Source organism: Mesoplodon mirus (assembly GCF_964341445.2).
Source record: "Mesoplodon mirus genome assembly, chromosome: 4".
Lineage (NCBI taxonomy): Eukaryota > Metazoa > Chordata > Mammalia > Artiodactyla > Ziphiidae > Mesoplodon > Mesoplodon mirus.
The window spans coordinates 114,286,426-114,426,001 of record NC_138979.1 but is presented as its reverse complement, the minus strand read 5'-3'; the positions used below and the strand labels follow the sequence as shown (position 1 = coordinate 114,426,001).

At 47.0% G+C, this 139,576-nt stretch overlaps 8 protein-coding genes across 26 annotated transcripts in view; 5 read left to right on the top strand and 3 right to left on the bottom strand.

Moving 5' to 3' along the window:
* Positions 1-5,908, top strand: part of MYH6 (myosin heavy chain 6) — a gene marked incomplete at both ends in the record, with an annotated part of 23,542 nt that extends 17,634 nt beyond the window's left edge. The window contains 8 exons of one of the 2 annotated variants that reach the window (XM_082617163.1): positions 80-204; positions 771-1,079; positions 1,320-1,523; positions 2,403-2,528; positions 2,741-3,016; positions 4,623-4,718; positions 5,392-5,526; positions 5,888-5,908. In XM_082617163.1, the coding sequence (XP_082473289.1) occupies positions 80-204; positions 771-1,079; positions 1,320-1,523; positions 2,403-2,528; positions 2,741-3,016; positions 4,623-4,718; positions 5,392-5,526; positions 5,888-5,908 (1,292 nt within the window). Of the gene's footprint in view, positions 1-79; positions 205-770; positions 1,080-1,319; positions 1,524-2,402; positions 2,529-2,740; positions 3,017-4,622; positions 4,719-5,391; positions 5,527-5,884 lie in introns of both variants that reach the window. The other variant, XM_082617162.1, reaches the window with a different exon arrangement.
* A 66-nt stretch (positions 5,909-5,974) lies between these two features.
* On the bottom strand, positions 5,975-10,701 carry CMTM5 (CKLF like MARVEL transmembrane domain containing 5; the record flags this gene model as incomplete). Its single annotated transcript, XM_082618769.1, has 6 exons — positions 5,975-6,015; positions 7,100-7,156; positions 8,494-8,578; positions 8,781-8,873; positions 9,297-9,449; positions 10,576-10,701. The coding sequence occupies 6 exons, from the start codon at positions 10,699-10,701 to the stop codon at positions 5,975-5,977; spliced, it is 555 nt and encodes a 184-aa protein (XP_082474895.1).
* Positions 10,702-23,588: 12,887 nt separating this feature from the next.
* On the top strand, positions 23,589-34,032 carry EFS (embryonal Fyn-associated substrate; the record flags this gene model as incomplete). Its single annotated transcript, XM_082618146.1, is given in 10 exon segments — positions 23,589-23,633; positions 23,635-23,719; positions 23,722-23,769; positions 23,772-23,833; positions 28,592-28,870; positions 29,128-29,268; positions 29,388-30,110; positions 30,508-30,597; positions 31,810-33,016; positions 33,859-34,032. Coding segments are annotated over 9 exon segments (1,908 nt in total). The 3' UTR covers positions 32,245-33,016; positions 33,859-34,032.
* Positions 34,033-36,525: 2,493 nt separating this feature from the next.
* Positions 36,526-43,767, top strand: SLC22A17 (solute carrier family 22 member 17). Of its 4 annotated transcripts, none has more exons than XM_082618148.1 (10): positions 36,526-36,799; positions 37,007-37,513; positions 37,606-37,709; positions 39,840-39,994; positions 40,590-40,755; positions 40,952-41,097; positions 41,261-41,366; positions 41,527-41,744; positions 42,032-42,143; positions 42,286-43,176. In XM_082618148.1, the coding sequence occupies exons 2-10, from the start codon at positions 37,106-37,108 to the stop codon at positions 42,572-42,574; spliced, it is 1,704 nt and encodes a 567-aa protein (XP_082474274.1). In that variant the 5' UTR covers positions 36,526-36,799; positions 37,007-37,105; the 3' UTR covers positions 42,575-43,176. The 4 variants fall into 4 exon arrangements, with proteins under 4 accessions (XP_082474274.1, XP_082474273.1, XP_082474275.1 ...); XM_082618147.1 differs by having other exon boundaries at positions 37,004-37,513; XM_082618149.1 differs by lacking the exon at positions 42,286-43,176 and adding an exon at positions 43,518-43,767 and having other exon boundaries at positions 36,664-36,799; positions 37,004-37,513.
* Positions 43,768-53,175: 9,408 nt separating this feature from the next.
* On the bottom strand, positions 53,176-69,457 carry LOC309803454 (polyadenylate-binding protein 2). Of its 4 annotated transcripts, XM_082619668.1 has the most exons (7): positions 57,470-57,835; positions 56,995-57,109; positions 56,218-56,285; positions 55,811-55,917; positions 55,259-55,346; positions 55,021-55,172; positions 53,176-54,090 (listed from the first exon to the last, which is right to left on the bottom strand). In XM_082619668.1, exons 1-7 carry the CDS (start codon positions 57,818-57,820, stop codon positions 54,051-54,053), a joined length of 921 nt encoding a protein of 306 aa, XP_082475794.1. In that variant the 5' UTR covers positions 57,821-57,835; the 3' UTR covers positions 53,176-54,050. The 4 variants fall into 4 exon arrangements, with proteins under 4 accessions (XP_082475794.1, XP_082475797.1, XP_082475795.1 ...); XM_082619671.1 differs by lacking the exons at positions 53,176-54,090; positions 55,021-55,172; positions 55,259-55,346; ... (2 more) ...; positions 56,995-57,109; positions 57,470-57,835 and adding exons at positions 57,862-67,456; positions 68,079-68,518; positions 68,845-68,934; positions 69,382-69,445; XM_082619669.1 differs by lacking the exons at positions 53,176-54,090; positions 55,021-55,172; positions 55,259-55,346; ... (2 more) ...; positions 56,995-57,109; positions 57,470-57,835 and adding exons at positions 57,863-67,456; positions 68,079-68,518; positions 68,996-69,083; positions 69,382-69,457.
* A 50-nt stretch (positions 69,458-69,507) lies between these two features.
* PPP1R3E (protein phosphatase 1 regulatory subunit 3E) lies at positions 69,508-78,876 on the top strand. 11 transcript variants are annotated; one of them, XM_082617614.1, is made up of 6 exons: positions 69,508-69,980; positions 72,518-73,869; positions 74,176-76,456; positions 77,284-77,513; positions 77,758-77,821; positions 78,540-78,876. In XM_082617614.1, the coding sequence occupies exons 2-3, from the start codon at positions 73,453-73,455 to the stop codon at positions 74,599-74,601; spliced, it is 843 nt and encodes a 280-aa protein (XP_082473740.1). In that variant the 5' UTR covers positions 69,508-69,980; positions 72,518-73,452; the 3' UTR covers positions 74,602-76,456; positions 77,284-77,513; positions 77,758-77,821; positions 78,540-78,876. The 11 variants fall into 11 exon arrangements, with proteins under 11 accessions (XP_082473740.1, XP_082473735.1, XP_082473731.1 ...); XM_082617609.1 differs by having other exon boundaries at positions 69,508-69,727; positions 69,894-69,980; positions 77,284-78,876; XM_082617605.1 differs by lacking the exon at positions 77,758-77,821.
* A 4,372-nt stretch (positions 78,877-83,248) lies between these two features.
* HOMEZ (homeobox and leucine zipper encoding) lies at positions 83,249-92,473 on the top strand. 2 transcript variants are annotated; one of them, XM_082616734.1, is made up of 2 exons: positions 83,249-83,443; positions 89,165-92,472. In XM_082616734.1, the coding sequence occupies exons 1-2, from the start codon at positions 83,404-83,406 to the stop codon at positions 90,760-90,762; spliced, it is 1,638 nt and encodes a 545-aa protein (XP_082472860.1). In that variant the 5' UTR covers positions 83,249-83,403; the 3' UTR covers positions 90,763-92,472. The 2 variants fall into 2 exon arrangements, with proteins under 2 accessions (XP_082472860.1, XP_082472861.1); XM_082616735.1 differs by lacking the exon at positions 83,249-83,443 and adding an exon at positions 88,692-88,771 and having other exon boundaries at positions 89,165-92,473.
* Positions 92,474-92,963: 490 nt separating this feature from the next.
* On the bottom strand, positions 92,964-115,272 carry RNF212B (ring finger protein 212B). The gene is made up of 15 exons (XM_082616736.1): positions 114,887-115,272; positions 113,268-113,368; positions 111,360-111,412; positions 110,780-110,854; positions 105,837-105,952; positions 104,396-104,456; positions 103,648-103,676; positions 102,485-102,531; positions 102,221-102,263; positions 102,001-102,061; positions 101,575-101,623; positions 95,737-95,776; positions 95,340-95,440; positions 94,584-94,645; positions 92,964-93,064 (listed from the first exon to the last, which is right to left on the bottom strand). Exons 2-15 carry the CDS (start codon positions 113,365-113,367, stop codon positions 92,999-93,001), a joined length of 903 nt encoding a protein of 300 aa, XP_082472862.1. The 5' UTR covers position 113,368; positions 114,887-115,272; the 3' UTR covers positions 92,964-92,998.
* Between the last annotated feature and the right edge of the window lie 24,304 nt (positions 115,273-139,576).

The following is a 139,576-nucleotide window of genomic DNA, read 5'->3' as shown; positions in this document are numbered from 1 at the left end:
CGCCACCCAGCGGCTCCTAGAGGCGTGCCCCGCGTTGGACCCCGGCTGCCCCCAGCTGAGCGGCCCGCCCCTCCCACAGAGGAGATCTCCGACCTGACTGAGCAGCTGGGCTCCAGTGGAAAGACCATCCACGAGCTGGAGAAGGTCCGCAAGCAGCTGGAGGCCGAGAAGCTGGAGCTGCAGTCGGCCCTGGAGGAGGCCGAGGTGCGCGCACAGGGGTAGAGGGGGTGCAGGGGGTGGGAGAAGAAGCTGAGCTCTAGACTATGGTCCCTGTTCTCATCTCCCTTTGTTTTGTTCACTGCTTCATTCTCAGAGCCTAGAACAGTGCCTGGCACATAGTAGGCACTCAACAAATATTGCGGAATGAACGAATGAACCGGTCACTCACTTCCCTTCACACAAACATTTTACCTGTTACATCTTAGACAACATTTCCTGTTTCACTCCCCCACCCCGCTTCCATCTCTGCCTCCCTCTTCGGGTTTTTACATTCTGTGCCTGATTGCCTCGGTTTCTTTGGCAACACGGCTCTCTTCATTTTCCTCTTTGTCTTCATAGCTTGCTCTCCTCTGTGAGAGCCTGAATCACCTTCTCTTAGGACTTTTTTTTTCTTTCTTTCAAATTCTCTTTTCTTCTTCCTCCTTCTGCTTCTTTGACTGAACCACTTACACCACTCTTGAACTCACTTTGTATCCACGATTCATGGACAGACCCCTGCCCCAACCCTGTGCCCTGACTTCCTCGGACCCTCTCTCCCCACCCCCCTCCAGGCCTCCCTGGAGCACGAGGAGGGCAAGATCCTGCGGGCCCAGCTGGAGTTCAACCAGATCAAGGCAGAGATGGAGCGGAAGCTGGCAGAGAAGGACGAGGAGATGGAGCAGGCGAAGCGCAACCACCTGCGGGTGGTGGACTCCCTGCAGACCTCCCTGGACGCGGAGACGCGCAGCCGCAACGAGGCCCTGCGGGTGAAGAAGAAGATGGAGGGCGACCTCAACGAGATGGAGATCCAGCTCAGCCACGCCAACCGCGTGGCCGCCGAGGCCCAGAAGCAAGTCAAGAGCCTCCAGAGCTTGCTGAAGGTACCTGGTGACTCTTGGAAGCAGGAAGTCACCTCACCCAGAGAGGGGTGGTGGCCGAGTTGGGGGGTGGCGTCCCATCACAGCACCAGATCCCTCCTGCCCCGGGGCCGTCGCAGACACCTCCCACAGGTCCCACCTGAGCCACCGCCAGGGGCTCTCCACAGCATCCAGTTCAGCTGACAGCCTTCTGATGGGCCAGAGCCCAGCCGCCTCTCTCACGCCCACTCTCCTGATGCGCAGGACACCCAGATCCAGCTGGATGACGCGGTCCGTGCCAACGATGACCTGAAGGAGAACATCGCCATCGTGGAGCGGCGCAACAACCTGCTGCAGGCCGAGCTGGAGGAGCTGCGGGCCGTGGTGGAGCAGACGGAGCGGTCCCGGAAGCTGGCCGAGCAGGAGCTGATCGAGACCAGTGAGCGGGTGCAGCTGCTGCACTCCCAGGTGAGAGGCCAGGAGAAACCTGCCGAGCAGCAGAGCCAGGACACCTAGCAATGCTCTGAATCAGATGCCCTGAGAAAGCATATGTCCAACCTGGATCATAAATTATTTCATCTCTTGGACCAGCTCGCCTCTGTTAGTCATGGCTGCGGAACCACAATCTTGAGAAAGGGGTCTACACTTAAAAGCTAAGAGTGTCATGGTGGATTGGTGGTGCCTGGCAAAATCACAGATCTGGGAGTCGTGGAATGCATGCTGTTATGTGATATCCTACATCTAGAAGACAGCCAGCCTCAGCTTGCTGTATTAAAATGGGACTTTTGGAGTTGATAGAAGCACAACTGCATCTACTTGCAAACCAAATTCTCCACAGAACACCATTTTTCTGCAATCCCATACACACTGTTTTCAGCTATACTCGGTAATGAGTTTTTATGTCCATCTCACTGCACTGCCCTGTGGAGTTTTGTTCCGTAATCTAGTACATATGGGAATGACATCACCCACTGATGTGGTCCTCTCTTCCTTACCCCACTCGTTCTATAACTATAATCACTTCCAGGATACAGTCCCTTTAACCAAGTTTTTCCCATTTTCCTTGGAATATTTTCATACTCCTGCACAGACATGTTACTACAGAGCTCAGGAGTAGAACTACAGACCCTTTCCTGCTTGAAGTCTTTCTTCAGAGCTGAGTCCCTTTAGATATATTGTGTAGAATATATCTATTTTCATAGGAAAAGAGAAAGCAGGTGCAAAGCAAGGAAAATACTAAAAGCAAGACATGTTTTTTAAAAATGACCCATTCTAATTTTCTCTGGGTAAAAGTGTAGAATCAGGCAGCAAAGCATACATTCAGTAGTTTTCTTTACCTTTATCTAGAACACCAGCCTCATCAACCAGAAGAAGAAGATGGAGGCAGACCTGTCCCAGCTTCAGAGCGAAGTGGAGGAGGCAGTGCAGGAGTGCAGGAACGCCGAGGAGAAGGCCAAGAAGGCCATCACGGACGTGAGTGACCGCTCCCCTCCTTGCCCTCCCCAAAAGACTCGAACCAGGGCTGTGGGTCCAGGCCAGGCCACTGTGCTGTAACAGCGCTGACTCTGCCTCTCTGTGGGTTTGAGGGCCTCGGGGAGCAAATGGCAGGATGGGCAAGAGGGGATCCTTGATGGGAAAGAAGGGGCCCCGGGGCCCTGTTCTTTTACACTCTCTGCCGTGCACAGGCCGCCATGATGGCGGAGGAGCTGAAGAAGGAGCAGGACACCAGTGCGCACCTGGAGCGCATGAAGAAGAACATGGAGCAGACCATCAAGGACCTGCAGCACCGGCTGGACGAGGCCGAGCAGATCGCCCTCAAGGGCGGCAAGAAGCAGCTGCAGAAGCTGGAGGCCCGGGTGCGGGAGCTGGAGAATGAGCTGGAAGGCGAGCAGAAGCGCAATGCAGAGTCCATCAAGGGCATGAGGAAGAGCGAGCGTCGCATCAAGGAGCTCACCTACCAGGTGTGGGCGCGGCCGCTGCTCTGGGGCTGGGCCCTTAGGAGTGGACATGAAAGCGCATCCCTCGCCCCCACTCCTGACCCACACCGGCCCCACACAGAGCCACCCAGCCCTCCTGCCACCTGCTCCTTGAGAAGCTGTCTTGAGATTAATTTTCTTTCACAATCTCTGGAGACTGTTTGGGTTGAGTCCATGAATGTTTCTAGCGAAGGGAGAATCTACTTCTACTTCTTGAAAACTCTTTGAACCAGCATTTCCCCAGTTTTTGTTTGTTTGTTTGTTTGTTTGTTTTGTGGTACGTGGGCCTCTCACTGTTGTGGCCTCTCCCGTTGCGGGGCACAGGCTCCGGATGCGCAGGCTCAGCGGCCATGGCTCACGGGCCCAGCCGCTCCGCGGCATGTGGGATCTTCCCGGACCGGGGCACGATCCCGTGTTCTCTGCGTTGGCAGGCGGACTCTCAACCACTGCGCCACCAGGGAAGCCCTCCCCAGTTTTTTAATAACCTGAAGCACTACCATGAAGGCTTCAGAACAGTCCAAGCAATCTTTCCACCAGTCTCAGAGGCAGGGGCATTGTGTGGCATTTTAGTGATAAAAGTCAAGGATGGGAAAAGGCTCAGATCTTCCATGGAACTTCTGGGACAACAAACAGAAGGCCTCAGAGAAAGAAATCCCAAAATGTTCTAAGCCCTCCATCTGTATAGCTCAGAGCTTATGCCTTTGACCTGTTATTTTCACAGTGTGCCTGGGCAGGAGAGACAGAGGAAGGGGGTATTGGTCCATTTGACAGCTGGATATGAGAGGCACAGGGAAGAGATACAGATGTAGAACTTCAGGTGTATTGTGGGCATAAGTGGCAGTAGCGTCCTAGCACGTGCAACGATCAGGAATGATCACGTGACGTTGGAGCCAGTGATCCTGGTGCCCAATACCTGACCCGGTACAACGTATATTGGGTTATGATAGATTAGAATGATCTGGATTATGATAATCCCTTCTTTCTGCTTTCATCATTAGTCCTCTCTGCTCACTCCAGAACCACTGGCCAAGAGCACCTCTGGTGCTCCAGATTAGAGCTGGAACAGCCCTGATGTCTCCATATTATCAGATGAAGAAATCCCATTTGGTTCCGAGCCCCTCCTCCCATTTCTCACCTTAAGGCCAGAGCCCTCCTTGCTTTTTAGATCCTGGACTGAGGACCTTGCCGTGCCCTTTGACCTATAAGCAGTGTCAGAGATGAAGTTTCCCCACCACCTCTTTTTTTTTTTTTTTTTTTTTTTTGCGGTACGCGGGCCTCTCACTGTTGTGGCCTCTCCCGTTGCGGAGCACAGGCTCCGGACGCGCAGGCTCAGCGGCCATGGCTCATGGGCCCAGCCGCTCCACGGCATGTGGGATCTTCCCGGACTGGGGCACGAACCCGTGTCCCCTGCATCGGCAGGCGGACTCCCAACCACTGCGCCACCAGGGAAGCCCTCCCCACCACCTCTTTGACCTGACCTGTTGGAGGGAAGAGCAGCTAAGGCGTGAGAAGATGGGGTGGTGAGGGAGGGAGAGATAATCGCTTCTGCCCCCGCCCCTAAAACTGGCTTCTCCCGCCCATATGTCCCCAGACGGAGGAGGATAAGAAGAACCTGCTGCGGCTGCAGGACCTGGTGGACAAGCTGCAGCTGAAGGTCAAGGCCTACAAGCGCCAGGCCGAGGAGGCGGTGAGTTCATGGTTTTCTCCACACACCCCTCCTACGTGTCAGAACCAAGTGTCCACCCCAGCGTGAGGCCTGGATGGAGCGTTTGCTGTTCACTTTAACTCTCAAACTCAGAGCTGTGTCAGGCACTCTAAGTTAATAAGAGCAAAGCTTATTCCACCCAGGACCTGCCCACAAGCTGCTTATAATCCATATACCGGTAAGCCCAAGAGAAGGCAGTGCAGCTGCTGATGCAGGTCAGGGGGCCAGCCAGTGCTGAAAGCTGGAAGGTGGCAGGAGAACTGGGCCTGGAAGAGGACCTGAGCAGGCATAGCACAGTGGGGAGGACATCCGGGTGAGCACAGAAGTGTGGGTGTGACGTGCTGATGAGCACACCTGTGCAGGAACCCCCGGCGGTCCAGGAGCACTGTCAGAGTCACATTTGGACAGGTGAGGTGAAGCTGGATTCTGAGGGCAGGGAGACCAGGCAGCGTGGGATTCCTCTTGGGCAGTGAGTGGCTGGGAGTCTGAGTGCTGGACAAGTTTGAGGAGGGGGCCAAGCCAGGAGCAGGACACCCTTGGCAAGGCTGTTGCAGGAACACGGGTGAGGGGTAAGAGCACTGAGCCCCTGGTCAGGGACAGACTAGGAGGCTGGGCCCCTTCTCGCCTCATCCTCCCGCCTCCCAAACCCCCACAGGAGGAACAGGCCAACACCAACCTGTCCAAGTTCCGCAAGGTGCAGCACGAGCTGGATGAGGCAGAGGAGCGGGCGGACATCGCCGAGTCCCAGGTCAACAAGCTGCGGGCCAAGAGCCGCGACATCGGCGCCAAGGTGGGTCCCTCCCCAGACCCTGCTACTCACCCCCCAGCAGTGCGGCCCCAATGTCAGTGCCCTCTTAGTGGGCACTCCTCCCCCGTATTTGGATAGCCCTGAGGGTCCCACAGCACTCACACCTGAGCATCCCCCCTCCTGCTCAGAGAAGCCCCCCACAGACTGGAACCTCCTTAGAAAGCCCAGTCCCACCCCCCCGAACCACAAGGACCCCTAAATGGGACCCCAAGATCCCTGAGGCCTGAACCTCTCCCCACTAAGGGCATCTCCCTTAGGCCCCTCAAAGCCCTAGAGATTCCTCCCCACACCCTTCCTCCCTCCCGCCAGCTGCCCCCTCACACCTTTTATTCTTTCTCAGCAAAAAATGCACGATGAGGAGTGACACTACCTCTGAACCTCGCTCTTGCTGACCTGCAATAAACATGAGTGCCAGACTCTGCCTGAGCCCCTATCCTTCCCCGCCGACCATCCAGGAGCCATCCTGGACTCCTGGGGGAGGGGGGCCCTGCCCCTGTGTCAGAGCTGGGGGAGCCAAGACACCCCACATCTACAGAAGAGGAACCGAGGCCCATGGAGGTGAGGCGGCTTCCCTGAGGTGCCAGAGCCGTGAGTCCCCCTACTGCTCAGCCAACCAGACAAGGGATGAGAGGGAGAAATTCCAAAAGTGGAGGAAACAAACGCACCAGAGGGTGAGCCAGTTCTAGACACTAGGAGACAGAATTGCACTGCAGAAGCTGAAGCCACCCTCCACCTACCCCACCCCTGAAGCCACAGGAGTTAAAGCTGTCCTGGGACACCTGTTTCCTCCGATGCCAGGAGAGGCTCAGAGCTGGCTGGGGATGGAGATGTGGATAAAGAGGGTGACACAGGTCCCTTTCTGGTCAGCCCCTTAGAAGTAACCCACAGGGAGTCCCGCTCCCCATCAGCCCCCGGTACAGTCGGCTGGGTCTGTGGGCCACACCTCATCGTGAGGGCATCCTGAGACTCTGGAGCCAGCTGACACCAAACTGAACCAAAGTGTGGACCAAACCTAAGTACCGCTTGTCTCATATTGACCTCTCACACAGACACAGATGAGTAGGGCCCGCGCAGGTGCGCACCACAGAGCACACTCTGCTCCCTTTGAGCTCCCACCAGGGACAGACTGGCCCGTGTCACACGGCTGCTCAGGGGACAAGGCGGGTCCTTACCCCACTCTGCTCCTAGCAAATCCCTGCCCCCTGCTGGGCTTTAATATGGCCAGGCCCTCCTGACCACCTTCTCATCCCTTCATTGCCCCCACCCCGATCTTCTGGACTCCCCTGGCTAAGCCCTTCCACTCCCTCTTCTGAGACCTTGACCGCCCCCTGCCCAAGGCTGGTCACCAGTCTTGAGAATGGCCTGTCGGTAAAGTCCTGAGAACTGTGAGCAGAGACCAGAGAAACACAAAAGCCAGTCGGTTCTAGCCCTGGAGAGGCTACCAGTTTCGGTGAGGAGCCAGGACATGAGGTCAGGAGAACGGGAACCCAGAGGCAGGAAAAGCCAGACCAAGAGTGGCTGGTGGTTAGCGCCGAGGGGAGCAGAACAACTCTACCAGAGTTCAGGTTCAGGCAGGGCTTGGGTGCTGGGGCCTGCATCTGGAAGGAGCGCCCTAGAAGAAGGAAGGCACTTCAGGGCAGGGACACAGAAGCACTGGAGAGGGGCTAGCAAGTCAGCTTGGACGAGCTAGGCCACGCTGCTCTGCGGGGCTGGGCAAGGATGTCCCGGCCACACGGAGCTGTCACGGGCCAGGCAGGGCCGACTCCAAAGTGCCCCTGAGCCATGACTGCCTTTCACTAGCTGGTCTTCTTCCCCATCTGTGAGCGTTCAAGGATGGGCCTGCTGGGCACCTCTGAACCCCTGGGACCCAGCACGGGGTCTGCACATGGGATGCTCAGGAAATGTCCTGCTGAGGCACTGGCAAGCTGGGAAGGTGGACCTGCTGGTGGAGGGAGCTGGAAATGAGGCTGGGCCATTTTTTATGAGTTACAGGGGCTCAGTACAATATCCAGAACACCTGTTCAGGTGTTAGGAGAGCTGGGCTCCAGCCCTAACTCTGTCACAAATAAAGAGGTCACTTCCCCTAATTGGGCGTGTCCTCTCTTATGTGAATTGAGGGCATTGAACCAGCTGATATCTGAGGGCTCATGCAGCTCCAGCAATGTGGGAATCTCTGCCCTCATCTGATGCTGACCTCTCCCTGGCAGCCTGCGGGCCAAGTCCTCCCCACACCACCAGGGGGAGCTCTACACACGCCCCAGGCAAGCACCTCACCTCAAACCCACTAAGACGGGGGTGTGAATAGCTTGGCAAGTGGGCGCTCATTCACATCCGGAAGGCTTGCGCCTTCTCAGACACAGAAGCCTGGGTGCCCGGCAAGGTGGCCTTGCACACAAGAGTTGTGGCATGGAAGCTTTATGTTGGAGGATGTCTAAGCCCCCACTCCCTCATTGTTCACACCTGGTCCCAGAGAAGGGACCGTGACCTGCTCCAGGCAACATTCCCATGAATACTCTTTGGCATTCCTAGTCTGCCTAATTTGGGGGGAAGAAAAAGATTCACCAGTAGGATTCAAGTCTTTTAATTTGGGAATGACCAGCTTCCTCCTGTACCCTCCCCTTCGTCCATAACACCCCCTCCCTGGCCGAGCTTCATCAGAAGCCAGATCTCACAGGCCCCACAGACAAATCCCCGGTGACTTCTCAGGCCTGGCTCCATCGCTGTAGGCTGGGGTGGTGGACAGTAGGCTGGGGAGCTAGTGAATCCAAAGGAGATGTGTCTGGGCTCTGCTGTCCCCCTTTTCTGGCTGGGCTCAGGAGCCAGGTAACCCCAGTATCACTACTGGTCCCCTGTGAAGATGGAGCCAGGTGGGGTAGGGCATGGCAGGGGGGGGTAGCTGGGGCAGCGGGTGGAGGGGACATCTCCTCTCCCCAGAGCACAGGCACTCACCCTGGGTGGCCCTGGGCACCATCTCAGTCCGGTAGATCTTGAAGGCATCGTAGGCAAAGACAGAAACCAGGATGATGCCAAAAACCTGTGGGCGTAGGAGCAGGGATGGCACAACAAAGACCATCGGGCCATTGATACTGGGGAGAGGGAGGTGGGTGATATGGGGCAAGGTGTGAGGCAGACCCTGGGCACTGGGTTGAGCTTGGGGTGGAGAGAGGCACACAAAGTGTGCAACCACCAGCCAAAGGTCCTTGGGGAGCCAGAGAGCTCTGTGGGGCTGGACTCACAAAAGCAGCAATGGCAGCTCCATTCCGGGAGGTCACAGCCGCAAAGGAGACCACCAGGAAGATGATGCTGGCGGTGACACAGCGGAGGAAGTCCTGGGGGTTGGGGGTGCAGGGTCAAAGGGAAGCAGAGGGCAGGGAGCATCACCCTGAGGTTTTCCAGGCTAGTCAGCAGCTTGACCCTCAGGCACTGTGAATCCCTACGTGGAGATACCCTTGGACACAACATAAAATGCTTGAGACACAAAGAGAGAGCTCACACAGCTGCCCAGGGGAGGGATGAAGATAAATGCAGAGCGACCAGGACCAGGACGAGAAGCCAGGGGCCTGGGCTGGGGCTGGACCTGGACAAGGGAGCAGGTCTGAGGGATGTGGGTCAAAGGAGTGTTTGAGTGCTGGGTATGGGAGCCGGACTGCTTGTTAAACCAGGAAAAGGAGAGAGGCTGGGAGAGGAAAGGAAAATTCAACGTGCAGAGAAGAAAGGGACCAGAATGGGGTGGGGGAGGCAGGGTCCCTCACCAGACAGGGCCAGTTCAGCCGATCGAAGCGCTGGTAGTACTGGGTGGCGTAGAGGAAGAGGAAGGCTAGCGTGACGAAGAACTCCAGTAGCGCAGCAGCCATGTAGGCGGAGATGGAGGCCGTGAAACAGATGAAGATAATGAAGGTCAGGGCCTGTGGGACCGAGGGTGGGAAGCTTGCCAGGAAGGGGACACAGGCACAGCCAGGCCTTTGCCCTCTCCCTCCCCGGAGCTCCCCCAGCCGGCCCCACCACCTGTCCTTGGAGGTCTTGCCATCCCTGGAGCCACCCACATCCAGGGCCTTTACCTATTGAGGTCCGACTCTGGCCCCCCACCTCTGCCCGCCCATGCTCCCCCTGCCTCGGGATGCCAGCAGCCCCAGCAGTTTGGCCAAGCTGCACGGCTCCAGGAGCCGCCACTCTGTGAAATCCACAAGATAGTGGGTCCCCCTTTAGCCCCGAGTACAATGGGAATGCCAGCCCCTGGAGTGGCGCCCACATCAGCCTGTGCCCCCAGGAGGCACCCCATGCCCCATAACACTTCCCCCACTCCTGGATGCCTAAAACTCTTCTGACAAGGACCAGAGCCTCTGGTTCCATGCCAAGAGGCAAGGTTTAGAAGGCAGATGCTCCAGGGCGGACTCTGGGGTCCCCTCAGCTCTGGCGATGTAGGATGGCGTATATGCAGAAGACTTAAGTTTCCTAGTAGGTCTTGCTAAGTGACTCAGGGAAGCTCCTTTCCTGAGGACAGATATTCATGGGGAGCAGGCAGCAGATAAAGTGGGGCTGCAGGAAGTCTGCCCTTTTTGGTAGTTGAACTTCTTGGACGTGCCAAGAAGTGGCCATCTTAAAGCCCGGGGAAAGACCGGCTGGCGTTACCGTTGTCCCCGCTGTCCCTGTGCCTCACACCCCCTCGATGTCCCAGAGAGCTGTCCTCTGTTTAACTTCAATCCTGCCTGCAGCAACTGAAACCTGCTGTGGCTGCCTCCAGATGGGAGATGAGGGGCTGGGTGGGGAAGTGGGGCAACTGGGGCCAGAGGGGTGTCCTGAGAGCCTGGGGAGGGAGGCTGCTGAGGGCTGAGCCCTGGGGGGGGCAGCTGGGGCCAGAGGGGTGTCCTGAGAGCCTGGGGAGGGAGGCTGCTGAGGGCTGAGCCCTGGGGGGGGCAGCTGGGGCCAGAGGGGTGTCCTGAGAGCCTGGGGAGGGAGGCTGCTGAGGGCTGAGCCCTGGGGGGGGTGGCGGGCTGGGAGATGGAGGCTGCAGGTCAGGGAGGCAGCTGTTACCAGCTCAGTTTCCAGCAGGATGCCTTTGAGGGACGAGAGGAACGTCTTGTCCACGGTGAAGCCCTGGAGCCCCGCAGCTGCCCCCTCTTCAGGGGGCCGGTCCCGGCGATTCCAAGCACTGAGCATCTCCACGGGGCCCACCGGGCACAGCCCCCACTGCCACCAGCCAGGAAGGAAAACAGGAAAATGGAAAACTGACAGGATGGGGAAGCAGAGAGGAGCAGGAAGGCACTGCGAGAAACCTGAAAGTGAAGCGGGCAGGGCTGCTGTGGGACCCTGGAGAAGGCGGCTGCCCAGAAGGGCCTGCACCCAGCTGCCCAGAGTGCTCGGCTGGTGCGTGCACTGCCCCCCAGGCAGCACATGGGAGGGGAGGCGCGGGCAAGGGGGGAGTGGTCAACCCTCCCCTTACTTGGAGCCCAACCCCGCCTGCCCACAGAGGGGAGAAGGGAGGGGAGGAAGAGGTCCGCGGAGAAACCAGGATGAGCTGGGAGGTGAGCTGAGAAATGGGCCGGCCTAGGAGCCCCCAAGGACCCAAGCCTGAGGAAGTCTGTGGCCCTCTTCCCTAACCTTAACCCTCTTCCTCACCATCCTTTCTCCCTTTTCCTTTTAGGGAGGGTGGGAGCTGGAGCCCAGCCCAGGCAGCACCCCCCAGAACCAAGCAGTAGCAGCCAGAACTGAGGACAAAGGCAGATTGTTGGGGGACAAGGGGGCGCTGTGTGCCTGCTGCAGTACCTCAATGGGCCTCTGTCTCTCCAGCATGCCAGGAGGGCGGCCTGACCCCCACCCCAGTGTTTAGGGCTGGGCCAGGGAGCCAGGGAAGGGGAGGGATGGGGGGCCACAGTGGAAACTCTGGAGGGCAGAGGGAGAGAGCAGTAGGTGAGGACTGACATTGGGGAGGAAGAGGGACCAGGCTGGGGACCACAAGATGTTCAGGCACCAGGGATGCCAAAGACAAATTAGGCCACTTTTATTTATTTGTTTGTTTGTTTGTTTGTTTGTTTAGCTTTTAACATCTTTATTGGAGTATAATTGCTTTACAATGGTGTGTTAGTTTCTGCTTTATAACAAAGTGAATCAGTTATACATATACATATGTCCCCATATCTCTTCCCTCTTGTGTCTCCCTCCCTCCCACCCTCCCTATCCCACCCCTCTAGGTGGTCACAAAGCACCGAGCTGATCTCCCTGTGCTATGCGGCTGTTTCCCACCAGCTATCTGTTTTACGTCTGGTAGTGTATATATGTCCATGTCACTCTCTCGCTTTGTCACAGCTTACCCTTCCCCCTCTCCATATCCTCAAGTCCATTCTCTAGTAGGTCTGTGTCTTTATCCCCGTCTTACAGGCCACTTACAGCCAGTTCAAGTCTCTGTCCAACCTGCAGGGGTGGCAAGCGTCAGGTCCTGGGGATAAGGCTGGCCGGCAAACAGGGGACTGGCCAGGAGCAGCGAGGGCCCAGGGTGGAAATGCCAGGACTGTTGGGGGCTTGGCTTCTTATTCCAGCTCTGGTACCCACCAGCATGTCAGGTGGCTTTGAACAAGTCACCCCCTCTTCCCTGGATTTTATTTCCCCCAACTGTCAGTGAGGGTCGGGCATAGAAGAGTGACTTTCCAGCTGGTCCCAGAGCCCTAAGGGAGGTGGGGCAGGTGAGCAGCTCCACCAGACCAGCACTGGTTCCATCTGATACATACACTGGGCTCTAGCCTGAGGTTCCTTTTTGTAATTGTTATTATTTTTTAGGGTTTTTAAAAATTTTTTAAGTAAAAACTGCTCTTATATCCAAGTATAAGAAAGCATCAAGTGAAGGCTGACAGTCTGTCTCCCCAGTTCCCCTCCCCAGAGGAAGCCACTATCTGCCATATCCTGCCCGTCCTCCAGACACAGGCTGTGCATGTATTATAAGCACACATAAGAGTGTGTGGTAAGGCTTATTGACTTATTCTAAAAGGATTTCATGGTCCCTAAAAGGCATGAAAAGTAGGTGCTCCAAAGGTCTGGGACCCCAGAAGCCCAAAGGGAAACAGCCCCTAGGTTGTAAAACCATCCTCCAAATAGACAGGACTTCGCAAACTGGGGCTCAGCTAGTGTGGCATTTCCCAGAGTGGCATTCCCCAATGAATACACTGCAGCAGAAGGCGTCTGTGGCCAAATGAGTCTGGGAAGCGCTGAATTTAATGGTCTCTTCTCTGCGGACTTCTTGCCGTGAAGGTGCTGGGCACACTGGGAACCTCCAAGGAGTGGGGCCTGCAGCAGTTTTTCCCCCACTTACTTGACATCATCATTTTTTTTTTTCTGAGGAACAGCTTATGGGACAAGAGTTGTAAAGAACACGCTTTGGGGAAGAACAACAGAGTGGTTATCGGGGGTTCACGGCCTCCCAACCAGGGTCTAGATCCTAGCCGAGTCAGCCATCTGGTACCCAGCTTCCCCAAAGGGGCTCCCACCTCTTTAGATTTAGCCCAGAACCTAGCCAGCCTTCTGAGACCACTTCAAAGCATAGTGACCTACAGTCGCCACCCTGGATCTAGTCTCAATCAAAGCTGACCCCTCCCTACCCACTGACCTTCTCCATCCATCCCCAAAGACAAGGCTAAGCCAGAACTAGACTTACAGAGAGTGGGAACACAGACACCCCGTGAGGATGCAAGACTGCAAGAGAAATATGTTTGGGATCCCTAAGGCACTAATTTTTAATATTTTTATTCATTGTCCCGATTTCAGGGCTTCCTAACATTTTTTTACATCATGACACAAATAGAGGATTATGTGTGTGGCACACAGCAAAAGAATAAGACTGCTCATGATCAAAGATAACCAGCCTGGGGCTCCAACCACCCAGCTGCCCCGCCCAGAGCAGAGGGAGGGTATAATTATAACCCATTCATGGCTCAGGGCAGTAGCATTTGGTATTGGGCTGCTTCGTGCCTGTATTGTACATTATTCTCTGATATTTTAGTTAGAAAAACACAGCCATTGTAGGGGAAGGAGAAGGAGAAGAAGGAGGAGGAGGCGGGGAAGAAGTAGAGGAAGAAGAAGAAAGGAAGAAACCAACATTTTCTGTACTAAGTACAGATTTTTCGTATCTTATTTCCTATGATCTGCATCATTAGCTTGTGGAATGTTATTTCATTTTACAGATGAAAAAAACTAAGCTTTGAACGCTTGAGTGATTGGCCCAAGGTCACCCAATAAGAGTCAGAGCTAGGCCTTATCTAACACCCAAACTTGATAACCTCCCTGAGGTAAAAGGGGGCAGGTAGGCTGGAATTGTCTGGAACTTCCCTGGTCCCTCACACACACGCTGACCAGCACATGAGCAGGTGTTTGGGAGGGGACAGGGGCCAGCAGACTCACTCGTATCTCCAGGGGGCAATGGACCAGCTGTTGAGGGGTCCGTCTTCACTGGCCTTGCAGGATTCTGGGTGGTGGGCAAGGCTGGTGGTCTCTGGGGGAGGCATGAGCACAGTGTTGCACTTCAGCCACTCCTCAGTGGGGTTCTGTCCTTTGCTGGGGCAGCAGCTGGGCCAGTGGGTACAGCCCTTCTGGGGCCGCAAATGGAGGGTGTGGGTTCCCAAGACCATTGCCAAAAATGCAACCACCTGTAGGAAAAGGTCAGTGAGAAAACTGCTTCCACTTAGTCTGGGTGCCCCCTCCCCCAGCTGTTCCCTGAGCTCCTGGATTCATGCCCCATCTGGTCCCCAGCCCCAAACCTGAGAGCTTCCTCGACCCTAGCCACATCTCTGCTCCTGCCCTGCTCAGCACGTCCCAGCCAGGCCCCTGCGCACCCACTTGGTACATGCCGGATGCTGCTGGCCCAGCCTGGGTGCCGCGCTGGCTGACAGCAGGGCCTTGTGGAAGCAGGTTGACTGGAGCAGTTTAGGAGTCCTAGTTTTATCTGCAGCAAACCTGTTTTGTTTATTCAAATTTTTTTCCACTACCTTTTGGAGGGTGTGACCTGAGATTAAAAAACAAAACAAGGGCTTCCCTGGTGGCGCAGTGGTTGAGAGTCTGCCTGCCGATGGGTTCGTGCCCCAGTCCGGGAAGATCCCACATGCCGTGGAGCGGCTGGGCCCGTGAGCCATGGCGGCTGAGCCTGCGTGTCCGGAGCCTGTGCTCCGCAGCGGGAGAGGCCACAACAGTGAGAGGCCCGCGTACCATAAAAACAACAACAACAAAAACCAAAAACAAAAAACCCAAAAAACTTGCAAGTGTTTTCAAAAGCTGATTTAAATGCTAGACTCACGGAAGTTGTGATTCACATCATTGTAAGCCCATTAACCTGTTGGGTAAACTTTGTTCTTTATACTTTTCCGGGCATGGGTCAAAGCAATAGTATCCTGCTATTCTATGCCTTTGAGAACAGGCATTATTGGAATTTCCCTGGTTCTCTTGGTACCCAAAATTAGGGAACACCATCCTGGTCTCTCTCCAAGAGGCCTCGTTTCTACGATCCCTGCTGCTCCCACCCATGGCCTTGTCTCTTCTCTTCCCTTTCTTCTCAGATGTCCTCCTGGTCACCGACCTTAGTGAACATTTCCCTCTATCTCTTTGTTCTCTGACCCCTTCTGTTGTCTGACTGCTTCCTCATCTTCGATGACCCCAACTTCTATGACCACAATCATCTATGACTTCTCATTATCCATTACCCTCTCCCTAACTTCTACCCACCCTCCCCGGGGGCCACCCCGCCCCCCATACCTGAACGTTCCCTGACCCTCTTCGGGCTAGGGATACAGGCCTAACCCCACAGGCTGCCAGGAAGGCCTGGAGCCATCAATTTGTTGGCTGGGTGTGCAGGGCCTGATGGAAGAAGTGGTGGGTGACTGTTCCCATCGCATGAATGAGAAGGCAGAGCCAGGAAGAGGAGGGGCAAGGCGACAGCCTCATCTAAGAGCCAACAGGAACACCCAGCTCTCAGATCAGCTGGCCCCCACCCCTACTCACTGGGCCTTGGGCATGAGGACCACGGCAGGGGGAGCTGCCACTCTCAGGCCAGGGGGTGAGCCCATTCAGTCTCAGCTCCATGGACCACTGTTGGCCAGGAGGGAGTATGTGCGCTCTGGCAAGGCTCCAGCTGGGCCTGGCCCCGAAGACTCAGGTCAGCCAGGGGCCACCCCATCTGGGGGGCTCTTTGCCTCCCTCCTTACCACCTTTTTCTTTTCATCCTTGTCCATCAACCCCCTTAATTCCGCACACCCACAACGCCACCCCGCTCCACCTCAACACACTCATACACAGACATTGTCTCTAGAATGATGTTTCCTGATCTACATGTGTTTTCCCTTAGAAAATACCCCACTGGTAACCAAGGACTCAGGAAATAAACAAAGGGATCCAGGAATAACTTAAATGGCAGAGTGAGAAGGAATCCTTCGAATGCTTTAGGGCAAAGCAGAGGAGTGCTGAGGTCGGGGGGATTCTGAAGTGGGAGAAGCTGCTCTGGTGAGTTTGCAGGGGCCTGGAAGTAGAGGTGGGGTGAGGGCTAAGGGGAAACAGGTGGTGGCTGAGACAGCAGGGGCACTTAGGAAGAGCACTGAGGCCAGGAATACATCACCCTGCTCCCACTGGCCCACCTTCTGCCCCTGTGCTCCCAGGCATGCTCTCACTTCCATCTGCCCCTCAGCTCCTGAGCATCATGTGCCAGGACGGTGCCAAGCCCTGCCCATGCATCAGCTCATTTCACCCTTATAATAAAACTATGAGATGGAAACTATTGTCTCCATATTAAGATGAAGAACTGAGACCCAAAGAAACTGAGTAACCTCATCAAGGTCACACAGTTAGGAAGAAGCAGAACTGGCTTCCCACCCCAGCCCTGATCAACTCCAAAGCTAAGCTCCTGGCATGGAGATGCCACACTCTGCTGATCCCTGGTTGGCTGCAGATGGAAGGGAAGCCCCCCTATAAGGGCCTTCCTACTCACCTGGGCATGGGCTGGGACAGGTCTCACCTGAACCTGCCCCAGGCCACAGGGCATTCCTGCCCGCTCAGGCATTCAGCCCTGCTGGCTGGGATCCGCGGCTCCAGCTTCCTCTTCCCCAGCCTTAGGTCTGGCACATGGCCCCCGGGGTGGCTTTTGGTGTTCCCGAGCAACCCCCAACCCCAGAAAAGGCTTTGAGGGGGCCTTCCAGAAGAGCTGGATCCCTTGGGTCTCCCCCAAACCAATCAGAACCTCAGAGGCTGACACGGGCCCGGACCTCTTGATCTTGGCCCCTATCCAGGACAGCGTGCTTGAAAGAGCTGGAAGTTATCCCAGCTACTTGTTTCACTTGTTGATGCCGCGAAGGACCCACGTTGGTTGCGTGGGACATTCCCTCCAGGAGAGGCCTTTGGGGTGTCCCCTGCCTCTGTACCAGGACCTCCTCTAAGGAAACCCCTGAAGGGCAGTCCCCTGCCTGACCAGGCCTGACGCAGAACTTGTGCTCTGAGCCACACGTCCCCACTCACCTCTTCCCATTTGCTCAGTCTCCCCCCTTATCTCAGGAGCAGCTGTGGGTCTCCTCAGGACGACTCCCTGCCATGAGAAACATTTTCCAGAGGGTTTTCCTCTTGGGGTGACTAAGAATCCCTGAGTCGCTTCAGCTTCCAGGGAATCCCTAGGGGTGTGGAGAGAGGGGGGTGACAATGGGGAGAATGTAGAGGCAGAAGCAAAGGAAAGTTCACCCAGCACCCAATATCAAGGGTGCCTCCCCATGTGTCCTCACCTGCCTGGGCCTGACCTGGCAGCCACGGGGGACCAGCTGAGAGTCCCACCCCTGAGCCTCTGGGAAGAGATCAGCCCCTAGCAGGAAAGAGCAGGGAGGATGTGACAGGAAGCACCCCACCTCGGCCAAGAAAGCTTGCAAAACGCTACGATGGCTGTCCTGCCCTTCCTCAGAAAGTCATCCGAGTTCTCACCCACTGCCTTGAAGTCCTTCCCCTGCTTCTGATCAGCTCTCCGCCTAGGGGCCTCTCTTCTCTTGTAGAAATGTGCATGTTTGGTGCGGGTTGGGCGGAGGGCTGGGGGTAACCTAGGTGGCCACAAAAGTGCCAACCAGCCTAGCAGCCCCTGCAACAGTGCTGAAACCAGGGCCCTGCAGGGCCTACTGAAGCTCATCTGCACTCACCTGAGGTGAGGCAGGGGCACTGGTGGTTAAAATGCTGAAATATTACCGCTGTCCCGGCTGGTAAATAGATACTGTCTTCAGGGCTGGAGCACGTCCACACTACAACCTCCCTGTGATCCTGCAACTAAAGGGAGACCGCCTGGCCCAGACGGAGGCCTCCGGAACAGGCTCCTGTGTCCTGATGGGGACGCCACGATGGTACCGGTTGCTAATTATTTGTAGTATCACCTTTACTTACAAGGTGCCTGGAGCCTGCCTTCAAAGAGAACCCAGTCTGGCCTGGGAGACATGCAGGGAATCAGAGTGAAGGACAAAAAGCCTAGCAACTCCCTCCCCCAGCCCAAGGCTGGTGCCTCCCCCATGGTGGGCCTTTGGCTTACTCAACTCTGTCCTACAGTCATGGTTGCCTTGTTCATTCGCCCATTTGCCAAATATTTATTGAGCACTTATTATATGCCAGGCACCATTCTAAATGCTAGGAACGCAAAGGAGGACAAGCCAGATAAGGTCCCTGCCTCAAGAAGCTTGCGTTTTAGAAGGAGACAGATGATAAATAAGGAAACAAGATAATCTCTGATAATAATAAGTGCTATGAAGAAAATGAAACAGTGTTAAGAAATAGAGAATTACTGGGAGGTGGGGGGTGGGTGGAGGGAGGGGCAACTTAACTTTAAAAAGTCAGGGAAGGCAACTTCCCTGGTGGTCCAGGAGTTAAGACTTCGCCTTCCAATGCAGGAGGTGCAGGTTTGATCCCTGGTCAGAGCTAAGATCCCACATGCCTCGCAGCCAAAAAACCAGAACATAAAACAGAAGTAATATTGTAATAAATTCAATAAAGACTTTTTTTTTTTTGACAGTTTTGCTTTATTTATTTATTTATTTATGGCTGTGTTGGGTCTTCGTTTCTGTGCAAGGGCTTTCTCTAGTTGTGGCAAGCGGGGGCCACTCTTCATCGCGGTGCGCGGGCCTCTCACTGTCGCGGCCTGTCTTGTTGCGGAGCACAGGCTCCAGACGCGCAGGCTCAGTAGCCGTGGCTCACGGGCCCAGTTGCTCTGCAGCATGTGGGATCTTCCCGGACCAGGGCTCAAACCCGTGTCCCCTGCATTGGCAGGCAGACTCTCAACCACTGCGCCACCAGGGAAGCCCCAATAAAGACTTTAAAAGTGGTCCACATCAAAAAAAAATATTTAGGGCTTCCCTGGTGGTGCAGTGGTTGGGAGTCCGCCTGCCGGTGCAGGGGATACGGGTTCGTGCCCTGGTCCGGGAGGATCCTGCGTGCCGCGGAGCGGCTGGGCCCATGAGCCGTGGCCGCTGAGCCTGCGCGTCCGGAGCTTGTGCTCTGCAGCGGGAGAGGCCACAGCAGTGAGAGGCCTGCGTACCGCAGGAAAAAAAAAAAATCTTAAAAAAAAAAAAAAGCCAGGGAAGGCCTTTCTGAAGATGTGGAATTTGACAAGATGATGGAAAGAGTCTGGGAAAGAGTGGTCCAGGCAGAGGGAACAGGACATGCAGAGTCCTAGAGGTGAAAGAGCTTGACATGTTTCAGAAACAGAATGGACAGTGTGGGTAGAAAGCAAAGGCTAAGGGAAAGGGTGGGATGAAATGAGGTGAAGAGGTGGGCAGGGACCAGCTCACATAGGATCTTAAAGGCTGTGGCGGAACATTTGTTTTTTGTTTTTTGTTTTTTAATTTATATATATTTTTTATTTTTGGCTGCGTTGGGTCTTCGTTGCGTGCGGGCTTTCTCTGGTTGCGGCGAGCAGGGGCTACTTTTCATTCGGGTGCGTGGGCTTCTCATTGCAGTGGCTTCTCTTGTTGTGGAGCACAGCCTCCAGGTACACGGGCTTCAGTAATTGTGGCGCATGGGCTCAGTAGTTGTGGCTCGGGGGCTCTAGAGCGCAGGTTCAGTAGTTGTGGCGCACGGGCTTAGTTGCTCTGCGGCATGTGGGATCTTCCGGAACAGGGCTTGAACCCACTGGCAGGCAGATTCTTAACCACTGCGCCACCAGGGAAGTCCGGAGTATTTGGATTTTATGCCAAGTTCAGTGGGAAGGTATCAACTGTATTCAAGCATGATCTACATGATGTGGGTTTCTTGAAGGCAAGTTCCATGTCCTTGACGTTCTGCTGCCCCACAGAACTGGCATCAGGTAACAGTAGTAACAGTTGCTTTGAGCCAACATTTACACATCATGGACCAGGCACTGTTCTCAGGATTCTTTTTTTTTTTTTTTTTTTAATGAATGAATCTTTTTTTAAAAAATTTATTTATTTATTTTTGGCTGCATTGGGTCTTCGTTGCTGCACATGGGCTTCTACTCTTTGTTGCTGTGTGCGGGCTTCCCATTGCCGTGGCTTCTCTTGTGGAGCACGGGCTCTAAGCGCACGGGCTTCAGTAGTTGTGGCGCACGGGCTTAGTTGCTCCGCAGCATGTGGGATCTTTCCCGACCAGGGCACGAACCCGTGTCCCCTGCATTGGCAGGCCGATTCTTAACCACTGCGCCACCAGGGAATTCCAGTTCTCAGGATTCTCTTAATCCTCAGTTCCATTATTATCCCATTTGACAGACAAGAAACCAGAGGCTCCCAGAGGTCACATAGCTTGCCAAGGTTGGAGGTGGCTAGTGTGGGAGCCAGGATTAGAATGCAGCCAATCTGGATGCTGTGGGGGTCCAAAGAGAGGAGAACTGGAAGAATCCATGAGCACCCGAGAAATTCTGAGTAGCAGGAATAACAAGAACAGGTCACAGGGTGGGATGAGGAGGAGATCAGCCGGTTGGCCCTGCTGGGAAAGGACAAGAGTGGGAGAGAAGACTGGGACCCAGAAAGCCTGATGGAGGGGTTCCTGCCTTTCTACCCCCTGAATAGCGGCAAACGCAAGCCCCGAAGCTGAGGGCCCCCCTGCCTGAGGCTGCCGCCCACCCAGGGTCTTAGCTTACCACCCAGCCTGGGTTTTCTCCAACCTAACCTGGAGCCCAGAACTCTCCTTGAACAAGTTAGCATCACCTGAAACCTCAGTTTGCGAAGGAGAGGGCAGAGATGAGGCATAAGGACAGGAAGAAGGCTCCTCCTGCCCTCAACAAAGAAACACTTTGAACTTTCATGAAGGTACAAGCTGGGGGCGCAGGGGGAGTTGTGGCAAGCCAAGGTGAAGAGGAAAGGCCATTGTGCTATGCACCTTACATATAGTTACTCCTCACCAAAGCCACTGTTCCAGATGAGAAACTGAGCTTCAGAGATGTTCCAGAACTTGACTAAGGTCACAGAGCTGACAAACCAGGATTCACTCCGGAGTCTGACTGGCTCCACTTCCTGCCTGGGCACTCCAGAAGCACAGACTTGTTTTCCTGCAGGTTTGCACTCTAACCCCCTCACCTAGCTCCAGGCACTAGCTAGGCGCTCAGCTACAATGAGGGCAGTGAGCCTCACTGCCCTCCTCTCAAACCACCATTTTGCCGGGTCCCAGCACTTCCCTCCTGCTTAGCCTTTTCCGGCCTCCATCCGTTTCCCCTGTGCCAATCAGAGCACTCATCTTTGGAAAAGGGTTTCCTGCCCACCTCCATCTTGAGTCCCAATTTGCCTTGGCAGTCCCCTGGGCAGAGATCATATACCAAGTCACTCCCCAGAAGCTGAATCTCTGTGTTCCAGGCAGCCAGGCCCCCCAGGGCTGAGGTCTGGGAGAAGTTGGACCAGGCTGAAACTGGAATGGGGGAGCTCTCCCTTGAGATGCATCTGGAAATGTTAAAGTTCCTCTCCCATCCTAAAGGAGTCTGAGTTTGTTCACAGGTGCCCAAGCAACAGGGAGAAGAAGGAGCTGGGTCAGGTGCTTCCCCCTCCCCTGCTGGCAAATGCCTGGAAGAGTGGGCCTGTGGAATGCGAGGGTGGAGGGGGATGGGAGGGGAGGTAGGGAGCCTCTCTGTATCCCCGGCCTCAGGTTCACAAAGGGCCTTAAATTAGACTTCTGATGTTATCTCCAAATGACGCCATACATAGAGCCATTGTCTACTTTACGTGTTTGAAGTGTTAATGTGTTAAATGTAAATATTGAAAACATGCTACAGTTTTTCAATCCAGTTTGGCATCTCACTTTTTAAATTCCAGGAACCTCAAAAATGGAAGAAGGAAGGCTTCTCTGGAGCCTCTGAGAGGCCTCGATGTGTTCTTCCCAAAGGAAGAACGCGGGGTGGGCGGGGAGGGGGTGGGCAACTGGAGGGAGGCAGCGCACACGAACTGGGACCCGAGCCGCGTCCTTCCAGCTGAAGCCTGGGGGCAATCCCAGCTCCTCTGAAAGAGTCCTGCCCTTTTGTGCCCGAAGTTCCCACTTTTGCTCCTCAGGAGCGAGCCAGAGTGAGGGCAGGGGACAGGCCTAGACTGGCAGAGAAGCGTTAAGAGACGGCACAACCGGCCCGCCCGCGGCTCCGGGACCAGATGCTCAGGCATCACGTTCTCTCGCCAGGGCTCGAATCCGTGTCCAGCCCCAGACCCCTGCGGAGGCCCTGCCAAGGGAGTAGACAGGCTCCGCGGAGGACCCCAGAAAGGCGGAAGGAGCGTGCTCCCTCCCAAGGGAAAGACAGATGTGGGGCTAATGAAAGGGATGCAGAGAGGCGCGGGGCCGGCGGGGGAGATCGGGGGCGTGACGGGGAGAGGAAAGCTCCCGGGAGGGAGCGAACCAGACCACCTGGAGGTTCGCCGCGACGCCGGGCTGCAGCCGACGGGGGAGAGGAGCCGGGAGGGGGCGTGCAATTTGGCCCGAGGGTCCTGAGCTGAAACTCAACACCCGCCTTTGGAGGGACCGTCCTTCTTTCTCCTCCGCCCCTTCCCTTCCCCTCCCTTTTCCCCTCCCTCCTTTCTCTTAATCCCCGGGACTGAGCCCCGCGCCGGAGCGGAGAGGGCCCGAGGGGAGGAGAAAGGAGCTGCACAGAAAGGGCGCCGGGAGCCCGGGAAGGGGAGGGAAGGGGAGCCGCGAGCGGGGGGGTGAGCCTGAAGCCCGCGCGCGACCCTCGGAGCCTTCCCAGCGCTCTGTGTTCCCCCCCCCCCAGCCCCACCTCCAGGCGAGTCCGCAGGACCCTGGCCTCTGCTCCTCCTTCGCCTTCTCTTTGCTCCTTCTTTTGCTTTGTGGCCTTTCTCTCGGTTGCCAGAGACACCCGGGCTGCCCCGAGCCCTGGGGCGCGCGGAGAGGGCCCGCCAAGGGTGCGTGTAAGCGGGGCGGCGGGGCCAGCGCCGAGGGCCGGGGGCCGAGGGTGGGAGCGGGAGCGCCGGCGTCGAGGGCTGGAGGGGGGCGTGTGGGGAAGGCCGTCCCGCCCCTTCGAGCCGGGCCCGCGTGCGGGTAGTGAGGCGCCGTCGCGGCGCCCCCAGACCCCCAGGCGCGCTGCGAGCTAGTGTGCGTGCTTGGGAACCCGCCTCCTCGCCGGGGCTGCGAGAGTCTGGGCAGAAAGCAACCACTCGGGCCGCCCAGCCCAGCCGCCGCGCTCTCCGAGGCATTCGGCGCCAGCCTGGCCTCGGTTCGCCAAGTCGGGCGAGTTTGAAGAGGGACGAACGTCTCAGTTTTCACTGCCCCCCCGCCCCCTCCCTCGCAGCGGGGCTGCCGTAGAGCCCCCGACGCCCCTCAGCCTCGGGAGCACCGCTCTCCGGCGCGGCAGCCGGGTGGGGAGGCTTGGCCCCTAAACTCGTTCGTCCAGCCCGACCGCCTCGGCGGCTTCTCCCTGCCCTCGGGGCCGCCCTGAGCGGCCCGGAGAGGCGTCGAGCGCAGCCTCAGCTCCCGCCTCCTCGCCCGCCCTGGCACTGGAAGGGAGCTTTGGGCCCGTGCGGATCCGGGGTGCCCCCTCGGCCTAGGACAGGCAGCTCCGGGGGCCTGGTCCACCCGGCAGCCCCCGGGAGGCCGCGGGGACGGGGCAGAGCGCGCGCCCTTGGATGAGGTCCCGCAGCGACGCCCCGGCCCGCCCCGCTCCTCCTCCTGCCCTGCCAAGCTGCCTCCCATTTGGGGAGTTTCGTGGGTTTTCTTTCTCCTCCTCCAACCTCTGCGGAGGCCACGACTCAGGCGCCGCAGCAGGGGGCCGCCTCCATGGTGCGGGGCAGCCGCTGCTGAAGTCAGCGAAACCGAGCCTGGCCTGGAGCTGGCCGCGCGGAAGGCCAAGGCCATGGCCATAGCCACGTCGGTGAGTCCACCAGAGAGAGGAGGCTGCCGGGCAGAGACGTCCACAGCCTGTCCTGCACTGCTGTCACTTTTATTTCTGCCTTCTCTTTGTCTCGCTCCTTGGCCCCTTGCTTCTTCGGAAGACTGTGTCCCCCTTCTGGCACTTTTGTTTCCCTTTCCCCCTCTCACTCCTCATCCGTAGCTCCTGCTGGATCTGGCCTCCCCCTTTTCTCCTCCTCCTCCTCCCCATTCTCCCCTTTTTCTTTCCAGAGGCTGCTCCTGGAAGGAGGGGAGGGGGCAAGCCTGAGTCCTATCTGCTTCTTTATGGGCGGGAACAGATGGCCACTGGAGGTTGGCAGGGGCTTGTGACTGGGAGGCTAGTAAAAGGTTGGGAGAGGGCTGAAAGAACGGAGGTGGCTCCAGGGAAATAGGAGAGGGCAAAGGGCCCAAGGGGGCCCTTCTCTAGAGGAGGGATGGCAGAAAGGTGGGAAATAAAGTAAAAGAGGGAGATCGGGCAGGGAGCAAGAGAAAATAGAGGGAGGAGGGGAGGTGATGTCAGCCAGCCTCTGGCCACTTTCCTAGGACTGGGGACAAAGGGAGGAGACAGCTGGCATGATGGGCCAGTGGGAGGAGGCCTCCCAGTGAGCGTGTGGCCCACGGCCACCCCCCTTTAAGACAGCCACTCCCTCACAAATCAGCTGGGCCCCTGAGGAGGGGGTAGAGCTGGGGTGGCCACACCCATCATCAATCAGTCTATCAGGGACTCTGGCCTGGGTTCCCGCAATTGCAAGGCCCAGAGGTTTGGTCCCATTGGACAGAATTCAAACCTGACACAGGGAGGAACTCTTCACAGCCCCGCCCCTGCTTTCTGTCCTCTACTGCTTGTAGTCTGAATCCAAGCAACTCTGTCCCCTTTCCACCCTTCCCTAGGCCTTAGGATTCCCAGGGAAAACGAGGCTGCCACCTGCTTTCTGGCCCCCTCTGAATGGGCATCCTGCGAAGGAGGATTGTGAGGCTGGGAAAAGAAGCATGGCTTCTGACATCCACCCACACCCCTCGAGGATGAGTTAGATTTTCATTCCTTCTCAGACCAAACACCTCTCAGCTCCTCAATCTATACGATGGCAAGCAGACCCTAGTTCGGAGCCAGAAGAAGGGGAGGTCCTGAACATAGTGGGGTACTCTGTCATAAAGATGCCTTCTCAGGAGCCAAGTGGTCAGCTGGTCAGCTTTGTAGTCCCAGGAGGTAGATCTTTCTTTTGCCTGGGGGAGCGAGGGGTGTTGGTATTTATTCTTATGAAACTCACAGGATCCTAATAACAGCTAATATTTATTGAGTATTTACTGGCCCTAAGCTGGCCCTGAGCTTTGTCTGGGTTTGTCCTGATTCTTTGATGCAGTATCTCACCCAGTCCTCACAACAACCCTGTGAGGCTAGTACTGTTATTAGCTGAAAGTGGATATTCAGCTATGGATATGGAATTCTATAAAGGAGGAAACTGAAGCTTGGAGAGGTTAAACAAACTGCCCAAAGTCACCCAGCTCGAAAGTGGCAGAGCCAGGACTCAAACTCACATCTGTCTGCCTCAGAAACCATGCTTTTAACCCCCTGGCTAGATCCAAAACACCAATTTCTAATTTACAGTTAGAAAGAAAAAGGCCAATCTAACCAGGAATTTGTGTCATCTGGCTAGCGTATTGGCTTTCTGTGGGACAACATCCTTTAGAAGCCAAAATATAATCAGAAAAGGGTTTGATAATTTGGAATCAGGCAAGAGAAGTCAGCTTATTGTTAAAATCACCCAGCCATAAAGGGCTGGACAACCTCTCCACCTGAGGGAAACACCGGCCACGAGGAACATGCACTCATGCTGGCTGAGCCAGCTATCCTTCCCCCAGGGCCTGGTGGCCAAATGCAGCCTGCCAGAGATCTTGAGCTTGAGATGTTTCACTGAGTTAGTCAGCCCACATGGATTACCTGTTCAGTAATGCCTAACTACCTGCTTTCCACCACTGCCTGGGATCCTGCCAGCAGGCTCGGGTCACTCAGGAAACATAACTGAAGTGGAATATATTTTGACATTGTGGGTGACTTAAGCTTGATTCTACCAAATAACTTGGTGGAACCAGAGCCCAGTGAAGAGAGACTAGCAAAGGGAACTTGGGCATCATGAAGACTTCCTATGAACTTGAGTCATGTTTGAGCCACGGGTCCTCTTTTTGTTTTGTTTTTTAAGTCTTTTTGTTGTTGTTATCTTTTTATTTTGTTTTTAAATTTTTATTATTTAATTCTGGTTGTTTGTTTGCTTGTTGCGGTATGCGGGCCTCTCACTGTTGTGGCCTCTCCCGTTGTGGAGCACAGGCTCCAGACACGCAGGCTCAGAGGCCATGGCTCACGGGCCCAGCCGCTCCACGGCATGTGGGATCTTCCCGGACCGGGGCACGAACCCGTGTCCCCTGCATCGGCAGGCGGACTCTCAACCACTGCACCACCAGGGAAGCCCTATTTAATTGTTTTATTTTTGGCTGTCTTGGGTCTTCATTGCTGTGCACAGGCTTTCTCTAGTTGCAGCAAGCGGGGACTACTTTTGGTTGCGGTGAGCGGGCTACTTATTACAGTGGCTTCTCTTGTTGTGGAGTGTGGGCTCTAGGCGTGTGGGCTTCAGTAGTTGCAGCACGCAGTAGTTGTGGCCCACGGGCTTAGTTGCTCCGCGTCATGTGGGATCTTCGCAGACCAGGGCTGGCACCCGTGTCCCCTGCGTTGGCAGGCGGATTCTTAACTACTGCGCCACCAGGGAAGTCCCTTTTTTTTTTTTAAATTGAAGTATAGTTGATTTACAATGTTGTGTTACTGCTGTACGGCAAAGTGATTCAGTTATGCATATATATGTACATTCTTATTTATATTCTTTTCCACTATGGTTTATCATAGGATATTGAATATAGTTCTCTGTGCTATACTGTAGGACCCTGTTGTTTCTCCCTTCTATATATAATAGCTCACATCTGCTAACCCCAGCCTCCCACTCCATCCCTCCCCCAGTCCCTTCCCCCTTGGCAACCACCAGTACGTTCTCTATGTCCATGATTCTGTTTCTGTTTCATAGATAGGTTCATTTGTGCCATACTTTAGATTCCACATATAAGTGATATCATATGGTGTTTGTCTTTCTCTTTCTGACTTACTTCACTTAGTATGATAATCTCTAGTTGCATCCATGTTGGTGCAAATGGCATTATTTCATTCTTTTTTATGGGTGAGTAATATTCCATTGTATGTATGTACCACATCTTCTTTATCCATTCATCTGTCAACGGACATTTATGTTGTTTCCATGTCTTGGCTGTCGTGAATAGTGCTGCTGTGAACTTAGGGGTGTGCGTTTCTTTCTGAATTATAGTTTTGTCTGGATATATGTCATGGGCCCTCTTGACTTAACTACTGTTACTAATATAAGAAGAAAAAAGTGGATCCTTTTTGGGGGGTGTGTGCGCTGCACGGCTTGTGGGATCTCAGTTCTGTGACCAGGAATTGAACCTGGCCACGGCAGTGAAAGCCTGGAATTCTAACCACTAGGCCACCAGGGAACTCCCCAAAAGTAGATCCTCAGGCTTGTGGTTGTGAAGAGGCAGCAGAGGAGTGAGTGAGAGGCTTTTGGAATCCCACAGCCTGGAGTTCAAATCATGCCGCACCAGCTGTATGTCGTTGGGCAAAGTACCAACCTCTCTGTTCCAATTTCCTTTCCAAATGGGGATAATGATGGCTCCTCCCTCATCAGGTTGTTGTGAGGATTAAATGAGATGAGATGATCAGTGCAAACGCTCGCTCAGTGTCTGGCTATATAATTTGCACTTGATGTCTGTGGCTTACCTGAGCCTGTAGCTCTCCAAGGAAAAAGCTTAGATGTCCCCACCAGACAGGACTGGAAACAGGCTGATAAATGTTTGCTCTTGGTTGGTCCACCAGCCCCCTTGCCTACACACACACACATACACACACACACACAAACACACACGAGCGTAAACACTTTTCTCCATGATAACCTCAGCCTCTGCTGGTAGAACCTTACTTCCTCAGACTGAGAACAAAACAATTGCTTTGGTTTCTGTTTTCTTCCTTATTATGCCGAGGCTCTGTCTGGGCTGGGCTTCTGCCACTCGTTCTCAGAATGCGGGGTCTCTGCCGCTGCTTAATCTAACCTGCTTATAGGGGATGCTGACTGGGAAACAGGGAAGGTAAAGGAGATTCTATGGGAGACCTTTTCAGTACTTCCTCACGTAATTCATTCAACATATGTTCATGAGAGACTGATTCCAGGTTAGGCCTATTGCGGAGGCTAGGAATATAGAAATCCCTTTTCTCACAGGGCTGACAGTACAAGGGAAGAAATTGATTTTTTAAAGTAAATAGACAAATAGTATAAAGTACTGTGAAGGAAACAATGGGTGGAGACACAGAATGGGGTGGGGAGAAGAGTGAGAAGAAGACATTTCAGAAGAACTGAAGGATGAAAAAGGGCCAGTCAAATGAACAGTCAGGGGACAGGTAAAGGAACTGCAAAGGCCCTGAGGTGGGAAAGAGCTTGTCTAGATCAAGGAATAGAGAGGGAGAATGCAAGGGATAAAGCTGGAGACAGGCAGGGCCCAGTCAGGAAGAGCTGAGTCAGGAGGTCAGATTTTTAGCTTGAGGGAAGTGGGGAGCTCTGTGTTTTGAGCAGGGGGTGACATGACCTGATATGTGTGTGAAGACCCCTCTCCCTACTCCCACCTCACCCACCAGGCCCAGCTGGCCCGGGCACTGTACGACAACACCGCCGAGTCCCCCCAGGAACTGTCCTTCCGCCGAGGGGACGTTCTACGGGTGCTGCAGAGGGAAGGCGCTGGTGGGCTGGACGGCTGGTGCCTCTGCTCCCTGCATGGCCAGCAGGGCATTGTGCCTGCCAACAGAGTGAAGCTCCTTCCCAATGGCCCAACACCCAAGCCTGGCCTCTCCCAGGTGCCGCCAGCCCAGCCTGGCTCGCCACATCCAGCCCCAGAGCACGGCAATGAGGACCAGGAGGTGAGAGCTGGAGCCCCCCAAAACCCCAGGCCAGGACATGCCATCCGCCGGTGCCTGCACGTGGAGGAGGGAGAGCCCTGAGACGGCAGCTCTGCACCGGCTCTGCTCTGCTAATCCTGTTGGCCAACCCTTTCTGGGCTCTTTCCCCACTGGTACAGGGAGGGTGTTGGAAGATGTCTAAGCTCCTCCCGGGCACACATTATCTGATCCCCTGGTCCCCACACCACCTGACCCACCTGCCTGTGTTCATCCCCCAGGTGTATGTGGTGCCACCCCCAGCTCGGCCCTGTCCTACCTCGGGACCTCTGGCTGGACCCTGTCCGCCCTCCCCTGACCCCATCTACAAGGTCCCCAGAGGCAGTGGGACCCAACAGGCTGCCCCTGGAGATGCCCTGGAGGTGAGGGGCTAGAGGTTTGTGTGTATGTTGGGCAGGGAACAGACGGCTCTCAGGGGTGGGGGTTAGCGGAATGGGGGCCCACTGCTGAGACTGAGGGTAACCAACTGCTTCCTCTCCAGGTCTATGACGTACCCCCCACTGCCCTCCGAGTTCCCTCTAATGGCCCCTATGACTCCCCGGCCTCCTTCTCCCGCCCTCTGGCTTGGGTTGTCCCCCAGTCCCCTGGAGAAGATGAAGCTCCCTATGATGTGCCTCTGGCCCCGAAGCCACAGTCAGACCTGGAGCCAGATCTGGACTGGGAGGGGGGCCGGGAGCCAGGGCCCCCCCTCTATGCTGCCCCCTCCAACCTGAAACGAGCATCCGCCCTGCTCAATCTGTACGAAGCACCGGAAGAACTGCTGGCAGACGGGGAAAGCGGGGGCACTGACGAGGGCATCTACGACGTCCCCCTGCTGGGGCCGGAGACACCCCCTTCTCCAGAGCCCCTGGCAGCCTCAGCTTCCAATGACCTGGACGCCCTGGCCCTGCTTCTGGCCAGAAGCCCCACACCCGCACACAGGCCCCGCTTGCCCTCAGCTGAAAGCCTGTCCCGCCGCCCTCTGCCAGCACTGCCTGTCCCAGAGGCCCCCAGCCCTTCCCCGGCCCCCTCTCCTGCTCCAGGCCGGAAGGGCAGCATCCAGGACCGGCCTCTGCCCCCGCCCCCACCCCGCCTGCCGGGCTACGGGTGCCCCAAGGTCGAGGGGGATCCAGAGATCGGGGAGGTGGAGGACCATCAAGAAGGACACCACAATGAGTATGAGGGCATCCCGATGGCCGAGGAGTATGACTATGTCCACCTGAAGGTGAGCTCGCCTCCAGCCAGCCCCACCAGAAATGGCTCCAGGAGAGCCGGGGGTGCGGAGAGGAGCAAGGAGGCCTGAGGCCCCAGATGCAGACCCTGGCTTCCTCCCTTCCCTTCATCCCCATCCATGGCCCTGTACCCTATGGCCTGGGCCCCAGTACTTGGCCACATCACTTGTATCGGTGCCACATTCCTCCCCCTAAACCCAGCCTGGGGTCCCTGAGACCTCTGACCTGCCACCAGAGCTCTCCCGGACCTAGAGTCAAGGGGTTGCAGATCTGATGGCAGGAGAGACCTTCGGGAGCACGTGGGAGTGGGGAGGTGTAGGAAGGCCATGGAGGCTAGACCTCAGCCTGCTCCCCCACCCCTGCACTGAGACCCTCTCCCCCCAACTGCAGGGCATGGATAAAGCTCAGGGAGCCAGGCCCCGGGATAAGGCCTCCCCAGGGGATCCTGAACTGCTGGAGAGGGGGCCACCAGAGCAGCAGGTAACCCCACGGGGGTGGTGCTAGAGAAGGGGCACTGGGGGAGGAGGAGCAGGAACTTGGAAGAAGGGCTGTTCTCAACTCGAGCATCAAGGGAAATCGATTTAGGATGGGGGTAAGAGTTCAGTGAAACAGGACGGTTGGAGTAGAGAGGAGTTAGAATTCAGGAAGGAGCTGGAACTTAGAAAAGGACATCAGGGATTCGGAAAGAGAGGAAAGAATGTGCTGGAGAAGAGTCAGAAAACCGAGCAGTCAAGGGAGCAGGAGAGTTGCCGGGCCGGGTGACTTCTGAGGCCCCTCCCAACTGTGAATTCCTGGGTTCCTAAGAGACCCGGCTCCTAATCCATGCTCCACCACTAAGAAGCCGGGGGCTCTGAAGCCGCCAGTTAATCTCTCTGGGCCTCGGGAAAGTGAGATGGTCTCCTCGACCTGATCTAGAATGGTCCTAATCACAGTAGCTACCATTTGTCAGGTTTGTACCAAGTGCCAGACCCTATGCTCAGCACATCGCGCACGTCAGCACTGATCACAGCCGTAGTTAGCACTCACATAGTGCTTACAGTGTGCAATTCTCTGTTCTCAGCCCTTTCTGTATATCGTATCAGCTAATCTTCACTGCAGCCTTAGGAGGCAGAGACGAGAGCTGCACTATCCAGTCTGGTAGCCACCAGCCACATGCGGCTTCCGATCCCCTCCAAATGTGACCGGTCCAAACTGAAATGTACTGTAAATATAAAGTGCACACCAGATTTTGCAGACTTAGTATGAAAAACAATCTCAATAATTTTCATATTGATTACAGTGTTGAAATTACAACATTTTTAATATATGGAGTTAGAAAATATGTACCAATTTCTTTGTACTTTTCTTAATGTGGCTCCTAGAAAATATGAAATTACATGGGTGGTTCGCCTTACGTTTACACTGGACAGTGCAGTCCTAGGCTCCCCATTTTAGAGACAAGGAAACAATGAAGTTGAGAGACTTGATTTTGAGGTTGTTTGTATCCAGATTTATCTGACATCAATTCTGGGCACCTTCCTGCCACTCGCTATGAGAATCTAAATTGTCTGATGGGCAGAGGTACGATCTAAAGGAATTGAGCTCAGGGAGAAAGGAAGGAATGAGGAACAAAGGGAGGGAAGGAGAAAGGAAATGAGAACAAAAGCGGCAGTGATGAGAGCAATCCCACTGACCACTCTTCTCGGCCCGCAGGAGGCCCCGTCCCCAGGGGAGCCACTGGTTCTTCCCGCCGGAGATCTACAGCTCCTGCACTTCTACGCCGGGCAGTGCCAGGGCCACTACTCAACACTGCAGGCAGCCGTGGCAGCCCTGATGTCCAGCACCCGGGCCAACCAGCCCCCGCGCCTCTTCGTGCCCCACGGCAAGCAGGTGCTGGTGGCCGCTCACCGCCTGGTGTTTGTTGGGGACACCCTGGGCCGCCTGGCAGCCTCCACCCCTCTGCGAGCACAGGTCGGAGCTGCAGGCACGGCGCTGGGCCAGGCATTGCGGGCCACGGTGCTGGCCGTCAAGGGGGCCGCCATGGGCTACCCATCTGGCCCAGCGGCCCAAGAGATGGTGCAGTGTGTGGCGGAGCTGGCAGGGCGGGCCCTGCAATTTACCACCCTGCTCACCAGCCTGGCCCCCTGAGCCCCTTGGCCCTGCTCTGCCCTCGCCTGCCTGCCAGAGCCCCCTCCAGGCCTTGGGCAGCTGGAGGGTTCTGTTTTAGGGACTAGGAGAGGTGGAGGCATCTCTCCCCCTCCCCCCGCCCCAGTCATCTCAGCCTCTCACAGAGGCACCTCCTCCCCTACCCCGCAGCTTTTTGTACGAGCCATTTTGTATAAATTATTTATATTTAATGTTATTCCCTGCTTTGTCAGGGGCAGGCGCCAGGCCCTCCAGGGCAAGGAGGAACTGGACCTTCCTCCTCCCTCAGCCTGACGCAGAGGTTCTTGGGCACCACGTGGCTGCCTGCCTCTGGGATTTCAGCCCCACAGAGGTTCAGGTAGCTGAAACCTGAATCATTTTCAGGTTCTGGGGGAAGGGGCCACCCGGAGCCCCTTTCCTGTCCTGTGTCTTGGCTCTAAAACATCAGTGCCTCACTGTTAGCTGAGAGTGAGGGCAGGACGTTGGCCACCCAGAATGGGAAGGCCTGGGAGAGGCCAGAGGGCTCCTCCCCACAGGAGGCAGGAGAGATGGGCCTTGGGCGCTGGTGCATCTCAATAAACCAGGCTGTCTGGTTCCCTGACTCTGCTTCTTGGGAGCCTGGGGAGTGGGCCTGGCATCCTTGGCCAAAATGATGAGACGCACGCTGTGGGCAGGCTGCCTTTAGGGTTTTGGGGAAAATTTTGCTGTTTCTTCAACAACTATTCATCTGGCAGGTTCTCCGCTCCCATGTGATGTGCCAGGCGCAGTTCTGAAGGTACATCATGGGGGTGGGCTGGATATAAACAAGTCAGCTAAAAGAAGTAAGTAAAGAAAGAAACCTGCCACAAAGTTGACAGTTGCTGGTAATGGAAATAAACAGGGTGATATGCCAGACTAACTAGATGAGGGGAGAGGCCATTGGAGACTTTAGACAGAACTGCTGGGGAGGTGAGGTGGTATCTGTGCTGAGACTCGGAGGATGAGAGAACCAAAAAGAGTCTGCAACACGGCATACCAGGAAGGCAGGCCCTGATTTGTGACCAAGGCCTCTCCTCCAAGACCAATGTCAAGTGATGTCATTAGAGAGGTGCACATGTGGAGAGGGTGGCCACAAGAGAGCCTTCATGATGCCATGCTGAAGAGGTCACCCCAGTTGTCCTCAGCTTTGTGCCATAGGACAGCTCTGGCCAACTGGAGAGCGCTGCTGGCCTGGGCACCCTCTCCCTTCAGTTAACCCAAGAAGGTCTAGCCCCTTAAACTCCCCTTTCCAGGCTTCCTGACTGTCCTTCTGGACACACCATTTTTTAGAGGAGCTGAGGGGCCAGTGAATTTAATGCGTTGGAAGTCCATAGTCCACAGAGCTTTGGTGAAATTAATGGGCCATGGCTTAGATAGGGGATCACTCCAGCCATTTACCACAAGGGAAGTAGTCCAAGCCACAGATCCATTGCTTCAGTTCTGCTTTCCCAAGATGCTTCTCTGGCACAGTGACTGGATTGGAGGCACCCCAAAATTCAATCACAGTCTTAGTCTCTTGGCCCCTTTCCCCATGCATTTGCCTCCTCCATTTTGGGTTCTTTGTTCTCATTTCACTCTCAAAAGGAAACTCATTTTCAGATTCTGAGGCCACCAAAATTTACCCCAGGTGTTGAAGACTTGTAACAGTGGCCATCCTCCATCACCTTCCAGAAAGAATTTCAAGAGATCAGCCTGGAATTAGAGTCAGAGGTCTCAGTGCAAGTGTCCATGTACCTATATGTCTGCAGGTAAATCCCCTCGGTCCCTCCAAGTCCTGGTTTCATCTTTAATATGAGGATGAGCATAATGATCTCACAGGCTTGTTGTGAGGTCCTAACAAGATAATGCATGTAAACAGCCCAGCACCGCAGAAAGTTAAAGGGATTATAATTCCAGGACAGACACAAGGACACAAACAAACCCCCAAGGAATGTTGGCTGTGACAGCACCAAAAGTAAACCCCGAAGAGACGCCAAAATGAGTTGTGGGGGGGGAAGTGGTGTGAGGCTGCTTAGTGCCTTAGAAGAGTTTCCCACGTCACGTTTGGAAAATTTCTGAACAGAGGAGACAGATCAGAAGTGTGGTTCAGTGGAGACAAGAGGGAATGGATTTCCTGGCTGAGACTGATAGGACATGCCTTTTCAGCCCTTACCTGGAATTAGAGAATAAAGTACCTCTTAGATATCAAATCTCTTAGAGAAGTGTATCTCACACTTTAATGTACATACACCTAGGGATCTGGTTAAGATGCAGATTATGACTCAAAGGGCTGCGATTCTGCACTTCTAACAAGCTCCCAGGTTATACAGCTGCTGGTAGTCTGTAAATCACACTCTGAGTAGCACTTCAAGGAGTTAGGGAAAGCTTCTCTGAGGCAAATATGCTTAAGCTGACAGCTGAAGGATGAGGAGAACTTGACTAAGGGGGAGGAGAAGCCTTCTAGGTGTAAAGACCAGCTCAATGCAAGGGATCCGTGGCACCAGAAAACCTGAAAGAATGTCAGTGTGACTGGAGCGCAGAGAGTTTGGGGAGAGATGTGAGGTGGAGCTGCAGAGAGCATAGGATCACATTTGAGGTGTCTAGAAAATTAGTATTTACCTTGACAGTGAGAAGACATTGAAGGCTGTTAAGTAGGAAAGGGACATGAACAGATACGCTTTTTTTTTTTGGCTACGTGGGGTCTTTGTTGCTGCGCGCAGGCTTTCTCTAGTTGCAGCGAGCAGGGGGTACTCTTCGTTGTGGTGCGCAGGCTTCTCCTTGCAGTGGCTTCTCTTGTTGCGGAGCACGGGCTGTAGGCGCACAGGCTTCAGTAGTTGTGGCACGTGGGCTCAGTAGTTGTGGCTCACGGGCTCTAGAGCAAGGCTCAGTAGTTGTGGCACACGGGCTTAGTTGCTCCGGCATGTGGGATCTTCCTGGACCCGGGATCGAACCCATGTCCCCTGCATTGGGAGGCAGATTCTTAACCACTGCGCCACCAGGGAAGTCCCAGATCTGCATTTTGAAAAGATCACTCTGTCTGCACTATGAACAACAGATGGGGAAGAGGGATGGAAACAAAGCAGATGCAGAACACTGGTTAAGAACTGAGGCTAAGTCTGTACAACAGGTAGCTTGACTAGTGGTGGTAGAGTTGGAGAGAAGCAGAATATCTGAGAACTATATAGGAAGTAAAATGGACAGGGTTTTGTAAAGGATCTGACATGGGGGTAAGGACGAGGGCGCTCCAAGGGCTGTCAACTGAGCATCTGGCCACAATTGGATGATGAGGGTGCCATTCAGTGAGGAAAGAAGCACTAGAAGACAACCAGGGTGGTGGGGGGTTGGGGGGAAACATGAGTTTGGTCTTGGATGTATTGAGTTTGAGATCCCTGTGAGTCATCCAGGGTAAGAGGTCAAATAAGAGGTGGCTTCATGGGTCTGGGGCTCAGAAGAGAGGTGGGAACTGGAAATGTAGATCTGGGGATCAGGTTTGTATTGGCTCGTATTGTTTATACTGGGGGTGATAGAAGCCGTGGGCAGAGGTGAGATCCCGAGGTGGAAAGAACAGTGTGAGATGAGAGGAGGACCTGGAACCAAGCCTCTGAAGATCGCAGACACTGAATGATGGCAAGGAGGAGGAGGATAAGCCTGCAGTAGAGAAAAGAGGAGCAAGAGAAAGAAAACCAGGAGAGTGTGGGACTTAGCAGCCAAGGAAAAAAGTGGTTAGAGGAAGGGGTGGCCAACAGTGCCAAATGCTGTTGAGAAATGATGGAGACTCAGCCAGGGAGGGGGTGGTGAAACCAGACAAGTGGTCTTGTAGAGGACTAAGGCCAAGGCTGAGTACAGTGCCCAGCCCAGTCCACCACATGCATGCCCTGTATCATCATTTCCAGTATACCCGTCTGTCTCCTCAGTAAGCTACTCCAAGGTCGGTCTTGTCCATCCTGTTATCCCCAAAGCCCAGCACAAGGCCAGAACATAGCAGACACTTAATAAATTTTACTGATGAATGAGTGGATGGATGGATGGGTGGGTGGGTAGGTGGATGGATGGGTAGATGAGAAGGAAGAATTGGAAGCAAAGGAGGAATTGCTGGCATCTGCCTGGGATCTACTATCCTTCAGGGTCTTTGTTTCCCCCCCCCCCTTTATACCGCAATGGCCCGCAGACCCAGGGAACGGAGACAGAGCCCCATCCTCTCCCTCCGCTGGGCCCTGGCCCCCCTTCCTCTCTCTGACGAAGAGTCTGGACCGAAGGTTCTGCTGACGTGGGAAGGGGAGGAGAGTCTGGAGGAAGGGGAGGGGAAAGCAGCGCAGAGATCGCAGAGACGAAGGAGGCGCCCGCGGCTGCAGAGCTGCAGAGCAGGGTCTCTCCGGCTTCTGTGTCCGGGCACCGGGCGCGCCACTGGGCCAGAGGGCAGTGCATCCTTTCGGTGCGGGCCGCCAGGGCCCCTGCGGTCGGCAAGCTGGCTCCCCGGGTGGCCACCGGGACCCCCGAGCCCAATGGCGGGGGCGGCAGCAAAATCGACAGCACTGTAGAGATCACCCCCAGCCCCAACGGAGTAAGTGCCCGCGCCCTGGGGGCTACGCCATCATCTCCCCGCACCCCCGCCAAGCGCCCGGCATTTTCCTCCCGCGCCCCCTCCTCCGCCGCCCGCCTTCCTCCCGCTGGCTCCCGGCCTCTTCCCTTACTCTGCGGTTTTCTCCGCTTCACCCTTCTCCTGCCACCACCCCACACACCCCTTACCTCACCCCTACACACACAGCAGGTCGGGACCCTCGGAGATGCGGTGCCCACGGAGCAGCTGCAGGGTGAGCGGGAGCGCGAACGCGAGCGGGAGGGGGAGGGCGACGCGGGTGGCGACGGGATGGGCAGCAGCCTGTCGCTGGCCGTGCCCCCCGGCCCCCTCAGCTTCGAGGCGCTGCTCGCCCAGGTGGGGGCGCTGGGCGGCGGCCAGCAGCTGCAGCTCGGCCTCTGCTGCCTGCCCGTGCTCTTTGTGGCGCTGGGCATGGCCTCGGACCCCATCTTCACGCTGGCGCCCCCGCTGCATTGCCACTACGGGGCCTTCGCCCCCAACGCCTCTGGCTGGGAGCAGCCCCCCAACGCCAGCGGCGTCAGCGTCGCCAGCGCCGCCCTAGCAGCCAGCGCCGCCAGCCGCATCGCCACCAGTACGGACCCCTCGTGCAGTGGCTTCGCCCCGCCGGACTTCAACCACTGCCTCAAGGACTGGGACTATAACGGCCTCCCCGTGCTCACCACCAACGCCATCGGCCAGGTGAGGCAGCCTGGTGGGCCGCGGGTTTGGGGGCGGGCCGAGAGCGACCAGCGAGGGGCCTCACACCCGCTCCGTCCCTCTCACGTCTCTAGTGGGATCTGGTGTGTGACCTGGGCTGGCAGGTGATCCTGGAGCAGATCCTCTTCATCTTGGGCTTTGCCTCTGGCTACCTGTTCCTGGGCTACCCGGCAGACAGGTGAGAGCTGGGCGAGTAGAGAGGAGGGGGTGCTAGGGAGGCTGGCCCAGGCAGCTTGCCTTGGCAAGAGGCTGAAGGGGACTCGGTGGACTCTGCAGTGTTCTCTGGATTTCTTCTGTTCAATGATATGCAGCCTCACCCCTGTCTCAGCTTCACTCCCCATCAAGAAATACTCCTTCCATACCTCTTCCACACAGGGAATAACTCTTCCTTCCTTGCCAACGCCTAGATCCATGGATCAATGGCCTCATCTCAAAAGACAATAGGCCCATCCCTACTGACCAAAACCCCTATATCCACAGATCGAAAGTCCTAACTTCTCCTCTATCATCCCTATCACCACCAAGCACCTCCCTCACCATCATCATGGATTGACAGACTCATCCTTGCTAACGGCCCTATCCACCTGGACTGTTAACTCCATCTCAAAGGCCTCATTCCTAAAGCTCATTATGTTAATTTCTAAATATCAACAGCTCCATTCACACTGACCAACAGCTCAACTCTATAAACAAATGACTACCCTCATGGGGGTCAATAGTTCAACCCCCATGGATCAGTGACCACAATAGCACCCCTCCCCCAGACTAACAGCCCCATCCTCATAGATCTTCAGTGCCCTCAGATCCTCTCAGATCAAAAGCCCCATTTCCAGGAATCAGTGGCCTCATCTCAAAGATCAACAACCCACCCCCACCAACCAATAGCTCTTCCCAGGGGTCAAAACTCCCATCTCCTCGGATCCTCGACACCATCACCACTGACCAGGTACTCCATCTCCACTGACCATCCCTGTGGATTATTAGACTCATCTCCACTGGTCTACAGTCTCATCCAAATGGATTTATAGTTCACCTCCCATGGATCAAAGGCAACCCAACATTGAATAATCCAGTTCCCTAAAATCAGTGCCTATCCTCACTGCCCAATAGTCACACACCCCTGTGGGCAAATGATCCTAAACCCATAGGCCAATAGCCCATCCTTATGCATCAGTGGCCTCATACCCACAGACCAGTAGCATCATTCCTGTGGAATAATAACCTCATCCTCAAAGATCAATAATTCAGTCTCCTAAATTCAGTAACCTTAGCCAATAAGCTTAGCCCCATGGAAAAATGGCTCCACCCTATTGGGTCAGTAGCTTCACTCTTAGGCTATCGGTGCCCCCTTCCCAATGACCAGTGACCCCAGTCTACATCCTCATAGATCAGTGGTCTTATCCCCCAAAATCAATAGCCTAGCCTTCAGTAGCCCTGTCCTCACTGACTTATAGTCAGTGACCATCATCATTGACCAATTGTCTCATCTCCTCTGGTCTGTGACCCCATCCTTACTGATTATTCCTATGAATTAATAGAGTCATCCCTACTGGCCAACTGCCGCATCTACATGGACTGAGATCCCTATCCCATGAATCAATAGCTCCATCCCTAAAGATCAAACGGTCCAATCTTCAAAGATTAGTGATAATCCCTGCTGATCAATGGCCCTATCCCATAGATTAAGAGCTCCATTCCCATGGATCAATGGCTCCATCTTCTGGTCAGTGGCCCCATGCCCACTGACCACCCCTATGGATTAGTAGACCCATGCCCCAACCCCACGGAAAAATGGCTTCATCCCCCAAAATCAATTACTCAGTCCCCTAAGATCAAGAGCTCCATTTTCACTGACCAATATTATCCCCATGGACAAGTGGCCAATGGCCTACCTCCATAGATCAATAGCTCCAACCCCATATATCAATGACCCCATCTCCTCTGACCAGTCTGAGCAAGACAAGCTCCATCCCCACTGACCAATAGCTCTATGCCCAAGGACCAATGGTTCCAAGTCCCCTAAGCAATATCCCATCGACTCTGATGGTTGGTCTCACTTCCATGAAGAAATGCCCTCATCTCTGACCAATAGCCCCATCCCAAGAGTCAATGGTCCTACCCCCACAGAACCATAGCCTCGCCCCAGTGCCCAGTAGCCAACCACGGTCCCCATCCTCTCCCATCTTCTCTAGCCTTACTCCAGGGCCTCATCCTCATACCTCCAGCTTTGAAGTGGGCAGCTGGGCCCCACCCAGCAACTCCTCCCCCAGGGAGTCTGGGTGATCAGAGGCTCTCCCTTACTCTCCAGGTTTGGCCGTCGTGGGATTGTGCTGCTGACCTTGGGACTGGTGGGCCCCTGTGGAGTGGGAGGGGCTGCTGCAGGCTCCTCCACAGGTGTCATGGCCCTCCGATTCCTCCTGGGCTTTCTGCTTGCCGGTGTTGACCTTGGGGTCTACCTGATGCGTGAGTGGCACCCCCCCAGAGCTCCTTCCCTAGGGACTCATGCCTGCCTGTCTGTATCCCCAGGCCATTCCCACTGCTCCCTAGGATCCCCTCAGTCCCTTCTTCAGCCCCAGATTTCAACTGTCCGGAATCTCAGCTGTCTTTCTGCCCAGGCCTTTGAAGGATCCAGGGGTCTTCCTTCTCTCCACACCCCTCTCCTCCCATGATCTTTAAGGCTTTCCTTGCTCTGGACTTCCTGCTGTCAGGGAATGAGCCTTATTTTAAAAATGAAATCCTGAGTAGCTGTATGACCTTGAACAAGGGTTAAATGTGAAAGTCAAATAAGAGGTCTGGTGTGAAAGGGCCCATAATTTGGGAATACTGAAAACCCACCAGGGACTCTGACCCTCGAGCCCTCCCAGGTTTGAGTGGGAGAGGAGAGAGAACTGAACATCTCTCCACTCTTTGCCTTAGAGGTTGGCCTGTGGGAGGCGATGGCTGCAGCCTCCACTCAGGGGCTGACCTTGCTCTCTGTCCTCCTCCCTCCCTCTCCCCTCTTCTCTCCCTCGCCTCCTTCCTCCCTGGCCTCTCCTCCCTGTCCCTGCTGTATCTCCAGGCCTGGAGCTGTGCGACCCAACCCAGAGGCTTCGGGTGGCCCTGGCAGGGGAGTTAGTGGGGGTAGGGGGGCACTTCCTGTTCCTGGGCCTGGCCCTTGTCTCTAAGGACTGGCGATTTCTGCAGCGAATGATCACCGCTCCCTGCATCCTCTTCCTGTTTTATGGGTCAGTATCACCCTCCACCTGTTGTCTGGCCGTTCCCATCTCTGCCTCCAACCTAGCTCTAGCCTGGAGACCCCTCCTCTTCTCCACTGCCCCTTGTCCAGGCCTGCTCCAGCCCCAGCCCCTCAGAGGTGGGAGTTTTCCGTCCCAGGGTCAGGATTCAGGAGGCCTCACAGTGTACCCCCCACCCCACCCCCAGCTGGCCTGGTCTGTTTCTGGAGTCCGCACGGTGGCTGATAGTGAAGCGACAGATTGAGGAGGCCCAGTCTGTGCTGAGGATACTGGCTGAGCGGAACCGGCCCCATGGGCAGATGCTGGGAGAGGAGGCCCAGGAGGCCCTGCAGGGTAAGAGACAGGGGTCCCTACAGGTGATACCTCAGTGTGCACACATGATGGTGCCCTCTGTTGTAGCTGTACCACCTTCTCCCAGGGTCCCTACCACCCATGTGGGAGGACCCTGGGTTCTCAGCTGTTCCTTCTAACAGATAGCTCCTCTCTCTCTCCCAAGACCTGGAGAACACCTGCCCTCTCCCTGCAACATCCTCCTTTTCCTTCGCTTCCCTCCTCAACTACCGCAACATCTGGAAAAATCTACTTATCCTGGGATTCACCAAGTGAGCCTGGGTGTCTGAGCCAAGGGCCAGGCCAATAGCTGGGATGGGGGCTGGCCGGGTGGGGAAAGCCTGAGGACCCCTCTAGAGGCCAGCCAGGGCTGTGAAAGGCTGCAGATGGAGATTCAGATGCCGTTCTTCGCCTCCCCACCCTGTCTCACAGCTTTATTGCCCACGCCATTCGCCACTGCTACCAGCCTGTGGGAGGAGGAGGGAGCCCATCAGACTTCTACCTGTGCTCCTTGCTGGCCAGCGGCACAGCTGCCCTGGCCTGCGTCTTCCTGGGAGTCACCGTGGACCGATTTGGCCGCCGGGGCATCCTGCTTCTCTCGATGACCCTCACTGGCATTGCGTCCCTGGTCCTGCTGGGCCTGTGGGATTGTGAGCATCCTCCCTTCCCCATGGTGTGGGCTCAGCAAAGGAACCCCAGCAGAGGTGCCTCAGACGGGCTCAGCCACTGCTTCTGGCACAGGCCTCCCAAAACCAGACCAGACCCTGCCCAGATCTTCCACAATTCTCCCCCTGGCTGCACAATCCTGTCTGTTCTCTCAAGCAATGAGTGAATGCCCAGACCCACCCAGCTAGGGATCAGAGGGGATGATGGCAGGGACTAGGCCAAGCATGATCTCCCCACCTCCGTTCACATGCTTCCTCTCTTGGTCCTCCAGATCTGAACGAGGCCGCCATCACCACCTTCTCTGTCCTTGGCCTCTTCTCCTCCCAAGCTGCTGGCATCCTCAGCACCCTCCTTGCTGCTGAAGTCATCCCTACCACTGTCCGGTGAGAGCAGGGGTGCTGCCAGGGGAGTCTCCAGGTCTCCAGCTGAGGACAGGGCCTGAGGGATGAAAAAGGGGAGGCTGCTGGAGAAGAGCTGGGGTGAGGCCCACAGCTACAGGCTCAGTGCCTTGTCCGTCTCTCCCAGGGGCCGAGGCCTGGGCCTGATCATGGCACTGGGGGCACTTGGCGGGCTGAGTGGCCCAGCCCAGCGCCTCCACATGGGCCATGGAGCTTTCCTGCAGCACGTGGTGCTGGCGGCCTGTGCTCTCCTCTGCATCCTCAGCATCATGCTTCTGCCGGAGACCAAACGCAAGCTCCTGCCTGAGGTGCTCCGGGATGGGGAGCTGTGCCGCCGGCCTTCCCTGCTGCGGCAGCCACCCCCTAACCGCTGTGACCACGTTCCACTGCTTGCCACCCCCAACCCTGCCCTCTGAGCGACCTTCGAGCACCCTGGCAGGAGGCTGGCCCATACAGAAAGGTGGCACAAGGCCCTGGCAAGGAGAGCGGGAGGACTGAATGAGGAAGGCAGGGCTGCCCTGAAGCCTCAGAGGCACCTCACGCCAGTCATCATGGAGAGCTCAGAGGGCTGCCCTCAACCCCATCTCCTCCTTGCTGCTTTGTGTTCACTTCCTTGGCAAGAGTCAGGGGACAGGGAGGGAGCTCCACACTGTATCCACCAGGCCTGGGCTCCATCCTATGCCCAAAGACATCCTCCCAGACCTCATTCTTTCTTGCTCTATCATTCTGTTTCAATAAAGACATTTTGAATAAATGAGCATATCATAGCCTGGACTTCCCTCCCTTCTGTTGTCCTTCTCACTGTCTGTTGGGGGAAGGTTTCTCTCAGTGGAACCCAAACCAGTAAAAATCTCCCTCCCCCTCCCTGCACCTGCCCCCTCTTCTCACTCCCCCACCATGTTAACTTACAGACAACTACCACCACCCCTTACTCACTGCTTGCTATTCTGCTAGGACTAGGCTATGCACTTTACAAACTTCGTTTAATCATTTAATCCTTACAACATTGCAAGGTAGGTGTTTGGATCAATTAAAGTTTCTTGTTTTTGCAAGCAATAATAACTGACTGACTCTAATGAACTTAAACACAAAGGCAATTTATTAAAGGGATCTGGTGGGGCAGGTTGTGGTGCGGAGCTCACAGAGTAGAAGGAAAAGCAGAGCTAGTCATAAAAGGCCAGGAGCCAGAAAAGACAAGAGAGCAAGTGATTCGCTAGCTTGTGTATCACAGCACCCCACCCCTATTACTGACAACTGGGGAGGGGAAAGCAGTACCTGAGTGCTGATGGCAGAAGTAGGACTGGAGTTGTGCAGGTAAACACAATGGATGCCCACGACAGTATTCTTCTTCTTTTACAGATGACGAAACTGACACTCAGAAATTCAGTAACTTGCCCAAGGTTACAAAGTTAACGAGTGACAGCTGGGATAAAACTGGATCCTGGAGCTGGAGCTCTCTAGGGATGCACACTGTGGCCAGCTTCCCAACTCCTTCCAATCTTTGCGTGCTACCCTTGGAAGTGAGGAGTGAGTCTCTAGGCCCCTCTGGGAGGGGGCTGTAGGAGACTAGGCCTTCCACCTCAGTGCCAGGGCCTGCCTTTGACTAGCCCTGGCCTGGCTTTGGGCAAGTCTCTTAACCTCCAGCTTCCTTCAAGGGTTGCTCTGAGGATTAAACAAGATAGTACATTGTAAGTGCCTCTTAAATTATCCCACTAGATGGTAAGCCCCTTGAGGACAGGAACTTCGTCTTACTCAACTCTGAAACACCAACATGTGACCCACGATAGGTGTTCAAAAAGTTGTATTTGTTAATTCTTTAAACAAATGTTTCATGTGCCGGATTTACAGACCAGTTCCATCCTGGATGTTGAGGGCATGGGCCATCCTTCAAGGAGCTTAAAATCCATCTAACACTGGGAATATTAATGAGGAGGAAGAGAGACCAGTGGTTTGGAGCATCGAAAGGCTGCCTCCTGAAGGAGGTGAGACTCAGAGAGGCAGAAAGACCTTAGGCAAGGGCCCAGGAGACAGGTACATAGCTCTCAATTCAAAGGACATAGGGAGAGCAAAGGCCTGGAGGTAGGAAAGGGTGAGGAGGTCCTGGAGAGAGGAATTCTTAGGAAAAGCAGATCTTGAGGCCAGCCTCTTCCAGAGAAGGGGGGCCCTGTTACCCAGAGATCCCTGCAACACCAGTGTTCCTATCCTTCCCCTCTGCCAGTCCATGCCCCAGGCCCAAAGCTCTAGGAACTAAGCCATGCTTCTGGGCTCTCAATAGTAATCACTGGAGAACTCATAAGAACCCTTCTCATTTAATTTTCACAGCCCCCTGTAATAGGTATTAGTAGTTTTATCCTATCTAACTACTGAGGAAATGGAAATGAGAGAAATGGAAGGAACTGCCATGAGGAGGCAGAGCGAGGACTTAAATCCAGGCCTTCTGGCGGCTCTTTTTATTCCACCATAGTTCCCTCACAGTTAGAGATTCTGCATCACACATTCTGTAGAACAGGGTCTGTGTGGTCCAAACTGACTCCAATGTTGACTTTTTAACTTTGGGTTGCCAATGATAACACTCACTGAGAGATCATACTCATTGCTGTCTCCAGAGTTTCTGTAAGAACCAACAGGATGGTAGATAAGTACTTTTTGGAAGAGCCCAGGTAAAGCTAAGAAGTTACTTACATGCTAATGACACTGTCCAAAGCACACTGTGAGGAATGGTGTCAAAGAGGCATTTCAAAGAACCCATTCTCTGCATACCGCTGGAAAAAGGTCCAGGGCAAGAAAATAAAAACACTCAGGAAGCTACAGCAACTCCTGTAGGAGGGTAGGTGAAAGACAGCAAGTCTCTCTGACTTCAACCAAAGAGGTAAAGGCAAAGAGAATGATAGCATACAAGAAGCATCAAGGAAGCACAAAGATACAGTCCCTCATCCCCAAGCAATTCCTGGTCTAGGTGGACAGGACCAATGTGTGTAGCTACAACTGGCATCCTGTCAGTTGCTCTAAAATTCACCAACCACATGATCTCACTGGATCGTCATCAATAACCCCATGAAAAATGGTTATTATTTCTTAGGCTTTTTACAGATGGGGAGACTGAGGTTTGGAGAGGTAACTTTTGAGGTGACTGGTAATTAGAGTAGCCAGATCTTGAGAACTGAGAGCTTGCAATCTTCTTACCACATACCAGATAGAAAATAATTCTAAACACCATGAAAGAAAGTATTACTTATCCTGTAATATTAAGCTTAGAAGGTACCCCAGGAACTTGGAGATCATTTACGGGCAAACAAGGAAATGACTACTTTCCTTGGAGAGGTTGTACTGACAAAGCATGAACAGTTCTTAGAAATGTTTTAGTTGGATTCACAGGTAAAAGCCATAATGGATTATTGAGGAGAAAATTAAAAGGATATACGGGGTACATTTCTAACCTAAAAAAGTTACATGAGGGGTTTCCGTGGTGGCGCAGTGGTTGAGAGTCTGCCTGCCGATGCAGGGGACACGGGTTCGTGCCCCAGTCCAGGAAGATCCCACATGCCGTGGACAGCTAGGCCCGTGAGCCCTGGCCGCTGAGCCTGCGCGTCCGGAGCCTGTGCTCCGCAACGGGAGAGGCCACAACAGTGAGAGGCCCACGTACCGCAAAAAAAAAAAAAAAAAAAAAAAAAAAAAGTTACATGAAGTGATATGAAAGCCACTCCCATTCCTCATTCAGTCAACCTAGCCTGGCTACCGTGCAACCGATTTTTACTGATTATCCACTACTGTCTTGTGCTGCCTCAGGTCTGGGGCAGGGGGGCATGGTCCTTGCCTGCAAGAGTTCAGAACACTGGGAGATAAATAATTACAGTCCTATATAGAAAATGCAGAAAAATATAAAAAGTGCTGTAGCAGCTCTAAGGAGGACAGGATATACTCTATTGGAGGCAGTCAAGGAAAGATTCTCAGATATTTGGATTGGACCTTACAGGGTAAGTCTTGAGTTTGCCAGGGACAGAAAGGAAGAAGAAACAGTGCAAAGCCTAGAGACACGACAGAACATGGTATACATGGAGAAGAGCAGTGTTTACCTTAAACATCCATGGAATAAAAGGCAGCTATGAAAACCCACAGCTAACATCATATTTATCAGTGAAAGTCTGAAAGCTTTACCCCCAAGATCAGGAACAAGACAAAGATGTCTGCACTCATCACTTCTATTCTACATTGTACTGGAGGTTCTAGCCAGGGAAATGAGGCAAGAAAATGAAATACAGGCATACCTCAGAGATACTGTGGGCTCAGTTCCAGACCACTGCAACAAAGCAAGTTACACAAATTTTTTGGTTTCCCAGTTCATATAAAAGTTATGTTTACACTGTACTGTAGTCTATTAAGTGTGCAATAGCATTATATCTATAAAAGACAATGTACATACTCTAATTTAAAAATACTTTATTGCTACAAAATGCTAACCATCATCTTAGCCTTCAGTGAGTCATAAACTTTTTGTTGGTTTGGGGTTTGAAATATTGTGAGAATTACCGAAATGTGACACAGAGACATGAAGTGAGCAAATGCTGTTGGAAACTGGCTCCAAGAGTCTTATTCAATGCAGGGTTGCCACCAACCTTCAATTGTAAAAAATGTAATCTCTACCAAGTGCAATAAAGCAAAACCCAATACAATGAGATATGCCTGTAAAAAGCACCAAGAATGGAAAAGACAATGTAAAACTATATTTGCAGGTGAATGACCTTGTATACAGAGAATCCTAAAGAATCCACCAAAAAGCTATAAGAACTAAATAAACAAGTTCGGTAAGGTTACTTAACTTGTGATTGAATGTGGAGGATACAAGATCAATATACAAAATCAATTGTTTTTTTGTTTTTTGGCTGCACCACACAGCTTGCGGGATCTTAGTTCCCTGAGCAGGGATTGAACCGAGGCCCCTGGCAGTGAAACACCAAATCCTAACCACTGGACCACCAGGGAATTCCAAAAATCAGCTGTATTTTTAGACAACTGCAATGAACAATCTGAAAATGAAATTAAGAATTCCATTTAAAATATCAAAACCTCAAATACTTAGGAATAAATTTAATAAAAGAAGTGCAAGGGCTTCCCTGGTGGCGCAGTGGTTGAGAGTCCGCCTGCCGATGCAGGGGACACGGGTTCGTGCCCCTATCCCGGAGGATCCCACATGCCGCGCAGCAGCTGGGCCCGCGAGCCATGGCCGCGGAGCCTGTGTGTCCGGAGCCTGTGCTCTGCAACGGGAGAGGCCACAGCAGTGAGAGGCCCGCGTACAGCAAAAAAAAAAAAAAAAAAAAAAAAAAAAAAGAAGTGCAAGACCTGTACACTGAAAACTACAAAACATTGTTTAAAGAAATTAAAGATCTAGATAAATGGAAAGACATACTGTGTTCATAGATTTTGAAGATTTAATATTGTTAAGATGCAATCTTCTATAAACTGATCTACAGATTCAGTGTAATCCCTGTTAAAATCTTTGCCACCTTTTTTGCAGAAATTGACAAGCTGATTCTAAAATTCATATGGAAATGTCAAAGACCCAGAATAGCTAAGCAATCTTGGGGAAAAAGCAAAATTGGAAGACTCACACTTTCCACTTTCAAAACTTATTACAAAACTACAGTAATGAAAACTGTGCTACTGGCATAAGGATGGACACATAGATTGATGGAACAGAATTGAAAGTCCAGAAATAAACCTGTGGACTTACAGTCAATTGATTTTCAACAAGGGTGTTAAGACCATTCAATGGGGAAAGAATAGGCTTTTTAACAAATGGGGTTGGGACAAATGCATTATTTGCATGCAAAAGAATGAAGCTGGACCTCTACCTCACACCATACACAAAATTAATTCAAAATGGATCAAAGACTTAAATGTAAGAGCTAAAACTATAAAACTCTTAGGAAAAAACATAGGCATAAACCTTCGTGACTTTTGTGCTTCAAAGGACACTATCAAGAAAGTGAAAACCGGGACTTCCCTGGTGGTGCAGTGGTTAAGAATCCTCCTGCCAATACAGGGGACACAGTTTCAAGCCCTGGTCTGGGAAGATCCCACAGGCCACGGAGCAACTAAGCCTGTGCACCACAACTACTGAGCCTGCGCTCTAGAGCCCGCAAGCCACAGCTACTGAGCTCGCATGCCACAACTACTGAAATCTGTGTGCCTAGAGCCCATGCTCCACAAGAAGCCACCGCAATGAGAAGCCCGCTCGCTGCAACTAGAGAAAGCCTGCGTGCAGCAACGAAGGCCCAACTCAGCCAAAAATAAATAAATGAAAGTGAAAACCCACAAAATGGGAGAAAATATATTTGTAAATCATACATATCTGATAAAGGTCTAGTATTCAGAATATATCAAGAACTCTTGCAACTCAACAATAAAGACAAATAACCCAGTTAAAAAGTGGGCAAAGGATCTGCTAGACATTTCTTCAGAGAAGATATACAAAGGGCCAGTAAGCACATGAAAAGATATACCCAAGAGAAATGAAAAGGTATGGTCACACAGAAATTTGTACACAGATGTTTGTAGCACACTATTCCTAATAGTCAAAAAATGGGAATATCCCAAATATCCACCAACTGATGAATGGATAAACAAAATGTGGTATATCTATACAGTTGATCCTTGAACTTGGGGGTTAGGAGTGTCGACCCTCTATGCAGTTCAAAATCCTCAAAAACTTTACACTCTACCCTCCATGTCATAGTTCTGCATCCATGGGTTCAACCAACCATGGACCATGTAGCTCTATAGTACGTATTTACTGCAAAAAACCCACGTTTAAGTGGGCCCATGCAGTTCAGACCCATGTTGTTCAAGGGTCAACTGTACAATGAAATATTATTCAGCCATAAAAAGGAATGAAGTATTGATAAATGCTACAACATGGATGAATCTTGAAAACATATTAAATGAAAGAAGCCAGACAGAAAAGGCCACATATTGTACGATCCCATTTATATGAAATATCCAGAAAAGGTATACCCATAGATATAGAAAGTATCATTAGTAGTTGCTAGGGACTGCGATGGGGGGAAAATTGGGAATGTTTGTTAATGGGCACAGGGTTTCTATTTGCCATGATGAAAATGCTCTAAAATTAGGTAGTGGTGATGGTTACTATATATGTATGTACATATATATGTATAAATAATATGGTTACTATAAATATATCTACTAAATATCACTGAATTTTAAGTACACTTAAAAGGCAAATTTATGGTATGTGAATTATATCTAAAAAAAAAAATCCATAGAGCTTTTTGGTAGGATGCAAGTCAGAAATATTGCAAGCTTTCTTCAGCAAATAAAATTAAAGTTCCTTTACTTAGTGATCCCTTTTTCTGTAACAAATTCTACCACTTAGAACAGTGCCCAGCACTTGGTAAGGACTCAGTAAATGTCTGTTTGTTGGATGAATGATTACCATAGGCATAAAGGAGAAAGAGGCATTAGCAGGGTTGACATTTTAAAATTAGATGATCTGAGAAATCAAATCTACTCATCTAACCATATAAAAGTGAGGAAAGCTATTACATTATTGAAAAAAAACAGCCACTGCTTTGTTCTGTTGCTGGTGTCAGCTTGGGCAAATTCTGAGAAAGCACTGGGCTGTCCTCATTCATTTCGTATCACCCACAGTCCCTCAAAGGACCTCTGACTCAGACTCACTCCAGAGAAATCTTATAGACAGGCTTCCCCAATCTCTCCTCCTCAAGGACACTTCCTTCCCACAGAATCCGAATGAGACCGGACTCATTGCTGTCCCTTGATTAAGAGAGAGCTTATTAGGAATGACTGACAGAAAAGTAACCAAACTTTCTCAAAGAAAGCAACTTGCTTTCCAAGCTACTTCCTCTAAAATCACTGAGGATGATACAGGAAAAATGAACAGACCAGGTAAAGCAGGAAATCTAATTCCTGTTAAGAACAGGAATCAACAGGGACTTCCCTGGTGGCGCAGTGGTTAAGAATCTGCCTGCCAATGCAGGGGTCACAGGTTTGAGCCCTGGTCTGGGAATATCCAACATGCCACAGAGCAACTAAGCCTGTGCACCACAACTACTGAGCCTGCGTGCCACAACTACTGAAGCCCACGCGCCCTAGAGCCCACATGCTGCAACTACTGAAGCCCACATGCCTAGACCCCCAAGCTCTGCAACAAGAGAAGCCACCGCAATGAGAAGCCCGCGCACCACAACGAAGAGTAGCCCGATCTCCACAACTAGAGAAAGCCCACGCACAGCAACAAAGACCCAACGCAGCCAAAAAGAAAATAAATAAATAAATAAATAAATTTATTTACTTAAGAAAAGAATAGGAATCAGCAGGCCCGGAATAAAGGGACCCTCCAAGGTGAATTAACACCTTCTGAACACCTAAGTGGCAGGTGCTGTGAGCCATACAAAGGCACAATCCATGCCCTTAAGGGAAAACACGGATGTAATTATTTTAATTATGAAAGCATGAAGTGCCAAATACAGATAGGAGCAATTTGCTGAGTGCAGGAGTGATTCATCCTAACTAGGAAACCAAATTAAGTCTCCTGGCTGCGTTACTTGGCTTATACACCTTGGCTTCTATCTTATGATTCTGACAGAGTAGATGTGATGGGAATAGCAGGCTGGAGGAACAGCATGAGCAATACCTGAAAATAAAGTAAAGCTCAACTGGAATGCACAGTACATGAGATGTAGGGAAGAATGTGGCAGGAAAAATCAATCTGGATCAAATTGGGAAAAACCTTAGTTCCACACTTGGCAGCATAGGGGCCTTTTTGGAAATACGAAGAGTTTGGAGCCAGGTTATCGCCAGGAGTCCACTACAATCAAGGTGGGGAGTTGCTCAAGCAGTTAAAGTAGGATAGAGGACAGACCAGGATATTGAGAACTGACTGAACACAGAAAATTAAAAACAAAGAAGAGTCAAAAAAGCAATGCATCCTCCAAGATCCAACAGGTTACAGGGATTTTTTTAGATAGCCACTTACTGCCACCTGGCGGATAGATAAGACTTTCCCAGCATTAGCAGCATCAAGCCACTTAAGATGTTGCACGTTTTTCTAATAAAAATAGTTAATACTGAACACTTTATCCAGCCTCTTGCTAATCAGCCTCTAAAGTTTCCGTACTCAGCTTATGAGACACTGTTCTAGTTGAATCTAGTTAGAGAAGACCCCCAAATGCCTAACAAGTGACACAATAGGAGGTAAATGATCAAATATTAAATTATGGGATGGTCGATACCTGAAATTTCAGAATACAAAACCATTTGGAAAAAAAAAAAACCAGAAAACCATTTGGGAGGTTGGCTGAGGCTCCACGGATATGGAGAGCCATTTCTTTAACCTAAGATTATTGAAGAGAGCATCTCAGTCAGAGGCAATCATGAACAAAAATCCTAGGAACAGAAGTGAACGGCCCAATAGAACATATAGAGGTTTTAATACTTACAAACTCTGTAAGTAATGGAGGGTCTACAAAAAGGGGTGTGTGTGTGATATAGTACCAAAGGCTTTTAAGACCAATGTAACATTAGAATATAAAATGGAAAAATTAGGTCATTAACATGACCAAGTAACTCAACTACTAAACTTAAGGATACTCAAACAACGAAAGCCACTTGCCCTAATTAATGGAACAATCCAAAATAAGTTAGCTAGGACTTCCCTGCCGCAGTGGTTAAGAATCTGCCTGCCAACACAGGGGAAACGGGTTCGAGCCCTGGTCTGGGAATCCCACATGCTGTGGAGCAACTAAGCCCATGCACCACAACTACTGAAGCCTGCATGCCTAGAGCCCGTGCTCCGCAATTAAGAGTAGGCCCCGCTCGTCGCAACTAGAGAAAGCCTGCATGCAGCAATGAAGACCCAACGCAGCCATAAAAAAAAATAAATTTATAAAAGAAAAACAAGTTACCTGAACGTATTGTGGCCACTGAACTGCTAGAGAACATAAGCTTTGCAATTATCTTTAAATGCTAACTTTTTAAATAAATAGTTTTATTTCTGGCTGCGTTGGGTCTTCGTTGCTGCCCACAGGCTTTCTCTAGTTGCGGCGTTCTCTAGTTGCGGCAAGCGGGGTCTTCTCTTCGTTGCGGTGCACAGGCTTCATTGCAGCGGCTTCTCTTGTTGCAATGCACGGGCTCTAGGCATGCGGGCTTCAGTAGTTGTGGCTTGCGCGTTCTAGAGTGCAGGCCCAGTAGTTGTGGCGCACGGGCTTAGTTGCTCTGGGGCATGTGGGATGTTCCTGGACCAGGGCTAGAAACCGTCGTGTCCACTGCATTGGCAGGCGGATTCTTAACCACCGAGTCACCAGGGAAGCCCTAATTTTTTTTTTTTAAGGTTTTTTTTTTGGCTGCGTTGGGTCTTCATTGCTGTGCACGGGCTTCTCACTGCGGTGGCCTCTCCTGTCGTGGAGCACAGGCTCTAGGCACGCGGGCCTCAGTAGCTGTGGTGCAGGGGCCCAGTCGCTCCGCGGCATGTGGGATCCTCCCAGACCAGGGCCCGAACCCGTGTCCCCTGCATTGGCAGGCGGACTCAACCACTGCGCCACCAGGGAAGTCACCCTAATTTTTTTTTTTTTCATTTTTTGAGCCTACCTTGGGATAGAGAAGACAAAAAAGGCTACCCACCCAGACCCCAACATAAGAATCTAGGGCTGCTGGTGTGGAAAATTCATTTGCACATCAATTTTATCAAGGGGACACACTGAAGTGCTACTAGAGCACTCTAATCTGGCCACTCCTTTATAATCCCAGGCTCAGTTAATGTACCTCTCAAATGCCAATCAGGGATACATGCTTTCCAGAAAACCCCATCAAGCTCAGCTAAACACACAATGTTCCTGCTAGTTGTACTGCTGACGCCTACTCCTTAGGTGGGAACTTCCCCTCCACACCACCAGCACTTCCAGAAAGGAGAATTAACAGCCATCTGGGATTTAAGAGACAACAGGAAGATAAATAATCCATACACCCAAAAGGCCAAACATTTTTTATTTTCAAAAACAACTTTATTCATGACACATATTAAAAAAAAACTCCCACCCCCTGGAAATGAGCTAAAAAAATAAACAAAATCCACCTCCCACCTCCCTGTCCCCACTTCCTCCCATTCCCTCCAAACAAAAGGGAAAAAAAGGCAAAGGAAAACAAAACAAAACAAAAAACTGAAAAACAAAAAACACCCCAAAACCCCCCAAAACAAGGTAGTGCATTTCCCCAAGGGAAAGGGGAATTTACACTGGAGCCGCTGGGAGCGGATCGGAGATCTTCCGGCTACAGAAACCTGCAAAGAAAGACACTCAAAACAGAAAAAGAAACACAAAAGGAAACAAAACAGATCACCAGGCAATCTGGAGGGGCAGGGAGCCAGAAAAGAGGGGTGGGGTGGGTGGTAGACCTGGCAGGACAGGAACAGGCAGGAGGGGACTCTGAAAGCTAGGGAGAAGATGGAGGGAAGGTAACAAGCAGAACAGTTTGGTGTCCTTCCAGAGCCCTGGGTAAAAAAAAACCCTCCTACCACCCATGCCCACCTACCCTTGAGCAGCCCGCAAGGGGGCAAAGGGGGACAGGGAAACAGGGGGAGCAGCTTGCGCGGTTGAGACGTGTCCATGGCGAATCCCCAGAGTGAATGAGCAGCCCCCTGCCCCACTCCCTGGGCCTTCCCTTACTCCCCAAAGCAGGTCCCTCCTCAGCAGTTAGTTATGGGATTCTCCCCCCTTCCACAGTATATCTTTTTTTTTTTTAAATATTTTTTTCCATCAAGGTCATCTTCTGTTTTTCTTTTTTTTTTTTTTTTAATTCTTTTTTTTTTTTCCTTCTTTCCTCTTTTTTTCCTCTCTCTCCTCCTAATACACACTTTTTTTAGTAAGGGGAATACCATGATGTCGCTCTAGCCCGGCCCCTGGAAGAAAGAAGGAGAGTTAGGTGTTAACATGATCACTAAATAGTTCAGTACAAGCCCCTCCCCGTGGGCCCTCGCCCCAGTTATTGAGAAGGGAAGAGGGGAAAGAAGTTTCCCAAGTCCCAAAACTGACCCCCACAATCCCAGAAATAGTGACACACCTGGCAAATGGCAGTGGGGAATTAACTGTTATTACCTCGCCAAACAGTGGCAATAAAGAAATGCATCTGAGACATAGGGGCAAGAAAAAGGACTCATTGTTTATCCAGATTCCAGTTCTCCACAGCTCTTAAAAGCGAGGCTCTCACCAACAGATCCTCCCTAACTCCTGGGAGCAGACAGGTAAATCTTATGAAAAGCCAAAGTCTATATGCCTAAACTGTCTATTTAAATGTAAAGAAATGGAAGTAAAGTAAAGCAACAACATGGGTGCCGCACTAGGCCCAACGAGAAAGTTGCAAAAGACTGGCTAAAGAGTAAATATCTCGACATCCTCCCACATGGCTGTTGAGGAGGATCAACTAGCCTCTGGTTTTCTTCCAAGGGAGGTTCAAACTTCAGCCCCTCCCTAACTCTGGGAAAAGTAGCAAATGTCCAAACAGTGCTTTCACTGCTCTGAGGCCCTGTTCTTCCCGGGCGTTCTGTGTAAACACCTTCACTGCCATCAACTCTCAAGGAAAAAAAGGCTGGGTGGAGAAGCATCTCTCAGAACAAGGTGGAGAGATCCAGCCCTTATCACCAATTCCTGCTCCAGAAAAAGATGAGACTGGCCTCCTGGCCTGCAACTACCTTCCTCACCCTGCACAGGCAGGAGACTAAGTCCCCGGAACCAAGGGGAGGGTAAAAGAGGGAGGTTCCTCAGATGAGGAGAGAAGGAAGCATACAGGGCTCATGGGAGGCGGGGGAGAGGAGCAGCCCATCTATCCTGACCTGTAGACGCGACCCCGGGGCCTGCTGTTAAAACCACTGTAGAATCGAGAGCGGGAACTGTTGTAGTTGGTGGTCCGGGCACGGTATCGGGCTCGCGGGAAACCCCGGTCTGTTGTGCTGATGCCTGGTCTGTTGGTTCGTTTTGGGATCACCTGAGAATGACACGTACAACACAATGCCTTAGAGCCAACCTGGAGAGCTTACAGAGAACCAGAACAGCAAAGGGCACAGGGCTTACCTTGATTTGTCTTCCTCTAAATAGGGACTCATCTAAGGCCAAGGAAGTCCTCACTGACTCTTTGTCTGAGAACTCTATATATGCAAACCTGAAAAGGGTAATTGCCACTTTATCTGAGGATACAAATAGCAGCTCACAGGTCAAATCCAACTTGCAGGCATGCTTTGTTTGAGTACAGTGTGTTCATATTTTTAATTATTTGTCCAAAAAATTCTTAATGGAAGATTTTAATCAAAATTTGCAGCCACTCTTGGAAAATTATAAGATAGGATACAGAGGGCCTGGTTTTCCGCAAGGCAGAAAAAGGTGGGGGCCAAGCAGAAGGCGCCCCCCCTTATAGTTCATGATCCCCCCACACCCAGCCCCCATCTCTGTTATCTGTTGGGCCCCTGAAGGCAACTTTATGTGCAATCCTTGATATGTATCAACATTAACACCTATCTTAAAAGATGGACTGCTTACTTTAACATCTAGGTTACTTACTGCTCAATATAAAACATAATTTATCTATTTTTTAAGTGTGACTAAAACGACCTCAACTTCCCCACTTACCCTTTGGGATGGCCACTAAATTTGTCACATAGTATAGTAACACGGTTGACTGAACCACAGCCATGAAAGTGTGCTTCCAGCTCTTCTGCTGTTGCACCATAGTCCACCTGTGGGGGGTACATTTCACAGGTAACAGGGCAAACTCCCATCTCCACAGGTACCCTGCCTAGCCTGGGCCATCCATACACACCAAAGCATATCAATATCTAGTTCTCTAAGGAACTAACCTCTTTTCCTTCCAACCCCAGAGCCTCTGTTAATCACCGTTACCTTTCACCTCATTCCAACCCTCCCTCCACCCCTTAAATCCACCACCTATCCTGGAAATGGTTCCTTTCAAGACTCCTAATAAATAATCCCCCAAACTAAGAGCTTTCCCCAACCCCAGTCAAGGCTCTGGTACATACATTGCCAACATAGATGGAACGGGCATCAGCCTCCATCTTCTCCTCAATGGACATGATCACTGGGCCAGCTGTGAAGAAAAAAGGATCAGGAAAAAAACGCTTGTTTTCTACTTGGCCAATCTATGCACCACTACCACCACCACAAGCAGCAGCAAAGGTAAAGATTTTGGTCTGTTCTGTTCCCTGCTGTACCCATTACCTAGAAAAGTCTAGCATGCAGTAGGTGCTCACTAAATACTTGAAAGATTAAGGAATAGATTAATACAGTCCTAAAAATCAAAGAAAACAATACAGGAATTCCCTCCTGCCCCCAAATCAAGTCCCTATTGAGTAGCTTCGGTTAAAATGATTTGAAAAGTGAACAAAATTAAGTCGGCTGAGGCTGGACATTTCTGGATTAGAGGAGAAGCCCCCCTGAAGCTGAGCACTTTATCTTAGGACTCCTAACTAAAGGTCTCCAACTGAAAGAAGAACTATTGGACTTGAAGGTCAAATACCAGCTGGCAACCTCCAAAAAGGATAGTGGAAGACTAAGAACAAAGAGCAACACATTTGTAACAGGGACAAAGGGAGGCACAAGACTACCATCACCAAAACATAGGCCCCGTCTCACAAAGGTCAGAAAAACACACAATGGACTATGACTGCAGCAACTGCCCAGTAACTGCTCAGACAAGCAGCTCCAAGGTTCCGAGCATCTAATTCCATATAAACCGTGCTCCGATAACCCTTCCAATCTCAGTACCCGGGTTCCGCGTGCAACCGCCAGTTACTCACCGTTGCCTGGAGGTGGACTCATATTCATCTGCTTCTCTACCTCATTCTGTAGCTCCTTTAGCTTCTCAGCTTCTTCCTCCATCTCCCTGACTCGAGCTTTGATCGCTTCCAGCTCCTACAATGAGTGGGGAGGGTATGGAGAACAGCTTAAGAGGAACCAACGCAGGGGCTCTACCCTGCTCTCCTTCCGCGCGCGGCCCCAGCCATGCTCGGCCATTTCTCTCGCCCCACGCGAGGGTCATAATGAAAAGAAAACCAAGCTACCTTCTCTAGAACAACACTAGGCACCCATGACGCCCGAATCAACCCGGCTGGGCCCCTTCTGGCGGTCGAGGCTGCCTCCCCAGCCCGGCCCCAGCCACGTTATTCCCCGCCCACCCCCATCCCCCGCCCGCCTCCCGCTCGCCTGAGCTCTGGGCCTCCCGTGACACGGCCGGCCGGTCGCCGGCCTGCTCGCTCGCCCTCCTTCCCTCACCGGGTCCTCAATGGCGCCGTCCCCCGGGTCACCCTCGACCAGTCCCGGCTCCTCCTCCTCCTCCTGGCTGCCGGGGGCTCCCGAGCCAGGCCCAGGGCCCGGAGCTCCCGGGGGGGCACGGGGCCGGGGCGGCTCCTCTTCGGGCTCGGGCTCCGGCTCGGGCTCCAGCAGCAGCTCCTCAGGCTCCAGTTCCTCAGACTCCAAGCCGTTCCCGTAGTCCCCTGCGCCCCCCGGGGCCCCCTCCCCGGCCTCCCCACCGGCCCCGGGCACAAGATGGCGCCGCCGCCCCGGCCCGGAGCCCCGACCGCCCGCAGCCCCCGCTGCTGCTGCCGCCGCCGCCGCCGCCGCCATCGCCGCTCAGACTGGGGCCAGCCGCCCAGCGATTGGAGAGCTGCGCCGGCCACGCCGAGGACTCATTAGTCAAGCAGCCTGCCCATCACCATGAACTAGGACTCCATTGGGGAACATTACTTGGCAATCAAATAAGACCCCACCCCTAAGGCGGGGGGATTGCGCCAAATCCTCAAATCCCGGTAGGAGAAATCGGTCGGTCAATCAACACACGTCCCACCTCCTCTCAAGTCCTTAGGTAACAATACCGCCTAGCTGTGAGACATTCCTGCTTCTCTCCCGCCTAAGGGCGGGTCCGCGAAGTATGGCGCTCGGTGATTGGCCGCTGGCAAGGCGAGTGGAAAGGACCAATCTTCCGATCGCCTCGCCGAAGTGGCCCAGCCTCAGATGCCGATTGGCTCGCGAGATTCGAAGGGCTGACACCCGTTTCGTGACAGGTGAACCTTGCCCCCGAACGGACGGCCGGGCTCCCAGTGAAAGCTGAGGTCACATGACTGGTCTTTAGGAGGCCGCCATCTTGATGCTGCTGTTTGCCAACTCGTGAGCTCTTGGAAGGCAGAGGCCGGAAATACTGTGGCGGTTTCTGGAAACTCGTCTTCTACCAGGAATGCACCAGTAGATGGGATGTTGCTGGAAATGGAGGGTTCTGAATGGCGCTCTCTAGGAAGGAGCTTATCTTTCCCACCCAGGTTATTGGCACCAGCATCCACCAGGTCTCCCCAAACCAGAAAGCAGGGAGGAATCCTCACTCCAGTACTAGTCATGAGCCCTGTATGTGCTGTCTTCCTGCACAGGCATACTTTCCAAGCATTCTGGTCATGCCCCAGTTTCATTTCTTCTCTTGCTTGGACTGTTTGCTGCAGCCGCTTAATGGGTCAGCTTCCAGTGGGTCACCACTCCAATCCATACTGGCCGGGTTAACTCTCAAAACTCCTTACTGAGGCCTTGGAGACCTCCAGACCAGGCTACTTCGTGAATGTTGTTTCCACACTCTTCATTCCAGTGGGTGTATCTGCACCCAGGTCTGTGACTCTGTACATGCAGTCCTTCAGCCAGACCACTGCAAACCCCATCATCACCTCCCCTGTGAAGCATTCCACTAACTGGCCTCCCCTCCTCTCCCATGACAAGCGGGCCTACCTCCACTGTGCACTTAATCATTTTGTGCTTCCTTTCCTAACTAGAGCTTGTGAGAGCTTGGAGATGAGAGGCTGGATCCTATCTACATTTGCATCTCCACCGTGGGGCAATATGCCTAGCACATAGTAAGTATCCAAATAAATGTTTGTTGACCAAAGGATACATTGACTGGGGATCTGGGTGCCACCCTTCATATACAACGCTTTCCCAGACCCTCCTTCAGACCCCAGAGGAATTCCACCTCACCGTTGCACTCAGATACCAATGAGACCTAGCCCTGGAAAGCAGGGTTGCCATAGTTTAGTGGTGATACTACACATTTATTAAAAAGGAAGGAACGGCAGTGCTAAGTTTGCAAGAGGGATAGTTGCAGCCAGACCAAGCTATGGTTTGAGAGCCAGATTCACATGAGCCCAACCAAATAGTTACTCAAACAACCTGGAGAGGATGTACATGACTTGGGTAGAGGGATTTGAACAAGAGGAGATTCCTGCTAGCAAACCAAAAGTCAAAAGCTTCACAGTATACCCCACTCTTCCCCTCACCCTCATTTTTTCACACAAATCCTTACCTCAGGAACAGGAGAACTTGGAGCAGAGTCACAGTTGCTTAAATTTTCACTGAAAATTACTTCATCAGCCATCTCAGCTTCAGTGGTCTGGGAGAACTAAGTTGAGCATCGCAGACAAGCTCTAAAAGACTGTGAGTTTGCTGGAAGAAAAATCTTTTCTACTGATTTTAACCAAATCAAGACTTGGATGTTTATTGATACCTAATTTAAACTAAGAAAGCCAATTAAGGGCAATGTGATTTTTAAAATAATGCCTTTGAACCCCAGTTTTGTTGAGCACTTGATTTTGTAACAGGCAGCATCCTAGACTCCTTGTTATGTTATCTCATTGAACTCTCATAACAACATTATGAAGCAAATAGTCCCAAAACCATAACCTTTTTTAGGGATGAGGAAAGAATGAAGTAACTCCCCAAAGTCATAACTAATTAGAAGTGAGCAGGGAATCCAAAACCAGATTTCAAAGCTCAGATAAAAATTTCTATAAGGTCTGTTTTAATACACAAAGATAACATTACGTACAATGCTGAAGCTGGAAAAAGACTAAATTCCAATAAGAGATAAATGTTTAGGCAAACTATAATTACATCACAAGATTATTATGCACCTATTTTTATTTTTTTATGCGCCTGTTTTTTTTACAAAAAGGTTTACACGTAGTGTGTGGTAACTTATAAAAATATTTTTTCTTAGGCCAAAGAAGTAGGATGTAAAATTGTATATAAAGTATGATTAAAATTATGTATATCTGATTTTTTTAAAAAACAACTTGGGCATTGGAGAAGAAAAGGAATAAGAACCAGTACAATCTGTTCTTTGGCAATATGCAACAAAAGTTTTTAAAATGTTGAGATTCTTAACACAGTAATTGTATTTCTTATAATCTGTTCTAAAGAAATAATCTAAAACCTAGGTAAACATCTGAGAATAAAGATGTTCATCAAAGTGAAAAAAAAATGTAAACAACTTGATTGTCCAAGTGGGCACTTCTCAGGAAAATTGTTATACACACATATATGTAATTTTATATAGTCATTATGTCTTCAAAACATTTTTAATGACAAGGACAATGCTTGCAATATAATGGTAAGCAGAATTGCAGTGTACAAAATTGTATATACAGTATGATCATAAAATATAAGCACAGACAACTGAAGGAAAAGAAATATACCAAAATGCTAATAGTGATTCTCTCTGGGTAGTAGGCTTATTATGATTGATCTTCTTTATAATTTTCTATGTTCTATGATTTTTCCCACAATATCGTATATTATTTTTATTTAAAATTAAAAACAACACTCCAGCTTCCAAACTTACTCTAATAAGCATGATTACTTTTACAAACACATTTTAAAAAGATACTTGAATGGTGATCTGTAATATACTTCCCTATTAGACTGAAAGTGTATAAGGCAGGGACACCTTCTTAATTATATTTGTATTGCCTATCACTGTGTGCTCAATAAATGTTAACTGAATGGACGATCTTCTGTAATAAGTTTATATCCTGCCTGTTGTTGAGGCATAGAGAACATCAAAGAGATAAGTTTTCCTCTGAGAATGAATTTTTTTTTAATTGGTATGTAATGATGTAAGATTCACCCATTATAAGTATACTTTTCCTTCAGTAATAACCTATCAATAGAGGGCCATGGAGTTTCGGAAAAACTGAAACTCAGTGATGTTTTGCCCTAGAAGAAGGAAAAGTGTGTTAACAAAAGTGAATGATCTGTCGAGTTGAGAAAAGGAGAATTAAATCAGTAAAAATGGATGAGGGCATGTCCAGTTCTGTCCAGAAGGGAAAAGTTTTCTCACTAAACATATAAATACTTGGCTTCCTAATAGTTTCATCCCCATTTTTAACTCCTGCTTTGAAAATTTTACCTTCACTGGCTGCAATAATTCCCTCTAATCTAGAAGTACATTATTTAATATGGTAGCCACTCATCACACGTGGCTACTGAGCACTTGAAATGTGAATGGTGCTCTGAATTGAGATGTGCTGGAAGTGTCAGATATACACGGAATTTCAAAGACTCAGGATGAAAAAGATACTTATGTAAAATAACTTAATAATTGTTCAGTATTAATTACAGATTGAAATTATAGTAGTCTTTATATACTGGGTTTAAAAAAATACTATTAAAATTAGTTTTACCTGTTTCTTTTTGGTTTTTTTAATGAGGCTACTAAAAAACGTAAAACTACATATGTCTTGCATTATATTTCTTTTTTTTTTTTTTTACTTTTTAAAATTTCTGATTGGAGTACAGTTGCTTTACATGACTTGCATTATATTTCTATTGGACAATGTTGACACAGAACCTTGGAGCCTTGATCATTTACTTACCTCTGTTTTGGAGCCAATTCCAATTACTTTCTAATGCAAAGTCTGGCCCAACCTACCTTAACTCCCTAGGTCCAACCTTGCATGGAGGTGGGGTGGCCATTTAAGTGAGAAGGAGCCTCTGTTGGGCTGCTTAATTTCCATTCTGCTTGGTTAACTTTTAGAAAACTTTGTACCTGAAAAACTTCTTTTTTATATGTTCCTTATAAAAAAATCCTAAAATACTGATAGCAAAAAGAAAAAATCACCCATAAAATCCACCACCCAGAGATAATCACTAATGATATTTTGGCATATACCCTTCCTGAAACTTTCAATACACAAATACATATAGAGGTATATATATGTGTGTGTATATACATATTTTTTTTTAGCAAAATGGGATCATACCATATATTCTGTTTTCTAATCTATTTTCTTTTTTACCTAATAAGATAACAGAAATATTTTTCCATGTCAATAAAAATATTTTTCCAATTTCATTTTTCATGACTTTACTCAGAAGTTACCTTAGAAATGAGGCCTTCCCCACTCACTCTATTTAACATTGAAACCTATACATACACCTTCCCAATCCCGCCCTAATGAATTATTTTTCTCCATAGCATTTGGCACCTAACACGAAATGTTATGTTAATGAATGTTGTGAAAGTTATTTATGTAGGTAGGTAGTTATTTAGCTTTTGTTTGTTTCCATTACTAGAATGAAAGTAACGTGAAGGCAGAAATTTGTGCCTATTTGTTCACTTCTCTACCTCAGTGCCTAGAATTGTCCTCAGCACACCTAAGATGCTTGAATATTTGCTGAATGAATGAATGACTGAATGAATAAAAAACTAGATAGCATTCCATTATATTACGTTTTCTGGTTGATTTTTAAAATATTGTTAATTTATTTGTATCTCACCTGTATCCACATTTAAGGCAGCTTTTAAAGTTTTCAAAGGATCTGTTCTCAACTAAAAACACAGAATATTTGTAATCCATCCATTTGCTAGAAAGTGTAACTAAATGTTGCCCAATTTTTATCAAAAGTATCATTTGGAGAAATAACATTCACAGAGAACTGTCTGAAGAATAAACAATCCATCTGTCCATTTAGATAGTCTGAAATTTAGCCCTATTTTAAACTGTGGCATCATACAGCATATTTGAGCTAAACTGTGACGATCCTGATAGAACAAGCTTAGGACCTGCTGAATCCCCATTTGGTGTTTCTGCAAGAAACGGTAGTATAAAACTCAACATCATATTTGCTGTCAGGTGTTATAGAGGCTGGTGTCCACTATATCACTCAGTGTATTCTCAGAAGAGCCACAAAACTTTTTGCCTACCTTGAGGAACTGAAAGGTTTTATAAATCCTAGGAGGGATGTGAATCTCATTGTGTTTTCCAATTTTCTTTAGCTGCCAAGAAGCTCAGAGTTGAATTCATAGCCTACCTTTAGTATTTGGGAATACTGCTTATAGAATGCTTTTCTGTGTTAGTTTTCCTTTTTGCTGTCATTTTATTATAATATTTCAATTTTCCCTTTACCCTTACTTTAAAAATCTATATTTTTCTATTTTGTCTTTTGTGTATTATAGTAAGATGCTGCAAATGCTTTTTGGAATTAGGTAAACTATAAACCAGTCAAACTGCAGTAGGGATAAATACACTAGCTATCATAGCCTGACGATATTAACTATTAAGAGCATCTAATTCCCCTTTCCCTAGAGCCATGTTCACCAAGCCACTGTCTGATTTTAACATGGCTTGTCCCGTAGATTTTTCTATATAGAGAGAATAGAAATACAACACTGGATTCCTCTAAGCAGTGTATTTCTCACTACAATTTAATACATAAACCCAAATACCATTATATTGCATTGGATTATAGAAAGACTAGAAACTCCCACTTGTAATTTAAAATTAAGATCACTACTCCTGTCAGACATGATTTTGATGTGGTCCTAGACTAGAAGTACAGAGGGATGGGCTGAACAATTCCTGTAGATCCCATCCAGTTTAACAGTTTGCATTACAATGGCTGAAACCAAATGTCTCAGGGGAGCAGGAAAGTAAGCAAGGGCTCCATTTTTGCCAGACTTATTTTAAGTCTGAAGTAGGCAGCAGGATATTGAGGAGAAATGCTCACTATCACGTACTTCTGATTTAGCGGCTGAACCACAACAGGGGACTTGATTACATCATAAAGATTTTTGGTAGGTTTTGTTTGTTTTGTTTTGGGTTTTGTTGTGGCCATTCCAAAGTACCATATACACACACCCTCTCAGTGCTTGGGTTGGCACAGATGGAGTTCTTGGCTTTGGGCATTTGGCTAGGATGGGGGGATGGGAGAACAACTCTGATTTTCTTTTTTCTTTTTTTTTTTTTTTGGCTGCATGGCGCAGCTTGTGGGATCTTAGTTCCCTGACCAGGGATCGAACCCGGGCCCTCGGCAGTGAAAGCACAGAGTCCTAACCACTAGACCGCTGGGGAATTCCCTCCTTTTTTTTTTTTTTTTAAACTTTTTTACCTCAATACTTTCCCAAATCCCTATTAATCTAATTCATGGCCTTAACAAGGTCATGATGAGATGCTTAGATCAAGAAATGTCCTGACCCCAGGCTATACAGTATAGAAGTCACAAACCCTGCTCAGTCCTTCTCATTAAACTTCTGGGTTTTATTTATTTTTTTTTAATACGACCATTACATATTACACAAAAATAAAAGTCAAATGAACTTGGTATTTATAAATTATTAAATAAAAATACAGGAATATATATTTATATTTATAGAGCTTTTTCTTTTCTTCTAAACTAACCAAATCTGTTCTCCCGCCGCTTTATGATTTTAAAAAAGTAAAATAGTGTATGCCCTAGAATAAGTGGGGAGTGGGATTAATAAGTGCAGGACCTAGTTGCCCTACCTCTGCTCCTTCCTTGGCCTAAGCAAAGTCCCTATTTGTCCCTTTGGGCTCTGGAGAGCAAGAAACACCCTCTCCACCTATTTAATCTCTGAAAAATGGCAATAAGATTTATTTCCCTTATTTTTAAAAAAATGAAATGGATTTAAAAATTGGGAGCCATACTCAGCCTTCTTGGCCAAGAGCTAATCCCAAGGAACTATATGGCTCTAGAAGAGAGTCGCTAGTTTTCCCTGACAGAAGAGTCTCTGGGGTTTCCATTCCCCCTCAAGCTCAGAAGGGCAGGACAGGTCAAAACTGCCCTCTGTGGTCCCATCCAAGCTATGCTTCCGGGAATCCAGACCAAGCCCTTTTACCCTTTCAGAAAACAGCCTCTCCTTCCACCCAGATGTGAAGGCCTCAGAGCCGGGCTTTTTGGTAACCTGACCACGGTCCGTGCTACCTCTGTTTGCTAAAGGTCCCCAGGAGAGCTACCAGGGCTAGGCGTCCTGTGGTAGAGGGTAGGGGGAAGAGTCTGACCCAAACCTGGGGGAGCACAGGCTCCAATTTGGAGCTGATGGTCTAGTCAGTGGTTTTCCAACTTTGTTTTTCAGCAGCAAACCCCTTAATGCAAATAAAATCTTACCCTGAACCCCGATATGTAAGACAGCTACAGGGGAGCTGTTCTGTTTGAGGGCAAGTCGCCTGGCCTGCTCAGTGCCCCCGCCTCATCTCCCCCAAGGACTCCTGAGGCAACCCCTAGGAAACTTTGGGGCTCTGCCAAGCAGTTGGAAAACCACTGGCCTAGTTTGTCCTGAGCAAGTCAGAGACCCCCCCACCCCAACTGCCTGCCACAGACTGGCTCTGAGTGCCTGGTACCAGCATACTCACAACAGACCAAGTGGCCCATGCAGTCCACCACCTCCCCTATAAATACCGTTAAAAAGTGCAGCCCTCTCTCAAAAGCAAAAGTCTGAGCTAAACACCTGAGGCCAATTTTGGTCCCACATTCTAGTGAGTACAACTATGTTGCCACATTCTGGGACCAAGTGAATATCTCCAAGAGTCAACCATGGTCTAGCTAAGCTGGTCAGTGCTCAGGATCAAGGGCAGGGTTCTAGAGCACTGTGTCAGAAGAAGTCAGCATTGGAGAGCAGCAATTTTAGCACCTAGGAAAGTGCAGCAGTGAGGTCTGGCTCAGGGCATACATCTGGAGTGAAATCATGTCTTTCTCAAAAGAAAAAGCTGTCATCTGAATCTGTTCTAGAGGACAGGGAGCTCTAAAGTTAACATCCTCAGACTCTGAGGTACAAATTAAAACCCATGCAAACAGCGTGGCTTCCAAGAAAATATCCATGTTTCTAAGTCCTGGGAGGTACTGTGGAACCCAGACACCTGGCCCTTAATAAAGCAGCACCAAAGCCCACCACATGGAATAGGCCAGTCACGGAGTACACGTCACCCTCACATTCATGGGGTTCAGAGCTGGAATGTTCCTCTCAAGACATCAACAGTCTCTCCGAGACACAGTGCAGGACCCAGACTGTATTCCAGATCTGCATTTACGTCCACACACTCAAAAGGAAAATCAGTAAGAGCCCCAATTTAGAGTTTAAGTTTGGGTACAAAAGGTCCCAGAGATAGGGAACAATTTAGGCACCAGTGTGCCCCAGTGGGAGAGGAGGGCAGCAGGCGGCTCCCGCTCCCGCAGCCTCCATCCCCCGCCGGCTCCGCAGCCCTGCCTTTCTGTCAGAGCCCAGGAGGCAGCAGCAAGTGCGCGATGCACAAGGAAGGGGGACAATGAAGGAACAAGGCCAGCTACGGAACTGCTCTTCTCTCCAAAGCCCTGCTGACGACTTGCTGCAGAAAAGCGGCCAGAGCCCTCAGTCTGGATACAGTGTTTCTCCCTCGGCCTTGAGGCAGCAGGACAAGGGGAGAGGGGAGGGGACGTTGGGAGGAGGGACAGAGAGCCGCCCCTTATTCTCACCACTGCAGGAGGGAATGTTTTCTCCTCGAGGAATCCCACTGCCACCAGATTAGACAAGCAGCCCAGCATGCACACGAGCACCCGTGCACATGCACACGCATGTCCCAGCAGCCCATGGTCACAGCCACCTCTCCCTATCCCCTGAGAACCCCAAGCTCCCATTCCAAAGGGATGTTCCTTCTGTGTTTGCCCCAAATCTCACTCATTCAACGGAGACACCAACCCCTTATGCAAGTCCACCTTCTTCGGGGCTGCAAATCAAGCTCTAGGTAGAGTTTCATGTGCCCACACCTCTAGGCATGATCCCTCCCACCTCCCCCCAACCCTGGAATGACTCCATCTCCTGACTTTCCCAATACATTCCGCAATAGCTCCAGTTCACTCTTTCAACCGCCTGCCTGGCACACTCAGCTCTCTTGCACGCTACCTTGCCCCTTCCCATCCCCGTTCCATGCCCATCCTTTCCCCCACTTCTTCCAAGGGCACTCCTCTGCTCTGTTCCTGCTCTCCTGTCCCCCAGCCACACCTCGCCCCACCTGGCCCTGGACTTTCTCACTTGCTAGCAAAAAAGGCCCCTACAGTTACCAGGGCCCCCAGTGCCACGGCCCCCGTCAGCACTGTCCTCACTGAGGCCCAGTTCCCCTCCCGCAGACGCCGCGCCTCCTCCAGGGCCCCGTCCCCGTATAGAGCTGTGAACTCCGCCTGTGGGAGAGAAGGGAAGTAGGAGAGAAAGAAGGAGAAAGGGATATCAGGAGAGGAAAGAGTGGAGAAAAGAGGAGAGGGAGAGTTCCAGTTCCATCCACTGCAAGCACTACCCCACCCCCAGCTCCTCTCTGGCTGAAGCTCCTGGCCGACAGCCCCTCTGATCCCCCCTGAGCGCCTGGCTCATTTGCCCTTCTCTACGTCAACTGAATCCCATCCTTTCCCTGGCCAAAAATGCTGCTCAGAACTGGCATCCTTTGCCAAGGCTTGCCTTGACCACCACCCATCCCTGATCCCTGATCCCCCCATGCCATGTACTCAGGTGTAAAAAATTTCTGATGGCTGGATGCCATTTCTCTGCAGGCACTACACTGTCTACTGTATATTCTGTCCTCTGCTTTGGACCATGAGCCCACCCAGTGATGACTGCATGGCAGCCCTGGAGTGCAGAGTCCAGTGATACCCATAGTGAGGGCATCTGATTCCACCCAAACAGGGAGACTCAGCCCCTGCGCCTCATTCCCAGCACAGCCGCCCCCAGCTCCAGCCAGAGCCCCCGTCTTCTCCCTGGAGACCAACTTTTCAGAGGGATATTCAGGGCAGCAATGGAGAAGTTTCTTACCCAGCCCCCGCTGCTGTGGATCCAGTCGGCCAGCCGCGTCTCCAGGTAGGCCACCATCCACTCCTGCACTTGTCCCACAAGTGGCTCCATCTCCTTGTTGACACTCTCAGCACACAGCGCGGCTCCAAAGACAAAGAAAGCCACAAGGCGGCCCCAGTTGGGGCCCCCTTGGAAGAGTTCATCAGAGACCTGGGTGAAGCGTTGCTGGGCCGAGCCCGGGGTCACATGCAGCTGAGCTGCCAGATCCGAGAAGGTGCGCCGGAAGCGGGTCTCGAACTCATCTCCAGCTGCCCGCATGGCTTGGTGCAGCGGGTCAGCTGCTGGGCCCTCCCCGGGGCCAGCTCCACAAACATAACCCTTCTGCCTCAGCTTATAGCCTACAAAGTCTGCCACTAGAGCCCGTGTGTCTGGGGCCGAGGCTGGGGTCGCCATCCGGGCAGCTGTAGGAGTCAAACACAAAAGACTGGCATGAATATATGGTCAGAGACCCAGAAGGAGGCATTTCAGGTGTGCCCAGCCCATGAGACAGGGAGGGAGGTGAGGGGAAATCTCAGAAACCACTGGGCCGGGAAGAGTAAGAACAAGGAAATTAGGCCATGGTGCAGGGCCAGGGCATGAGGGGCTGGCCCTCAAATTCATAATATGCCAAATTAAATGTAAAACAAGTAAATTTCACCTAAAATACTTCAGATTCTTTTCATAACAAGACAACAACAGCTCTATGACACCTCTGCACCTCCCCCACCAACCCCGCCACAGTACACACCTTTTTGGCTAGAGGAAGGGGCTTAGGACCTCCCCAGAGGCAAGATGTGAAGATGCTGGCAGAGGCACAAGATGGGCGAGGAGACAGGGGCTGAAGGGAAAGGGGGAGAAGCAAAGGGTTGCCCGGGACAGAGAAGGAAGGGGACACTCACCCAGCCTGGATGGCAGCTCTTAGGACCCAGCGCTGGTGGCAAGGAGCCCCCAGCTGGGGCCTTTCATCCTCCTGCCCAGCGTGGAGCCCTGGGAAGGGGAGGGGGAGATCAGAGCTAGGTGGGGAAGACCAGGGATCAGGGTCTGAGCTGAGAAGGGCTGGGGTTGCAGCTCCCGGGACCAGGCCCCTGCCCCCAACGCTCTACCAGCTGTGTGGCCGAATCCATGTTTAATGACTGTCCTCCCGGGAAACCCAGAGCCAAGGGCTTCCTGCCGACACCATCTCTACTCCCGCTCCCCCCAGTGCAGCCCAAAGGCCCAGCTCCTCCCTCACCCCCACCCTCAGCCGGTCTCCAATCCCGCCTGCCTGCCAGGTTAGGGATCTCACGGGTCAGGCCGCTGCCAGGATCCGGCTGTTTCCTGGTGCAGGAGCTGGGAGGGAGGGAGAGAGGGAGGAAGGGAGGGAAGGAAGGAGGGAGGAGAAAGGGGGGGCGAGAGGGAGGGCCCGGCGCCGGGTGATGATGGGGCCCAGAGATGCGTCCAGAGAGAGGGGCGGGGCTGGGACGCAGGCTTGGGAAGGGCCACAACTCAGGAAGAGAGAGGGCCGCTGGAGGCCGGGAAGAGCAGGGCCAGGAGGGCATGGAGAGCCGGACGGGGCTCCTGACCCTGGAGGCTACCCAGAGAAGCCGGCTGAGGCTCAGGAAACCTTGGAGCAAATTCAGCATTTCCAGAAGGTCTCTGATGTTCCATGCACTTGTTGAACTTTTCCAGCCCTGGAATGGGTGCCCAGAAAAGAGGAGCAGTTCCCATTCCGGTGGGAACTGCCTGCCAGGTGCCTCATCCTGTGGGACTAGCAGACATGACACAGACACCAAACACTTCACTTCCTCTTTTCTCCAGAACCTTTAACCCAGTGGTCTCTACGTGAGCTGGGGCTTTAGCCAAGCATCAGGGAGTCAGGACTTGGATCGCAAGCAGTTTCTGCAGGTAACTTTTCTTTATCTTCTTCTTCTTTTTTTTTTTTTGTAATTAGATTGGTTTCTTTTTTAGTTCTTTCTAGCCAACACATGAACTTATTCTCATTATGAAAAAGTCAAATAATATGGAAGTGTAGAGAAAAAAAATACAAGTCCTCAATCCCCCTCCCTCTGCCCTTCCCCCAATTCCACCTCCCTTCCTGGAGGTTGCCAATGTCAAGGTTGATGTTTATCCTTTCAGATTACATATATATGTATGCACATACATGAATATCTATCATTTATACAAGGCAGTATGTTTACACAGGGTGTGAAGCCATCTGACCACAGCTGATCCACACGAGGGCACCCTCAGGCATTCTGATTGGGGCCCACCAGCTCTTGCAGCTGGCACTTCCTTCAGCTCCATTTGGAGCGCTCTCCAACCAAAGGCCGAAAGAGGTAACCCAATTTTCCTTCCCTGCTGGTTCCCTTTGCTTCTACCTCCAGTCCAAGCCTTGGTATTCCCATCTGCCTCTATGGTAACTAGAGAAGAAAGGTCTTTTCTGTAAAGATGGTGATGACTAACACACTTTGAAGACATATTAGGTACTAAGTGCTTTCTTTACACACTTGATATTTTATCTTCACACCAATCCTTATGTTGTGTTATCCTCATTCTATGGATGAGGAAAGTGAGGCTTGGAGAGGTTACATAATTTGCCCAAAGCCACATACTGAGAAGATGGGCCTCAAGCTGATTCTGATTTGAAAGTTTGTCTTAACTTTAACACTGTATTGTTTCAAGGTCCCTCTTTGCTTCAGGTAATCAATGCTGTTATCATGCCATTTACAAGGCCAAACTGAATCCACATCATTTGCAAACCCAAACTCAGTTCTCCCCAGTATTCTGAACATACCACCGATTCCACTCCTTTATGACTGTATCATTTCAACCATCCTCATTTCTTCTTTGTCCTTGGGCTGATCATTCCAGCTGCCACCAGCAAGATTGCTTTCTTCTTCTTTTTTTTAATGTAATTTTATTTATTTATTTTCTTTATTTTTTTGGCTGCGTCGGGTCTTAGTTGAGGCACGCAGGATCTTTCCTTGTGGCGTGGGCTCTTCATTGCAGTGCACGGGCTTCTCTCTAGTTGTGGCATGCGGGTTTTCTCTCTCTAGTTGTGGCGTGCGGGTTTTTTCTCTATCTAGTTGTGCTGCGCGGCCTCCAGGGCACGTGGGCACGTGGGCTCTGTAGTTTTCGGCACGTGGACTCTTTCACTGAGGTGCATGAGCTCAGTAGTTGTGGCACGTGGGCTTAGTTGCCCCGCGGCAGCCAGGGATCGAACCCACGTCCCCTGCATTGGATGGCGGATTCTTTAGCACTAGACCACCAGGGAAGTCCCAAGTTTGCCTTCTTTTTTATAGAATAATCTAGCCTAGTCCTTCATTTGCAGTCCTGATTTCTTCTAAGACATTTACTTGAAATAACACTTTTGTCACAGGACCCGTATAGATTTCTGTCTGCCCACCCATTTATTTATAAGCTCGGTGAGAGCAGGCACTGAATTTTATTCACTTTTATGTCCTCACACCTTAATAGACCCTCAGTAAATGTTGACTGAAGAAATCACTCGATGCCTCTGGCCAGTTATTGAGTAGGCCCAGTCAGATGTTTGAAGATCACTGCAGTGGCTGTTTAAGAAACAAAGACTGCTGGACCAACACAAATTACACCAGGTCCAAAGCTGTGTACCTCAAGGATCTTCTCAGGCCAACACTACAGAGCCAAGGAATGGCATCTCAAACCGTAGACAAGGCAACAGAGCTTTTCCCAGAAAACCTCGAGCCATTTAGGCTGACGTGGAACCTTACCTATTCTGTCAATAACATATTTTAGCAGAGCAAGGAAGACAGTTTTTAACTGCTTGACTGTAACACAAGTTACTGTAGCATTATTTTATACCCTAAAATATGAAAAGAATGTGTCCATGGATTATATACGTATGTGTAAAATAAGAAAATAAAACTCAATATCACTTTAAAAATGAGTCCTGGCTAAACAGCATTGCTATGGTTAGTACTGGAATTAAAATGCAAGCAGGAATAAATTATATAATAAGATAGCATATGTCTCACTATTTATTTCCAACTTAGTCCCTTGTGATTTTACGGTTAAACACTCCTGTTGCTTTAAATTTAGAGACTCCATTTCCACTCTAAGATTCCCCATTTCAATGCTCTGAGAATGTTAACTATTACCATGAAATGTTTTAATCCACTTATAACTAAGTGGATAAAAGAGTAGGCTCTAGAGCAAGACTGCTGACTTCTAATTCCAGCTCCCCAAATATTAATTTATGTGACCCTGGGCAAGAGTCCTATCCTGTCTCTCCCTCAATCTTCTCATCCATAAAATAGGCATAATACTCCTTAGTCCTATGATGGCTGTATTATATGAGTTAGTATTTGTAAAACAACTGTACTTAGCACACTGTAAGTGCTACATAAGATCAGGAGGAAGTTAGAAAAAAACTAAACTTCACATTTTTTCCCCCACTAATATAGAAAAAAATGAAGGAGTAAAAAGCAGCTCTGTGCCCTTCTTGGAGCTCCCACTGGAACTAGAACCCCGCAGCCCCAGCTCCAAGAGAGATATGTGATGATTCATTCAATAATTTGAGGGCCTACTATGTGCTGAAACTGACCATGAATCAGACACAGCCTCTGCCGTCAAAGAGCGTACAGTCAAGTTAGAGATCAGAACTCTAATCCACTTTTTTACAGATGAGAAAACTGAGGTCCAGAGAAGTTGTGCCTTGCTCAAGGTCACGCAACTAAATAGCACCAGAGGTGAGACCAGAAACTATGTCTTTCCACAACTCTCAGCTCAGAACTCTTTCAAATGGGCCACCCACCCTTTTGAGTACCACATCTCAGCTTCTGTTTGAGACTCTAACTAGCTTTCGTGACCTTCCCATGTTTTCGCCCACCATCATCCTCCCAAACCTGGAGCCTAGGGTTTGGGAAAGAAGACGTTCAGCGGCCTGAAGAGAAAGTTACAGGCTGGGCCTTTTGAAACTTCCCCGAAAAGAAAAGGAAAGGTTACTCTCTACTCCCTGCGTTAACTCTTCCCGTGCCGAAAGGCTGAGGCCGTTAAAAAAAAAAGAAAAGAAAAAAGGCAGAGTGGTCTCACTCAGGACCTGTAGGCTGGAGTGCCCACCTCCTGCTGGATGGGGAGCCACCTGTCAGAGGGCTGTCGGCGAGGGCCGCGGGACCGGAGGGTGAGCGCCGCTGAGCGCACGCTCAGAGCAGAGAGACGCAGGAGGTGATGGTCAAATACCCTGGGAGCTGAGGTGGAGGATTCTGGAGGTGACAGCAAGGAGAGTACGCAACTGCGAAGGGCGCCTGAAGCTTCTGCGCCGACACCAGGCGGGTGGGAGACAGGAAAGGAAGGCAGCGCGGCGGCGCTGCGGGAGGGCTCCGCCGGGGCGGGGGGTGCCATGTCTCACGAGCGGTCCCCCCGCACCGACATCCCCCGCAACCTGAGCTTCATCGCCGCGCTGACAGAGCGCGCCTACTACCGCAGCCAGCGGCCCAGCCTCGAGGAGGAGCCGGAGGAGGAGCCAGGCGAAGGCGGGACGCGCCTCGGGGCCCGATCCCGAGCTCCCGCTCCGAGTCGGGAGCGCAGGGCTCGCTCTGCGCCCGCCGGAGGCAGCGGTACCCGGGTGCCCCACAGCCGCAGCCCCGACACCCGTAAGAGAGTGCGTTTCGCCGACGCGCTTGGGCTGGAGCTGGCCGCGGTGCGCCGCTTCCGCCCGGGAGAGCTGCCTCGGGTACCCCGCCACGTGCAGGTCCAGCTGCAGAGGGACGCCCTTCGCCACTTCGCGCCGTGCCAGCCCCGCGCCCGAGGTCTCCAGGTAGGCGGCAGAGGTACGCCCCTTCCCCGGGACCTACCCAATTTGGCCTCGGCGGGTTTATGGGAGTGGATTTATCTAGGAGCACCCATCTCCACCCCGAACCCTGTACTTCCTCTTGCTCATCCCTTTTGGTGTCCCCATTGGCAGGTGGCTCTAGGCCACTCTCCCAGCTGGGCTCCCCTCTGACTGCCCGGACGCCGGGGTCGGCCTCCGATTGGTCCCATGCCTCGCCCTGACCCCGCCCCCTCTCTCTCCCCCCCCCCTCCCCTCTCCTGGGCTCCCTCCTCCCCTTTCCTCCTTTCCCAGCAGGAGGCGCGCGCTGCCCTGGACCCGGCCAGCGAGCCTGGCTTCGCGGCCCGCTTGCGGGCGCAGCGAATCTGCCTGGAACGCGCCGAGGCGGGCCCGCTGGGCGTGGCCGGAAGCGCGCGCGTGCTGGACCTGGCCTACGAGAAGCGCGTGAGCGTGCGCTGGAGCGCTGACGGCTGGCGGACCCAACGCGAGGAGCCCGCTGCCTACGCCGGTCCGGCCCCGCCCCCGCCGCGCGCCGACCGCTTCGCCTTCCGCCTGCCGGCGCCACCCATTGGTGGCGCCCTGCTTTTCGCCTTGCGCTACCGCGTTAGCGGCCACGAGTTCTGGGACAACAACGGCGGCCGTGACTATGCTCTCCGTGGGCCCGAGCACCCGGGCAGTGGTGGAGCCCCGGAGCTCCAGGGCTGGATCCACTTTATCTGAGATGCCTGCGGCCGACGGCGGAAAAAAATCAAAGGCACCGGGGGGCTGGGGGAGCCCGAAGATTTGGTGGGGAGGAATGGGAGAAACCGAGATTGGCGGGGAGCTGCCCTAGAGAGTCAAGCCCGGGAGGGCGAGGAGGATGGGGGAAACCAAAGGGGTGTGGGGTGTGGGTAGAATCAACGAAAGTCGGGGAGGTTGGGGTGGATGTGAGTGGAGGAACCGAAGTCATAGAGGGAGACGGAAAGGGTGCTGGAAGATTAGAAAAGAAGTAAAAGGACGATAGTGACGTCCTCTTCCGTGAGTGGGCATTGGGAGAAAGTGAGTAGTAGGTCCGTCCGGCCTAGGCAGTCAAAGGTTGAGGGTAACTCTTTGGGACCGAGGATGTATTTTGTGTGAACTAGGAGCCCACCACAGTTGAAATCATTTAGATTGCTGGCTCATTCCCTCTTACTGGCCTTAGCCACCGCAGTTTCCCCAGCCCTGCCCATCGTAGCTTTAACTCAGCCATAATTGCCTTGCTTAAGTCCCAGGAACTTGGCCATTGCTCCCCAGCCCCTGACATTATGACAGGATTCCCTTGTCACGCCTGCCAGCCCCTAGCTTCAGTCTTCACTGACTGGCTGGGGAGTGATGGCAGGTAGCATCAGAGCTCCTTCCTCCAGCCTCCAGGCAGCCCTGGGGATGAAAATGAAAGCAAAACCAACTCCAGGCTTGTCCTTGTAGCCAAATAATGTGGTGCCTAAGGTGTTGGTGCACTCAGGGGCTTCCAGAAAAATGCCAGCCTTACCTTTCTGGGTGCCTTCTAATGATCTCTAAGCACTTTATGGACTGTATTTGTCAAGAGACAGGTGAATCACAGGATTCCTTCTGCCACAGAAGAAAAGGAAGTCACTGACTAGCTGGATAACTTTGGGCAAGTTACTTCACCTCTCTGGGCCCGAGTTTCCTCCTTGAGAAACTGCATTTGGATTAGGTGATCTCTTAGGCCCCTTCTTGCTCTGACATTTTATGATCTGTGAGGGGCAGAGTGTGGATTAGAAGCCACATTCTCCAGCCTACAGTTGGAGTGCTTACAGTTCAGAACACACAGCACCCCAAGCGTGTGGTTGGGCCTGAGAATGGTTCTCCAGTTTTGACACATGTTCCAGAGTCCAGGAAGCATCCAGTCTGCAGCAACCAGCCTGCAGCCTCAGGGTATTCCAGGGCCTCTTTCAAACCACAGCTCATCCTCTGCCCCTTGCTTTTGCTCTTGCCCCAACAGACTTCCAGCCTGGGTGCTGTGAGACAGCTTTGTGGAGTTGCCTCTCTAGGGGAAAATGATGCTTGGGAGCCCCCAAAATGAAAGGAAACAATGTTGGGGACTTTCTTGAGTATAAAGGATTATAGGTATAAGAAACAGAAAACATTTCAAATCAAGAATCAGAGCACCTTGAAAATTAAATGGTACCAGAAGATGGCAGTCTGCTCCATACCTTGAGCAAGTGAAATGGGAAAGCTGAACTCTTCTACCCATTCACATTTATGCCTTATGTCTCTCCTGGTTAACCTCAGCTGGTTGTTTGTTTTTCCTCTCCTCTCACCCTATGTTTAAGCTCTTTGCTTTTCTCTTTCCTTGTCCCCTTCTCATCACTTTCATTTTTCTTTTAGCATACACGGTATTTACCTTCACTTTCTCTATTTCCATCTGCCTCCCTCTTCATCCTTGTTGAAGAAGAAGGAGTGGAGAACCTACTTCCTTTTCTCCAAGACCATGGTTGATCCACCTTCCTCCCTCAGGCTCCTTCTTGACAGTCTTCTAGAAGGGAGAAGAGGGAAAAGCAGTTCCTGATGCTGCAGATGAACAAGGAGCTCCCAGGTAACCAGCTCCCCACACCCATTTCTATCTGTTACTGATTTCTCAAATTTTTCTGGATTCCCCTTTTATCACTTAGCGAGGGTACACGCACACGTGCCCATACATGCGTTCAGAATAGAGTATGGGGCTTATTACCATGCCCCTCCTCTCCAAATCTTTAATCCTTTGAAGAAAAATGGCTGAAAGAGAGAAACCCTGGGTCATTCCTCAAACAAATGCCCATTTAAGCATCATCTTTACCTGGTGGAAAAAACAAAGAATTTTATGCATCTTGTGGATCACCCTCAGGTCAAAGTTCCAGCAGAGTGACAAGAGAAAGTGTACTGAAAGCCACCAAGCAATACACTTTTTAGTCACCAATGAAGAGCCCAAGGGAGGATAGTGGAGCGGGAGAGTGGGTCAAGGCTCAGTTTGTGGTAATCTCTTGCGTAATGTGTATGCATTACTGTTATGTGTATCAGCAGTCGCAAGAGCTCACATTGACTTACGTAGCCAGTAAAATCTGGTGTCTTGCATGCTTTATAATCCACAAAACAACCCTATGAGTTGAGTAATGTTATTCCTGTTCTAGAGAGAAAACAATTCAGAAAAGCTCAGTAATTTGTGCAAGATCACGCAGCTAGTAAATGGCAGAGCTAGGACTGTGAACCCAGGAAATCTCCAGAGCTTCAGTGCATAACCATGATGTCATAATATTATCCTTTAAAAGCAAAATTAAAACCTTGCCATTAAAAAAAAAAAAAAAAAAAAAAAACCTTGGCACATACCATCTCTTATTAGGAAAAGACCACAGTTTCTAATTGTGCTCTGCCTTCCCATCCTCCCAGCCTCCCCAGCTGGCTTGGAGAAGGCAAAGCACCAAGGCTCCCAAGCTTCATCTGCTATTTCCAGGAGCTTGCTGCTGCCTCCTGTGCCAGTGTCCCGGCTCTGCAGGATCAGCAAGGAACCACTGCGCCTGCACCTGCGCCTGCTGGAGAACTTGGGAACCCATTTGAACTCCAGCCTTGCCATACATTGGGATTCTCTCCTGGCCCTAGCCAGTCCTCCACACTTGTTGGTATGCTGTGCCCCTTCCTACTACCCCAACTAGCCTTGAGCAGGCCAATTCCCTAAAGTTTCCACTAGAAGGGTCCCTGACTAGGACAGTTGCTGGATGGTCTGTGCTTGGGCCCTCTCTGGGAACCTGAGTATTACTAAGCAGATAAATGCAAATGGTTGGGGGCAGGGAACCAAGAAGAGTTCATTGTTCCTGAGCTTTTTCTCTAAGAAGTACCATGGCTCACCCCTGCCCCTATTCTCAGCTTTACAGAGCCAAGACATGAGTCTTCTGGTTCTTCCCATACAGAGCTGCCCCAGGGCCTGGGGGTAAGCTGCTAGTCTAATCTGATATGGGAAACACTAGGAATTTGGCAGAGATTTGTCATGTGTTAGGCATTGTGGTGGGGACTTTCCTCTAAAGCCTGATGACTGTACCAATGGGGGCAATTTAGGGTATAACCTGTTAGCCATGGACTGGGAAGGGCCATAAGAGAAACCATTACATGGTCAGGGGCTCGGGTCCTTGAAGCAACACAGCAGGAACACTCTTGCCCTTTCCTCTCATCCAGACCTCAGATGTCTTCCTAAGTATTCTTCCTGTTCCTTTGTTTTCTTTTATGAATATAGCTTTTATGAATATATCATTTCTCTTCACAATAAGCCCTAACTCAACTTGCCAATTTAATCCCACATTCCCTTGCTTCTAACTCCTGTGTTTCTCTGGAGCCCCTCTGGATCCTTGCAATCCGCAGGTCATAGAATCCAGAGACCTGAAAAGGCTTGTCTTTAGAGATCACTGGGTCCAGACTCCTCTAGAGATGAGGACACAGGTCCAGAGATGAGAAGGGACCCCAGCAGGGTCAGAGAATTTGTTAGTGCAACTCCAGATGGGACTTAAACCCAGGCCTCCTGACCACCTCCCATTCCCAGGCTATGAAACAGGCCTCTCTCCACAGGGTCAGACCCACGATTTTTCATGGCAAGGGACACGTCAGAAATTTTCATTTTCTGCTTCTAGTTTCCATTCCCTTCCCTGTCCAGGCAGAAAGAGAAACAAAAGGGACTGGTATGTCCCCAGCCTTGGCACTTCTTTCAGTGATATCGCTGAAGAACAGTGAAGTTGCTAAAACAACAGCAACAAAACAACAACAACTGAATAATCTACCCATTGAATAGCTAACCTGGAGAGGAAATGAAAGTTTGCTATGTGAATCCCCCTCAAACCACCGTTCTCATCAGACCCTTCCCGAGCCTCCCCACCCTATTCACAGTGCAGCTCTGTACACTAGGCCCCAGACACACTCGTATTGTGCCTCACTTCAGCCTCCTCATGCAACAGCCCTCCCTTCTGGATAAAAGACCTCGTATTTGAAATAAAGTTGAAATATGAAAAGAAAATATAAGCTACTGAGAAGTATTGTTTGTTTGGGGCTGAGGGTGGCAAGAGACCCAGAGGCACCCTGCATTTCTTGGCCATCTCGTTTCTGGAAAGTCCTATTCCCTGTCTGCTGGAGTCCTCTGGCTATGCAAAAGTTGGATGGGAAGGAGATGTGGAGGAGTTGGGTGGCCCTGGTATGAGACACCCCTATAGTATCACGCCACCCTTTTGGGTAGTGGTAGGGAAAGTTACCAGGCCCAGCTCATAGCTCCCTTGCACCCAGCACCAGCTGCTGCTGCAGTTAAAGGGAACAGCTCAGGTGAAGGCCCCATGTTTCCCCTTTGGTGGGGTGCTTTTCTTAAGGGGGCCATTTAAATTACATTCTGCTCCTTAGGCACTGGAGGGAAAAGCAAAGCCCCTTTTGTCTATCAAGGGCAATCCTAAAACAAAGGACAAGAAATATGATGGAGAGGAAAAGCGAGGACCTCTGTCTATTTGAAAAAGATCAAGTTCTAACATAGTATTGACTCCCACATCACCTGAATGAAGAGAGTCCAATTATCCACCAAGTAATGAGACTGTTCCTTATAGGGAAGCCCTAGCCCGAGAATAATCAGATACCTCATCATTACATCATAATGGCCAAGTTGTGATGTCACTGCAGAGCACCCACTCTTTAGTACACGCATTGTAATTGAAACCGGATATGCTGAAGGGTAGAGTCAGCATGAGGAGCAGATCCCCAAGGAGAGGTAAGTGGGGGCTTTCCATGGGTTCCCTCCATGGCTTATCGCCTAGAGTCACTCTGTGGCCCTAATGTCTTTCCAGACTTCTCACATCTTAGTTTGGCGGTAGGTTTGTCTGAAATCTCTCTTCTGCAAACTCCTTCATTGCAGCTTTTGCTATCCCAAATCCTCAATACTTGCAGTTGTGACTGGTCAGTGACTGGTCAGCCCTCACGTCTGTTTTTTAGGACAGAGCGCAGAACACTGGAGCAGGGTTTCCCTAACTGGGGCAGAAACTCACCATATCTGTTTCGTGAGTCCCAGGGATAGATCCAAGTTTTCGGTTGTCTGAAGCATACAACTTTGGGGGCCTTTTTCAAGTAAAATAAATATTTCAGAATGAGAAAAGATATTTTAAAAATTATAACTTTTAAAAAGCTGACAAATATCACAATATCACCAAATCAAGAAAAATAACACATTTTTAAAATTACGTATGTGGCAAACCTAAATATTTTTCCCCACAATTTTGTTTTTGGCTGCCTGCTCTTTGATAGTCTTTTTATATGATGATTATATATAATTTTTCCGTAAAGAGATGATTCTATCTCCATGATCACTTTTTAAAAAATTCTTGATAATTAAAAAAAATTTCACCTTCACACCTTGTAAGTAATAATGTCACATAATTTGGGGGGATTTTTGTCAAACTTGGAAAAACATTACCAAACGTCTTTAGTATATGTGGTGTAAGATTTTGGAGCATTTTCAAATTTGCAATAATGAATATCATAAACTCTGAATTTTTGACATTGGGAGTATTCCTGGAAGCTGTATGTATTAAGTTTGTTAGAGCTGCCATAACAAAATACTTAGACTGGGTGGCTTAAACAATGGAAATTCTCTCACGGTTTTGAGGCTAGAAACCTGAGATCCAGGTGTTGGCAGGGTTGATTTCATTCTGAGGTTCCTCTCTCTTGGCTTGTGAATAGCCACCTTCTCCCTATATCTTCACATGGTCCTACCTGCATGTCTGCATCCAAATTTCCTCTTATTATAAGGACAGCAATTATACTGAATTAGGACTCACCCTAAAGACCTCATTTTAATTTAATTACCTCTGCATAGACCTTATCTCCAAATATGGTTACATTCTGAGGTACGGGGAGTTAGGACTTTAACATATGAATTTTAGCAGGACACAGTTCAGCCCATAACACTATAATTACTATTTATTCACAGAAGTAACTGCAAATCACAGATGTGTAACTCCTACACCCAAACTAAATGTATTCCCAGCTCAACTTCGTTAGTCAATCCCCAAATGCCCGTGGCCTCTTCATTGCCACTGGACAAAAGGAGAAGTGTGATGGAGGAGGAGTCAGAAAGGAAAGAGACATCAGTCTTGACCAACTGCAGTTTAAATTTTTTTTTCAAATTCTACAAAAACCTATGATCATATTAACACATTGCTGGGACTCCTCCCATGCTTTGGAAGAGTTCTGTGCAAGAGAGGGCCCTTAACTTCCTCCAACTTCCTTAGCTATTAGGTCATTGTGTGTCTGGTCAGTCCTGCTATATTTCTGAGCCATGCAAAGGGAGAGGGAGTTTTCACCAAAGATTAAGGATGATGTGGTAAATCCACATTCTTCAGCACTAGTCCCTGGAAGAGCTGGGATGATTACTGTCTTGCTGAAGGTGGGGCCCTCCCTTCTCTGATAATGACAAGTCTGGACCTCTTCCTCTCTTCCACTCCCCCACCCCAGTCCACTCTATCTTCTAAAGTGTTAGGGTGATAGCTGATTCACTTTGCTGTGCAGCAGAAACTAACACAACATTGTAAAGTAACTATACTCCAATAAAACTTAATAAAACACAAACAAAAAATAAAGTGTTAGGGTGAAACCCACATAAAGGAGGGAGGCTTCAGCCTGTTCTCCAGAACTGGGCCAGAGGAGTTTCTTCTTTCCTTGGGTTCTTCCTCCCTTAAATCTGTCTTTGATTCTTCTCCCTACACCTGAATTGGGAGTGAGTATCCTTCTGAGACAAGAAATGTGACTGAGTTGTCTACCTTTCATAATTCCCAGCCCATGATCTGTGATGCCCAGAGTGACTGACTGAACCCTCCAGGGGCAGCCACTAAATTTTCACAGTTCCTGCCAAATAAGCGTGAGCTCTTCAGGGTCAATCCACTTTCATTGTTTGGATTATAAAACTATAAGCTCTCCATCGACAGCTGAGGGCCGCCTGCTGCCTACAGTGTTTCACTTTTCCCTTCCTTCGTTACATACAAACCATTGGCGTATTGTAATAAGTCATGATTTAGGAGAAGGTCTGTATGCACCACCAGCCCTGGCTTAAACACTCAGGGATCAAAAGTTTCTAATTCTAAAGCTGAGAATATTCTTTCTGTTGCTTACTCCTATGATGTTTTTGCAGGATACTGGTTTGAAGGGCATGGCTCTTAGGAGTTGAGATTGTTACTAAATGTATTGAGGGAGAGAGGGGAGGAAGGGGCAAATGCAGGGCCAGCAACGGAAAATGGGGCTCCAAGCTGAATTAGAGACATATTTCTCATGCTTGGCAACCTTGAAAGAGCTCTTGACCTTAGACTGGAGCAATGAAGAATCAGAAGTAGCAGTTATGGTGGTTGACTTTTAGGGGGTACGGGGGAGTGGCGAGATCTGTGGAACACAGGGCAAAGTCTGAAATTGTTTTATAAGTTATTGTCGGTATATAAGCTATTGTGACCTAAATAATACAAGAGGAGACTAGCATGAGAACAGAAGAGTCACGTCAGAAAGTACTGTTCCCAAGTTTTAGTCAGAAGACTGAGAATCCTAACTATACAAACCTTTGGCCCAGAATTTCGGTGTGGAATACAGTTTCGGTGGAAAGACCATTTTATCGCACTACCTTTCTTGACAACAAAAACCAAGGTCCCCAAATATGAGGCACATTTCCAGGTCCTCTTTACTAGGGTTGGGGGGGAGGCTGGTAAGTCCGAACGAGGTGACCTCCTCTAGCACTTCGTCTTTGAGAACACCTGTCTGGTGACAGCTGGAACCGGGAAGCGGCCGAAGGTGCCGCGCTGCTAGGATCCTCGTCTTTAAGGGTGTCCAAGACATTTGATCCATCTCGAGAACAAGTTCCCGGTTGCTCTAGGCGCTTCGTTTACAGTGACGCTGCTGACAGCGGTTGGGCCCTCGTCTGGGAACGCGCGTCTCCTGTGTGAGGCTGGCAAAGGGATACTGAAAAAGTCTTCCTTCCGAAGGAAACAAATGGGGAGTAGTTGTAGGCGGTCTGGACAGTTCAGCAAACTGCTGTGAATTTCTTGGGGAATTCCAGGAGGAACATTGCCCAGTGGACCCCGAAGATCCGGCGCTCACAAGGCGAGGGTGGGAGGGGGTACCATTCACTGTATCGTAGCCCGGGGGGACATCTTCTCTGCCCCACGCAGCCAATAGCCACCCCGGTTGAGGCCCACGGAGCCAATAGCCGACTTCAACCGGGGCCCACGCAGCCAATGGCCGGCCCAGTCCGTTCCGCCGAGCCCGCCCACCTGCGTTCACCAATCAGGACTCGGGCCACTTGGCACCGCCCCTGGAGCCCGCCCCACCCATCCGCCCCGCCTCCAACTCGCTGAAGCAGGGCTGGGCTAGACGGGCGCGCTCTCGGGGGCGGGGGGGGGGGCAGTCCCGGTCCCAGCCCTCCGCGCGGGTGGGCTCGGAGCAGGCCGCACCGGGCAGCAACCCCACTCTCACCCCGGAGGCCCCCTGCCCTTTCTCCCCCTTTCCCCCCGGCCCATGGTGCGAGGCTGGGAGCCGCCGCCCGGGCCGGACTGCGGTGAGTGATCCCCAGCCCCTTCGACTTCCCCTCCCAGCCCCTGTATGATCTCCGACCCCCGGAGCCCCATCCCCGCGCTGGGGGGAGGAGAATTCTAGGTTCGAAGTCGCCTGGTTCTCTCTCCTTTCTCCTCTGGACTTTTCGGTTCCCTGTTGTAACTGGGGGAGGGTGAGTGGGTGTGTAGGGAGGAGGGGAAGGCTGGGTAGGGACGCCCTTGGCGAGGGGAGGGTTTGAGATTCGCCTGCTTCCTGGGGCTCATCGCCCCAAGTGCAGGAACTTTTTGTTCTCTGACCCAGTTTGGAGCCTTCTAGACTGCCTGTGAAATGGAGGATAGGAGAAACGTTTCCTTCCCAGGCCTCCCCTCCTCCCCTCCATGACTACCTCCTAGCGACCTCAACACATGTACAGAAACCTGGCCTTATTCCTGGGGAGCAGTGGCCTTTGGGAATGCAAGGTTTAAGAGAAACTGCCCCTTCTGACCCCTACCCAGACATACTCAGAAAACCAACTAGGAAAGTGAGAACTTGAGTCCTCAGAGGTTCCTGGTGTTGCGTCCTAATCTGAGACTTCTAAACTGAAAGAAGACTCAAGCTGAGACCTATTTGGTAATGAGGGCCCAGATGTGATGTTTTATCATATGAACCCCCTTCTCACCATACATTTGAAGCGCTTTTTATGATTAGGATAAGTAGGTGGCAGTAACTGAAAACAAACAAACAAAAAAAACCCGAAAAAACAAAAAAGCCAGTTAAAGTTGGGAATTTTTTAAATGATGCATACATATCTTAAGAACTGTCATTAAAAGTACGTTCATTTCACCAATCTCTTCGGTTAGTGTCCAGGCGTTTTCTTTATGTAAGTATGCTGATTGGCAGTCCCAATTGTCTTTCTAGTATAAACTACATAAGTGAATCTCAAATCTGGCTGCACCCTGAGAACTTTTTAAAAACTACTTATGCCTGGGCCCCAGTCCAGGCTAATTAAGTCAGAATGAGGAGGTTGATGCCCTGGTTTAAGTTTCCCAGATAATTCTAATGTGCAGCCTGAGTCTGGAGCCACTGCCTCTCATCATCTGTGATTTCCACGTTTGGTTTCTTTAAAGTGGAGTGAGAATTTAAACACTTTTGAAGCAATCTGAGTGCAGAATACTTCTGAGTTTTTAAAATCCCCTGCCCCTCCAGTCTTTTACAGTTTTCTTGCCTACTCCCAAATCAAAAAAATTTTTTAATGTACACTCCTTTGTATTATGTCTTTCCAAAGCATTTGACTTTGTTTTCATAGAAACAATTTTTTTCTTTTGGCCGCTCTGTGCAGCTTGCAAGATCTTACTTCCCCAACTAGGGATTGAACCTGGGCCCTCAGCAGTGAAAGCACGGAGTCCTAACTACTGGACTGCCAGGGAATTCCCAGAAACAATTCTTAATGCACTAATTTTTCATAGGTTTATGTGATGTTTAATTATTATATACAGAAAAACAATGAGCCTAAGCAGGTTTGGAATTACACACAACTGGCCTAAGCACATAGGGCAGCTGAAGGAAGCAGCTGACTTTGCCACACTAGAGTAGCCTACCAGTCTCTAGTCCAGTGCACTATGGGTATTGATAATGTAATCCAGTAGGGGTCAGTTAAGCCAGGCTTTTGGCCCAGTTGAATACCCCTCACTTCCACTCTCTCCAACTAATATCACCAATGCCTAGTAGCTTCTAGACTAATGCAAATTCTCTTGAGTCTTCCAAACATTCTTTCCATTCATTCATAAACTGTTTCTCTTTAAGCATTACCACCATTGCTTTTATTAAGTTGGGAGGACATAAGGCAGAGTTTCTTAACCAGGGCTTCTGGGCAATCAGCAAACCCCCCGAGATTATACTTTATGTAATGTATAAGTGTGAATGTTTATGGGGCAGGGGGGCGGTAAGTCATAACTTTCTGAGAGTTTATAACTTCTGATTTTCAAAGAGGTTCATGATCAAAAAAGTTGAGAAGCACATGAATTGAATATCACTAAAAGTCCTTTAAGGCCCTTGAAAACTATCACCAAAACACATTTCATTCAGAAACATACCTCAGCTCTCTGAATAAAGATTTAGGGAATTTAGCAGCCTCATATCTGGTCTCTCACTTGAACTGTTTCCTGCTTTTAACCATAAGCCTAGGCTTGAGGGTTTTTTGGCACCGTGCAGCATGCGGGATTAGTTCCCCCACCAGGGATCAAACCCATGCCCCTTGCAGTCCTGCAGTGGAAGTGCGGAGTCCTAACCACTGGACCACCAGGGAATTCCCAGCCTAGGTTCAAGTTCTGAAGACCTCTTTTTCCTAGGATTGTGTGAACACCTACACTGGAAGCTTAAGGCAGCCCATTCTTTTCTGCCTTTTGTTCAGGGGTGTGGAAAGCCCAAAGGGAAATAGGGTGTTACCCTGACTGTATTTTTTATTAGTGATTTTAAGTTGCAGTGGGGCATATCTGGCATGGATACAAGTTTAGTAATAATTCAGAATTGATAATACCACCACCACCACCTCTGCCCAGAGGAGTCCTTATTTCTCCAGCTTTCCTTCCCTTTTTCTCCCTTCTCCAAATGAGGTACAAGGACATAAAACACTATAGTGTCTTCACTGTGGTTTTGATTACTGTAGGGTCTACCCTCTTTGTTATAGTTCTCATGAGCCACTCCCTGGATAGTTTTCTCCTATATCAAAGCCAGATTCTTCCAGGGAGGTACCAGCTCTACAGCTGTGCCCTGATTTAAGCCACAATTCTGTATCAGGAAGTCTTCCACAACTTGTGTTTTGTGTCACTGGAAAACTGTAGATACATACAGTATACCAGATATGACCTTTGCATTACTGTATGTTATACTGAAATATCAAGCTGATATGGGAATCTGATAGCAAACCACATGAATGAAAGTAAAATGCTTCCTGGTGGGCTTATAGCTGTGCCTGCCTTATTTCCTGTCTGGCAGTCTTCATCCTCACACTGGACTGCTTTATTCCTTATGCTACCTTTTCCTCGTATCTAAACTGTTACTGTGACCTTAAAAAACAGGACACAGACAAGGTTAAGTGGATGTCAAGTGCTGGAGCATCAAGTGTTCTCCAGCTTAGATTTGGTGGTGTTCCTGGTGGGCCACAATTTCCAAATGGTGGTTTAGTGCCTGGCTGTGCAAGCACTTCCTCACAGCCCCTCAGCTGTGTCTGGGATGGACCTGGAGGGTAAAGGTAGAGCTACCACACTGGCAATTCACCTAGTAATCAAAAAGAACTTATATCCAAATTATGGATTCAATTCTAAAGCAGTGATTTTGCTACTTTTTAAAAGTTTCAAAATCCTTTCTGGAATTATATCCAACTCCCCAAATATAAAAAGTACAAAATCAGGGGCTTCCCTGGTGGCGCGGTGGTTGAGAGTCCGCCTGCCGATTCAGGGGACACGGGTTCGTGCCCCGGTCCGGGAAGATCCCACATACCGGAAGTGGCTCGGCCCGTGAGCCATGGCCGCTGAGCCTGTGCGTCCGGAGCCTGTGCTCCGCAACGGGAGAGGCCACAACAATGAGAGGCCCGCGTACCGCAAAAAAAAAAAAAAAAAAAAAAAAAGTACAAAATCAGAGACACCCTGGTTTCCTCCACTGCTCATTAGGATTAAGACTGCAATAACAGACTGAAACAGTCATTTTAAAGGATTCAGCCTTTGCCTCGCTTCCCCTGTTGTCTAAGAGGAGCATTACCTTATATCAGAATCAGCCCGTGAGGCTGAAGCAATGATAAAAGCTCTAATTTATTGAGCCTTTACTTTGGTCTAGGCATGACGTCAGTTGCATTTTTTGATTTAGTCATAAACTTGCAAGGTAGACACTGTTATGGCCTCCTTTTATTCTGATGGGAAAATAAAGCTTAGCGAGCACTCTAGGGAGTGGAGAAGCTGCGATTCACCTCAAATCTGCCTCACCCCAGACCTCCACCTCTAACAGCTCTAGGCCCCGCCTACACATGACATCTAGCACAAAGTAGGTGCTCTGTAAAAATATATGTAACTTTACATACATTCAACATTTTCTACACATGAGGAAACTGAGGCTCCTATAAGTTCAGTAGCTTTTGCCCAAGATCATGTGGCTGGTGGCAGAATTGTGATTCAAACTGCAGGCTGGCCTTAATCATATTTTAACCCACTATGCCATGCTGCCTTCATTTACCCTTTTAAGGTTCTCTTCAAGCTGTACTGCCTTTAGGGTCTGCATGGCCTTCAGTTTGTTAAGATTTGCTTGTTAAAAGGGAACGGTGACACCCATTAGAATGCTTCCGAAGTTTTCTGTTCATCATATAAAATCCCCGATATTACACTGCACTATGTGTAACTTTCTGGACTTGAGATTTTTCTCAATTCATCATGTAGCATTTATATCGGAATCCTGTCCTATCCATAACATATCAGAAGTAATATTTATAAACTCAGATGGGATTCCTCTAAGAGTAAAGGATGACAGATGTTTTAAAGTCTCTAATGCTCACACAGGGAGCTGAGTTAAAATTTGGTCAACAGGGAACTCCCTGGTGGTCCAGTGGTTAGGACTCTGTGCTTCCACTGCAGGAGGCACGGGTTCCTCCCTGGTTGGGGAACTAAGATCCCAAAAGCCCCAGGCATGGCCAAACAAACAAACAAAAAAAAATCGGTCAACAGAATTATTCTGAGAAATAGCTTGAGCAGGTTTCCAAGAATGAAGCGTAGTCAGAGGCTTTCCCTGCAGTCCCCACACCCACGATGACCCTGGGAGCCCTGGTGCTGCTGGGTAGCTTGCAGGACCCCGTTACAGTTTATAATGAGAGAGCCCACCTGGTTCTGAGAAGAAAGCTGGACTGAAAAGATAAGAGCTGAGGGCCTCCCGTCTTGTGCGGAGGGGTTGCTAAGGTCTGAGGGAGCTCTCTAGGCTCCCTGGAGAGAGACTCAGCAGTTTGAAGAGACAAAGGCTGGGGGGAGGGGAATAACCTTTGTTCTGAGGATGACAGGGGTAGGAAAGTTCCCCTCCCTCTACCCTAACCAGACCAAAACCGAGGGGGAGCAAGCCCCATTTATCCCAGATAGCTGACCTATCTTATCCTACTGAGAGTTAGAAAAAAAACCCATCAATCCCCTCCCCCTAACACTCACCCACAAAGAAGGGAAAGAAAAGGGGGCTGGGCAGAGGGACTGCTATCCTACCATCTAGATTTTCACACGTTGTATTCTTAACCTTTCCATATTCTAGAGAGAATCTAGAGATAACTCTAGAGATAATCTGTTAAGAGCTAAAGTGTTCTGGGATTACACCTCTTCTGGTTTTCTTGGTGAGTCTTAGTTTTGTCACTCTTGTTCCATTAACTTAGAGGGTGGAGTGAATTTGAATGGGAAAGATAAAGGCTATAAGGATGTTTTCCTTTTTAACCTCTGAAGTCAGATTTTGTTTTTGGTGACAACACTCACTAGTAGTCTTGTGACTTGGGATAATTTAACCTCTATGGACTTTGGTTTTTTCATACTTACAAGGGAATTATAGCAGGCTCTGATGATTCACAAGGTTATGAAAATTAAATGAGAAATTGTGATGCACTTTAAAAGCAATCCAGCACAGTACACGTAGAAGTTGATTGTTTTGGAGTCCAACGTTTTGTTTGGTAGAAATTGAACAATGGGTTGAAAGAGGAGCCCCAGTGATCGAGCTGTTTCTCTTCTTATTACAGCTATCTCTGAAGGGCACAAATCAGAAAGCACCATGCCTCCTAATAAAGAGGCCAGCGGTCTTAATAGCTCCCCTGCGGGGCTCATCTGTCTCCCTCCAATCTCTGAGGAGCTACAACTTGTGTGGACCCAAGCAGCCCAGACCAGTGAGCTGGATGGCAATGAACACTTGCTACAAACCTTCAGCTACTTTCCCTATCCCAGTTTAGCAGACATTGCTCTTCTCTGCCTACGCTATGGGCTGCAGATGGAGAAAGTCAAGACTTGGTTTATGGCCCAGCGCCTCCGCTGTGGCATTAGCTGGTCATCCGAAGAAATTGAAGAGACTCGAGCCCGAGTAGTCTACCATCGGGACCAACTCCATTTCAAATCCCTTCTCTCTTTTACTCATCATGCAGGGCGGCCCCCAGAGGAGGTGCCTCCTTCTCCAGTGCCACCTCCAGAACAAGTTGGTCTTGGAGTAGTTCCCCTGACTCTTAGTGAGCCCACCCAGATGAAAGGATTGAAGGTAGAGCCCTCAGAGCCCTCAGAGCCACTGAGTCACCAGAAAGCAAAGGAGCCCCCGATGGCACCTGGCAGTGGGGCATTCCCCCACCAATCACAATTTTGGCAGGATCTTCAAAGCAGTGGCCTCTCTAAGGAGCAGGCAGGCAAGGGTCCTGACCAGTCACACGGCCTAGGTACTGCTTCCTGGAACCACTCCACAGCTGTCCACCAGCCCCGTGCTCGGGATAAGCCCCCACCCGTCTCATTACTTGCCAGTAGTTGTAAGAAGGAGTCAGCATCTAATGTGACTCCTCCTTCCTCTACCTCTTCTTCCTCTTTCCAGGTACTGGCTAATGGAGCTACTGCCACCTCTAAACCCCTCCAGCCGCTGGGCTGTATCCCACAGCCACTGTCACCCAATGAACAGGCACTACGCCCACAGCTGGAGCCAGCCTGGCCCCAGGGGCTAAGGCATAACTCAGCACCCGGTAGGGTTGGCCCTGCAGAGTACCTTTCCCCAGATATGCAACGCCAGCGAAAGACCAAGCGCAAAACCAAAGAGCAGCTGGCTATCCTCAAATCGTTTTTTTTACAGTGCCAGTGGGCACGGCGTGAGGATTACCATAAATTAGAGCAGATCACTGGCTTACCTCGGCCTGAGATTATTCAGTGGTTTGGTGACACACGCTATGCCTTGAAGCATGGGCAACTAAAATGGTTTCGGGACAACGCAGTACCTGGTGCCCCTAGTTTCCAGGATCCAGCAATTCCCACACCACCACCTTCAACCCGCTCCTTGAATGAATGGGCTGAGACACCACCTCTGCCGATCCCCCCACCCCCACCAGATATACGACCCTTGGAGAGGTACTGGGGAACCCACCAACAGCTACGGGAAAGTGATATCCCTCAACTGAGTCAGGCATCAAGACTTAGCACCCAGCAGGTACTGGATTGGTTTGACTCTCGATTACCTGAGCCAGCTGAAGTGGTGGTTTGTCTAGATGAAGAGGAGGAAGAGGAGGAGGAAGAATTGCCAGAAGATGACGGGGATGAAGAGGAGGAGGAGGAAGAAGACGACGACGATGATGATGATGTGATCATCCAGGACTGAGGGGGCACTGGGGGAGGGGAGGTCTGTTACTAAAAGACGAACCAACTTAGTAACTGTTTAAACAAAGAAACCACATTTTTTTACTTACCTTGTGGCAAAGAACTGAAAAGCTTTGTGTTTTTGAGGGTGGGGGACAGCGGGATGTAGTAAGGGTGGACCGGGGAGGATGATCATGGAGGACAAAGCGAGCTGGGGATTGGATGGGCAGAAATCCAGGCCTCCAGCCTCAATGAGAAGAGTGCTATGGGTCTGGTCCAAACAATGGGACTGGGAAAAGGCTCTTGCTCTCCTCATATCGGCTGTTCTTTCCCCTTAGTGTACTACAGAGAGGCCAGGCTTTGGCCTACATCTATGGAGGACTAGAAAGGAGGAGTAAAGATTCCAATACATCCCCCAGTCCCACCCCACCATTTTCCTTGGAGTATAAGGCTGCCTTGCACCCCTTCTTTTCTCTCTGAGCACAAGTCCACACATAATGCAGCCAAGAATCTCAGTACGTCCCAGTCAATCACAAATATTTCCTCTTCCTTATACCAGCTTGACTTTATATGTTTTCCTGCTGCTTTATTGAGTCACACAGGGAGCAGAGTGTTTTCATTTCTAATACTGGACCACTATGCCTTGTACCTTTTTATCTTTCCAAAACCCCCATTCTGTTCACTATTTGTCTCAGGGTAAATCTTCCCCCCGGAGCTTGTGAAAAAGTTTAATAATTGGGTGGAGAATAATTTAGACTGGATATTTATTGGAGGTGGGAATTAGGGGAGATGTCCTTTAAAAAAAAGTAGAATTAGAATTACTGAGGGGTAGAGAGGAGAGGGAATGGTTTCTACTGTTCAGAAGGACAGTGCAGGTAGGTTCCAGGTTTGGTTTTACAAACCTGACAGTGCCTCCTGCCTAGCTTGACAGAGACTGATTTTTTTTTTTCAGAGACTGATTTTTTTATCTTTTTGGTGTTGGTTTAACGTGTCCAGAAAAGAGACTTTCCCCTCACTTTATACAATCTGTCTTGGAGACAGAGGGACCATGGTCCTTAACTGAATTAATTGATGTTTTAGAATAGTTTTCATCAGTTGGGGTCAGATATAAAGGTATCAGTGGGTTAACCATCTAGAAATAAAAAAGTGGAAAGCCCCAAATTGCTAGAATAATAATAAAAAGGCCAAAAATAAAATTGTTTCTCTCACCTCCACTTTGCCACTTCTATGGTTTAGAGATAAATGGAGCCAAATCCATTAACTTTCTGATTTAGTGTGCTTTTTATTTATTTTTGAAGCGGCAGGATATACTGAGGTAAAGTAAAAGAACAAAAACTTGAAAAGTTAGTAGATCAATATCTATCACTAAGCAGACTTTTTTCTGCACCTGCTACAGCACAGGCTCTTGCTCAGAAGAGAGGGAATTTAGAAATGCCTTTAAAATAAATTCAGTTTCAGAGAGGGTAGTGGGATCCTATTCAGCTACAAGGTCATTCCCAAGACCAAATTTATTTCTGGCAGATGCTATCTTTACATTTTTCCAATGTTTTTGCTTAAGGTATGCCTGCCAGTGGCCTACCCATTTAATCCCTCATTTCTACCCCTTAGTACCCAAAGAAGAATAAATGTTTGATCTCAGTGGTAGTGTTCTTTGCCCATTCCACCATTTGAGAGCTTGTAATACCAATAGAGTTGCAGTAGCAATAAAAGGACATCCTCTTTATTTCATTATCTGTGTACTTTAGTAAGCCTGTGTCTCCAACCATTACCAAACAGAAAGGAAAATCAACATACTTAATAGTAACTAGGCATAGAGGAAACAATAGGCAAATAGAAAAAGTATAATAAATTAGGGCAAGGAACAGTGTTGTGGCTTGTTAACATTGGCAGTGGGAGAATATATCCAAAGCTAAAAAGTGAAATCCAGAAATAAAACATGGTTAATAAGTATATTACCCCACCACCCACCCCCAATGATGCCAAGAATTGTTTTTATAACCTTGTTTCAAATTGCAGGAAATAAGGGAGCTACCTGTATCTTGTGGGAGAGATATAAACATCTTCCTGAAGCTCTGACCTGACCATTTTCATAGGAAGTAATACAGGGTGTATAGGGTTAAGATTGAGAGAGAGAAGGTACAGAGTGGAACCAGGAAACAAGGTAGGGGTACATTGTCCAAGGCCATCACACCTAAATGAGTATGAGATGCTACCATCCGTCCTTCAGCAGTATGTATAGATCAGATCTTGAAGATGGTCTACCTGGGAGTGTTCCATGCTTCTCTCCCCCTGGCTAATCCCATCTGCCTCTGTTGGTAGAGATTCTGCAGCACAGGACAGGAAGGCAGTTAAGGGTGTTTGTAACAAAAAGGGCAAGTAAGGCCCTCTCAAGTCATTATATGAAGTTTATCGTGACAGTAAACCGCTGCTGTTGCTTCCCCATAGTTTTCTCCATTTCATGAAAACTAACTTTTCCAAACTAAGATTTGATACATCTAATGAGACAAAGGCTTTGTTGCTACTTATGAAACTGGAGCATTTCCGTGGTTTATGGTGATAAAGCCGAATATTTGAAAATCAAACAGTTTTGGGAAGCCTGGAACATGACTACCATACCCAGAGATGATTACCAGGGAGTCAGAGTTCTTAGGCCTCTGGGGAAGTGGTACTTTCTTCAATAACTCTTTTTCTAACTTTATTATGGAAATTTTCAAAAAATACAAAAGCAGTAGTATAATGCACTCACATGTACTCATCACCCAACTTCAACAATTAACTCATGGCCAGTTTTCTTTCATTTCTACTTTCTCACACTGCCCCTTTCCACTAGATTAAGCTAAAGCAGAATTCAGACAATCATTTAATTTTCTATCCATAAGTATTTTAGTATGCATCTCCAAAAGATAAAGACTATTTTAAAAAACATAACCACAGTAGCATCATGCCTACAAAAAAACACTATGAACAATTCCTTAATATCAAATGTCCACTAAGTATTCAGTTTTCCTCAACTGTCTCATAAATGTTTCTTTACAGTTTGTTCCAATCAAGATCCAACTGGAGGCCATTTATTTGCAGATGGTTTATATGTCTCTTAAGTCTTTTTTTCACCTGTAGATTAATCCCTCCATTTACAAGGGTCTTAGAGGGATGTTATTTCCCCAGCATTGTCTGTTAAGGCTTAGACCCTAATTCCTTGCTGATGAAAATAAAGGGAATTTTGGAACATGAGAGCAAAATATTTACCTACCTTGGTAGGTCACCAGGAGCTTGGCCTAAATATCCTCAAAACCCAAGGTGTAAAAGTGAACTTAAAAGGCAAGACTGGACTTTTCATTTAATAGAGCTCCTTACAAACCTCTCTTCTCATTCCCATGCTCTTTTCCTCTTGTTTCCTGGATCAGAATCATAGTCTCATAAATTTACAAAACATTATTCTGCTGTTGCTCTTTGGAGAAATGAAAATGGTTTTTCCTAGTTCAAGCAGTACCTCTATCCAAAATATATATTCCATTGAAAATCCCTTTCTGTGAAACTCCTGGGAATGTCATTCGTGTCCACATCCTTAGTTCACCATGGCCAAGACCTCTCAGTTTAAAACCTTTCATTACTATGTGACCTAATTTTTAAACCCCAAACCAGGAAGGTAATCTGACAGTCATATTATCAGAGTGACACCACTCTGGAAAACTGTGTACCTGTGGTTACCACACTTGAAACCACATCATTCTCCACTGGTTATATTCTATCACTTTAACAAGAGACCAGAATGAGGCATTAAGTGTGCAGGCCTAACTGTGTGAGTTTTTCATGAGCAGACCAGTTAGACTGGCCAGGGCTCACCTGTAGGGCTGGTAGCTGGAAACCAGGAAGACCCTCTAGTGTGGTTCTGCTCTCCCTCTGACCTGGAGGATGGAATTAAATAGTGAAAGATAACTACCTGGGGCAGTTTCTCAGTATTGTTATTTATGCATCAGGATAAATAAGTGGTTCTTAATCTGCAGTACACTACTCAGAAGGGAAAAGACTGTTAGCTAAGCAATTCAAGAGGTGGGTTATAAAGTCCATTCTTTTACTGTGAGGATGGGGTGGTGACACAGAGGTCTGAGATTTGAGTTTAACTATGAGCAGAAAGATATAGAGACAATATAAAGATTTTGGTGAGATATGAAAGATGACAGCCCCTTATCACAAGGACTGGTAGCAGAGGTACCTTTTGGGAAAACATGAGGAGAAAAAATGATGCTGGTTTTATCATTCTCATTCAGCACTAAGCTCCCAGCAATGCTGCAACATAGGGATCTCAAAAGAAACAAACAAAAAGCCAGTTTAATTCTACAGGCCAACCTTCTGGCTAAAGAGCAGAACTCTAGTCCTGGTGACAGGATGAGTGATATTTAGGCACAATCCAAAGCCTGCCTTCACTGTGAAGGAAATGGGGTAACTCTTAAAGAATATTAAGGAGTCAAACTTGAGACAGTGCTTTTTTCAGGGGCTGGGGTGTAAAAATCCCAACTTCTTTGCCCCTTGAAAATCTTCATTTTAGTGTATATGTCAATGGTTGAAGCTCCACTCCTTTGGGAATGTTATTTAACTTACCTGAATTATTGGGGGTGAGGACTCCTGTTTGACGTGAATCCCCACCACTTAGGGATGGTCTGAAAGAAAAAATCCCCTGTCCGGAGGAGGCAGATGAAGGTCTAAGGAGGGGAAATAAAAGCATCAGCAGAGAAAAGGAAAGGTTAAAGTAAAAGCCATGTGTAAAGGAAGGGCCTACACATTTAAACCAGAGAGGAAATGAATCCCCTGCTTGCAACTCAGAATACAATTAAGTAATTCAGATGTATATTAGACACAGTACTGTTTAACCTTCTCTTTTGTTTACAAGGTAGATTATAAACTTCAGTGGTATAGGCCATTGGAGAAGTAACCACAGGGCTGCTGGCAGAATGTCAGTGGGAACAGATCTCAAGTGAAAGGAAGCAGTATTACTTACCTATAAGATAGGCTGTGAGTGGAAGCTGGTGAAGGGGTTTCTGAAAAGCATAAAAATGAGCCTATGAGATAATTCATGAACCAAGAAGAGATCCAGGTATTTGGGGGACCAGGGCAAAGGAACAGGGGATCAAAGATTTTGGCATATATGTTAGACTTGGGGGCTAATGGCAAGTGAAAAAGCCCACAAGTCACCTAGCAGTGGATCATAAAGGTGCTTTCCTCTCCCTTTCATGAGTTTATGGTCAAGGATCCATCACTGCCTTGTTGCACTCTAATGTATCTGTGCCTTGGTTTCCCCTCTAAGGTGAAGATTATCAGAAAGGATGGCTAAAGACAAAGGGTCGTTAAATTGGCTGGGAGTGACAGAAGTAAAAATGTAGAGTAAGGACCTCCACAGATTCTCTCCATAAAAGGAATGAGAAAACTGGCAAAAACGGTCAGAATCAACTTCTGAATTCTGGAAATTAACAAAGGGCTTTTAGCAATCTGGGGAACGTTTATTCCAGAAAAATAGCTGAATGTGAGTAAGAACAGTGAGTTTTGTGACATTTTAACTTGCTCTATTCCCATTTCTCCCTCTCCAGCTCCATGGTAGCCTTGAAAATCAACAGTTTGGCAGTCATCATAGGGGATGGAATGGGGTTGGAGCTCTTTCAAAACCTCATTCCCAGAGAATTGTCATACTTGACCTGCCTAGCTGTTCACTGGAAGACTTCACTTGCAAGGCTGCCTTTATTTGACCTGACTTGGAGCCAAACTTACCAGGACTTGGAGCTTAAGAGTTCACCAAGTATGAAAAGCCTTTTCTCCAGGAGTGTTTGTTGCAAATAATTAGAGGCACTTGTTTAGGCTGCCTGAGGAGGTGAATATCAGTTGGGGCAAACAATAGGCTAACCAAAAAGCATAAAAGGAAAAGCTGTGGAATGACCTGTCCACCGGGATTTTGAAAAGGAACAACAAGTTCTTGGGAATCTAGGCCATGTGCATGCACAGGGCTGTGTGCATGCTCAGGAAAGATTGAAAAGGCCCTAAGCTCTCACCTTGGGACTACCTTGAGGTCATACAAGCAGAAAGTGAAAGCTAAGGCACAGTCGTCAGCTGAGTGTTGAAGGTGCACCCCAACACACAGTCCCTCAGCAAACACTGAAGGATTTATTGGTACTAGGTGTTTAAGGAAAGCTCTGTCCAATCATTAGCTGAACACTAAGCTAACCAAATAGAGACTTCAGTGGCCACACGAGAAAGAATACAGATTTTACAGAATCAGTTTTAGAAAGTCACTAAACAAACAATGACAAACAGCAATAACAACAACAAACCTTGGGAAGGGAGGAAGTATCTGATTCTTAGAGTTGCCATGCTATATTATTTAGCTGTCCAGTTTTCAACAAAAAATTATGAGGCATGAAAGAAACAAGAAAGTATGACCTATGTAAAGGAAAAAAGCACAAGCAATAGAAACTGTCTTTGAGGAAGCCCAGATACATTGGATTTTAAAGACAAAGACTTTAAACTAGCGGTTCTTTTTTTTTTTTTTTGGCCACGTTGACAGGCATGCGGGATCCCAGTTCCCTGAACAGGGATCAAGCCCATATCCCCAGCAGTGGAAACACAGTCTTAACCACTGGACTGCCAAGGAAGTCCCTAAATCAGCTATTTTAAACATGTTCAGTTAGCTAAAGGAAACCGTGTCTAAAGCACCAAACAAAAGTATGAGAATGGTCTCATCAAATAGAGAACACTAATAAAGAAATATTATATTAAAAAGAAGCAAATATAAATTCTGGAATTGAAAAGTACAATAACTAAAATGTAAACTTCACTAGAGATATGAAGTCAGAAAAAAGAATCAGCAAATTTGAATATAAATCAATTGAGATTATCCAGTGTGAAGAAGAGAAAGAAAAAGGAATGAAGAAAAATGAACAAAGCCTCAAAGACCTTGGTGGAATACCATCAAGCACACCAGCATGTGCAAAATGGGAGTTCCAGAAGGAGAAAAGAGAGGACCAAGGGCAGAAAGAATTATCTGAAGAAATAATGGCTGACAACTTCCCAAATTAGATAAAAACATTAATCTATATATCCAAGAAGATCAACAAATCCCAAAGAGGATAAATCAAAGAGATCCGCACCTAGACTCATCATAAACTGTTGAAAGCTAAAGGCAAAAAAAGAAACTTGAAAGCAGCAAGAGAGAAGCCATTCATCACATGAAAGGGATTCTCAATAAAATTGGCACTGATTTCTCCTCAGAAACCATGGAGGCCAGAATATAGGAGGATAACATATTCAAAATGCTGAAAGACTGTCAATCAAAAATTTTGAATCCAGCAAAACTATCCTTCAAAAATGAAGGATAAATTAAGACACTCCCAGATGAGTGTCAAAATTAAGAGGATTCATCACTACCAAACCTGCTTTACAAGAAATACTAAAGAGAGTCCTTCAAGCTTAAGTGATAGGACACCGGACAGTAACTCAAATCTACATGAAGAAATAATAAATATCACTGGTAAAGATAACTACATTGATAAACATAAAAGTATAAGTGTATTTTTGTAACTTCCTCCTATCTGATTTAAAAGACAACTGCATAAAACATAATTATAAATTTATGTTGATGAGAACACAATTTTTAAAGATATAATCTATATAATAACAGCACAATGGAATGGAGAGGGGAATGCAACTATATAGGAGAAAAGCTTTTGTATACTGTTGAAATTAAGTTTGGTATTAATCTGAACTAGATTGTTATAAATTATGATGTTAATTATAATCCCTAAGAAAATAACAAAAAATATAGTGAAAGAAACAAGAAAGAAAGTAAAATGGTACACTAGAAAATAGCTGTTTAACACAAAAGACAGCAAAAATGGAGGAAGTGAGGCACAAAACAAACATATGACATATAGAAAACAGGGACTTCCCTGGTGGTCCAGTGGTTAAGAATCCACGCTTCCACTGTAGGGGGCCCAGGTTCAATCCCTGGTCAGGGAACTCAAATCCCACATGCTGTGTGGTGTGGCAAAATAAAAAAAGACACATAGAAAACAACTAGCAAAATGGCAGAAGCAGACTTTCCTTATTAATAATTACATTAATGTAAATGTATTAAACTCTCCAATTAAAAGACAGAAACTGGCCAAATGGTGAAAAAAGATCCAACTATACATCGTCTATGAAAGACTCACTGTAAATTCAAAGACACATATAGGTTTAAAGTAAAAGGATGGAAAAAGATATTCCACGCAAACAGTAAACAAAAGAGAGCTGGAATGGGTAATATCAGACAAATGCACTTTAAGACAACCTTGTTACTAGAGACAAAGGTCAAAATGACAAAAGGGTCAACCCATCAAGAAGATATAACACTTATATATGAACTTAACAACAAAGTCCTAAAATACATGAAGCAAAACCTGACAGAATTGAAGAGAAAAATAGACAATTCAACAACAATAGAGCTTTCAATACCCCACTTTCAATAATAGATAAAACAGCAAGACAGAAGATCAGCAAGAAAACAGAAGATTTAAATGGCACTATATACCAACTAAATCTAACAGATATCTATAGAACACTCCACCCAACAACAGCAGACTACACACATTCTTTTCAAGTGTACAGGGAACTTTCCCCAGGATAGACAATGTTTTAGGCTATAAATTTAAAAGGATCTAAACCATACAAAGTATGTTGTTCAACAACAATGAAATTAAATTAAAATCAATTAACAGGAGGAAATTTGGGAAATTAACAATTATGTGGATAATCAACACTGCTAAGTAACTAATGGGTCAAAGAAAAAAAATCACAGAAGTTAGAAAATACTTTGAGATGAATGAAAACAAAAACACAACATACTAAAACTTAAAAGGATGCAGTGAAAGCAGTGCTCAGAGTGAAATTTATAACTGTAAAGGTCTATATTAAAAAAGCAGATCTCAAGTCAATAATGCTACCGTCCACTTTAAGAAACGAGGAGAACTAAACCCAAAAGCAGACGGAAAGAAGATGATTAGGGCAGAAATAAATGAAATAGAGAATAGAAAAATAATAGAGAAAAATCAAGAAAACCAAAAGATGGCTCTTTGAAATGATAAACAAAATTGACTAATCCTGTGGGGTGGGGGGAGGGATAAATCAGGAGGGTGGGATTAACACATACATATTACTATCTATAAAATAGATAACCCTAGCAGCACAGTGGTTAAGAATCTGCCTGCCAGTGCAGGGGACACGGGTTTGAGCCCTGGTCTGGGAAGATCCCACATGCCACAGAGCAACTAAGCCCGCGCACCACAGCTACTGAGCCTGTGCTCTACAGCCCGCAAGCCACAACTACTGAGCCCACATGCCACAACTACTGAAGCCTGCGCACCTGGAGCCCGTGCTCCACAACAAGAAAAGCTACCGCAATGAGAGCACCACAACGAAGAGTAGCCCCCGCTCACTACAACCAGAGAAAGCCCGCGCACAGCAACGAAGACCTAGCGCAGCCAAAAATAAATAAATTAATTAATTTTTTAAAAAAACAGATAACCAACAAGGACCTACTGTATAGCACAGGAAACTATACTCAGTGTTATATAATAACCTATAAGGTAAAAGAATCTGAAAAAAATATATATATATATAGATTCAGTTATATAAATATACATACATATGTATGTATATGTCTGTATTGGGTTGGCCAAAAAGTTCATTCGATTTTTTTCTGGAAGATGGTACGGATATATATATATATCTCAATTGCTGTGCCGTACACCTGAAACTTAGATGATATTGTAAATCAACTATACTTTAATTAAAAAAAATTTTTTAATAAATTTCCTTTTTAGAACTGTTAAAAAAATGGACTAATCTTTTTTTTTTTTTTTTTTCTTTTGCGGTATGCGGGCCTCTCACTGTTGTGGCCTCTCCCGTTGCGGAGCACAGGCTCCAGACACGCAGGCTCAGCGGCCATGGCTCACGGGCCCAGCTGCTCCGCGGCATGTGGGATCTTCCCGGACCGGGGCACGAACCTGTGTCCCCTGCATCAGCAGGCGGGCTCTCAACCACTGCACCACCAGGGAAGCCCCAAAAATGGACTAATCTTTAGCCAGGCTGTCCTAGAAAAAAGAAGAAAGCCTCAAATAACTAAAATCAGGAATAAAAGAGAGTATTACTACTAACCTGACAGAAATAAATTGGCTAGAGCACCTACGTATTTCAAAGGGGTGAATAGGAAAGAACTGGAGGGAGGCTATCTGGTGAATTTCAAAAATGGTTATCCAGGAAGAGATCTGTGAATTTCAAAATTGCCTCTTGGGAAAGAAAGGGAAATCCTCTCCAAGTATATACTCTATGGGCTGACTAATGCCTTGAAAGACAGTAATAACAGCAATAGTTCTAAGGGGAAAGAGACAAGAAATTAAGTGGGTGGAACCAAAATATTTCTTCACTGGAATATTTTTGCGTTTGATACACAGTGAAAAAGCCAGATACCCTTCAGGCTAACATTGGCGTCTAGTTAATCTTTCTTTTAGATCTAACTTCTACTGCCATCTTGTGGCAATTAAAATCCAGGTCAATTATTTTACTTAAAAGTTACTTTCCGTCTCCTGACCAGAGGGTTTCAGTGACTTTCTAATACTCAAGTTTCAAGTTTCCCCTTATCAGTTTAAGAACAGAAATATCATTATTTGAAAAGTTGTATCTGGATACCTGGAACCACTGTCTGGAGAAAAAGTAAAATGGCATTGTATTATGCACAGAAAACCAGAAATCTGCTGGTATCTGCTCAGAATGTGTTGGCTTCTGACTCCTTCCCCTACCCTGCCCCTCTCACCAGTAAAAGAGTCTCTTGGAGTGCTCCTTCCCTGCAGCGCTCTGGCTCCCTGAGGGACAAATAATAAACATTAATAAATATATCCTGATTCTCTGGCTTCCATATTTCATGCTATGGCTATACACTGAAGCATATGTTTTTCTCCCAGACTGGGTACGTGACTCCAGGAAAGATCCACACTTTATTCCTTCCAAAATGAACATGATGGACACTGTTAATGCAGTCCATTATTTTCACCCCTATTCATTCCGAGTCATGAATTAGGTCAGCTTCTAACATCAGGTCTGAATTGCTGAAAGAGAGTCCATGCAAGGCATCAGATAATTCATGCCAAAACCAATATAAGTTTAATATTCTTGCTTTAATCTTGGCTTTAATTTAGCATTAGAAATCTCAATCTGAAAAGACAATGTGAATATTTCTTACCTGTCCCAAGTTACTAAAGCCAGCCCCTCTATAAGGGATAGACTCCACTGAGGAGGACCGACTGTATAAGGCAAAACAAAAAGGAAAAAACAAACCTGGTATTAAACTTTTACACAGACATAAAGTCTCCTCAGCCCCTGTCTCAGCCGTATCTAGGCATTTCTTTCATCTTGCATCTTTTGCCAACAGTTCTAATGCTGCTGTGTAGCTTTCTACTCACCTGACCACTTGGCTGCTATGCTGAGAACTGGGTCGTGGAGTAACTGAAAGGGAATAAAATGCAGAATGAAAAGTTGCCATCAATGGTGCGCCCTGCTTTGCCTAGCCTGCATGTTGCAAGTGAGTGTCCAGGAGTATGGCCTTTTCATATCATACATAAGATTCGGAAAATCACATTATACTTTCTGAGAGGAAACCATCTTCCACATGGGAAAAGGATGTTTACTCATCTCACACAGATATTTGGGCAAAACATGGTCTCTACCTGACTGTGATGGAGAAGTAATGCCCACTGGTCGAGGTGTGGTTGACCTGCAAGGAAGGAAAAAAAAAAAAAAAAAAGGCAGCTCTATTTCCTCTAAGCAGAACTTAGTGCCACCTTAGAGGATCAATCAGGTCATTATTTACAGAAATAACAGCCTTCTCTCTGAGCACAAATTGCTTACTACTCATGTATTACAGGTATTAGCCCAAAATACAGAGGCACGCTTTCCATATGGGACTCCTTGGCTCTCCAATTCCCTAAACGAAATCTTCTCCACTTCTCTATTGCCCATAATAGAAGTTCTGAAGTCCTTCTTTCTTCCTTCCCGTAGTGCCTTACCAGGTACTCTCAACTTTACATATATCTATCCATCTGTCCATCCATTCATACATCTGCCATTCCCTCACTCTCTCCATCCCCTCTTCCATCTACCCACAAACGTTTACTTAGTGCTCATATGTCTTAGATCCTGAACTTACAAAGATAACTAGAATATGGTTCCTATTTTTGAGAGGCTCACAGGCTAGTGGGAGAGACAAAAAGAAAAAGAGCAACATAAGTGTTATAATGGGTATGTCAAAAGTACGGAAGTATGACAGAACACTAGACTCTAGCTTCTGTGAGTCAGGGGCCATGTCTTTTTAATCCACCAATGCAGAGCTGATATTAAAAATATATAATAACTGGTAGGGTACAGACATCTACAATTAGAATAATCGGTGATGTACACCCAACACCTAACACAGTGCTTCACCATCAGTAGGTACTTAATGAATATTTATTGAATAAATTGATATAATAGAACATCTAACTCTGCCTAATAAAGTGCTGACAGAGGAAATGACACATGAGTTCAATTTTGAGGGGTGAGTAGGATTTCATAAGGTGACGGTCAAGGGTGAGCATTCATCCAAGATTTTAGTTCAGCACTTTTCAGTGAGGAGCTCTTTCTTGGAGAAGTGAAAGATGAATTCATAAACCATTCCCTCCACCTCAGAGCCCACACAGGAGCTACAGCCAAGTGCCAAGAAAGGATAGAATTCACTTTGCTGTACAGCAGAAACTAACACAACATTGTAAAGCAACTATACTCCAATTAAAAAAAAAAAAAGAAAGGATAGAAATTTTCAAAGAGGGATGGTATGGGACCTGATAAAACTGACCTGCTTCCTTGGTACCAACTTGGAGATTCCTGTAGGTGAAAAAAATGGGAGTGAAGGAAGCTGTAGCTCAATGGTCCCAATCAATGGATCTTACTCGTCAGATAGCTAAGCTGCAATGTCCTCTAGTTGTGGTTACTAAGATGCCCAATAGAAGAAAAAACAGCAACAGTGAGTGTTTCCTCAGAAAATTATTAGCTTTGGGGGGAGAAAATTTTAGTTCCTCTTCACAAAAACATATTGGGAATCCTGTAGACTGATACATGTGGGGAAATATAGAGAGTCTATGGGTAGAGCAAGGAAAATGACAGGATTACAGTGCGCTAGAAGAGTTAAAAGAGTAAGATCAAAAGGAACATTATATAAACACAAAGGACAATCTTGGGAAGAGACAAATGTCCAGGAAATAGAGTTTGAGGGACAGGTAAGGTCCTGAGGTGCCTTGGGATTCTTGAAGACAAATTTTAAGTTATCACAGATATCTCTTCTATAAGAGAGCTTCCCATGTGTTATGCCATGACTCACTGATATTCGAGAATAGGTTACCACTGTGCTAGATTTTGTCCTTTCATCCTTCCAAGGTCTTCTGTGGCCTCGTCCATTTACTACAGTGTGCTTGCTGTACAGATATTATCAGTTATTACCAGCCATGATGTGAAAAAGGTTAGGAAACACTAATTCTATTCAGTCAGCTAGATAGATGGGCCAAGTAAGAGAGAAAATAATAGTATGGAAAATCTATTTCATTCACCTTTAGGATGGCTAGCAATTTCTTCAGTTCTCCATTCTCTTTCCTTAAGACTGACAGCTCTCTAGGCAAAAGATGGAAAAAGAAACAATCAGCTCCAGCAGGTCAGTGGGATAAAAAACCTGATTTTTATTATCAACATCTAGTTAATGCTTCCGGAGAGATGCCTGCCACTATACAAGGTGTTTCTGTCAGAGATCTAGTGATTCAAGGGGGCAATGGCAGGGTTTTTGTGGTGAGAAGAATCAGGTGGACAAAATAAGCAGTCACTTGGTATGATTTCAGAAGTTTACACAGAACTGCATTTCCTCTCCACACATTTTCCCCTGGTCTGCTGATGTCTGAAAATTTCCATCAGGGATTCCATCTTTTAGCTTAAGATTTCCAAAACACATGGACTTCCCTGGTGGCGCAGTGGTTAAGAATCTGCCTGCCAATGCAGGGGACACGGGTTCAATCCCTGGTCCGGGAAGATCCCACATGCTGTGGAGCAACTAAGCCCATGCACCACAACTACTGAACCTGCGCTCTAGAGCCCATGTGCCACAACTACTGAGCCTGTGTGCCACAACTACTGAGCCCATGCGCCACAGCTACTGAAGCCCGTGCACTCTAGGGCCCATGTGCTGCAACTACTGAAGCCTGTGTGCCTAGAACCCATGCTCTGCAACAAAAGAAGCCACCGCAGTGAGAAGCCCCAGCACCACAATGAAGAGTAGCCCCCGCTTGCTGCAACTAGAGAAAGCCTGCGTGCAGCAATAAAGACCCAACGCAGCGAAAAAAAAAAAAAAAAAGAACCAAAACACACCCTCCTAGAGGTAACATTTTAAATCTGCCATCATTATTACTGTGAAAAATTCATGTCTGATTTCTCTGAAGAAGTAGTTTTCAACAGATGGAAGTAAAAGGGGAAAGCTATAAAGTAGGGAAGGCCCCTTGAGGGAAGAAAGAGAAAAATAAAATGGAGGGCTTCCCTGGTGGCGCAGTGGTTGACAGTCCGCCTGCCAATGCAGGGGATACGGGTTCGAGCCCTGGTCTGGGAAGATCCCACATGCCGCGGAGCAACTGGGCCCGTGAGCCACAACTACTGAGCCTGCGCGTCTGGAGCCTGTGCTCCGCAACAAGAGAGGCCACGACAGTGAGAGGCCCGCACACCGCGATGAAGAGTGGCCCCCGCTTGCCACAACTAGAGAAAGCCCTCGCACAGAAACGAAGACCCAACACAGCCAAAAGTAAATAAATAAATAAATAAATTTATATTTAAAAATAATAATAATAAATAAAATTAAATGGAGATTGAGAGACCAAAAATTCTGTACCTGACTTAACCAAGACAAACATAAACACACATGGAGCAATTTTTAGGCTTTGGAACCATAAGGAAATAAGGGCTACAGCTTCTATGGAAGAAAAAGGCTCTCTGGTGATTTCATTCGTCACTTACTTGTCCTGGTTTGTCAGTGTTTGCTGTGCCTCCTGCATGGCTGCTTCTAAGTTGGTAATTCTATGCTTATAAAAGGCGATGAGGAGATCTGTTTGCTTCTTCTGGAAAATCCACACCTACTAGGGAAAAACAGACCTTTGTCATACAACCCCCATAACTCCTTTCCCCTTACTTGTAGCAACAAATGGAAACCCATCAATTCATACTCTATTACTGATCATTTTCTTCTGGAGCATCTGACCTAACTCATGATTCCCTAAAACTAGGGAAAGCCAAAGCTTTTCATTTCCAGAAAAGTGCCTTCCTAATATCTTAATGAGAACATTCTGACATAGAATGACCCTTTAAAAATATAACCATTCAACTTGAGCAAGAAGAGTGACAACCAAAAAAATGTTTCCAAGCTTAGAACTGGTTCTGACCTTACTTGTTTACTATTAGCTTGGACTCAGCTTCCACATTCCTAGCTCTACAGAGCACTGGTAACCAATTTACTTTCCCTAAGATACTCACACATAGACACTTGTAGGCTGTTTATGTTGCTACAGTAAAGGGCAAAGAGGCACAGGAGATTACCTATTCCTGAATTTTATTTCTGGCCATGGGTAAATAATTTTATCTTTTGCTTTCATTTACCATTGATATACTGATGTGCCTATCATGGGATTACTGAATCAGATCAAAAGTTAATATGTGGAAAGTATTTTAGCTTTGTCAGGTTCTACTTTTGAATACACAGCAGTATTCAGGTCTCATTTGTTTCCTCCCTACTCACACTGTAAACCTTTTTTCTTAGGTCCTTCCTAGATCTGGTACTTTTGTCATAAACCTTTTGTTCTCATTAATTTGCAAGTTGCTTTTGCCATCTTACTAAAGAATTCTACTTCCAAATTTATATAGTCTCTACACTCTTTCCTTTCTACTCAAAAGCAAACTAAGCTAATTCTACACAGATAAGAATTCACTGTAGTCTATTTTTTTAAAGTTGTTCTTGCTTTCAATAAAAGTAAAACATATTCATTTTAGAAAATTTGAACAATGCAGAAGCAGAAAAAAGGCACTCAATCCTGGGAGTTATCTAAAATGGCAAAGGGTTGGCGAGCAATAGATATTACGGATAGATACAATATATAGCCAAGAGACCTACTAACCTACGTGCCAAAACTACCTTGGTGCTCAAAGAGATTTGAGCAAAAAAGAATCCTAAAAATGCTTCCTTATCAAAAGCAAGGGGACTTCCCTGGTGGTCCAGTGGTTAAGACTCCATGCTTCCACTGAAGGGGGCACAGGTTTGATCCCTCGTCGAGGAACTAAGATCCTACAAGCCACGCGGCACAGCCAGGGAGTTAAGTTTTGGGTTGCACAGTTTGTGATCAAAGCCTCTCACACTGGGGCTTAAGGTTCCTCGACCTGCTCAGTAGTGATAAAGGACTCAACTACACTGTTTCAGAAGTCTTAAAAACTGACAGATAAACTTTTTCTTTTCAGGTAAAATAATCTTCAACTAAATAAAACCTTTCTTCAAAGGCACCATTGATTATCTCAGTTGTTCAGTCTTTAAATTCAAGTGAGGGATGGGAAACTGATCTGATCTATTTATGAGATCAGGTCTTGACCTGATTTTATTCAAACGATTTATATGGTAGTTATTTAAGTATGTTAGCAAAACATATGACTTCCAAGTCAGCCAACTAATGATCAGGGCCAGCTGCCTGTATTTGTAAATAAAGTTTTACTGGAATACAGTCATACCCATTTGTTTACAGATTGCCTGTGGCTGTTGTTCTGTGCTACAACAGCAGAGTTGAGTAGCTGCAACAGAGGTTGCATAGCCTGCAAAACCTAAAATATTTACTAACCTTTCAAGAAAAAGTTTGTCAGTCCCAACACTAAATTTATGAAAGTCTTTCTTGGGCTTCCCTGGTGATGCAGTGTTAAAAATCAGCCTGCCAATGCAGGGGACACAGGTTCGAGCCCTGGTTGGGGAAGATCCCCCATGCCACGGAGCAACTAAGTCTGTGCACCACAACTACTGAGCCTGCGCTCTACAGCCCAAGAGCCACAACTACTGAAGCCCGCGTGCCTAGAGCTCATGTTCCACAACAAGAGAAGCCGCTGCAATGAGAAGCCCGCACACCACAACCAAGAGTAGCCCCTGTTCACTGCAACTAGAGAAAGCCCGCATGCAGCAACGAAGACCCAATGCAGCCCTAAATAAATAAATAAATAAATTCATTTTTTTAAAAAGTCTTTCTCTGTATTTTCGTTTATCTTTTTTTTTTTTTTGGCCGCGCCGTATGGCATGTGGGATCTTCGTTCCCAAGCAGGGATCAAACCCATGCCTCCTGTATTGGGAGCGCAGAGTCTTAACCACTGGCGCACCAGGGAAGTCCCTCTGTATTTTCATTTGTGCCTTTTGCTCTGAATTTGTCTTTTTTTCTGAACCTATATCTTTCCCTCTCTTTTTCTCAACCTCTTCTCTCTCTTTATTTCCTACTCTATTTGATGCTCGATGTTGTCTGTTCTTCCTATTTGTATTTACTTAATGGACATTTATGTTACTTCCTCTTAATTTTAAAGTGGATGGGCCCAACAAAATGGGAGAAAATGTTTGCAAATCACATATGTAGTGAAGGACTTGTACCTAGAATATATAAAGAACTCTTACAACTAATAATAAAAAGACGATCCGACTTAAAAATGGGCAAAGGATCTGAATAGATATTACTTTAAAGATGACAAACAAACAGCCAATAAGCACATGAGAAGATGCTCAACATCATTAATCATCAGAGAAATGCAAATCAAAACCACACTGAGATAGCACTTCACACCACTAGGATGATTATTATTAAAAAAAGACAGATAAAACAAGTGTTGGTGAGGACATGGAGAAATCAAAACCCTCATACACTGCTGGTAAAAATGTAAAATGTGCAAGCACTTGGGAAAACAGTCTGGCAGTTCCAAAAGTTAAACATAGAGTTACCATTTGGTCCAGTGATCTAATTCCTATGTATATATCCAAGAGAAATGAATATATGTCCACACAAAAACTTGTATACAGGGCTTCCCTGGTGGCGCATTGGTTGAGAGTCTGCCTGCCGATGCAGGGGACACGGGTTTGTGCTCCGGTCCGGGAGGATCCCACGTGCCGCGGAGTGGCTGGGCCCGTGAGCCATGGCCACTGAGCCTGCGCGTCCGGAGCCTGTGCTCCGCAATGGGAGAGGCCACAACAGTGAGAGGCCCGCGTATCGCAGAAAAAGGAAAAAAAAAAAAAACTTGTATACAAATATTCATAGCAGCATTATTCATAATAGCCAAAAAGTGGAAATAACCTAAGTGTACCTCAATGGATGAATGAATATACGAAAGGTATATCCAGCTATATAATGGAGTATTATTTGGTCATAAAAAGGAATAAAGTACTAATGAAGTTCTAATACGTTCTACAACATGGATAGAACTTGAACACATTATGCTAAGGGAAAGCAGTGCAGGATTCAGACAATAAATAAATTATATAATGTTAGAGCTAAGACCTATGATGAAAAATAAAGCAGGGTAAGAAGTAGACTTGGGGCTGCTATTTGAGATATGAGAGTCAGTAAAGGTCTGACTGAGGAAGAAAAATATGAGCAGAAGCCTGAATGAGACAATCTAGACATTACTTGGATCAGTTATTCAACTTCACAGATTGGGAAAACACATTTTCAGACATTGCTGACTTCACCAAACGGGCACTTCACTCAAGTGATGATTAACTGACCCTTTTCATGTATTTTATCTTGATTACTTGACCATGTGTAATTGGTCCCATGATTAGGCAGGGTAGAATTCAGACTACATATAATTTCTCTACTGATCATTAACTAACCTTTGGTTTAGTTATTAACCAAAGGTCTGCTCTTTCTCTTGTTCATGTGACCTTGTTTACATTTCTCCTTGAGTCTCAGCTGGATTTTATCTCCCCATAATGTTAAATAGTATCTCAAATATGATGGTTCACCCAAGCAGCTAAAAGCAGGATGCAGTGAAAGCCTTAATTTCCCTTCCTCTATCTCCAGAGTCAGGACCGAGGGGGAGACACCAAAGAAAAATTAAATCTACTATCTTCAGCTAAACATGACAAAGGACCATCTTCACGTTTAATAAAAAAGTATTTTCGTAAGAACGAGAAGAGTAGAGAAGAAAAATAGTGATAAAATCTCAAGAAATGTGCCCAGATAGCAATCCCATGAGGCTATGAAATGATCTTGGTGGAGAACTGGAGAGTGGAAGGGAAAAACCAAAGTTTTTAGAATTTAGGAACTTTCTCAAATGGTTGTCCTGTCTCCTCTTCACTTCCTTCCACAATTCTATTGCTCCTGACCAAGTCAATGGCATGACAACATATCACGCATCAGGAAAAGAAAAATATCTTCCAAAATTCAGGCAACCTATTATAAATACTAACTGAAGAATTAAATATATATGTGTTGCTAAGAGAGGTTATTGAAAAATAAGAGTGGAGAACAAGAAACCCCTTTTTGAACTTAGGTCTATAAGCAAAAGCTTGAAAGTTTGGCTACTAAATCCATTGTTTGCAGGGTCAGGCCTGTATATTCAAAGCAATTTTTAGAAGATTCATTAAGTGTGCGAAGAAAGAAGACAAAGCTCTCTAGAACCTTTTTTATCCTCAAAAATTACTAAATAGAACTAGGAATCACAAGGCAAGATGTCAGCTACATAGTAGTTTTTACAGCCTATCACAGATTCTGGGTGAGTAAAAAGTTAACTGTTGAGATTTGTATCATCAGGGAAGAAAGCAAGCAGGGCAGCCAATTTCTCCCCATTGTATACAAATATACGAATGCAGTTTAAAGAGAACCTCTGGAAAAGAAATAAGATGCAATTATAACTTGCTTGGAAAATCAGATTTTCTTCACTTTTATTTCTCATACCTGAGAGATGTGACTAAAATACTGCAAAGCTGTCTCCACGGGGCTTTTGAAGTACATCTTCTCCTGAGGTTTCATCTATGAAGAGAGTAAGACATCCACAATGGAATGAAATAAAATACAGGCAAATATGGTTAAAGACATAGCACCCTTTCTAAAGCACCAGGTATTATTTCACTGTGCTAAGAGGGCGATCACTATTGCGCTAGGAGATGTATACTACATAGCCTAATCCTCACCTCGTGCTTCTGTGACAGTAGCCACAAAGCCACAAGTAATTCTTTTATCTCTAGTTTACCTCCTTGTTTTTCAGTTGCTATCTACACATTTTGTTTGTTCCTTTTTTCTTTCTTTTAAAAAATATTTCAGTTTTTTTTTTTTGGCCGTGCCACGTGGCTTGCGGGATCTTAGTTCCCTGACCAGGGATTGAACCCAAGCCCCCACGGTGAAAGCTCCAAGTCCTAACCGCTGGACCACCAGGGAATTCCCCCAAAATTTCAGTTCTTAGCCACTGTATTCTTTGTATAGTTCCTACACACCAGGAATGGGATAAGATTGTTTGTGACGGGGAGGAAAAACTTACATTATCAGAAAGAGCCAGATACTTGCAGGCAGTTCCACAAACAGCACATTTTTCTAACGGGGAAAGGGAAAAAAAATGTTTGGTTCTCATGGGCATGAGGTAAGATTTTCCTAAAGTACATGATAACAGTCAAGTAGGCTAGCTAATGAAAAGAGGGTTCTTACTGAATTCAAAATGTCACTGTGCTATAAAAGGACATCGACTTGAGCTCCATTCTCGAAATCAGTGTTTCAAACTTGTATGTTGATGAGAAGTAAGGCTTTCACACTGTACCTCTACCCATCTCCCTTTTTATAAATTCCCAGTTTTCTTCTGCAGGTGAGGGACAGTAGCCTCCCAGCAGGAGTACAGGGGTGTACATTTACTAGAGTCTGGGAAGAGTACCAAAGATCTCAACTTTAAGTTATTATTTTTTATTCTATCTACCTGACAGTAGGCACACATTAGGCACCATAAGAAACTCTCCAACTATTCCTGCCTTGTTCTCACTTTGCTAATACTCCTGGATATTGTTTTGAAGCTCTCCTACTCTCATTTTCTAATTAACCCAATCTGAAAGATGTGGAAATTAAAATTCCTAATCTTCCTGTGAAGTTAAAATTTTAGTAGTGGTGCTGGTTATTGATTAAGATAAATGCTATGTCCGGAGAAAACATCACATGACATATGCTTCACCGAGACAAACCGCTCCAAAGTGAGCTGCTGTTACCATAGTAGTAGCTTTGTTACATTAGCAGATAACTTAAAAGGGTCATGAGATTCACATAGAGAAAAAGCTTCTCCAGAGGCTACCTAACCTGACTCTTCTTTCCTTGGGGATGAAGTTTTTCCCCGTCTTCCTTCCATATTATTGCCAGAGTGAGCTAGCAAGTGCAAATCATTCTTCTATTTAAGAAAAAGACAAGACAAAGAAACTTCCAGAGCTCTCCATCACCTGCAGGATAAAGTTCAGGTTCTTTAGCCTGGTATATAGAGCCTTCCATCATATGGCCACTACCTACCTCTCTAGCCTCATCTCTCACCATTTCTTACTTTATCCTTTTATGCTCTACCAATCCCAACCACATGTACTTCCCTGTACTAAGTTTAATGATGTTGTATTCCTTTACACATGCTGTTCTCTTAAACCAGAATGATCTTCCCTGCCTAATTCACTTGGCAGACTCCAGTTTATTACTCAAAACTCTATTGAAGCAACACCTCTTCTATGAAATTTTCCCTGATCAAAACATCCTAAGTCCCTTTTCTGGACCTACTACCCAGAATACATACCTACAGAATACAATACGTACCTTGCAAGTATTTTAGCATTAAGAAAAAAAGACACACCTTAAATTTGTCTCTTCTAAGACTTAACAGCTGCAAGAACTTGGTCAAATCACCTATTTGAACCAGCTCCTCATTTGTAAAATGGGTCTCCTAATAATTACCTCCTGGGATTGTGGTGAGGATACATAAAATTGGTACACATGAAAATACTGTTTAAACCACAAAGGTATCACCCACCACTATCGCCATCGTCAACATTTCTGATTAAATTGATTTCACAGATTATACTACTTCCCATTAGAAATGGCTCTTGTTATCAACCACTTTCCCAATTTCTATTCATTATTTTTATTTTTTCTCTTTTCTCTGATCAGTCTGATAACCTTGTGGCTTTCCCTGCCACAGGCTTCAGAACACTGACAAGCACCTTTTGATATTCAAGTAATAGATAGTCCATTTGCTAAATCATTCCTTTTAATGGATTCCTCCGATTTTCATAATCAACAGTTTCCTATTATACACACACCACCCTCGGCCTGCTAAGTGATTTTTATTCCAAGTTACACAGAAAAATGGCTAATCATTATTTCTAGGTTAAAAACATTTTTGCCTGAATCTGAAAACAGTTAAATCACTCACCCAGAGTCAAACACTTTTTACAGAAAATATGGCCACAGCTGGTGACAAAGAAATGGGCCCCATCTTTTCGGAAACACAGGTTGCAGTGAAACCAATCCATTCTGCAGCAGAGAAAGAGAATAACCTGGGGCATAACATAATTATAGCTGTTCCAAAATCTACTTAACAATGTTTGCTTAGTTTCTGCTAACTTACTGGGATGTGGGCATATTATTATGGGTTTTCCAATTGGATGTGAGGAAGTACATATACCTCTGAAGTGAAAAAAGCAGACTGAAGACTATGCTATGCCATTTTCTAAAGAGAAAAAGTATACATATCTAGAAGAGTAATAGGACAATGATGATTTTTTTTGAATGGTGAGATCATGTGTATGTGTGTGTGTGTGTGTGTGTGTTGCCTTTACACTTTTTTTGTTTTCTAAATTTTCTGGATTAATTCAGGCACTAATTTGTAATTAGAAAAAACAATCCTAAAAAAATCTATTTCTTTCCTAATAGTTTCCTGTGATATAGCAATATGGAGCAAGGAGGAGGTTGTGGACCAAATGTACAAGATCACATATTAGCCACTTGGGACACATTTTATCTAATGGAAACATTGTTTATGAATGATGTCTCAGCTTTTCACATTTCCTTCTACTCCATAGAAACTCAGAATCATAGATCTGGAAGGGATCTTGAAAATCATTTAACATTTTTTCCAACCCCATCATTTTTCAAAAGATGTATCTGATATTCACTGAAATGTAAGATTTTAAATGAAGACACTGACATAAAAAATACAGAGCTGAGGGCTTCCCTGGTGGCACAGTGGTTGAGAGTCCGCCTGCCGATGCAGGGGACACGGGTTCATGCCCCGGTCCGGGAAGATCCCACATGCTGCGGAGCGGCTGGACCCGTGAGCCATAGCTGCTGAGCCTGTGCGTCCAGAGCCTGTGCTCCGCAACGGGAAAGGCCACAACAGTGAGAGGCCCGCGTACCGAAAAAAAAAAAAAAAAAAAACAGAGCTGACACATAGAGCTGTAATTAGTTCATACATTTAATAGATTTATGCTTAATTTCATGAATATACTACAAGAATGTAATATATATTAGTTTAATTTCATTTAAAATTAAATTGGGGGAAAAAATCAAAACAGAAGGTAAAATTTTTCTCCACTGAAGTCTTTTTTCTTTTGAAGTCTTTTCTTTAAAAAAATTTTAAAGTAGTTTATGGAGACATTTGCTCAAAGAATATTGGCTGGTTTGTGCCACACTGTAATATTTTTGTCACATAAGGGCAAGATTCACGATAAAAACTTACTGAATAAACGTTTCAATGCAAAGACATTACATAGAGGCATGAGCTTCAGATACCTATTTGTTGCTCACAGATACACTAACTTCTACCAGAAAGTGAGTCTAAAGAACTACTGAAAAGGTCACAGTTATATATGCCCTGGTTTGTTTAGGGGAAGCAAGAACAATTTTAATCAAATGCGCTGACCAAATGAACCCTTTAAAAGAAGGGCTGTTAACAGGATTTGTGAGGGCAAGACTCGTCTGATTTCTAGGGGTGATGGAGATTTAGCAGAGTCTCAGATTTACCAGTAGCTCTTTTTTAACTACATTCCCTACCTGTTTGGCCGCAGTGATCCCAAAAGGCCTCGGATCTCACCGAAATCAATCAGTTCTCAAGAAATGGCGGGAAAATATACAGCAAGCCTGGCACCGGCGAGAGGCAAGAGGCTGGGCGTGGCCCGCGGCGCTGTGTGAGAGGCGTGGGCGGGGCCCAGAGCTTGAGCGAGGCGTGGGCGGGGCCGAGAGGCAAGAGTGCGTTTTCTTTTTTTTTTTTTGCGGTACGCGGGCCTCTCACTGTTGTGGTCTCTCCCGTTGCGGAGCACAGGCTCCGGATGCGCAGGCTCAGCGGCCGTGGCTCACGGGCCCAGCCGCTCCGCGGCATGTGGGATCTTCCCGGACCGGAGCACGAGCCCGTGTCCCCTGCATCGGCAGGCGGACTCTCAACCACTGCGCCACCAGGGAAGCCCAAGAGTGCGTTTTCTTAATAGTCCGGGAAAATCTACCTCATTTAAGATTGGGAACAAATAAGAAATATGATCTAATCCCATACATGCTATGGAAACAAGGTGAAAATAAACCTAATAATGTTCAAGCAGACATAACACACTAGAAAAATGTGGTCACAAAGCAGATGAAAACTTTAACTTAGTATTTTTTCTTCTCTCTTTCTTTAACCTAATACTTTTAAGGGAAATAAAATAATAGATGATTTGCAAGAAAAGCATAAATCAGAAATAGAAAAGCTAAAAAGATACGGGTAGAGAAGAGTCGCATATTAAATGAGAACTAACCAGTCTCAGGAAAAAAATTTTTTTAACTTTTTTCAGAAATAAAAAAAGCACATTTAAGGGCTGAAAGGAGAATAGTTTTTCTAAAAAGATAAAAGTTTTCAAGAGAAAGTGATAGATATAGAGAACAAGCAAAAGAGATTTTACACACACATTTATCCTCACAAGGAAAACCAGAGCAATGTATCAGAACAAATATTTAAAACAAAATTTTGAGAAAATTTTCCTGAAATAAGACTTAAGTCTACATATTGCAAAGGCCTACAGTGTATAGGAGAAAACTGACCCAGAACAGTTTAAACCAAAACATTTTCTAGTAAAACTATTAAATTAGTCTTTAAAGATAAGGAAAAAACCCTTTGAGCATCCAGACAAAAAGTACTGGTCATTTATAAGGAAAAGAAAATTAGACTGGTGTCAGACTTCTTTACAGCATCGTTTTATGCTAGAAACAATGAAACTGCATTTTCAAGATTTTCAAAAAGAAAATATGATCCAAGAATTTTATATCCCCTTATCCTGTGTTCAGGTGTAAAGGCTGCTGACAAAAAAATCTGAACATTAGCTTTTCCTGAGGAAGCTGCTAAGTAATGGTTCTCAAGCGTCTTGGTCTCAGAACTCCTTTACCTTTTAAAAAGTACTCAGGTTGCGGCGCAACGACTGCTGCAAGATGGAAGTGGGCTCGGCGGCCGAAGATGGTCGGGATGGTCCCCGGGAGCGGCGAGGCTTGGGTGAAGCCGAGAGGCTGCAGCAGAACCACGAAGTGTGGCCTCAGTCCGGGGCAGACCGGTTACCAAAACATTCCTGCTGGTTGGATCTCTGGCTCTTCGTCCTCTTAGACGTGGTGTTGTTCTTCTTCGTGTATTTTTTGCCCTGAATGGTTTGCCTGGTACCTAAATTAAGAATTTTGGCTCCTGGAGTGGATCCTGAAAATGACTACAAACTTCTTGAACAAAGAAGACAGGATTGTGCACCAGAAGAATTTCAAACTCTAAGGGACCTTCATTTCATTTTACACATTCTGTTATTCTTTGCGGGGACTATATTAAATGGGTAATGATCTCAGACATTCATAGCTAAGTTCTTAAAACTTGGCTCTGATTCACGTTTTAAAACTTTTTACAGGTTATCTGGTGGCTTTACAGAGGCTGAACATAAAAAGTATTTATACATGAAGGTTTATTATACTCATTAGGAAATAGATTAATATTTTTCCTTTAACATTTAAAGGGTTGGCCAAGGTTTAGTATGATGCAGATAATATGAAATAATAAGGTGAAATATTTAGAAATAAATTATCCAAAAGCAAGGGAAGGATTTTGAAAAAAGGAGTTAAAAGCTATACAGAAAATGCAGGCCCACAATATATTTGCTGTAAGTGCCAGTTTAATTTTTAGATTAAGTGGACCTCTGTTATGGTTGCTAGGTTGGTACAATCTTAGAGAAAGTATATAATATCCAGTAATGGAAGGCTAGAGTGCATGTCCTCTTACCTGGATGCCTCCCCTCACTTTTAAGCTCTTGAACTCTGCCAAGTAGGACTGTGTGTTTCAAACCTAATTCTTATTGTGGTTGCATTAGGAATGTTTGTGGCCAAAACATGTTTATTATAATGTCTGTAACTTACTTTAATACTCCAGCAAAGTCACCATATTTACTCATTGAGCAAATGTTTGAGCACTTACTGTGGGCCAGGTACAGCACTGAACAAAACAGACAAAAATCCTTGCCTTTATGGAGCTTACATTCTTTTTTATCTAAATATGTTAACAAGAATTTATTTCCCAGGAGTGATCAGCTAGTATTTAATCAAAAAGGTCACATTCCCAAAGCAGCTACTATAAGCCCTTCAGAAGCTGTTCCTATTATATAACAGATGTTAGAAATGGGCTCTTGTCCTTGAAATTGGTGACATTTTATATATTGGAATTGCCTAAATATTTTTCCCGTCCTTTAGAAACAGGGCATAGATCTGGTAAACTCTACATCCTCTGTTCTTTAGAATGGCATTTAGGGTTAGTGTGAAATCTGGGATTGATTTTGGAGGCTTTTAGCCTAATGCTGACTATAAGTTTAACAATTATGCCTTCAGAGAACCTAACAAACCTGCCTGAGGAGAACTTTTTAGGCAAGTTTGAAGCATCTAGAGAAACAGAACTGGGATTTCATTGAGGGTACCAAACAGATTGTATGAATTGTTTTTGTGCTACTTGCTAATAATTTTGTCCAATAAATCTTGATTATACAGGTAAAAAAAAAAAGTATTGAAGTATTGAATTCCCTGGCGGTCCAGCGGTTAGGACTGTGCGCTTCCATGGCCGGCACACAGGTTCCATTCCTGGTCAGGGAAATAAGATCCCCTATCCCTGGATGCTGTGTGACACAGTATTGAAGACACCCTTCCCTACAGAGCTTTGGTTTCTGTGGATTGTATTATATCTATCAATGTTCACCATATTATCAATTAAGATTGAAAATTTTTTAAATATTTTTTTATTCATTTGAAAACAACAATAAAAATAAACCCATTAAATGTTAACATAACCTATGGGAAATAACTATATTTTCCCAAATAAATACAATTTAGTGAGAAGAGAGGTGTTTTTGTTTTACAGTTTTATAATTTCTTACTATCTGACCTAATAGAAAGCAGCCGGATTCACACATCTGCAATCACTCTGTTACAGTGTACTGTTTTGGTTGAAGTGTGTGAAGATCTGGACTCACTCAAATACGTAGTTGGAAAAGGGAGTAGTATTTTAATAGCCTATTTAGATACTTGTGAACATTTTTCTTTGATACTAAACCAAGATTCAAGAGGTGGGAGTTTGTTAAAAGCTAGCTGCGACGTGAGATCTGACACCATATCAATGAATGTGTAACATTTTGCATTTAGACCAAATTGGTCGTTTGGAAAATATTGGTTCACTGAGTTAAACACATTGACGCATTTCATGATACAATACTAAATACTGACACACTTCATTATATAATATTTTAAAATCACTTTTATTTGTATCACCACCTATCTCACCAGAAAAGTCTTTTGAGTATTGGGAACTTGTCAGGTTCACAGTTGCAGATACAAGTTTCCCAAAATTCTAATTTTCATCTGAAAATTTGAGATTTATCATTGGCAATAAATACTAAGTCACTTGTTTTGCTTGAAGTGACAAGCTCATTTTGCGTATTTTTGAGAAAATGTCTACCAAATACCCAAATCTGAATAAGTATAGTTTGTTTGTTACTTGTTCTTTCAGGTTAAAAAGGTGTTCCATTAAAAAGCGATTAGTTCAGCCCACAACTCAAACCATTGCATAGTTTTCCTAAATATAATCTTAATTCTACTTAAGCATTCTGGGTCATAGAAAAAGGAGAAAACTTACAAAAACATTTTATGAGATGAACTTAGCAAAAAAAAAATGATAAAGATTGCACATATACACACAAGAAAACTACAGAACAATCTCACTTGTGAATATTGGTGCAAAAATCTTAAATAAGACAGAAAATAGAATAGTATACAACAACATATTTTTAAAAGTATACATTATGACCAAGTGATGTTCACTACAAAAACAAAAGGATTGTTCAATATTAGGAAATCTATTAATATAACTTATTATATTAAATAATATTTCTAAGAAGAAATATACGCTAATCTCCACAGTTGCCAATAAAACATTTGTCATAATTTATATCCATTTTTGATTTAAAATTTCAATGAAGTAGGAATCAATGGATATTCCCTTAATATGATTAAAAGATGTGTGTGTATGTGTATGCAAAATCCAGCATGTTTTTTATTTTTATTTTATTTACTTATTTATTATTTATTTATTTTGGCTTTGCCAGGTCTTAGTTGTGGCATGCAGGATCTTCATTGCATCATGCGGGATCTTTTAGTTGCGGCATACGGACCCCTTAGTTGCAGCATGTGGACTCTTAGTTGTGGCATGCATGCAGGACCTAGTTCCCTGACTAGGGATCAAACCCAGGACCCCTGCATTGGGAGCACAGAGTCTTACCCACTGGACCACCAGGGAAGTCCCCCGCATGTTTTTTACATAAAGGAATATTAGAGTCATTCTTGCTAGTCAAGAATGAGACAAGACTACCACTACTACTTAACATGGTATGGGAACACTAATTTAAAAGGATAAGATAAAAACACCTCTTTTAGCAGATTATATCATTGTATGTTGAAAAACTGGAGAGAATCAATTGAGAAATTGCTGTAAATAATAAGAAAATCTAGTAAAGTAACAAGTTATAAACTTAACAGAAAGAAATACAGTAACCTTTCCATATTCAAATAATAATCAGGTAGAAGATGTAAGAGGAGAGAAGACTATTTAAAATAAAAATAAAGATAAAATACTTAGGCAATAACTTAACGAAATATATATGAAGAAAACTTTAAACCATTATTCAAAGAGACAAAAGTCAACATAAATAAAATAACAAGTCAACATCATAATGTTGGATAGCAAGAGTCAACATCCCAATGATGTCAATTCTTCCTAAGTTAATTTATAAATTTAACTTGATCCAAAACAAACAAAAAACACAGGTTGCTTTTCTAGAATTAAACAAATTGATTATAAATTTAATATGGAAAATATCCAAACAAACAAAAGTATCCAGGAAAACCCTGAAAATCTTTTAGTGTCATGTGGGGTGGGAAGCTAGCCACAGCCAATATTAAAACATATTATAAAGTCTCTATAATTTAAAAAGTGTCCTATTGGTGCATGGGTAAACATACAGACCAGTAAGATAGAATAGAGAGTCCAGAAATAGAAACATGTACATTTGAAATGATTAATTTGTGATAGAGGTGAGGAATTCAGTGGGGGCAGGGTAGGATTGAGGTTTTTTTGTTTTTTTGTTTTTGTTTTGGCCTCACTGCGAAGCCAGTGGGATGCAGGCTGACCAGGGATGGAACCTGCGCCCCTGGCAGTAGAAGCGTGGAGTCCTAAACACTGGACTGCCAGGGAATTCCCAGGATTGAGTTTTTTAATAAAGAGTTGAGAAAACTGGATAGCCATTTGGAAAAATATAACATTGGGTCTGTATCTCACACTGTTCACCAAGATAAATTTCAAGTGGATTGGAAATCTAAATATAAATTGAAACATACAAGTACTGGAAGAAAACATGGGTGAACACCTTTACAATTAAGGATTAGGGGAACTCTTCCTATGATCCAAAAGTCTAGAAGCAATAAAAGAAAAGATTGATAAACTTGACTACATAGAAATAAAAGAAGACCTTTTAGATGTCCAAACTCTCTCTCTCTCTCTCTCTCTCTCTCTCTCTCACACACACACACACACACACACAGAGAGAGAGAGAAAAGCCCACTATACATGAAATAAAAAACAGTGACAAATTGGGGAATAATATCTTCAACTTAAATCACAAAGGGCTAATAGCTTTACTATACAAAGAACTTCTAAAAAGAGAAAGCCAATGACAATAGAAATTTGAGCAAAAGACATAAACAGTTCACAGAAAAAAAATTTTAATGGCCCCTGAACATATTAAAAGATATTCAACCTCACTTTTAGTTGGATAAGCAAACAGAAACTCCATCAAAGTACTACTTTCCATCTCTCAGACTGGCAGATCCAAATATTTCATAACATATTGTGTTGGCAAGTTTAGGGGGCCACAGACACTCATATATTGCTGGTGAGAATGCCAAATAGTGTAACCACTCTGTAGTGAACATGGCCCCGTCTAGGAAAGTTACATATGTATTTATCTTTAACCCAGCAATCCTTCGAGGAATCTGTCTCAAAGATGCACTGGCAAAAATATGAGACCACTTATGAACAAAGTTATTCTTCGCAGTAGTATTTATAATAGCAAAAGATTGATAACTGTTTATCAATGACAAATCACAGTTGAGTATTATGCACATATAAAAAGAAATGAGACAGATCTTTATACACTAATATGAGGCAAATTTATTGTTAAATGAAAATAAAATGTGTAAAAGGTTACATAATGTGCAATTCTTTGTTGGAGAAAGGGGAAATATAGGGACTTCCCTGGCGGTCCAGTGGTTAAGAATCCACGTTTCCAATGCAGGGGGCACAGGTTTGATCCCTAGTTGGGGAACTAAGATGGCGCATGCTGTGGCCAAGAAAAAGGGGGGGGGGATATATTAATAAATGCATATCAAAAAGAAACACTAGAAGATAAAACAGAAATTACAAAAAAAATTTACCTATGAAGATAAGAAGGGAACATTATAGAAGTAAAAATATGAAAGGAGGACTTCCCTGAATTTAACTTGTTATATAATTTTATCTATAGAAATATAATTATTTTACATATTCAAAAATAGAATTGAAAAGCAACTCCTAAAAATTGGGGACTGAAACAAATGAACTTAACTGTACATCAGATTAGTAGCTTTTTTTTTTTTTCCTTTGGTACGCGGGCCTCTCACTGTTGCGGCCTCTCCCAGAGGCGCAGGCTCAGCGGCCATGGCTCACGGGCCCAGCCGCTCTGCGGCATGTCGGATCTTCCCGGACCGGGGCACGAACCCATGTCCCCTGCATCGGCAGGCGGACTCTCAACCACTGCGCCACCAGAGAAGCCCAGATTACTAGCTTTTTAAACAAGTTTATTGAGATAGAATTGGCATACAATCCACTGTATATATTTAAAATGCAAATTTGGTAAGTTTTGACATATGTATAAAGCCTTGAAGCCATCACTACAATAAAGATAGTGAAGATATCCATCATCCCCAAAAGTTTCTGCATGCTCCTTTGTAAACCATCCCTCCCAACCCTCCCCACACTTCTCTCCCCCGGTAACACAGGTACTTTCTATCACTAGAGATTAGTTTGCATTTTCTGGAGTTTTATATACAAGAATCACACAGACTTTTTTTATCGGGCTTATTTCATTCAACATAATGATTTTGAGATCCATTCATGTTCTTGCACGTATGAATAATTCTTTCATTTTTGTTGCTGAGTGGTACTTTATCATATGTATATACCACAATTTGTCCATTCATCTGTTGATGGACATTTGAGTTGTTTCCAGTTTGGATCTATAACAAATAAAGCTGCTATAAATGTTCCTGTACAAGTCTTTGTTTGGACATATGCCTTCTTTTCCCTTGGGGAAATACCTAGAAGCTGAATGGCTAGATCAAATAGTAGCTATGTGGGGTATATGTTTAACTTTTGAAGAAGCTGCCAAACTTTTCCAAAGTGGTTGTACCACTTTCCATTCCTACAAGCACTGTATGAGATTTCCAGGTTCTCCACATTATTGTCAGCACAGAATGTTCAGTCTTTTATTTTGATTAAGTCTAATAGGTGTGGTGTAGTGGTTCTCGTTGTGGTTGGTGTTGTTGTTGTTTTAATTTATTTATTTTTGGCTGTGTTGGGTTTTTGTTTCTGCAAGCGGGCTTTCTCTAGTTGCGGCGAGCGGGGGCTACTCTTCATTACGGTGCATGGGCTTCTCATTGCGGTGGCTTCTCTTGTTGAGGAGCACAGACTCTAGGCGTGTGGGTTTCAGTAGTTGTGGAGCATGGGCTCTAGTAGTTGTGGCTCTCGGGCTCTAGAGCGCAGGCTCAGTAGTTGTGGCACATGGGCTTTGTTGCTCCACAGCATATGGGATCTTCTGGGACCAGGGCTCGAACCTGTGTCCCCTGCAATGGCAGGTGGATTCTTAACCACTGTGCCACCAGGGAAGCCCCTCTCATTGTGGTTTAGTTTGTATTTGCCTAATGACTAATGATGATGAACACATATTCATGTGCTTATATATAAGCAAATGAATGTGCGTGAAGTGTGTGTGAAGTGTCAAAATCGTTGGCCCACTTTTAACTAGGTTGGGTTTTTGGGTTTTTTTTTTCATATTTTGAATTTTGAGAGTTCTTCATATATTCTGAAGAAACTTCTCTATCAAATATATTCCCAGTCTTTGGCTTGTCTTTTCAGTCTGTTAATAGTGGTTTTTGAAGAGCAGAGGGTTTTTTTTGTTCTGTTTTTTTTTCTTTTCTTTTTTTTTTTTTTTTGGCCACACCGTGCATCCCTGGCAGTGAAAGCACCAAATCCTAACCACTGGAATACCAGGGAATTCCCCATGAAGAGCAGGTTTTTACTTTTGTTGAAGTCCCATTTATCAATTTGTCCTTTAATGAAGCATGCTTTTGGTGTCATATCTAAGAAGTCTTTGCCAAACTCAAGGTCACAAGGATTTCCTCCCATATTTTCTTCTAAAATGCTAGAAATCTAGACTTACAGTTCTGTATTCACATTAAGAATATGATTCATTTTGAGTTAATTTTTCTCTATGATTTGAGGTATGGATTAAAGTCCTTGTGTGTGTGTGTCTTTTGTTTTTGTTTTTGTTTTCTGCATATGGATATCCAATTGTTCAAGGACCATTTGTTGAAAAGATCTTTTTTCAACTAAATTGCCTTTGTCAAAAGTCAGTCGTCTATGAGAAAACAACTCCATTTACAAAAGCATCAAAAAAAATAAAATACTTAGAAATAAATTTAACCAAGGAGATGCAAGACTTGCACATAGAAAGCTACTTAATATTGTTGATAATATTACCCAAAGTGATATACAGATTCAATGCAATCCCTATCAAAATCCCAATGGTGTTTTTTGCAGAAATTGAAAAACTCATCCTAAAATTCATATGGAATTTCAAGGGATCCAGAATAGCCAAAACAATCTTGAAAAAGAAGAATAAAGTTGGAGGACTCACAATTCCCAAATTTAAACCTTACTATACAAAGTTACCATTATCAAAACAGTGCAGTGCTGGCATAAGGATAGACATATAGACCAATGGAGTAGAATTAAGAATCCAGAAATAAACTCTCACATCTATGGTCAATTAATATTCAACAAGGATGCCAAGACCCTTCAATGGGGGGAAGAATAATCTCTTCAACAAATTGTGCAGGGAAAACTAGATATCCACGTGAAAAAGAATAAGGTTGGAACCTTACCTTACACTATATACAAAAATTAACTAAAAATGGATCAAATATCTAAATATAACAGCAAAAAACATAAAAATCTTAGAAGAAAATTTAGGGGCAAGTCTTAATGACCTTGAATTTGGCCATGGTTCCTAACTATGACAAAAGCACAGACAATAAAAGAAAAAGTGGACAAATAGGACTTCATTAATATTAAAAATTTTTGTGTATCAAAAGACACTATCAAGAGAGCAAAATGACAGCACACAGAATGAGAGAAAATATTTGCAAATTATGTATCTCCTACAACTTAACAACAAAGAGACAAACAACTCAGTTAAAAAATGGGCAAAGGACTTGATTAGACATTTCTACAAAGACAGATGGCCAATAGACACATGAAAGGATGCTCAATATCATTACTCATGAAGGAAATGCAAATCAAAACCACAGTGAGGGGCTTCCCTGGTGGCGCAGTGGATGGGGGTCTGCCTGCCGATGCAGGGGACGCGGGTTCGTGCCCCAGTCCGGGAGGATCCCACATGCCGTGGAGCGGCTGGGCCCGTGAGCCATGGCCACTGGGCCTGCGCATCCGGAGCCAGTGCTCCGCGACGGGAGAGGCTGCAGCGGTGGGAGGCCCACGTACCGCTAAAAAAAAAAAAAAAAAAAAACCACAGTGAGTTACCATTTCACACCTATAAGCATGGCTATAATTTTTTTAAAGAAAGCCACAGTGTTGGGGAGGATGCAGAGAAATTGGAACCCTTGTATATTGCTGGTGGGAATGTACAAGGGTGCCTTTGCTGTGGAAGACAGTTTGATGGTTCCTCAAAAAGTTAAACATAGAACTACCCTACCATATGACCTAGCAATTCCACGCCTAGGTATATACCCAAAAGTATTGAGAACAAGGATTTAAACAGGCACTCGTACATCAACGTTCACAATATTGATGCAGCATTATTCATGATAGCCAAAAGAAGGAAACAACCCAAGTGTCCAACAATAGATAAATGGATAAACAATGTGGTATATACATACAATGGGATATTTTTCAGCAATAAAAAGGAATGAAGTTATGATACACACCACACCATTAATGAACCTTGGAAACAATGGTAAATGAAATAAGCCAGACACAAAAGGACAAATATTGTATGATTCCATTTATGTGAAATATCTGGAATAGTCAAATTCATAGAGACAGAAAATAGATTAGAGGTTAACAGAGGCTGGCTGAGAGAAGGAGAGAATGGGAGTTGTTGCTTAATAGGTACAGAATTTCTGTTTGAGGTGATGAAAAATTATGGAACTAGAGGTGATGGTTGTACAACACTGTGATGACATAATTTAAAAATGAATACTACTTGGTTAAGGTAGTGTTTTCCAGGTTTCCCCATTTTAAAGTTAATGTTTTCCCTTTCTATATTCTTTGGAAGCAAGACTGCAAGTCCAGCCCAGCCTCAATACTAGGAAGAAGTGTTTAAGTACCACCTCTTATAAGGAAGAGTATCTCCATACATTACTTGGAATTCTTCTGTAAAGGTTTGCTTCTACTCCACCAGTTAGTTATGTATTCAGTCATTTATGTGTCTCAGTATGGACTCATGTACATTTATTTTATACTTTGGATTATAATCTAATACTACACTATTTATTTTGTTGCTCAAATTATTCCATTTGTCCATTGGGAAACTCTTTCAGGTGGACTCCTACATCCTTTTAAAATTTTAAACACTTCCTTTTTGGTACTACAAGATGCTCCAGACTTATTTTGTATTTTCCTTGCCCCAGCTCTAAAATTAGACATTTCTCCAAGGATCTTTGGTTGCCTTTACTGGAGAATGGTATTTTGAAACCAAAATTTGGACATAAGGTGTTCTCATCACTATGGAGATGTCATTGTTTCTAGGCCCTCTCAATGGACAGAACTAGGTAATATATGTACGTATACTAACTAGTGGATACACACTTTCTCTCATTGTTTCTGTCTCTCTATCTGTACATATATTAAGCTAAACATGAGCTCCTGCTGATGTCTCCAAATCTATTTCCAGTACCACAGGGTTCATTCCAGTCTTCCCTTCTTGCTTTCTCCCCGTCTTCTCTTTCTGACAGTGAGAACCCTAGCTCCCAACACCCATTATACATTTACTTATTTGATCAACCCCAGTATACATGTAAAGCAGTTTTTAAAAAAATTTGATATCAAAGAATTATCCTTAGGGCTTCCCTGGTGGTGCAGTGGTTGAGAGTCCGCCTGCCGATGCAGGGGACGCGGGTTCGTGCCCCGGTCCAGGAGGATCCCAGATGCCGCGGAGCGGCTGGGCCTGTGAGCCATGGCCACTGAGCCTGCGCGTCCAGAGCCTGTGCTCCACAACGGGAGAGGCCACAACAGTGAGAGGCCCACGTACCACACACACAAAAAAGTGATAGCTGTTGTGTATATCTTTCCACAGATCATTTATATATTTACAAATATATGCATATATAGATTCCATTTTCCTCCACACACAAATTATAACATACTTTATATTCTGTTCTATACTTTTCTAAAAAACATTTAATTTTATAATTTCAGGGGCTTCCCTGGTGGCACAGTGGTTAAGAATCCACCTGCCAATGCCAGGGACGTGGGCCCCATCACTGGTCAGGGAAGATCCCACATGCCGTGGAGCAAGTGCGCCACAACTGCTAAAGCCAGCACACCTAGAGCCATGCTCCACAACAGGAGAAGCCAGTGCAATGAGAAGCCCGCACGCCACAAAGAAGAGTAGCCCCTGCTCGTCGCAACCAGAGAAAGCCCGCGTGCAGCCAAAAATTAAATATATATATATATATATATATATATATATATATATATATATAATTTCAGACTTACAAAAAAGTGAAAATATAGAAGAATTCCTGTTTACTTTATTTTTATTTATTTATTTATTTTTAAGATGTTGGGGGTAGGCATTTATTAATTTATTTATTTATTTTTGCTGTGTTGGGTCTTCGTTTCTGTGCGAGGGCTTCCTCCAGTTGTGGCAAGCGGGGGCCACTCTTCATCGCAGTGCGCGGGCCTCTCACTATCGCGGCCTCTCTTGTTGCGGAGCACAGGCTCCAGACGCGCAGGCTCAGTAGTTGTGGCTCACGGGCCTAGTTGCTCCGCGGCATGTGGGATCCTCCCAGCCCAGGGCTCGAACCTGTGTCCCCTGCATTAGCAGGCAGATTCTCAACCACTGCGCCACCAGGGAAGCCCCCCTGTTTACTTTAATCCAGGTTCCCCAAACGTTAACATTTTACCACATTTGCTTTGTTATGCTATTATTTTTTCTGTTCCGTTTGAGAATCCGTTGCAGACATAAGGCCCCATTACTCCTAAATATTTCACTGTGAATTTCCCATAAACAAGGACATTCTCTCCCATAAAGTCACTACCATTATCAAAATCAAAGAATTAACATTGATATGGTACTATTATCTAATCTAGAAACCTTATTCAAATTTCACCAATTCTTCCACAAATGTCCTTTATAGAAAGAGAAGAAATGTTTTTTTCTATCCAGGCTCACCTGTTGCATTTAGTTTTGAAAAAAATGAAAACACAAGTTTATAAATTGGAAAATGAAAACTCATCACCCTTGACCCTATTCCCCAAAAACAAACATGGTTGACAGCCTTTATGTAAATCCTTCCAGAATTTCTTTCAATGCATATACCAACACACAATACACATATGTTATACACATTTAAATAAAAATGTGATATTATACACATAAGATCAATTTATGATTTGTTTTCAGTTAATATTTTTATTTTTATACATCATTCTTTTATTGTTTTTATTGGAGTATAAGTGCTTTTTTTTAAATTCTATTACTACTTTATTGATAGTTTACACTTTGCTATGATTGCTTCAATATTTTTTTAATTAATTAATTTGTTTTTTTTTGGCTGTGTTGGGTCTTTGTTTCTGTGTGAGGGCTTTCTCCAGTTGCGGCGAACGTGGGCCACTCTTCATCGCGGTGCGCAGGCCTCTCACTGTCACGGCCTCTCCTGTTGCGGAGCACAGGCTCCAGAGGCGCAGGCTCAGTAGCTGTGGCTCACGGGCTTAGTTGCTCCGCGGCATGTGGGATCTTCCCAGACCAGGGCTCGAACCCGTGTCCCCTGCATTGGCAGGTGGATTCTTAACCACTGCGCCACCAGGGAAGCCCTGGAGTATAAGTGCTTTACAATGTTGTGTTAGTTTCTTCTGTACAATGAAGTGAATCAGCTATATGTATACCTATATCCCTTCCCTCTTGGACCTCCCTCCCACCCCCTATCCCACCCACCTAGGTCATCACAGAACATGGAGCTGAGCTTCCTGTGCTTTATAGCATGTTACCGATAGCTATCTACTTTACGCATGGTAGTGTATAATCTCCCATTTCATCCCACCCTCCCCCTCCTCCCGTGTTCACACATCCATTCTCTACATCTGTGTCTCTAGTCCTACCCTGCAAATAGGTTCATCTGTACCATTTTTCTAGATTCCACATATATGCATTAATATACAATATTTGTTTTTTCTTTCTGGCTTACTTCACTTTGTATGACAGACTCTAGGTCCAGCCACATCTCTACAAATGACCCAATTTCTACATCATTCTTTTTAAAGTTTGCATGCTTTGATTAGTAATAATTTAGTTAATCTCATATTGATGGACATACAGTGTTTCCAATTTTTAATTATTGTTAAAACATGATGTAATAAACATCTTTATATTCATTTATCTTTAAGCACCCATGCAATTATTTCTGTAAGTAATTTTCTAGACATACAAGTGTTCATTGAGTATATATTTTATAAATATACCTTGAATCCATCATCTTTCTATTTTCATCACTCTTGCTTTGTTTCTCTTTATTTCTTATTTTGATTACTCTAATCACCTCCTAACTGCTCTCTGCCTATAGATTTGCCCAATCCATTCCATCCTACCAAGCTGCCAGATCCAATCACTGTTCTGCTTAAAACTGCCCAACACTTTCAAGACAATTTACTGAGTATGGCACTAAAGCTCTTCATGATCTGCATTTTTTTTTTTTTTTTGCATCTCTCAATGTTTGGTCAAGAGCACGGTGCACTTCAGTCACACTGAATTTATTTATTTGTTTGTTTGTATTTTTGGCTGTGTTGGGTCTTCGTTGCTGCACGCAGGCTTTCTCTAGTTGCGGCGAGCAGGGGCTACTCTTCGTTGAGGTGCTCAGGCTTCTCATTGCAGTGGCTTCTCTTGTTGAGGAGCATGGGCTCTAGGCGTGCGGGCTTCAGTAGTTGTGGCACGTGGGCTCAGTAGTTGTGGCTCGCAGGCTGTAGAGCACAGGCTCAGTAGTTGTGGTGCACGGGCTTAGCTGCTCTGTGGCATGTGGGATCTTCCCAGACCAGGGCTCGAACCCGTGTCCCCTGCATTGGTAGGTGGATTCTTAACCACTGCGCCACCAGGGAAGTCTTAGTCACACTGCATTTAAGTCACATTCTCCTACTGGTGTGCCTTTTGGGCAAGCTGTTTCCTTTGCTTGGCATATTCTCCAGGCTAACTTCTACTCGTCCTTCCAGACTCAGCTCAGAAATCACTTTCTCCAGATGCCTATTCTGGCCTGCCCACTGAAGGGTGCTCCCAGAGCAGCCTTTGCATGTCACTATCATGACCCTCATCCCATTGTGTTCACTTCCCTCTTTAACCAGACTGGGTCTATATTTTTACTTTGGGCTTACCAGTCCTTCCACAGTGTCTGATATGTGGTAGGTGCTCAGTAAATATTTGATAAACAATGGAATAGGAAAGGAACTTATCAGGGAGAATTTTACCTTGCTTCAAGACACGCTTTAGCACACTCAAACAGGAAATACCTCTCAATGGGAGAAGAGAAATTTAGGAATAAATTGAAGATTAGTGGTTAGTACCACCAGGAACTATGGGAGAAGGATCTATCTGGTAATTATAATCATTCAGCCAACAAATATTTCCTAAGCAAATGCCAGGGACCAAGCACTACTCTAGCCCCTGGGGATATGGCAAGGGAGAAGACAAAGTCATGGCTCTCTTGGAATCTGCATTCTCCTGGGATACTCATGGGGCAATTTTTTTTTTTTTTTTTTTTTTTTTTTTTTTGCAGTACGCGGGCCTCTCACTGCTGTGGCCTCTCCCGTTGCGGAGCACAGGCTCTGGACGCGCAGGCTCAGTGGCCATGGCTCACGGGCCCAGCCGCTCCGCGGCATGTGGGATCCTCCTGGACCGGGGCACGAATCCGTGTCCCCTGCATCGGCAGGCGGACTCTCAACCACCACGCCACCAGGGAAGCCCCCCATGGGGCAATTTTATCTAAGCTTCCACTCTATCTCAGGCAGAGATCTAGGTGGGGATAGAGGTGTGGTACAAAGACATAAGAAATTGTATCTGTCTCTTCAAAAAGCTTATGGCTGAATAAGGAATCCAAATATATATAGATATAATTACACACACTACAAAACAGAATATGTGATCATTTCAAAACCATTAATTAACTCAGTCAACAAATGTTATTGAGCATCTATATTATGTACCCTCTGTACATGGAAACAGATATGGCTCTTGCCTTCAAGTCACTTCCAGTATAGTAGGAGAGGAAGACATTTTCTTTAATCTCAATAATAGGTATATAACTATTAAGTACTTGAAGTACTGTCATATGAGACAAAACACCAGTAACTATGGGAGCATACCGTCTGGGAAGGCTTCCCTGGGGAAGTAGGGAATGCTATGAGAACACAGAAAAAAAGAGAGATAAGGTCAATTTGGGCAGGTTTCCTAGAGGAACAGGCATTTGAATGAGCCTTAAAAAATGGGAAAGTTTTATCCTGCAGGTGGAGAGGAGGGGCATTCCAAACAGGGGGAAAGCATCAGTAAACACATTAGTATGGGAAAGTACAGTCTGGTCCAGTGTGGCTAAAGGGAAGAGTGAATGGGACACCAAAAGGATGATGAGGATAAGAAGATATTATGGGGAAGAAGCTAGAGAGATGGATTGATGCCTCCATCCAAGAGTTTAGACTTTATTTGTTAAGCTAGTGGTTCCCCCAACCAATGGGCAGATCCATCTTAATTAGAATCTCAGAGGGAATTTTGTGGGTAAAATGAAAGTCAGCCATTGCATGGAGTTGCCACCAGAGGGTACCATAGGAGAAGGTCTACCTGAGCACTTCCCTGTGGCCAGTATATTTTTTCATTTTAAAAGCTCCTTGGGTGATTTTGATGCTCACTCAGCCAGCCTTGGGGACCACTGCTTTATACAACAGAGAACCATCAGAGGCTTTTAAGCAGGATAGAAACATGATCAACCCCGTGTTTTATGAAACATAACTCTGGGGACAGGGTGAAGGGATGGCAGGTCACAGATGGGGGATTAAGTGGTAGGCTATTGCAATGGGGCTGGATGAATAGTTCTGGAATAGGGCAGCAGCTATGGGATAGTAAGACAGCTGTGAGACAATTTCAGAGGCAGAACCAACAGGACTTGGTGACCAATTGGATATGGGGTTAAAAAGGGAGAGGGAGGGAAAAAGATGAAGGTCGCAGGCCTGGGTGATTGAGGTCATGATACTATGATAACGTGATACTATGGCCATGACAAAATGAGGAACACAGGAGTTTGGTTTTGTCTGGGGAACTGAGCGGAGTTTGATTTTGAACCCAGTAACTGGCATGACCTAATGGGGCTATTACCTGGCCTCAGAACTGGGTCTTATCTTCTCACTCTAATTCCCCTTTCTGAGTATAGTAATTGTAATTTTTTGGAAGTTTTCTTCTGCTTCTTGTATCACCTATGTTTGTTATGGTCATGCTGGAGCTTTCCTCAAATGTCCAGTGATCCTTTGTTGGGGAGTCAAGATGTTGCTGGAAAATGGGGCATGAGAGGCTGGTCAGGTCCCAGGTCTCAGGTGAGTCCCTGGAATGGGCCACCAAGTGAGGGTCCTGGCTTTGCAGAGCAAAAATTCAAGAGCGAGCCACAGTAAAGTGAAAGCAGGTTTATTTAGAGAGGAATACACTGTTCCATAGGCAGAATGCTACCCGTCTCAGAAGGCGAGAGTGGCCCTGGGATGCAGGGGTGGTTAGTTTTTATGGGCTGGGTAATTTCCTGTGCTAAGTGGGAGGAATATTCTAACTGTTTTGGAGAAGGGGCAGCAGTTTCCAGGAACTGGGCCACCGCCCACTTTTTGGCCTAAAATGGTCAGCCTCAGAACTGTCATCATGGCGCCGGTGGGTGGCTGTCATTTAGCATGCTAATATATTACAATGAGCATACAATGAGGCTCAAGGTCTACTGGAAGTTGAATTTTCCGCCATCTTGGGCCTAGTAGGTTCTAACCAGTTTTTGTTGTATCCTCAAAGGCTATGTCATTCTTTTAAAGGTTGTGTCCTGCCCTCTTCCCTCCTGTCTCATAGGAAACTAAGCTGCACCTGGACTTTAGGAGGAAAGAGAAAGATCTAAAGTGTTGGCATCTAAGGTCCTTGTATTAGTCAGGGCTCCCCAAAGAAACAGAACCAGTAGAAGATATATGTGTATATATATATATATGGGGGGAGGGAGAGAGAGAGATTTATTTATAACAAATTGGCTTACCCAATACGGAAGCTGGGAAGTCCCATGATCTTCTGTCTGCAGGCCAGAGGCTCAGGAAAGGTGGTGGTGTAAGTCAGTCTGGGTCCAAAGGCCAGAGAATCAGGGGAGTCAATGGTTTAAATCCCAATCTGAGGGGTAGAAAAGGTGAGATGAGATGTCCCAACTCCAGCAAGCAGATAGGAAGCAAAAAGGGGTGACTTCCTCCTTCCTTTGCTTTTTCTCCTATTCAGGCCCTCAACAGATTTGATGAAGCTCACTCACGTGAGGAAGGGCAATTTACTTTAATGGATCCGTCAATTCAAATGCTAATCTCATCCAGAAACACTCTTACAGACACACCCAGAAATAATGCGCACTCTGGGTACCCTGTGGCTAGTCAAGTTGACACCTAGAATCAATCATCACAGTCCTTGAGGTTCTTGAAGGCAGTTGGTCTTTGTTCACCATTATATTCCCTGTATCTAGCACAGTAAACAGTTGATCAATATTGGCTGAATAAGCAAGTGAAATTAATTGAGCACATCCCTGTATATGTAATCAAATTTCTATTAGAATTTATTTCTCTATTAATCTGATTAATTGTGTAGTATTGAAGATTTCCTAAAAGATCACATTCTCTTACTATAGATTGTACATTCTACATCAGTGATCTCCACACTATAGCCTTTTATTTTTTCTTTTGGCTGCATTGGGTCTTCATTGCTGCACGCGGGCTTTTCTCTAGTTGTGGCGAGCGGGGGCTACTCTTCGTTGCGGTGCGCGGGCTTCTCATTGCGGTGGCTTCTCTTGTTGTGGAGCACGGGCTCTAGGAGTGCAGGCTTCAGTAGTTGTGCTTCACGGGCTCTAGTTGCTCCGCAGCATGTGGGATCTTCCTGGAACAGGGCTCGCACCCGTGTCCCCTGCATTGGCAGGCAGATTCTTAACCACTGTACCGCCAGGGAAGTCCACCATAGCCTTTTAGATTTTTGTATTTTCTTCCCAACTTTGCTTCACAATTTTAGTAGTATAGGAGATGACAGTTAATTATCATGATTTGGTGAGAAAGAGGTGAGAAATTAAGCCATATATATATATATAGTAAAGATCTTTATTGGAGTATAATTGCTTTACAATGGTGCGTTATTTTCTGCTTTATAAAAAAGTGAATTAGTTATACGTACACATATGACCCCATATCTTCTCCCCTCTTGCATCTCCCTCCCTCCCACTCTCCCTATCCCACCCCTCCAGGCGGTCACAAAGGACCGAGCTGATCTCCTAGTTAAGCTATATTTTTAAAAATTGCTCTTAAGTTTAGTTTTTGGCATTCCCACAATTAAGACATTCTTGGATGTGAAGCCTGGAAGGGAATACTCTTTATAAAATCTCCTTTGGAACTTAGATTTCAACAATTGGCAGTAAATGATTAACTTTTATCTTGAAAATATACCTTTACTCTCCTGATTCAAAGTGCAATAACTATTAAATAAATATGTATTTATTGAATTCCTTCTATATGTCAAGTACTGCTCTGGACATTAGGGATATGATGATAAAGAAATGAGCAAAGATTGTGTTTGTTTGTTTTTATGGGAAAATGTAAACATATACAAAGCTAGAGAAGATAGTATAATGGACTCCTACCTACCCATCACCCAGCTTAAACAATATCAACTCACAGCCTTCTTTCATTGATAAACTACCTCTCCATCACTTCCCCTTATATTATTTTGAAGCAAATCCAAGACATCAAATTATTTCATCCATAAATATATTGGCATATATACCTAAAAGATAGGGACTTCCCTGGTTGTGCAGTGGTTAGGAATCCTCCTGCTAACGCAGGGGACACGGGCTCCATCCCTGGTCTGGGAGGATCCCACATGTCACGGAGCAACTAAGCCCATGCTCCACAACTATTGAGCCTGCGCTCTATAGCCTGTGAGCCACAACTACTGAGCCCTCATGCCACAACTACTGGAGCCCACGTGCCTAGAGCCCGTGCTCCACAACAAGCCACCTCAATTAGAAGACTGCAACGAAGAGTAGCCCCCGCTCGCCACAACTAGAGAAAGCCCATGTGCAGCAGCGAAGACCCAATGCAGCCATAAATAAATAAATAAACAAACAAATAAATAAATAAATAAAAGAAGACACCTTAAAAAAAAAAAGATAAAGATTCTTTACTTATAACTATAATATTATTTGCCTACTTACATTTTAACAGAGGAAACAAGGAACAAACCAGCAAACGAATAATGTTAGGTAATAATGACAAAAAATAAGGTTCAGGTGATGGAATAAAGACTGATTTTCTATTGGGTGATCAGAGAAATCCTCTGCAAGGTGACTTTTTTTTTTTTTTTTTTGCGGTACGCGGGCCTCTCACTGTTGTAGCCTCTCCCGTTGCGGAACACAGGCTCCAGATGCGCAGGCTCAGCAGCCATGGCTCACGGGCCCAGCCGCTCCGCGGCATGTGGGATCCTCCTGGACCGGGGCATGAACCCGTGTCCCCTGCATCGGCACGCGGACTCTCAACCACTGCGCCACCAGGGAAGCCCTGCAAGGTGACATTAGATGAGAGACAAGCCTAATACGAGGGAGCAGAACACGTGACTGTCTAGAGGAAGAGTGTTCCTCACAGAAGCTCCAGCTAGTGTAAAAGCCTGAAGCGGAGCTCAGTGTTCAAAGCATAGGAAGGAGGCCTAGGAGTCTGGAAGGACTAAGTGGAAGGAAGATTATATGGATATGATTTTGGAGTGGTCACCAGAGGCCATGAGAAAGACGACTTCAGATTTGATTCTAATTAGGTGTGATGAGCAGCTGCTGGAGGATTTTGAGCAAGGGAGAGATATGACCTGATTTACAATTTTTTAAAAATATTTATTTATTTATTTGGTTGCACTGGGTCTTAGCTGTGGCTCGCCGGCCCCTTAGTTGTGGCAGGCGGGCTCCTTAGTTATGGCATGCATGTGAGATCTAGTTCTCTGACCAGGGCTCGAACCCAGGCCCTCTGCAATGGGAGCTCGGAGTCTCATTCACTGCGCCACCAGGGAAGTTCTTGATTTATGATTTTAAAGGATTATTCTGGTTGCTCTGTTGAGAATGATGTATAGGAGGACGTTTTAGGACAACAGGTGTCGAAACAGGGAGCCCAGTGGAATAGTCCAGGTGAGAGCTGGTGAGGAGGTGGTAATGAACCAGGGTAGTAGCAGCGAAGATGGTAAGAAGTGAGTCATTTCTAGATAAGTTTAAATTAACAGCTAACAGGATTGGCTGATAAACCAAATGCTGAATAAAGGATAAGAGAAAAAGGTAAGTCAAGGTTAACTCCAAGATATTTGGCCTGACCAAGGAGTGCCATTTACTCAAGTGGGGAATACTGGAGGAAGAGCAGGTTTGGAGGGGCACACAGGCACTGGGCTTTTTAAGTTTCAGGTACCTATTAACCATCCAACAGAGACATCATGTAGACAGATAGCTAGTTCTAGAATTTCTGGGAGAGATGAGGGCTGGATTTATAAATTTGGGAAATATCAGTGTGTAGATGCCACTGAAAGTCATAGGGCTGGATAAGATCACCCAGGTAGCGAGGGAAGATAGAGGAGAGGTTGGGAAGAGAAAAGGATCCAGCTGAGGAGCCTAAGAGGCCAGTGAGGAAGGGGAAAGCCAGAAGAGTGGATCCCAGGAGCCAGGGCTGCTGTGAGATCAGTAAGCCGAAGACTGAGAAACACTTGGTAGATTGGGCCCTGCGGTGGCTATTGGTGACCTTGACAGGAATGGCTTCATCATGGGGATAGGGACAAAAGCTTAAGACTAGTGGATTCAAGCATGAATGGAGGTGAAGAAGTGAAAACAGGGGAGCAGAGAAGTTGGGTGGCAGCTGAATAGGGAAGTAAAGTCAAGGGAAGTTCTATTAGTTTTGTTTTTTTAAACAGAAGCTATTACAGCATATTTGCATGCTGATAGGAATAATCCAGGAGAGAGTAAAAAACTGATAATGCAGGAGAGAGAGGAGTAATTGCAGGAGCAAAGTTCATGAGTAGGTAAGAAAGGACAGGGAATCTAGTGCACAAGTCAGGGAGATAGATACACAGGAGCATGGACACCACATCTGTTTCTATGGGAGGGGAGGTCGAGTATGTGGGGAAAGATGTACAGATTTAGTGGTAGGAGGATGTGGATTTTTTTTTGGTTGTTTTTTTGTTTTGTTTTAAAAAAAAATTTTTTTTAGATGTTGGGGGTAGGAGTTTATTAATTTACTTATTTATTTTTGCTGTGTTGGGTCTTCGTTTCTGTGCGAGGGCTTTCTCTAGTTGTGGCAAGTGGGGGCCACTCTTCATCGCGGTGCGTGGGCCTCTCACTATCGCAACCTCTCTTGTTGCAGAGCACAGGCTCCAGACCCACAGGCTCAGTAGTTGTGGCTCACGGGCCCAGTTGCTCCGCGGCATGTGGGATCCTCCCAGACCAGGGCTCGAACCCGTGTCCCCTGCATTAGCAGGCAGATTCTCAACCACTGCGCCACTAGGGAAGCCCCAGGATATGGATGTTTTCTTCCGCTTATTTCTATTTTCTCACCATGAAACAATAGGCAAGGATGTCAACTGAAAGTGAGGATTTGGCGGATGGTGTTGGTTTGCAGAGAGGAGGAGATAAGTGGAAGAGGCAATAACCAAAGGACTGTGGTAGGATCGCTGGGCAGTGTTGAGGGCCTGCTTGAGATCTGTGCTCTATAAGAAATGATCTTTAAGTCAAACCCTGGATGGTGTTTTTCCCCTCTTTCCACAATCCAGTCCCTCTCCAGGCACTGAGGACTACATCTTGCTACAATTAGTCGGCACATCAGTCCATCAGTTATTATGTAATTTATGTATTTATTATGCATTAATGCACATCACCATTTATTCATTCATTCATTCAATTATATATATTTTTAAATTTATTTATTTTATTATTTATTTTATTTTTGGTTGCATTGGGTCTTTGTTGCTGTGCGCGGGCTCTTCTCTGGTTGCGAGGAGCGGGGGCTACTCTTCATTGTGGAGCACGGGATCTAGGCATGCGGCCTTCAGTAGTTGTGACACGCAGGCTCAGTAGTTGTGGCTTGCGGGCTCTAGAGCGCAGGCTCAGTAGTTGGGGGGCACGGGCTTAACTGCTCTGCAGTATGTGGAATCTTCCCGGACCAGAGCTTGAACCTGTGTCTCCTGCACTGGCAGGCAGATTCTTAACCACTGCGCCACCAGGGAAGCCCCATTCAATTATATTGATTGAGTGCCAGGTACCACTTTAGGTACTGGGGTTGCAGCAATGAACAAAACAAATCTCTGACCTCAGGGAACTTCTCTTCCACTTCTTAAAAGACAGGAACTCTCAGGACTTCCCTGGTGGCGCAGTGGTTAAGAATCCGCCTGCCGATGCAGGGGACACAGGTTTGAGCCCTGATCCGGGAAGATCTCACATGCCGCAGAGCAACTAAGCCCATGCACCACAACTACTGAGCTTGTGCTCTACAGCCAGCAAGCCACAACTACTGAGCCCACGTGCCACGACTACTGAAGCCCACCCACCTAGAGTCCGTGCTCCACAACAAGAGAAGCCACTGCAATAAGAAGCCTGCACACCACAACAAAGAGTAGCCCCTGCTCCCTGCAACTAGAGAAAGCCTGCGCACAGCAATGAAGACCCAATGCAGCCATAAATAAATAAATAAATTTATTAAAAAAAAAAAAGACAGGGGCTCTCATCTTTGGTAAACACAAATCTTCAGTGAAAACCAATGAAGAGGTGGAAGTTTCCATATTTAAGTACTCAGAACTGAAGTCACCTAAATCCTTAAAAAGAATACCAAGTCGCCATGACGGATGGGCCCAGTGAAGGAGTGAAGGACATGCAGCCTGCCTCAGGGAATGCATCTTTACTTCTTTCCCACTGGTGCTGGGTTGGCCAAGTGCAGCAGACAGAACAGTAATCTGCTGGAATTTTTGTCTCTAGTGTCAGAGCAAGAATTCATCATTATCTCCAGAAGAGCATGAACTAATGGACCATCATAACAGAACAGGGTCTGCTCCATCCAGATTCTCAGGACTACATAAACCCTAGAAGATACAACTTCCTTTGAATTTAGGAATATGTCCAAAAGGCAAACAGAGCATACCCTAAAAAGGGCTTATTAACTGAGGGTATCTCCTCATTTCATCTTCCTTTTTTTCTTACCTGTTTTGGCCTTTTCTTTCTTACTTCCTTCTTCTTTGCTCACTAATTTTCATCTGCTTTCCTTTTTTTTTTTTTTTTTTTTTTGGCGGTACGCGGGCCTCTCACTGTTGTGGCCTCTCCCATTGCGGAGCACAGGCTCCGGACGCGCAGGCTCAGCGG

Excerpts from the sequence above, each read along its gene's own strand:
- SLC22A17 (XM_082618148.1), top strand. The coding sequence starts at position 37,106 with ATGGGCAGCAGCCTGTCGCTGGCCGTGCCCCCCGGCCCCCTCAGCTTC. Across the intron at positions 37,710-39,839 it reads CTGGGCTACCCGGCAGACAG|GTTTGGCCGTCGTGGGATTG; the intron begins GTGAGAGCTGGG and ends CTTACTCTCCAG. Across the intron at positions 42,144-42,285 it reads GTCATCCCTACCACTGTCCG|GGGCCGAGGCCTGGGCCTGA; the intron begins GTGAGAGCAGGG and ends CGTCTCTCCCAG.
- LOC309803454 (XM_082619668.1), bottom strand. The coding sequence starts at position 57,820 with ATGGCGGCGGCGGCGGCGGCGGCAGCAGCAGCGGGGGCTGCGGGCGGT. Across the intron at positions 56,286-56,994 it reads GAGTCCACCTCCAGGCAACG|CTGGCCCAGTGATCATGTCC; the intron begins GTGAGTAACTGG and ends TTTTCTTCACAG. Across the intron at positions 55,173-55,258 it reads TTAGAGGAAGACAAATCAAG|GTGATCCCAAAACGAACCAA; the intron begins GTAAGCCCTGTG and ends TGTCATTCTCAG.
- PPP1R3E (XM_082617609.1), top strand. The coding sequence starts at position 73,453 with ATGTCTCACGAGCGGTCCCCCCGCACCGACATCCCCCGCAACCTGAGC. Across the intron at positions 73,870-74,175 it reads CCCGCGCCCGAGGTCTCCAG|CAGGAGGCGCGCGCTGCCCT; the intron begins GTAGGCGGCAGA and ends CTCCTTTCCCAG.
- HOMEZ (XM_082616734.1), top strand. The coding sequence starts at position 83,404 with ATGGTGCGAGGCTGGGAGCCGCCGCCCGGGCCGGACTGCG. Across the intron at positions 83,444-89,164 it reads GCCGCCCGGGCCGGACTGCG|CTATCTCTGAAGGGCACAAA; the intron begins GTGAGTGATCCC and ends TTCTTATTACAG.
- RNF212B (XM_082616736.1), bottom strand. The coding sequence starts at position 113,367 with ATGGATTGGTTTCACTGCAACCTGTGTTTCCGAAAAGATGGGGCCCAT. Across the intron at positions 110,855-111,359 it reads ATCTGGCTCTTTCTGATAAT|ATGAAACCTCAGGAGAAGAT; the intron begins GTAAGTTTTTCC and ends CTCTCTTCATAG. Across the intron at positions 103,677-104,395 it reads AATTGCTAGCCATCCTAAAG|GAATCTCCAAGTTGGTACCA; the intron begins GTGAATGAAATA and ends TTTCACCTACAG.